Raw genomic sequence first — 144,179 nt, forward strand, 5'->3', positions numbered from 1 at the left:
AGGGGAACAATCTGCATTCCCAAAGTGCGAGACGCTCCCCCGCCCCTCCTGCGCCTAAAAACCGCTTAAAGTTGTGCTGGTGTCAGCCCCAACTAGCTGGCCATGGAAACTGAGCTTCAGAAGCGGGGAGGTGGAGGGAGTGCAAAACAGATCCAATCCACATGGATAACTAACTGGTGCGCACCCATAAGCTAATTTGCCTGGAGCCAAAACAAGGCTGATGTGTATATTAAAGGCTTTTCTAGTCCAAATTAAAGTTGAAGGCGCAGGCTTTTGTGGAAAACCATCTTGGGCGGCTACCATCTTGTAGGGGCATCTCAAACTTGGGTCTCTAGTATTTTGTTCAGTGTAGTGAAAAGACCAAGTAAAAAGTTAGCTTTGCCACTCTCTCATCTGATTTTTCAGTATCTACTGTTGTACTGTAGATCTTATCTCGAGGTTTTTGGTGGGTTTGAAAACTTTAGCTTGGCAAATCCACTTCTTAAATATTGCAACCTAACAGAATCTGAATTTAGCAAAAGATTATTTAAAACCAACCCAAATCTAGATCAGCCTTTTGTTGCTCATTAGCTGAATAAGCAGTAACAATTTTTTGGCACTGCTTGTGTTAGGCTATCTGTGGATTTCAGACTGCTGTAACAGCAGAAAGTCTCAAAGCCCAGTCATGCAAACTTAATAAAGAGGGCACAGACCAGAAAAATGTCGGAATGAGATGCCTTTTTGTCAGAGGCCCCATTTTCCCCCTCTGACTGGGTGTGGCTACCAGCTGGATTTGAACAGACTAGTGCTGATTTTTTCCCCAAGTTCATTATTTGTTTAATCAATATGCTACTATTTTCAGGTTGCAAGAAGAGATGATTCAGCGAGAAGAAGCTGAAAACACCCTGCAATCTTTCAGACAGGTTTGTAATCATTTCTGCATATTAAAATAAGGAGCACACTGAATGTAAAGCCAAATGTGTAAAGTTGGCATAATGTACAAGTGAGATGTAGAGCCACCTAGTGGTAAAAAGCAACTGTAAAAGGTGCAAGACTTCTCTTAGTAACTCCAGGAAGTTGCTCTATTCAAGGGCGTTGCCATTCCTTGAGTCTAGACACTGATAAAATTGGAAACAGTTTACTTTTAAAGTATTATCTGGAGATTCTACAAAAACATATAGCAGATCTGACACTTTTGAATGTATTTGCAATGAGTAAATTGAAACAGAAATGTTGTCTTGCATGACTAGGTACAATGGCTAACACATCAGAGGTGAAACCTTAAAGCAGAGAATGGATAAGTGTAGAAATAAGACTCTAGATTTTTGTGGGGTTCTTTTTTAACAAGAATCCACCAGTCCTCATGTAGTAACTTGTTTTCTTTAGTGATGATGTAGCCTTAAGTAGGGAGGGGAACAGCTATTGTTTTGCTTTATCCAAGACTATCCTATTCTACAAAAGCACTCCAATGTGGAATCACTTTCTGATCCAATAAGGGTGAAAGGGAGCCATCTGTTCGCTTGGCTGAAGGGTATTAATGGTTTCTATGGGATTCACTATGGAATGCAGATACAGGCATTATGGCAAGCATGGTGGCTGCAGACTGAAATAATAGAACTCTTTGTATTGAAGAGTGGCTTGCTGCAGGCTGCATTCTTACTGAATGTGTAATGATGTAAGCTTATTTTAGAGAAATGTTTTTATAACATCAGTTATTTTAGATATGGCCCAGTCTTAAAATTCTTAGTACAGGACTCCATTATGGGAATTGACCGACTTAGCTATGCTGCTCTGAAATTCTTGCAAAATAAGAACTGCCTTAACACCTGAGAATTTTCCTGTTAAGGTTGTCTACTGATAGGTCAGACAATTTCTCTTTCTGGCTGCCTTCAGGTTTTAGAGGAGGGTCTGACCAGGGATCCTAGTTATCTGTGATAAACCCACAAAATTCTGATTTTTTTTTTTAAAAAAACAAATCATTTTTTCTGTGATTAGGGAATTAAAGTTCAGCATTTCATTTTAGTAACTATATCTATATTAGTTGAACACAAGGTTTTTACTGATACTTACAATTTTTAAGCAAGTTTGAAGCCTACCAGTGCCATTGATCATTATTAAAATTAATAGAATTGCAATTTGTATTTCTTATGCCAAATACTTCTGTTTTTTATACAGTAGAACCCTATTTATCCGAGCCTCCATTATCCAGCTCTGTATTAACTGAACCACCAGCCACCTGTGTCTCACTGCCCAAGTTCTCCCATCTTAAAACGCGGGGTAGAAAGCTCTTTGCCAGGTCTCCTGATCATCAGAATTTTTTGATTCTGATCTGGCCCCGGTCACAATTAGATCTGATAAACAGAGTTTCACACACTCTTTTCACAATATGTAAAAACTAAATATTCTCTGTAAGAACACAAATTGTTTTTCCACAGCAAACAGATTTCTAGGATCCCTGGTCATGATCTCAAAAGTTAACAGCAATCAAGTCATAAGATGGTGTGTATACTGGATTTTTTCTTTAAAAGAAATTCTCAAAGAATAAATGAGAAACATTCAGTCATCTAAACTTTAATGTGAGTTGTAAATTAGACAGCTTACTTTTTAGTAAGAAACTAGGCTTCAGTTCATGTAAAAGTTTTGAGCTCTTCAGAGCATTTTACAGTGTTGGACTGCAACTTGGAAGACCTGGGTTCTATCCCAGCTCTGCTAGTAGCCTGCAGGTAATGTTGGACAACTCGCATCACCCATATGTGCCTCTGTTTCCCCATTTTACAGATGGGGGAGGGAAGTGTAAAGTGCTTTGAGATCTACTGATCACTATATTAAAAGCAACTATAGGTGTTCTTGCAACCTCAGCCTGTCTTTTCATTCATTAGAAACAAACCCAAAACTTTTAACTTGAGTTTGGACTTTTTGATATCTTAAAGAACTTGCCTCTCAAGACTTCTTTCAAAAGAGATTATCACTGTGGAAAGGCATTACTAGAATTCCTTTTATCTCCAGCCAGCTGGGCTCAGATGTGTCTTGGGTCACAAAGTTGCTTAGTCTGGTATTCTAGAGTCCCTAGTGGATGTACGTCTAAATGACAACCAGAAGTTTGCCAATCCAGCTGAATTGTGCAACACGGTCCCAAGCCTTCCTCAAGACAAATAGCATGATCTCTTTATGTAAGAATGAAGGCATATTGAAAAATGGAGTTGCTTGCCTGAAATGTGGAAGATGCCAGGCATCATCTCAATGAATTTCAATTTCTTCTGTATTTAAAGAATATATTGTATGTTTCACAACATCAGGCTTGTCTTAACACATGTTGCGCTGGCTTGCCTAATAATGTAATTGACTTAAACTGGTGTAAAGTCCTGCATAGACACTCTTAAATGCACTTAACCTTGATCTAGTTCCACTGAGCTGAACTCGGCAAGGAATCTAGTTAAACTGGTTGAAGTCTGGTTTAATTTATTAAAAGCGTGCAAAGGGTCTTGTACTTAGCTGTGTTTTTAAAGGGACACAGTTCTCTTTCAAACTAATGTAATGGTCTAGACTGGGGGCAGTGGCAGCACTCCCAGCATGCACTCGCTCATATTCCTTGTTGTCAAACATTTTAGCATAATCCATAGACTGGATTACACTTAGCTGCCATATGCTAATAGTATAAATGATGATTGTATTCTAATAAACAGGTCACTCGGAAGTGATTTTTTTTGGCTCTGATATCTCAATCCTTGCTGTAACTAGATACCCAGTACCACCATTAATATTAAAGAAAATGGGATACATGTACTGAACCTTTAAGATGTAAGGTGTCAGTAATACTTGATGCATAGAATTCAGTATTAAATACTTGTCAGAAATACAGGCACTAACCATAAATTTCACTGAAGACCAGTTAAGACTTAACTCACATTCAGTATGAGTGCCACTGTCTTGGGTCTGACTACAAATGACTTATGCACTTTAAGATAAGAAAACTGCAGGAAGCTTTAAAGATGCATGCATTTGAGGAATAAAAAAAGACCAATGAAGCATTGGCATGACAAATCTTTCCCTTGGTAAACGGATTGCAAAAGTTTGACATGCAAAACTAAATATATAGCTTGCTCTGGACTTTCCTTCTTGAGAAAACAGCCTGCATCTTCCTACCAGAGCACAGAAGTGTCATGCTATTTCAACCTTTAAGTATAGTTTCAGAGAACTGTAGGACACTATTTTTATGGCACTTAAAATTCCACATCAGAACAAGAAAATAACACTCACGTGGTAAGAGCTGTTCTTGAAGTAAGCAAATACGTTCACTTGCATTACATAGTTCAGCAGGTAACCGCTTCAGAATGAAAAGCTATTTGATGCATCTGTGTTCATCCATCATTTGGTAAAGCTTCAATGAATTGCTTGCTTTTGGGGCACAACTAGGTAGTGCATCAGTACAATGAATGAGTTACTGCAATGTATACCCAGCTAGTCTGGTACTAGGGAATATGTCTAATGAGCCCATGATGGCAAGACTGACCTCTTGGCTTAAATTCAGAGATGCATCTAAAAAATACAGACATATCCAGTCCTCTAAAATTGTTCTGTCCATCATTGAGTATGTTTAAATAAAAAAAAAGTCCTAATAAATATTCAGATCTATGCATGATCTAATTGCATATCTGGCTCCAACACACTACTTTGAAAACTTAGCCCTGATGCTAGGACTATGGGGCTTCTTAAATTCACTCAACATGACCTTCCAAACTGGCGAAAAGACTTTGATTACAAGTTGTGATTAAACTAACTTTAATGAATTGACTGAAGTTAACTATATTGCATTGTGCTCATGTAATAGAAGCACATGTAGGTAAGTTGGAACTCCTCCAACTAAAGCTTATCAAGTTAGTCCCTCTACTGTAGGCTGTTACAATGCTAATGCACCTGTTAGGACAATTTGAAGTTTATGGCAAGTCTTGAACTACAAGCATATCAGGTACCACTGGTTAAAATGGGTGGGGGGAATACTAACTGATGGCACATCTGGCATACAATTTAAGATTGAATATGTAAACAATCCCCTTAAATTCTATGAATCCTTGACAATCTACACAAGGTAGATAATTAATTTGTATAACAACCTTCTCCCAGAAAGAGTTGACCTTAAAAGCTCTTTAGATCATGCACAATTAACCCATCAATGAAGTCTTCCCTTCTGAGATAAAGCATGGTGCCAGCTGAGCACTACTAGTGCTACCTAGTCATGTGATGAGGACAGTATACAGTGACATTAAGTAGAAGGCGGGGAGGTGTTCTGATGGATAAAATATACCAATTTTTTTCTTAAGGATAGAATTGATAGAATTTTGGCCTGAGCTAGGATTTGTGTTGCCAGAGAATTTGGCAAGAAATTCCCTAACTTTTTGTTATCCTGACTCTCGTTATCTTCTGATGAAGAATGCATAACAAATACTTCAGGAAAAATCCAAATGCTTTTGAGTTGGACTGAAACGTGCTGCTTGATTTGATGTTGATGTATAAAATACACACACACACCTACAGTTGACATGCAACTCTGTGCATGCCAGTACCCAATTTGCAAATAGATTTCCAATTCTTTCTGGCAACAGACTTTCAGATAGGTCACTCTGCTGCTTGACTTTGGATCAAACGAGCAGTAAACTTGCTTGTTACACTGATTCATTTTCCCCCCTTACTATTAGTATAGTGACCTTGCTAAATGATCTTTCCCTTTAATTAGGATGTTGACAATGCCTCTCTGGCACGTCTTGATCTTGAGCGCAAAGTTGAGTCCTTGCAAGAAGAGATTGTCTTCTTGAAGAAGCTTCATGATGAGGTAAGATGCATCTGCATTAGAATATTAATCTGTACGTTCTATCATAGAACAATACTTGACTGTCCACTCTTTTATTAAGGAAATCCGGGAACTGCAGGCCCAGATTCAGGAACAACACATCCAAATTGATGTAGACGTTGCTAAACCAGATCTCACTGCTGCCCTGCGTGATGTCCGTCAGCAGTATGAAAGTGTTGCTGCTAAGAATCTTCAGGAAGCTGAAGAATGGTACAAGTCCAAGGTAAGTGAATGGCTCTTATGTGACTATAAGGATATTTGGCTTAACTTTACTTTTTAGATATCCAGGATAGCTTTGCCATAATGCATAACTACTTACATCCAGGAGACCAGGCTTTATCTAACTTTCCCAAGTCAGGAAAACAGGTACAGCATGTCACAAATCTACAGTAGGCCCTGAGCCATAATACTGTGTCAAGAACCTAGATACTACGTAGTTTAACTTCCTGTTTTGTCATCTTTCCTATTCTTTGCATAGTTAGAAGCATCCCGTGCACTGAGGGGTGGCTTGTGTACTGATGAGCTGGTAGAGGAAGGAATGGATGGGTAAAGATATAGCGCAACATACATTTTAGATCAAGAATAATGAACGCTAACTTTAGAATGTATGTATTTCATTTTAACCATCAAATTAGAGAATGAAGAGCTGTAACAGCATAGCACTAGTTTAGAGCCTCTGTTTCAAGTATTAAGATCTTTGTATGTGCAGTTTCTTAATCACCTCAATCCTCTTACTCCTGTGTTCCAGATAACCTTATGACAAATTTTTGTTAAAGTATTATACCAACTGTAAATCTGCATTTTTCAACAGTTTGCAGACCTCTCTGAAGCTGCTACTAGGAACAATGATGCCCTCCGTCAGGCCAAACAGGAAGCTAATGAGTACCGCAGACAAATACAGTCCCTCACCTGTGAAGTTGATGCACTTAAAGGAACTGTAAGTGAAACATACCACTGCAGCTGTTACTACTTGTGCTGATATCTTGTCACATTATGTATATAACTAAATACTAAGATGGATGTGAATGGAGGTGACCTATCAAACAAGATTGCAGACTAATGTAAATATGGTGTGCTTCTAAAATAGAAGCTAAAGGGCCCTTTTGATTAACTTGCATCTTTCAGCTGTGTACTAGCTGGCTATTTACGGAATGGGAACTTGGTGACCCGTTTGACGCCTTTTTTTTTAAAGCTGAAGTATTGAGCTGTGTATGTTCACAAGCTGAGTAACTGAAAGATTAATCCACTGTTAACTAATCTTACACTTTGCACCATGTTTACTCCTTGTTATATTTCCTTTTGAAAAACAAAAGACTTCAGATCTAATTTTAATATTTGTATATCGGTACCTCTGTAAAACAAAGCAAGAATTAAAGAATGGACCCATTTTTTCCCCTGTATAACTAAGGAAATCTTTAAGATTGTCAAACTCTACTTAATGTAGAAACTTCAGTAGCTAGGCACACTGTCAATGCTACAAATCTAGGTCTCTTTGAAAATAAACCATTGACCAGATTTGTACTACATGAAACTTGCTGGTGAGGTTTCTCAGGGGCTGCTCTTGTATTGAGACAAGGAACCTAGGGACAATACCACCAATTTCCACTCCGATGCAAGGTGGGCACTGTGGCCTTGCCTCTTCTGATATGTAAATGTTGCTGTTGGTTTGTCGTTAAACACTACATTGCTCCCATAATTCCCCCATGAGAGGATGAAAGCTAACAAATGGCAGACATTAGTCCATGTGACCTTTTTTGAGCACCTTCCACTAGTGGTCAGGGTATTAAACTTCTATTATAGAATATATGGGTTTAAACCACCAATAGGTGAAGGCTGACAGCTACTAAACTGCAGCCAACACTTGACTTGAAAATTCTCTTGTAGAATGAGTCCCTGGAGCGCCAGATGCGTGAATTGGAGGACAACTTTGCTGTTGAAGCTGCTAACTACCAAGACACTATTACCCGTCTGCAGGAAGAAATTCAAAACATGAAGGAAGAAATGGCTCGCCATCTTCATGAGTACCAAGAACTGCTGAATGTCAAGATGGCTCTTGATATTGAGATTGCTACCTATAGAAAACTGTTGGAGGGAGAGGAGAGCAGGTAGATAAAACTAATGCAAATATGACCAGCAACTCTGAAGAGTAGCTGCTAAAGAATTACTAAATTCCAGAGACTAGCTTCACTAAACATAGATTCTCTTTTGCAGAATTACCATGCCTATTCCAACTTTTGCTTCCCTGAACCTGAGGGGTAAGTAGTATCTAATTTCTCATGAATAGTGTAGGAAGCTTCTTTGACAACTTGTATCCTTTTGCTGTGGTAAACTAATACTCTAAAGACAGTTTCCTTTTAGTCTGGTGTAATTGATTCAGGTTTTGATATCAGAACCCAGATGTTGCTTGTTTAACACCAGAGACCACTAGTTCAAATGTTGATATTTTAATTACTCTTTTAAGTTCAGGAAGAGATTCCTTGTAATAACTTCATAACAAAACTCTACAACCAGTATTTTGTGGCTAGTGATCTTGGATACCCAACTAAAGACCATTTAAAAGGGTTTTTCTGAATGCAGGAGCTTAATGCTCCCTGAAAATCAGGCCCTTTTGAGGTTCCAAAAGGATCCCCTGAAAATCAACACCCAGGATCACTAGCCACTTCCAGAACTCTTGCCTACATCAAAGCAAGATATCTGAATTAAAGAGTTAATTGTAGCCAGTTACTTGTCATTAAAACCTCAGACTGGAGCCCCTTAGAGTAGTTTCTGTAAGTGATCTGGATAGAGACCTCCTAAATAGTGTTTGAAAACTTACTTTGACAATGGGTGATCAGATTTAAGATATGACTAATTACAAAACATCTAGTAATTTTAGGATCTTAGTGTTGGTGCCTGGCACTTGTCAGCTATCAAGTACATCAGTCTTTCCTGTAAAGAATCTGTCCATTCTATCGTATGTGCAAAAGCAAATGTGTAACTTCAACTAGATCACTGAAGAATCATAACTGACTAATAATTTTACATCTGCAGAAACCAACATTGATTCCCACCCTATGGTTGACACCCACTCAAAGAGGACACTCTTAATTAAGACTGTTGAAACCAGAAATGGAGAGGTTGGTGCCTGTATCAGTTTCTTTTAGTGGAGGAGGAAGTAAAACAAATGACCAATATAGACAGAATGGTACTAGATAATAGCTAGTTGTGATGTACAGTGTTAATTTTTTACCAAACAGTGCATGCTTAACGTATGTTACCCAAGCTACAGTAGTGCTAACTCAGTATAGCAACATGCACTTGGGCTGAATATTTTGTACAGATCAGAATGTGCTAACTGCAACCTTCAACAAACTAGGCGCCTCTCTATGCAGGGATAGCAAAACATTCATAACCATGCTGTAAAGACACATCTATCCAAGGCTGCTACTTCTGTTTCTAGATATTAGACCTAGAGAGATGGGTTAGCTAGTTCTGAAATATCATTCCTAAAAGCAACTTAGTTCTGCAATATGGCTAGCAAATAAGGTGCTTGTAAACAAAGTATATCTGATTTCCCCCATGCCTTTTTTGCTCACTCTTTTTCAACTTGGAATTTAATTGACCAATAGCTGACTTTTCCACAAGTGAGTGGCTATCATCAACTTCCACTATGGCATAGTGGAAGTTTTTATTAGCTGTGTTAATATACCAGAATAAATCTAGAAAACTAATTTTACAGTCAGATGTCTTGAGTATTGAAATTGCTCAGAAATTAATGTAAGCTGCCTTATTCTTCAACAGGTTATCAATGAAACTTCCCAGCATCACGATGATCTGGAGTGAAAACCCTAGAGAAACTGCACCTTTCTCACTTGTGCAGTGAAAAGATTCTTACCAGCAAAATTTAAAGTCCCTGTCTTAAAGGAAGAAACAGCTTAAGTGCCTTTCTGCAGTTTTTCCAAAAGCGCAAGATTATTATGCTAGAGAATAGGTATTAGATCTTGCAAACTGACTCTCCCTGAAGGTTTAGATTTGACAATGGAGTCTAGTTTACAGATAGCAATATCTTGTGCTACAATACTGTTTAAGTTTCTGAATTCAATAACTGCTTTTTCCAGCACAGTATGAACAATTTCACTGCTTCAATAAATATTTGGAAAATGGCTTTCTAATGTGTGTGAATTTTGTTAAACTTTGATCACTTTTCCCCAGAAAGCATGGGAATAGCAACTTGGTGCTGAAAGTACCTAACCTGCACAACTCCAATTAATGACAGTTGCATGGAACTTAACATCAGCAAAAACACTTGGAAAAAACTTAAATTTGTACTCACTTCCTTAACTTTAGCTTGCTTCAAATTATACACAGGGGCACTGGACCACTCACATTGAATTAAATGGACTACACAAACTGGCAGCTGCAAGTTGAACTGACATTATTTCTATCAAATTACTAACTAGCTATTTGTGAACATAATCAGTTAGTATTAGCCTTGTTTTCACAGGTGAGCATCCAAGTTCATGAGCTGTAGGTGCTTGGATTCAAAACCAGGCTATGGAATCATATCAAGTGACTATCTATAGAAATTTGCAGTTTAAAAAAAAATGTGAAAAGCTGCACCAATGCCTCTGCCTGGGTGTTTAGATGTACACATCACTCATCAGTGGCACCTAGAGCAAGGGCCTTTAACTATATTAAAAAAACAAAACAAAACTGACTCATGCCATCTTACAATTGGTAATCGCCATCCACAATAAGCCTGGAAGGGGGGAAACAAATCCCCTCAAAGTAAAGAACGAGCCCTAACACAACAATTGTGGGCTCATTGCGTCTTGACACTAGATAAAAATCACTAAGCTATGGCTGAAAATGAGACCATACAAAAATAGGTCAGCTGTAAAAATAGCCCACAATCAAACCATTTCCTCATGCACAAGTGAGGCTCTGTGCGTTTAATAACAGGTGAGTATAGGCTTTAGTAGCATGAAACAGAAAGTTATGCTTTTACTACTTTAGCTAAGGCAAGAGCCACAGTCAAGTGACTTATTGAACATCTTAAATCTGGGGCAGAGTTACACAAACTCTAAGTATTTTGCATCTGTACCTCACAGGATCAAATTTTATATAGGTTTAATGAACAAGTAGTGCTTGGGAGCTTATGCTGATGGAATGGCAGTAGTAGTTACATGTGAAATAGTTTACCATCCCTGTCAATACCCATGTCCTCTACAACTAAGGGTAGCCTATTTGTATAAGATTCTGTGTACTCCCCCTCCTATGGTGTATGGACCCATACTTACAAGGATATACAACCACATATCAGCAATCGGAACAAGCTCAGTAATACTTAACTGGGGGTTTCCAAAGGAAGAGGTGAGCTCAACACTTACTTCCAGATATATAGTGCACAGGATAGTTTGTCTGCTGGGGGTGAAGCAGAATTTTGGCTGTAGGGTCATTGCCTCATATGTTGTAGAAGCATATAGTTAAAGAGACAGGGTATTGCAGAAAGGGGATTGTCTAGGCAGTTGAATGCCACCCTGAAGAACTAGATTTTATCCCTACCTCTGCCTGTGTCATGCTAAGCAAGTCACTTAACTTTTCACAGATGGTCACTGGTTGTGTGTTTTCTAGTTGGTTGATGGGAGGCCTTGGGACTGAGGGGAAGTGGCTGGAGCATCTCTATTGTTAGGTCATGAGCATCTGGGAGAAGCATTCATGTAACTCAGTTGGGTACATTCCTGTCTGTGGGGCTTGTCTAAACTGGTAATTAATAGTGCTGCAATTTTCTTGCTTGGGGTGTGAAAAACACCCCCCTGAGCACAGCCAGTCACAGCACTGTAAAGCATCAGTGTAAACAGTGCCCCAGCCCTGGGAGCTATGCCTCTCGTTGAGGTGGCTTTTTAAGAGCCACACAAGGCATGTTAAAGCACTACCAGTGTGGACTGTCCCTAAGTGCAGCACCTGCCAGAGGTTTGTAGCTTGGCAACAGCACCATAGTGTGCAAGGGATACAGGAGCTTGGTGAGACAGAGGGCTTAGCAGTCCCCATCACACATTCTAGAACTTAGTACATCTCACCAGCATTTTTCAGCCAGGTAAGCTGACCCAATAAGCCATGCTTTCTGCTTGTCCCCTCACTAAATGATGTTGAATGTAACTTGGATTCTCCAAAAATCCACGGTCTTCACCTGTAAGCAGAACTCCATCCTGCTGCTTTATTTCTGCCTATAAGTTCCCTCTCTGGAAGATCTCACAGTCCCTTCATTAGCATTCGGTTCAGACTGCAAACGAGTATCCAGTGTGAACACCACAATACTCAGTATACTTGTAGTCAGACAGTAGGGTGACCAGATGTCCTGATTTTATAGGGACAGTCCCAATTTTGGGGTCTGTTTCTTATATAGGCTCCTATTACCCCCACCCCGTCCTGATTTTTCACATTTGCTGTCTGGTCACCATATCAGACAGCTAGATTAAACATCTCATGCCTGAAAGAAACCGGTTTCCCACCCTTTGGTGATCACCCTCAGTCACAGATCTTGAGAACATAACTTTCAGCATATATACATAACTCCTTACATACTATCCATCCATACATTTCACTATGATTATGAGGAGCAGTATGACACAGGCTCTCAGAAGACACTTTGCATGGCACCCTGAGGAATTAACATGTAGCTATCAGACCCAGGGGATCTGTATAGCTCTTATGCACCCCTGTGCCCTCTGCCAGTTAGCACAAAGATATCCCTGGGTCACACCTGCACAGAAGGGGGCTGAATTAAGGTTGAAGAGGCAACCTTAATCTGGCATTTCCTAACATTTGAGTGCTTGACTGCAACTTCAACATTATTTTAATGTAATTTTTTTTTGGATGTAATAGATTAACAAACCTTGTAGTGTCTGTTATTTTCTTCCTGTGCAGGGAATTATAGCCTATGATCAATTCACCTCTGGCCCTTTCCTTCATTAACGTTAAGTATTGCTCAATTTGTAGCATGCTTTCCAGACATCAAATCATTCTTGTCGTGCATTCCTAAAGCCTTTCCAACTCTTTACCATATTTTTAAAAGCGAGGACACTGAAGCTGAACACAGTATTCCAGCAGTTGGTGCACTGCTGATCTCACTGGACAGTGGTTACAAACAGGGAAAGAGTTCAATGAAAGGCAAAAAAGAGACATCCCTTGATCAGGGTAGAACAGGTGCCACAGTTAACCAGGAATTGTTTTTAAGCCTTTCATATTTTACTACTTTTGTCTAACAAATTACATCACACAAGGGTCAGAAAACGCAGGGACATGGCTGAAACGGTTCGTGGTGGTTAGAGGTGATGTAAGGTTATCCTTTGGTGACCTATGTATTATGCCCTACATAATTTCTACATATATAGAAACTTTCATCCAAGGATCTTACAAATCATCCAAATGTTTTACAAATATTAAACCTCACAAAATCCCCATGAGGGATGGACTATCCCAATTTTACAGCTGGGGAAACTGAGGCATAAATCAGTTATGTGACTTAGCCAAGGTCAGGCAACAGGCATGGAGCACAGCTTGAATAGAATCCAGATCTGCTGTGTCTCACCCCTCCACTTCAGAGAGATGATAATATTTCTTCCCTATAAGTAATACAAGCCTCAGAACATTTGCAAATACATTATTTGCTTTAGAAATTTGGATCACTACAGGATGAGTTAGAGTAAATCAAATAGTGATCAGTCTTGTTCAAACAATGTATTCCTAGGCAGTTGGACACTCTGTTCCCCGGTAGCTATTTTAATATTTCTTTCCAACACTATACAAAAAGAGGCCTTATGGTGAAATGACCCAAAGTACACAAATGGCTGGAAACCATAGGCTTCTTCATTTTGAGCATTAATATTATTGACTGTGAGCATGGATCACAAATTGTGGTGTTAGTGATCACTCAAAAAAATCGTTAAATGATATGTCAGCAATGATCCAGAAATAAATTCTATATAGAATTTTGCTTAACCAATCACCCAGAATGCGATGGTAATTGGACCCAGTCTTTGAATAGGCTTTCCTTAGCAAAGGCAACCAGCATTTAACCCTAGTCACCACACAGGGACCATGTGAAGGGATGACTTTCTGTTGTGGCAGCCACTTGGCAATAGTTGACATTGTGCCCCCCAGTGGCACTGCTCAGCCAACGGAGACCACTTCATAGGTACTTTTAGAGCTTGCCCCAAGGCAGAACAAAGCCACAATCTCCAATAGCATCTCCACAGCTAAGGCATTATGGTGGGAAATATAGTTTTCTTATGAGGTTAGTTGTTGGATCAGCAGTAAGTAGCTTACTGCAGTTATATACTAACATCTTCCTGATCTGCCTAGATCAAACAGCATGAAGGTGACACAGCCATCGGCCACCCTCTTAGTACAGTGAGACTATTCAGGTAGATTTTGCTGTGGAATAATTTGCAGTATTCTTGCTCTTTCCCTGGGCAACTGGTTTTGTTTTATTTTTAAAGCAGGATTGAAAGCTCTATCCTGTAGTCCTCCTTTAAGCTTCAAGTAACACTGACCATAAAAGAGAAGGGATAAATCATATGATGCACTGATACCACTTCTTTTCATCTTGTTGCCAAAGAAATCAAAGACAATGGAAACTAATCAGCATGATATTTGGAGGTGGAAAAGCTGCATCTGAAATAAATTGTGAGGGAATGGTAGCTACCTGTGTATACTGTTACCATGTTAAGGGCAAGGCCCATCTTTCAAAGCAATGTCTACCTTTCACATTCCTTTCTACAGAGCATCAGTAATAGCCATCACCACCTCACTGTGGTGGGGGGGTGGGGAAGGAGTCAGGTTATCAAACCCCAGCCATCTAGAGTTGGGAGGCCATTTTCTAGTGTGTTTCTATGCACCATTACTGCTAAAAATGGCACCGAGTGTTAGCTTAACCCTTTCATTGCTGCCAGCTAGGTGCCTTGCTAGGGAAGGTGACATTACATTTCAGCTTTTTTGTAAAGGCCTAGCATACGTACATCAGCTAAGAAGGGGGAAAGGCTGCAAACTTGCTAATCATATCCACAAAACAATTTTACTGCACTCTATTTCTCTGTTTGCACAAGATCAGTTCATTCCTAGCACGTTTGTTAGTACAACTAATGTTCTGTCATAGCAAGCTGCTCTATTTCCACTCAACAAGGCAGAGTTAGTGGGTTTAAGGCTACAGAACATTACCACGTCTACAGAAAACAAAGCAAGTGAAAAGGGAACATGGTACACTTTGTATTCTGTGTTGTAACTGAAATCAATATATTTGAAAATGTAGAAAATCAGCCAAAAATATTTATAATAAATTTAAATGGCAATTCTATTCTTGTTTAACAGTGTGTTGTTTGACAGCCGTAGTTTAAACCTATGCTTCAGAGGAAGGTAAAAAAAACCCAGGGTCTCTGCCAAGCTGAACCAGGGGAAAATTCCTTCCTGACCCAAATATGGTGATCAGTGAGACCCTGGGCATGTGGGCAAGACCCACCAGGCAGATACCTGGGAAAGAATTCTCTGTAGCCACTAGCTCTCCCTTCAGAAATGACTGCTCACCCTTTTACTATTCATGACTGGAAGTTAATGAGACCCACCTTGCCTAAGAGAGTTAGTAGAATAGTGACGTGCTGGTGGCTGCTGGCTTCTTGTCTTTGCACAGAGGGCATCCCAGACCTCACTGACACCGAGTGTTGTGCTGGTCACCACCAGGTTAACTGGAAGAATTAAAATGAAACAATAGAAGCCACCTCCAAAGGTGGTGGGCTGCATGGCAAAAGCCTGAGCAAGAAATAAGGATTAGAGGGGTTTCCTCAGGACTGACTGAAAGTGCAGGGGCTGGGACATTGATTGGTAGACCTGTGTGTGTAAGAAAGAGAAAGCAAACAGAGAGCCAGGGAAAGCCAGAGAAGCAGTTATAAGGGTGTCTGAGAGGAAGCAGAGTGAGGGCTTCTTGAGGCACAGGTCTGGCTTGGACGTGAGGAGCAAGGAAACTGCCTCCTGTTGTACGTTCCCAGAGTCTGCAGGGAAAGAGGACTTTGTGTACATTCTTTGTAAACAAACAGGATTATACCAAATGCCTGACTCGTATTAGCAATTTCTCCTCAACCCAACAGGGCCCCAAATATTGGCTAAATGCCTGGGCCAAGGGGCAGGAGTAACTCTGCACCGCCATCCAGCGGCTGGTGTTTATTCCCCTTATAGAAGCAGAGGAAGCCGTTTTGCCACAGGTGCTAAAGTCTACTCACAGTCTCACAATCACACACAAGGTACCTACTTGTATAAATGTGGTAATAATGGCCCAAACCATGGAGCTCAGAAATCAGGCATGTTCCTTTGGGAAATACTAATATCCACAATCACTGAATCACTGTCAAAGAACTTAAAAGTGTATACAAAAGAATCTGACACTCAAACGTCTATTGCACTAGTTCCAGAAATGTAGATCAGCTGCCCCCATGCAGTAGGCAGCATGTACTGCAAGACAGAACAAGTATGTACTACCTGCATCATGACAGGTTTCAGAGCCGTGTTAGTCTGTATTCGCAAAAAGAAAAGGAGTACTTGTGGTACTCAAATAAATCGGTTAGTCTCTAAGGTGCCACAAGTACTCCTTTTCTTTCTACCTGCATCAGTACATATACATCCTGAAACTGCTTGGCTTTCTGCCACAGGGATTGTTCTGTCATTCTCTTTTCTCTCTCTTCTTCGGGCTTATTTTGGCTGATGTCTGGTCTGGATCATGGGCATGTATTATAAATCTGAGGGTGAGTGTGAAGGGCCAGCTCCCCTCTGTACTGGATGCCAGGGTCTCGATCTCTCCTCACAGGAAGGAGGAAAGATGAGATGAGCTGCAAGCTGTGCCAGACAGAGACAGAGACATCCCCCCCATCAGTGCCCAGGACCATTATCCAAAAAGTGCTCTAGGTTTTAGGACCATCACTGGGAGATTCCTCACCCACCAACCACACTGGCACCTGCTCATGTTGCAAAAATCATAACTACCCCTCCTTCCAACCAGCCAAATTGAAGGCGAAAAAACCCACACAGCAGTTTGCCAGTTTCATCATATGGGGAAAATCCCTTCCAGGCCCTAACCCAGGTAATCAGACCAACAGCCAGCAATACCAGAGGTGACCACCTCCATGTCACAACCTTCTACATACTTGAAAACTATTATCATGTTCCCTCTCAGTCTTTACTTTTTTCCAGACTAAACAAACCCAGTTATTTCAATCTTCACTCGTAGGCCATGTTTTCTAGACTTTTAATAATTTTTGTTGCTCTTCTCTGGAATCTCTCCAATTTGTCCACATCTTTCCTGAAATGTGGCGCCCAGAGATGGACACAATACTCCAGTTGAGGCCTAATCAGAGTGGAAGAATTACTTCTCGTGTCTTGCTTACAACACTCCTGCTGATACATCCCAGAATGATGCTTGCTTTTTTTGCAACAGCGTTACACTGTTGACTCTTATTTCGCTTGTGGTCCACAATGACCCCCAGATCCCTTTCCGCAGTACTCCTTCCTAGGCAGTCATTTCCCATTTTGTACGTGTGCAACTGATTGTTCCTTCCTAAGTGGAGTACTTTGCATTTGTCCTTATTGAATTTCATCCTATTTACTTCGGTCCATTTCTCCAGTTTGTCCAGATCATTTTAATCCTATCCTCCAAAGCACTTGCAAACCCTCCCAGCTTGGTATCGTCCACAAACTTTATAAGTATACTCTGTATGCCATTATCTAAATAATTGATGAAGATATTGAACAGAACTGGACCCAGAACTGATCCCTGCAGGACCCCACTCGTTATGCCCTTCCAGCATGACTGTGAGCCACTGATAACTACTCTCTGGGAATGGTTTTCCAACCAGTTTTGCACCAACCTTAAAGTAGCTCCACCTAGGTTGCATTTCCCTAGTTTATTTATGAAATCATGCAGGACAGTATCAAAAGCTTCACTAAAATCAAGATATACCACATCTACCACTTTCCCCGTATCCACAAGGCTCGTTACCCTGTCAAAGAAAGCTATCAGGTTGGTTTGTCACAATTTGTTTTTGAGAAATCCATGCTGACTGTTACTTATCACTTTATTATCTTCTAGAGGTTTGCAAATTGATTGCTTAATTATTTGCTCCATTATCTTTCCGGGTACAGAAGTTAAGCTGACTAGTCTGTAATTCCCTGGGTTGTCCTTATTTCCCTTTTTATAGGTGGGCACTATATTTGCCCTTTCCCAGTCTTCTGGAATCTCTCCTGTCTTCCATGACTTCTCAAAGATAATCGCTAATGACTCAGATATCTTCTCAGTCAACTCCTTGAGTATTCTAGGATGCCTTTCATGAGGCCCTGGTGACTTGAAGACATCTAATTTGTCCAAGTAATTTTTAACTTGTTCTTTCCCTATTTTAGCCTCTTCTGATCCTACCTCATTTTCACTGGCAATCACTACGTTAGATGTCCAATCACCACCAACATTCTTGGTAAAAACTGAAACAAAGAAGTCATTAAGCACTTCTGCCATTTGCACATTATCTATTATTATTTCCCCCCCTCATTGAATAATGGGCCTACCCTGTCCTTGGTCTTCCTCTTGCTTCTAATGTATTTGTAGAATGTTTTCTTGTTACCCTAGTCTCTGGCTAGTTTGATCTCGTTTTGTGCCTTGGCCTTTCTAATTTTGTCCCTACATACTTGTGTTAGTTGTTTATATTCATCCTTTGTAATTTGACCTAGTTTCCACTTTTTGTAGGACTCTTTTTTGATTTTTAGATCATTGAAGATCTCCTGGCTAAGCAGGATGGTCTCTTGCCATACTTCCTATCTTTCCTATGCAGTGGGATAGTTTGCTCTTGTGCCCTTAATAATGTCTCTTTGAAAAACTGCCAACTGTCTTCTATTGTTTTTCCCCTTAGACTAGCTTCCCATGGGATCTTACCTACCAACTCCCTGAGTTTGCTAAAATCACCCTTCTTGAAATCCATTGTCTTTATTTTGTTGTTCTCCCTCCTACCATTCCTTAGAATCATGAACTCTCTATCACTTCATGATCACTTTCACCCAGGCTGCCTTCCACTTTTAAATTCTCAGCCAGTTCCTCCCTATTTGTCAAAATTAAATTTAGAACAGCCTCTCCCCGGTAGCTGTCTCCACCTTCTGAAATAAAAAATTGTCTCCAATACATTCCAAGCTGAAGCAAAGGGAAATTAGTCTTTAGCACAGAAAGCTTGTGGCAGTGATAGGAACCCAGAGCTCTTGCTCCCAATCCAGAAACTTAATCACAAGATCATCCTCCTCTCTTACTGAAGCTCACATGGAGAGAGTCTTAGCGGCAAGAAAAAGGGGATTGCCCCAGGTGGCAACTTGCAGGGTTACCAAATTATCATCTGCAGGGAGTGGCAGCACCACATCACTCAGTCAGGGATATTTTCCTTGACCGGTTGGCTTAGGGGCCACCAAAAACATTTCCTTCCCTAGGTGGCAAAACACCTGGGGCCAGCCCTGCTCACACAGCCTGCTAAAGCTCATGTAGGCCCAGGTCCTACAGCAATTTATGCCTGTGCTTAACTCAAAACACATGGGACTATGCACATGCTTAAAGTTAAGCATCATTATAAGGCATAGAAGGACTGGGGTCTGAGATATGAGATTTCCCTGGCAAATTATGATCTTGGTGTATTTGATATCTATATGTAATATCCTTTCCAATAGCTTTGCTATAGAAATATAGTCAATTGTTTTACACTGAGGATAAAAAAATATCAAAAGATCCTCTTAAGATACTTTCCATATAACAATTCCTTCCTAAATATAAAATCTTAGGTTATTAAGGTGAAATCATTTGAAATATCAAATGCTTTGCTGTTGTTTTTCCATTGTGCTGAGTGTGAACAGTGGCCTCTCTTGTCCGTTTGACTCCAAACAGAGAGTGAATGGTCCCAAAGCACTAGCACACCCTATTATACCTAGAGAGGGAAATAATGAAATGTTTTAAAACTACATCGCCTGACACTTTGTTTAAAACACTGATCACATTTCAATTAATGGAATAGGGTTAGGGTTTTTAAAAACGTGCATTGTGTAAGTTTGAGGTGGAATTTTCCAAAGCTCTTAAGTGTTGGCCAGACCGGGAGCTTTTCTCATTGACTGTGATGGGAGTAGGGTTTGATCAATGCCGAAAGCTTTCGAAAATCCCAACCTTGGAGTTCTAGTGAGTGGCACAGTACAATTTTTTCTTTTCTCAATATTTGCCTGGGGCTTTATAAAACAAGAAGCTTCTCTGATACCTTCTAAATTTAACTCCCAACATTTAAGTCTTTGTTGATCCTGTGGCACATATTAGAACCAAAATAATAAGATCTATTATGTACTGGAAATACAAAAGGCTCAAATGGCTGATGTAGATTGCTGTAAAGGACTGATCAGTAGAGCCCTGCAAATCTGCGGATATCCGCTTTATATCTGCGGATTCAGATATCTGCGGACCATGTTTGTGGATCGGGATTGGACGCATATACAAATTTTGTATCCGCACAGGGTTGTACTGATCAGTCAGATGCTGAGCACCTGCAATTCTTGTAGATTTCAATGGGAGATCTGGGAATGCAGCACTTCTCTTCCCAGATTCAAATCCTAATAACTGAAGAATTCAGTCTGTAATTAAGCTTGTAGACCACTAGATGTTACTGTTTCTGTACATGCAATATAGCTTGGTTAGCACCACTTTGCACTGGAAATCAGGCAGTTATTCTGTACCAACTGAAATACATGCATGGCTACATCCACAAAGGTATGTAGGTGTGGTAATGCTGAGTGTTGCCACACCTAACTTTTAGATATCCAGAAAATCACTGGGATTCACAAAGCCTGAGTTCAGTGCCTAGGGCTCCCCATACAATGAATGGGGAGAGATAGGCACCTGCGAATAGGATTCATGGAACCCAGCAGGGTCAGCGGCTTATCTTCTAAGCTAGCCAATGGAAGATGCCAAGTCAAAGGGAAGTGGGGGTATGCTAAACCCTTATCCTCTCTTGGAGATAGGCTCCTCCTTCTGCTTGGGGTCTCAGCTGCTGTCTTGAAGGTAGGTGCCTCTCTTACCTTAGCAAGAAGAAGAAGCAGCAGCAGCTGCCACTCCCTCATCTCTTTTAGCCCAGGTGTTAGGGTATTCACCTGGGTTGTGGAACTCCCCCCTCCTTGAATTCTGCATGCAGATGTGGTTTCCCCCTCTAAAAAAAGATATATTGAAATTGGAAAAGGTTCAGAAAAGAGCAAAAAAATTATTAGGGGTATGGAACAGCTTCCATATGAGGAGTGATTAATAAGACTGGGACCTTTTATCTTGGAAAAGAGACGATTAAGGGGGGATTTGATAGAGGTCTATAAAATCATGAGGAGAAAGTAAATAAGGAAGTGTTATTTATTCCTTCTCGTAACACAAGAACTGGGGTCACCAAATGAAATTAATCGGCAGAAGGTTAAAAACAAACAAAAAGAAGTATTTTTTCAAACAATGCACATTCAACCTGTGGAACTCCTTGCCAGGGGATGTTGTGAAGGCCAAGATTATAACAGGGTCTAGTTCTAAAAAAGAACTAGATACATTCATGTAGAATAGGTCCATCAATGGCTATTAGCCAGGATTGGCAGGGATGGTGTCCCTAGCCTCTGTTTGCGAGAAGCTGGGAATGGGCAACAGTGGATGGATCATTTGATGAGTACCTGTTCTGTTCATTCCCTCTGGGGGGACCTGGCATTGGCCACTGTCGGAAGACAGGATACTGGGCTAGATAAACCTTTGGTCTGACCCAGTATGGACATTCTTATGTTCTCTACCTGAGGGGAAACAGGATTTTAATTGGGCTCCGCCACCTTTCGGGAGAGTGCCCTAACCACTGGTCATTGGGATATTCTGCTGAGGGGCTCCCTCAGTCTCTTCTTTTGAAGCTAAATAATCATGAGTCACCATGTCAGGACAAAAAGGGAGAAAAGTGAGTACGGGTGGTGGTGGTGAAAGCCCTTAAAAAGGAAGCTTGAAATGGAAGTTTCTATCCAGAAACTGACGGGCAGCCTCTAAGCAGGAAGCTGTCTGTGAAAGGCTGGATCCCTTCTCTGACAGGGGGCATGCTGGGAAACTGTTCTGAGGTACCAGGTCACTCATATTAGAAAAAGGAATGTGTCTGATAAGTGCAAAGCTGGGGGTTGCATCTTCATGTCTATTTTCTGTGTACCCTGTCGGTGTTTATTTCCACTCACTCGTTCAGCTTGGAATCGGTGGTTTTTCTATTCAACTTTTTGTTGATGTTCACCCCAAGCAGGTCTCCAGGGTGCAGAGTGTGTGGAGTGTGTGTGTGTGCCAAAGTTAACTGATAACTGGGGGCTGTTTTCATCCTGTTGGGGGTGATGAACCAGAGGGGAAAAGTCAGAGCGTCTGGTAGTTAAGAACTCAGGGGAGACAGATCTGGGGAGACTTGGAACCGGAAGGGAGTGTTGGGGCCACCCTGCAAGGAATGACTAGGCTGGTGAGAGCCTGGGTGAGACTTTATGTTTGAGGGTTGGCTACTGGTGTAGGGCTGTGAGCCAGAGCAGCATAGCATTAGGGCAGAGGCAGCAACAGAAACACAGGTGTCCAGGGAACTTTTACTGCAAAAACATAGGCGCCAAGTGATTTTAGGCACCGACAGATTTTGGGGGCAGGGAACAAGGGGTTTTGTGAACCCATGGGGCCTGGTTCTGGGATTTAGACACTTAAAGTGGCACTTTTTGTACATCTGGCCCTTACTGTTTACAGTTCAGTTAGCATTGTTCCAAAAGGAATAACTTAGGAATGTTTAGCACAATGACAGTTACATTACCAGCCTTCTGCTCAGGGAACGCATACCGAAGACCAAGTACTAAAGGAAATGAAAAGGCAACTGAGGGTGCGGCTCCCATTGAGCTGGGAGGTGTGATTTCCAGCTTGCGTAGATGTACCCGTGCTAGCCATACTCAAGCTAGCCTGCTAAAAATAGCTGTGTAACATGGGTAGTGGCTCAGGTTAACTGCTCACGTACTCACTCACCCAGACTCCCTGGGTATGTACTCAGGCAACTAACCTGAGCTGCCTCCCAGGCTACCCCAGATGCACTGCTCTTTTATGCATGCTAGCTCAAGCAGAGCTAGTGCGGGTACATCTACGCACACTGGGCATCACACCTCCCAGCTCAAATGTAGCCACACCCTTAGCCTAATAAAACCAGTGATGCTGGGATTCAGCTATCCGCATCTAAACATGTAAAATGCAAAGCAATTGCTTCATCTCTTTCTCAATAGCTTTTTAAAACAGCTTGTTCTCGAACAAAGAGCTGCCACTGTTGATTTAATCTTAACACAGGAGTTTGGTCATGAAGTAATTATAGGTGAGCCAGTAACAAATAGTCACCACCATATAAACAAGTCCATAATCCATAAGGGAGGAAAGATACTGAAAACTAGCATGGCGACACTAACCTTCAGAAAGAGGAATTAAAAATAAAGGCTAGTCAAACACAACATGAAATCAAAAGTGAGGGAAGCAGACAAGAGAGGAAGCAGGAAGGGCAAATAAAAAGCCAGGATAGTTAAACTGAAAGGCGTAAGAAGTATTTGGGCCAGACAAATGTAGAAATCCAGGTCATGTGAGAGAATGGCCAGTGGATCCATGCAGCCATGTGATTAACTCCACCCTGCCCACACTGTTCCAATATTCCAACCCCATGGCAGCTTGGGCTCAATGAACCTCCACACAGCTATTCTCTATGGTGTGAAGCAGTGCAGACCTCCCCTCTTCGGTTTCAATAATCCTGCCTCACCCTCCTTTCCCCACCCGCAAGCACACAATTCCAGAGATGAGGGCAAGGTCAGATTTTGCACTTCTGGAGGTAGGAACGCCAACCAGAGTGATGGAACATTCCTTGGTTTCTGTTCTTTGACTCCTTCATGGCCTACCGCTTAGTTTCTCTGTGCTTCAGTTCCCATCTTTAAAATGAGGATTATAGACATATACCCCCCTACACACAGGGGTGTTGTAAGACTATGTGAGTTGCTACAGCAATAGGGACCATTTAAGTACCTTACACCAAATTTTTGCCCCCTCCACACAAATTCCTGTTTCTTCTCTGCTTCTGTGATATTTATCAACCTAATGCACAGTTAGTTGGTCTCTGAACAGCTCAACAGTTCAGAATGAGCAATCTGAATCACAAGCAAAGAAAACACAAAGCAAAGGGCAAGGAGAAAGTTTTATAATTCTGATCAGCCTGTCTTCTCAGCATTTAATTTAAACCAGAACTCTGTTTCTTAGTGCCTGTAGCAATCATCCTGCTCAAGGAAATGAAAATATACTTAGTAAGCTAATACATGTGAATCTGTTTGGGGAGATATTTATTTATGAGCCTGGCACTTCAGGGTGTTTAGAGGGTAATTTCAAACTGTGAGGACTGTGCTGTGTAAATTTAGAAGCCATTTTTCTAAATGTCAAGTATTTATTACATGAAAAATCATTTTGAGCGCAGAGCAGCTCCCCTCGGAACTGTAATGCATTTTGGGGAGAGCTTTGTGGATGAATAGAAATAATCTTTGAGAAGGGACAAGAAAATGTTTTGTGTGAAATTGCATTGTGTGTGTAGTAACAGGAAAAAATGAAGAGGGCAGGATGGGCAGACAGATATTTTTCTCTGTCTCCTGCACTGGGTCAAGTTAAACGCAATGTAAAATATAACTGGATCTGGCTTTCAGGGAAAGGCCATGATGTATGTTACTGTGCCTGATAATATCATAAATTCTGGGAATTAATTGAACCAAGGTGAAAATCATAGCAAGGACTGTGCTCACAAAGGTGCTTAGGCACCTAAGTTTAACGTTTAGGTGCCAATGACATTCTCAAAGCCACGGCTCAGCTGCCACCTAACCCTACAGGTGCCCAAATCCCCATGGTGCCTAAGTTTCCATTGGTGGGCATGTGCAAAGCTGCCTAAGTCCTGATGCTGTCCTACCATTAAGGAGCAGCTCTGAGTCCTAGAACAAACCAAAGTTCTGCTGGTTCCTGAAGGGAATTCTCCCACTATCTCACCAACAGAACTCCAGCTTGTAGGTGTGCTCAGAGCAGGCCTACAGGCTCAGGACCGGCCCAAAAGATAGTGGGCATGTGTATGCTTCCAGATTACCCCCTACCCCAGTGGTTAGGGAATTCATGTGGGATATGAGAGACTCTGTCTGAATTCCCCCTCTGCCTGATTTAGAGTGGAGTCCTGAACCCAAGTCTCCCATATCCTATATTTGCTGCATTCAGTTTTCTTTCCAAGTTCCTGATGTCTTTCTTAATTACATGGTTTTGTTTGCTGTCACACAAGAGCGTAATCAGTGGAATTCCCCAGTGTGTATCAGGCTATTCAACATCACTACTGTGAAACCCTTTATTCTAGCACCTGGGAGGTACCCTTCCTTTTGTCTGTGTGTGGGAATGGGGGTCACATATTACTCTGGCCACATTCCTCATTGTGGAGTCACTATTCAGTATCACTCACCTCTTCCTTTTGGTGACCCCTGGTTAGTGTTTGCTTTTCCGTCAGTGGTCAGCCTACTCACTTCCCCTAGACTCCTCCTAACCTGGACTTCTAAGTTGTCAGGGGCAGAGTAATTAATGTTACTGGATCTATTTTTCTGTCTATAAAAAAACTGAAAATAAAATATTTTAAATAAATGAACATAAGAACACAAGAAAGGCCATACTGGATGAGACCAAAGGTCCTTCTAGCCCAGTATCCTGTCTTCCAACAGTGGCCAATGCTAGGTGCCCCAGGGGGAATTTACAGAACAGGTAATCATCAAGTGATCCATCCCCTGTCACCCATTCCCAGCTTCTGGCAAACAGAGGCTAGGGACACCATCCCTGCCCATCCTGGCTGATAGCCATTGATGGACCTATCCTCCATGAATTTATCTAGTTCTTTTTTGAACCCTGTTATGGTCTTGGCTTTCACAACATCCTCAGGCAAAGAGTTCCACAGGTTGAATGTGCATTGTGTGAAAAAATACTTCTTTTTGTTTGTTTTAAATCTGCTGCCTATTCATTTCATTTGGTGACCCCTAGTTCTTGTGTTATGAGAAGGAGTAAATAACACTTCCTTATTTACTTTCTCCACACCAGTCATGATTTTATGGCTCTATAAATATTTCCTTTCCACTCTTCCTACAACATTTTTTCTTCACTGATAACACGTCCCTCCATCTTCATTCCCCACCACTATTTCATATGGACTCCCATGCTGTCATGTCTCCCTTGATGATTCCTCTCTGGCTTGGTTTTATCACCAGTTTCTCTCCTGAATAGAAACTAGCTTACACAGCATAGACATCTAGCCCTCATGATCTCCATGCATAGATCGGAATACTATTTACATGTTTATCTTATACTGGACTGCCTTGGAAACTTCAATATCCATTCTTCATAGCAGTTATTGCTTACATCAGGGTCTCTTTCTTGTATAGTTGGGCACTTAATGCCATGCACTCTACTAGTCCATGAAACACTCAAACTGCAGTTCACTGATAGATTACACAGCAATTAATACCCACTCAGAACCAACTCTCTCTGTGTCTGGGGTCACCCTGCTAGCTCTCTCTCAGCTGATCTCTTGTCCTCTGGCTTTGTATCCAATAGCCTCAGCAAATCACCCAGCTCCTCCAAAGCACAGTCAGCATAGTTACCTTGAGTCACACCTCAGTTCACACTCTAGAGAGTCACTTCACTTTAATGGACGGCAGTTTAGATGAATTTAGAAACAGCTATAAGTTAATGTTCACAGAGTTTCTATTTCATACTCACTGTTAAATGTCTCAGCAAAAGTGATTCTCCACTTCGGAAATTATCTGTATTACAGTAAAACCTATAGGCCCTAACAAAGGCAGGTTGCCTCATACAATGGGACCCGTTAAAAAACATAGTAAGAGATGAGACAGACAAAGGCTAGAAGGGAAAAGAGAGGAAATGACTTGCCCAGGGTCACAGAGTGGGTCAGTGATAGGACTAGACCCAGCTCTTCTGACTCCCTGTCCAATGACTTGTCCCTAAGACCACTTGGGCTTCCTTTAAAGGCCCCTTTATTATTCAGTGGTGATTACTGCACATTTGATGAAGAACAGTTTACTTTTTACAATAATTCAATCTGGGACCACTGCAACCCATCCCTTCCACTTCAGGTTGTTGATAGTGCCACAGCTAATCTTTCTACAATCCTTTTTGTACTATCCACCTACAATTTATTAAGCCAGGATGTTTAATTTTTAAAAAATGACTTCTCACTCCTGAAAGAAATGGAGATGGTCATCCTTTGGAACTCTGCTGTTTCCTGTGTCCCAGAGCCCAGGCTCTAAGACATTATCGTTGTTTGCCTTGGTAATGTAGTTATTGACCGGGTGGTGCTCAATGATTGCTGTGCTGAGTGCCAGAGAATAAGAATTGGCATCTGGAATACGGTTTTTCACCTGCAATGTGTGCACTGCAGCTATACGAACAGTGGAAGGAACAAATGGGGCTGAAAACACTGAGAAGACATATTCCAGTCCTCTGCACTGCACAGGGGTTGAATTTATTAATGATGAAGTGCGCAACTTCAGAAGCATTGAAGTTATATCCCATAGGAAGCTCAATTGTAAAGGGTGCTTCTTTGATAGGTCCAGAATGTAGAATTCAGAGGATCCAGTCCTATCTCAAAGACTTTGTGTTATCAAAAATGAAATGCAAACCATTTCCCATCCTAAACCAGTAACAGAACATAAATACGTATGTCTGGATACCACCAGTAAAGACACTGGGAAGTGTGACAAAGCTCTGTCCTTGCCTCCGTGGGTCTCCCGTTTCCTGGCGGATTTCACTAGCCTCAGAGGCTCACTGTGACCCTCCATGTAACCCTTCTTTCTCTAGAGACAAGGGTCACAGTCTACTGAGCCATTTTCATCATAAGTCAGCAAGGGAGGTGAGGAGAAGTTATCCTTCCTTGCACAATCTCTGTTGTCTCCCAGTCTCAGTGATTAATCAGGGGGCAAAGGTGGGCATGGGGTGGGGGGGAAAGCCCAGGCCCACCCTCTACTCTGGGCTCCAGCCCAGGGACCCTAATAGTATCAGCTATGGTAGCTGACCTTTTAGAAACATGACATGTACAATTCCCTGGGCTACTTCCCCCACAGCAGCCCTCACTTCCTCAAGCTCCACTTCACGCTCCTTCCTTGTGCCTGATATGGTGTGTACTACTCAGCCTCTTAAAGAGCGCAACTTCCTTCCACAGCTCCTGACATGCACCCCCACCTGACTGGCTGGGAGACTTTTAACTAGTTTCAGCCAGCCCCTGATTGGCTTCAAGTGTCCCAATCAACCTAGCCTTCTCCCTGCCTTCTGGAAAGTTCTTAATTGGCCCCAGGTGTCTTAATTGACCTGGAGCAGCTTCCATTTCACTTAACCTAGTACCAGGGATTTGTTTAGCCTGGAGCTAATATATCTATCTCCCACTACTTTTCTATAGCCATCTGGCCTTGCCCCGTCACAGAAGGTAAGTGCAATGTGGTTATGACATGGTGAGAGAATACAAAAATAATTTCTGAGCAGGCTACCAGATGGCCCGCACTGTAAGACTAGTAGCACTTCAGGTACACCTACACTTTGAACTTGGGGTGTGATTTCCAGTTCAGGTAGACTTACCTGCATTAGCTCTGATCTGTCTAGCACACTGTAGCCACGGCAGCGAGAGTGGCTAGCCATCCCCAGCTACCTACCTACTAGCCCAGACAAGCTCATACTAGGGGCCCCTCTTTCCTCCCACCGCATGTGCCACCCCAGGCACATCTCTATTCTTAGAGTGCTAGCTTGATGAGTTATTACACCTCCAGTTCAGAGTGTACACACACTCTTGGGGGCATGGTGCCTCTCTCTCTATTTGTTTCCTCATATGGCTTTCCCATGGTGAAGGAGGTAATCAAGTGATGTGCCTATGGTCACACTGTGCTATTCCTTCTCCTTGTTTCTGAATGCTAAACTATATTAAAGACAGCTTGAAATATATCAGTATTTTCCTGCCATATCATCTCCAGCTAAACAATTTATGTCACTGCCACAGGGGTGTTTTATGAATGGGAGGTGAGGGATTCCCATGACAATCTGTTACAATGATGCGGACCATGCTATAAAATGTTGGTGAATACCTTATTTTTGCATCATTGCACAGTAGAGCCTAACTGCATGAAATTCAGTGTCATCCACTGTATGCATCAGCTTCTCTATCACAGCACTAAAGAGGCAGGTCACTATCTATTCTTTTTAATCTCATCTCATTTATTATGTACTTTTGTACAATGGCTTGGGTGAAAGCAGAAGCTGGACTAGCTGAAGAGCTTGGGTCCCATGTAATCACCAGAGCATGCTGCTGCGGGAGTCTGTAGAGAAAGACAAAGAAGTCATGTCGGAAAGATAAGAGAGAATGGCTTCATCAAAAGGCGAGAGAAGCTGAAGCAGCATCTGTGAGAGGTTGCTCTAAGAAACTGCAATTCCATTTGATGGATGCAAAGAAGGTGAGAAATTAAATGTTTCACTGTTAGAAATTTCAGAAGCAGAACTAGAGAAAGCAATTAAGCAGTTAAAAAATGGCAAGCATCCAGCCTGCTGTCTCTGTCACTGCTGCAAGGGCCACGCATAAGGCTGCTTATGCTAACCCTGTGCCACCACTCCCCTGAGGAAATGGCCCCTAGGGTAGTTGCTATGCTTTATGCTGCCAGCACAGCATAAAGTGGCTGAAATAGGGAACATTATCTGCCCCCTTCACTTCTGGATTCAAGGTGGGTTTTGTTTTGATTTTTGTCTTTTGACAGGATCAGCCCATTTCCACTGTTACATGAAACTGTGAAAGCTTCTTGAGGAGCTAACTTGTTGCCTGTTTCAACCACAGTCTGATTAGTCTACTTCCTTCAGTGCTTAATTTTTGTCAGGATTGAGCCCCGGCACCTCTGGGCTTGGCAGTTCATAGTCCCAGCACCTCTGGACTTCCTGCATCACATATGAATGTAAAAAAATTGCTTGAGCCCCAGCACCTCTTTCATTACAAATTAAGCACTGACTTCCTTCCCCTTACACTGGGCACTTCATCAGTCAGCAGTTCTCACAATCAGTGAGAATGCAGGGTAGATAAGCACTCCTACCATACTGCTTTCTATAGCTTTGAGCCTGTCCTTTGCATTACCATAGTTATGCTCACTTGCCAGGTTTTACTACCAAAGCCTCCAAAATAATCCCAGTTGTGCTGTTATTTTTTTTTTTGGGGGGGCGGGGGTGTCATTTACAGAGCTAGACCAAAGGGCCACAGAAAATTTACCTCAATTACAACATAGCGGTTTAAAAACCTTCTTTAAAAACCTGCAAATAACTTTAAAAGCCCCCCCCCCCAAAGTCTTGCAGCGCTGGCAATATTTTCTTCTCTCTCTTGCTAGGCAGTCTCTCTTCAACGCTGTGCTAAAGATAACATTTTATGCCCAGCTTCCACAAATCAAGGGCTGTGTGCTCCAGTGCCTTGCCCTAATATAGGCACTTTCACCTATGCACAGTGAGTGTAGAACATCACCACTTGTTAAAGAGAGTGAATACTGCTGGGGTGGCATTTTATACTGCCTTGTGCTCAGGTGCAAGTGATTTAGCCGTAAAGCTGTAGAAAATGAGGCCCTCAGAATTGAGTAGCCTCAGCAAAGAGCCACAACATAAATTATCTGCTGAATCAACACCTCCCCCTGCTAATACAATAATAATACCTGTTTTTTATATTGTACTTTTCATCAGTTGATTACAATACAAAATTGCTACTGTCCTTAGTGACCATTTTCCCTACCTTGTGCCTCACAAAATTTCTCTTAGGTCAGTACATTTTAATTCATTTCACTTTCTCACTAAATGCCCCTCTTTACCATATTTGTCTGTATTGACAAGTATGACAACAGATGAACAGCAGCAAATGTCCATACACGCCTCTGAAAAGTAACAGCAGAAAAACACCACAGCCATCATACAATTTAGTACCAGAAGGTTTTAGTGGGGAAAGCTTTTCACTCTGTACATATGTGATATCGAAGTTCTGATGGAGACTTCAGTCCTGCAAAGAGCTCTTTCTGCATACAGCCTTATTGACTCCAACAGAAGCCCATGCAGGCACAGGGATCTAGCTATACAGAACTCGTTGCAGGATTGGCACCTCAGGCCCAGAGCTGATAAGGGACTTAGATGTGGCAATGCTGAATTTTGCAAAAGTCTAACTCTTAGGCACCATGAAAATCACTGGAATCCATAAAGACTGTGTTAGGCCCCTTGATTCCCTATACAATGCATGGGGAAAGCAGGCACCTAAAAGGGTGATCCACAAAAGACTACTGATAGGTGGGGAGCTGCCTACGCTAGCCAGAGGAAGATGGCAATGGAAGATGTGTCCTAAGCTATTCCCTTTTCAGAAAGTGAGGCATCTAAGTCTGGACTGCAGGGAGGTGCCTGTCTTTGTTAGTGAGCCACAACCATGGAACCCCTCTCCTGGAGTTATGTGTTTCAGGCTCCTAAGCCATTTCTTGCAAGACATGATTTAGACACTTGGCTACCACCACACAAATCTTGAGGGAGAAGACGGCAACTTCCTTATGTACCTTAGCCCAGTGCCTATGATCTAGGACACCATGAGTCTATTCCCCCTTCTGCCTAGGAAGGGTAAAGGCTTTGAAGAGGGGTTTCCTACTTCTCTGATGAGAGTAACTGACACTGAACTATGGGCTATTCTAACGTGGGGCTGTGTTGAACTATTAGTTGGGCCACAGAGCAAGTGAGAACCTCTCCACAGCCCAGTGATTAGGGCACTCACCTGAGGGGTGGGAGATCCCTGCTCAAATATTTTCTTCTCCTCAGGCAGAGGGAGTAAATGAACCTGGGCCTCCTACATGCTGTGTCAGTGCCCTAACCACTGACTTAAAAATGATGAGGGAGGCAACCTCTTCCATCAGTTCACCACTCACAACCATTTTGTGTGGAGCTAGGTGTACTCAGAGCACGTCTACCCGATCAGCCCCATAGGCAGTACCGGATTTACCATGGCGCCAATGGCTCCACAGCGCTGGGCCCAAGCTCGGAAGGGGCCCCATAACACTCACTTCCTCCCCTCTCGCAGCGCTGCAGAAGTGGAGGTTCTGAGAGTGAGGAGCCTCGGAGCAGCAGGGATCCAGCCTGAGAGCTGAGAACCCACGGGGCCCTGGGAACTGTAGTTCCTCGGCCAGCTCCCTGCCTATAGAGCTGGCCCTGGAGCAGGGAAGGAACTACATTTCCCAGCATTCCCTTGGCAGCGATCAACGGGAAAGGGAGTGGAAGCTGAGACCCCATGTGCTGCAGCTTGCTGTGGATGCAGAGCTGGCTGCTAGAAGGGGGTGGCACTGTGAATGGGGAACAAGTATGCCCAAGGAGTAGAAGGCTTTGGCCCAGATATCACCCTCAGAAGACTTCTCCAGACTGGATTAGGGATGCTGGTGTGACCTTGCCTGGCAGCCCCCAAAGAAGGAATTGGGTGGACTAAATGGACAGTGCACCTCTCCATCTGAAGCCTAGCAAGGGAGGTATGTGGATCCCACCAGAAGTTAAAATGAAAAGTAAGTGAGAGGAGGCTCTACTAGAGGACCTGGGCAGCTTTAGATACAGAACCAGGCATGTAGAAGGATTTCCACATCTGAGCCATGGAAGCAGAAATTGGCTTTTCCTTTCCAGGTTTATCTAATATTCAGAAAGGGAATCTAGCATCTGCCTTCCAGATTGAAACATCCTCAAAATTCAGGAGTGCTCAAGCTCAATTTAGGCTGCTGTTACTTCATTTCTCCCAAATCAAATATTCCAATCCACTCTAATTGGCTGTAGAAAAAGTAAGATAAAATTGAGCAACAAATGCTGGCATTGTCCCAGGGCTGGAATTGCTATTTTCAACAGCCATTACCATTTTTTTTTTTAGTTTTGCTTGTTTAAAAGGAAGACAGTAATATTGCACTGGCAAATTCCCCACAGAAATGAAGAGTGGAACAAAAGAATAACAAAGACACCTCAACTTTTCCTCATTTATGTAGGACAGTCTTATAATATGGATCCAGACATCCTCCAATCACACAAGCTGAAACTTGTTCCACTTTACTGCAGTTTTGTAACCATGCGGGAACCAGTCCTGTCTGTGATCTGTGCACATCCAAAATTCCTGCTGAATTCAGAAGTGCCTTGCTTTTGTAACCATACTGCCCGATATTTTCAGCCTTTGTAAGCAAAGCAGGTTTACATTTAGTAAGTGGGTGGGAAGCCTCTCAGAAAATGTTAGGTACTGTAGGAAGTGTTGCTTATTCACTAGGTAATGTGAGACCTTCTCACAACAGTAAACCAGTGCAGCATAGAATGCACTTTGCTCCTCGAGTCTAGAATGGGGTCCTTTGCTTCTATACACAGCCTATTAAAGACAACGAAAACACTCCCACTCACTTCAACAGGCTTTGGACAGAACTGGTTATACACGGGGTAACTCCACTGTCTTTATAGGGTCCTGGTCCCACAGCAGGGGGGGCCATGTGAGCTGGTTAGGCAAATTACACCGTTTTTACTTGTTTGTTGCCTAAAGATGTTTTGAAATACCTGGAGAAGAAAGAGGAAAGTATGATAATAATAAAGTTATTCCATTTTAAACCCTTATTTCATATGCACCTGTAACCCTTCTGCCCGTCAGAGTTAGCAGCAACGAGGGCCGGGTTCAGTATCTAGGGATTCCATTCCAACAACACAATGCAAAACCAGCTCGAGCCCCCACCCAGTGACCTGGGACAAATATATACCACCCCCGCTGGGCGCCTCCAAGAGGCAATATTTCCCCTCTTGCAAGCACATAGTCTGAGTGTAGCAAAAAGCCTTTTAATAACAGAGAGAAACAATGTGGCATTATGTTGGGGAAACACCACCAACAGGATTCATAACACAACCCACGAGCAAAATCCACCCCAAGCAAATTGGGGCATGTTCTTTCCCTTTGGTTCTTGAGTCTAGCAACCCAAAATCACCCAAAGTCCAACGACCCAAAAGTCTTTGTCCTTGCTCAGGGCAGGCCCAGAGTTCAAAAGTTTATCTGCAGAGTTTTTACCTCCCAACCTGGGTGGAGATTGGGGGGGAAGGGTGTTAGGGGGCACCTTATGTGGTCCAACACTGGTGGCCCCACCTCTCCATGGGGCTCTGCTCTGCCAGCCGCTCCGCTCGCTGTCCCGCAAACTGCTCTGCTCCGCCAGCCGCTCTGCTCACCGTGCCGCAAACGGCTCCCCCACTACTTAACACAACACTCAGCGATTTCAGCTCTTTTGTAATTTCAGCTTGTAGTAAGGGAGCCACAGTGCTGGTGCACCATTAGCCCAAAGTGAATTCAGCTCAGCAGCCTGTAACTAGACTCCAAATGGAATAAAAATTAGCTCTGATATTCCACAGTGGAGAGAGGAGGAAGTGCAATTAGCATGTAAGGCCCTCAGCAGCAGGGCCCATACCACCAGGTATTAATACCTGTTCCCAGCCTCTCTCAATTCACAGAGTTTTAGAACCCATGTCCCTTGCCTAGCGAGTGCTACTTAGTTGATAGTGAGTCCCTCCATCATAACAAAAGGCCAAGTACAGTTCCACTGTCCTTGATTCCCATAAACAGGGTAATAATTTATTCTTCCTGCCCCAATAACAGAGACACTGGGGATCCCACAGCAGCCAAAGTGACCATTTGGGCAGCTCTGGCCTCATTCTAGGTGGAGTGGGTGTGCCTATGCAAATGAGATCAGCCCCTGAAGTTCTTTTCCACAACTTGCCACACCTCACCACCAGATGTCAGGGTGGAGCTCATCCTGACTCTGCTTACACACCTAATACCCAGGATTTCCTCTTACTTTGCTAGATAAGTAACAATATGAGTCAGTTTAGTGTCCCTGATAGGAAGAAAGCAAAAAGACAGTGGTGCACATTCAGTCCTGAGTTACTGTGAGTGTAATGGGAATACTCGCAAGGATCTGCCCCAAGTGAAATTTGAACTGTAAAGCCGTAGAACTTTCAGGATGGTGTCACGTTTCCCTCACGTGGTTAAACAATTTCAGACCCATTTACAGGCTCCAGGCTGAACAACATTTTAATTTTGGCAAAATTCTACCATCCAGTATCCAGGTGGCTCAGTCTAGTGCTTTGTGTGCTACTCCGTTCCATACAGGTTCTTAGAGCATGCTCATCACCATAGTATCTGAGATAATGTGAGACATTAATGTTCATATTCTTCTTCTTCATTCTTTCCAGTCACCGACTAAAGAAAATAGCAGTGTGCTGGTTTCTATAGTTAAGACTAATTTCATACAAAGAAGGGACACCAATTTTTCTTCTTTTTTAAACAGGAGCTTAGATTCTGAGGGAATCACAAACTTTGTGGGAAAACTTGTTGACATACCTACTCTTACTTCTCTTTGAGGAGATTACAGAGACCTACTGCCCCTAGATTAACAATCCATCAGGTTTCATCACCCATAAGGGAGTGTTTTCAAAGACAGGTTTTAGTTAGCAAGCAGGATTATATGTGAAAATATGCCTTAAGATCACAGCCGCTGAGAAACTGGCATTTGCATTTCTGAATATTTGGCAATGCTTTGACATCAGCATAGCAAATAGCATACCCCATGGTGCTCTTATATTTCAAAATTAGTGTACGATATCTCAAGTCAAATGGCATCTCATCAGATAAACACTTCAGCTTGCTTAAGTGCTCTAAAACATTCTAGAGAATTTTCTTTTTGATGCAGAAAGGCATATCTGATTAGCAACGCCACATATAATTGGGACCTATTATTCTCTTTGTTTCTCAGGTATGCATCTTCAGTTGTTTGCATAACAAAGAAAAGGAATGGTTTGTTTTTAAACATTGTCAGAAACTGACAAAAATGTATCCTTTCATTACTAATTCTCTGGTCTGATTCAAATATGTTTTGGCAATTGCAGTTCAGTCCCTAAGGGGCTCTAGAGCAGTGGTTCTCAAACTTTTTTCATGGACCACTTGAAAATTGCTGAGGGTCTTGGCGGACCACTTAATGATCTTTCCAAATGTTGTTTGTACTGTTAGCTAACTATTGTAAAGCGCTTTGGATAAAAGAACTATATAAAAAAACCACAATTATTAGCTTTTTTTGTTCTAAAAATAAAAAGCACCCAACCCATATTTTAATATCAGTAGTCTTACCTTTCTAATGTGATGCATGTGGCCTCTCTCCCCTGCCATGGCAGCCCCCGAGCTGGGCTGGGAAGAAGCGGGGGGTCTCTCCCTCTCTCCCCCACCGTGGCAGCCCTCAAGCTGGGGTGGAGGGGGGTATCTCCCCCACCACAGCAGCCACATTGCTGAGGCTGGGAAGGAGGGCCATCTTTCTCCAGCAGCTGCAGCCCTAGAGCTGGGGAAAGTCACCTCTTTCTCTGGCCGTGGCAGCCCTACATGTCCCAAATTCCCCCCACTCCCTCTTCTCACCCCACTGCCCCCTCCCACCTACACCCTATTCCCACCAGAGCCACCACCTCACTTCACATGTGTGTCTTCTCCAGGATCCAGGCACCTAATTAGTGGAGCCAGGCCTGCACAGCTTCACTAATTAGCTGGGTGGCCCTTCATTGTCTTGTGTTCAGCCACCAAGGCGCACAACTTAGAGGGAACTATCCACGGACCACCTGAATGGAGTTCCGTCTGCAGACTACAGTTTGAGAACCTCTGCTCTAGAGGATAAAAGTTCACATCACAAAAGCCACACCCACTACATGTACATATTTGACCTAATTTTATAAAACAGTCAGATTCTATTTGGAGAATCTCACAAATAAGTAGCATAGAAGCGAAATCACCTGCTATTCTCTTAGACTGAAAGGCAAGGAGTGTAAACTTTCCCTCTGAAATTCATCCACTTGAGGGTTGTTCTCTTGTATGTGCCAACTTAGAACTACTGTGCCCTAGATTTCTATATGATCAAAAATGACTTTAATAAAGAAGCCATACTATTGTCTTACGGTACTCACTAAATACCTTCAAACCAGGTGTTTGTCACATTTTTACTTAATTGCTGTTTTGAAAATGTTTAACCTTTCATTTTTTGAAAAGAGAAAAGCAGCAATGATTTATTTTTTAAAAATCTTTGCTTTCTTTTAACCAATCCACTAAAATAAAAAAAGGCATTTCCAAGTCGTTCAAAACAATGAAGCAAAGAAACAAAGGGTATCCCCACACAGGAATGGAAAATATTTGCTTGTGGTCTGCAATTGCTGGTATTTATGAAACAGAATATATATACATACATTTATTGACTTGAAGTACAGTCCAATTTTTCCCTCATCTCTATTTGAGAGCCTCAGTAAATATACAGACCATTGATAACCTTGCAGTAGAGGTAAGTCTAGGGCATTATTAACCTACTGCACTAGAAGCAATGGGATTCACCAGACCACTGAAATATAACAAATGGAAGATTAAGATAACAGCTCTGCGCATATACACTTGCTGTGTGGAGACAACTGACTACGAGGAATTCTTTCACGGGTGCCATATGCCCGATACATTGAACTCATGGTTTCTAGTAGCCCCACTTCATGTCTGTATATGTCTGGTACGAATGAAACAGGAGGGTGAAGCTGGGAAATACATGTGTCGCTATATAGTTCATTCTATGTGGGAAGATGTTGAACAGCATGGTAAAGTGATGGGGATTGATTCGGTTACTCTGAAAGAAGCATGACAGAAAATTTCTATGCAGCTATATTGGGTATGATGAGGGGATTTTGTCTGATGACCATGTACTGGCAGCAGCCCTTTGGAGAAACCTTTTCAATAAGCACGGAGGGTCCCAGGCAGCTAATGGAGTATGTGTGCAAGCGGTTGCAGTACCTGGATGCTATAAATGGAGAGGACCGGCTACTGACTGGTGAAGTGGCTTGGCACCCTCTTGTGGAGAGTAATGCCCAAAGCATTCTGAAGCCAACTTCCCCAGTGTATAATAATGAAGGACTCTGGGACCTTCAGTCAATGAACAAGGTGTTAAAAGTCAGCTTGTACCTAAAAGTGAGGTTCTTATTCTGTGGGGTACCCAAGAAGGGAAGAAATAAATATTTGCTGTTGAAAGAATATATTTAAATAAATAGCCTTTTTGTATTGATTTTACATGTTGGTAACCTGACAGCAGTACTCTTTTGAATATTCTATCTGGGATTAGATGCTGCTAGTTCACTTGAGGAATGCCTGGCTGTTGCAGAAGCATAAAGTTGACCTTGTAGGTAGGTTCTGAGAGACAGCGTCCATCCTTTGAAAACCAGATATCTTACCAAAAGTGATAGCTACCTCAAAAACCGGGTTCTCTGCTCTTTAACTGGCAAGAGGGGAGCTGCTTCACACAGATACGACATTACTCTTTCTGCTCCATGAAAAGTTGCTAAGCACAAGGCCGAGTTCTGCGTGTTCTCAACATTGATATGCCTCTATCCTGGCTTTGAGGGGACAGAGTCTATTTTTGCATTAAAATGCTTGGGAATTGGCTGAGAAGATCTTGAAGTGATTTTTGATTAAAGCCCAGGTTAGGGTCAGACTGTGACTGGCCCTTTGCACAGATGCACAAGGAGAGGTAGGTGCAAGGAGCTGGAGCCAGGGCCAGGCATGTTCACAGTCCTTGCTAACCTCCTTGGGTACTAGCCACCAAGAGGGAGGGGATAGGGCCATGGTAGGACTATGGCTAAAAGTCACTTTAGAGTTTAGAGCTGTGCTCTAGTGATTGCTTCAGTACAGTAACATCTCAATGGTCTATTCATGTTCTCTAGGGGATAAAACTATGCTCTACCCACAAAGAAGAGGTTCAAGACCTTTTCTAGTTAACATTTTAACTAGTTAAGCAGGCAATAGTTACCCCAACAGTATTATTCAATGAAAATCTGCACCAAATAAATCAACAGAAAGTAGGGCTTTATTGCACAAACTAAAGGTCAACATGGGGTTTCTAGTTCAGCGACTGTGTTTTTTAATAGGTACGTCTTAAGGATAAAAGAAGCAGTACACAGGTATGTCTAATAAGTCTTTATTTCCAAACAGAAATTGCAAAAATATTCCATTACAGAACAATATGGAACTGGTACAGTGTCCTAAGAATGCATCATAACTGTGAAACCAATGTGTTTTTGACATAAAATCATTAGGCACTTTAAAACATAAAACAAAGTATAAATTAAAATCAACTGACTGATGTCTCAACAATACAACTTCACCTCAGTTTCCTGTTATAAAAGCAAGTGGTGATGCACACGTACAGTAGAGGGGCATTGCATGCCTCCTCCTAAATGCTACAGACAGACAGTTATACATTATACTGTAACATCTTAATATGTAAGAACAGACAATAGCAAGTGCATATCTTAAAGCATAAGAATGTACAATGATAGATTTTTAAGAGACCTTTTTGGAAATAACATTAGCAGAGCCTACACCATCAGCATCATTTTTTCTGGTGAAATGCACAGTCCTAACAGCTCAAAGAATGTGTAATAACTAGTGTGATATTCACATATAAAAGAAACAAAATAAAAGCAAACCCAAACAATACACATTTTGGAGACATTGAAACCTCAGGCAAGGGACAAGTTTTAAACCTTTCTGAGGCCATAGTTATGTGTTATGATGCACGGAATTATCTTGAAAATGAAAATGTATGTTCACTTATAACCTTATAAACTGTCAGGTAGTTTAGAATCTCCCCATTTACCACTCTCCCTTAATTTCAGTCTGTGCATCACATGGACTAAAACAAAAGTAGAGATGGTCTGTAAAGAAGCTTAAATCGTAAATCTGCTTCAACCAGTATCTCAATTTGCAACCATGATTTTGCACCTATCAGTTTTGCAATTGTCTACAGGCACAGTTAATCTCACCAAGATGTCTAACTGATATGTACAATCAGTTAGCTGGATTTCAAAGAGCTAGATTCTGGAACTGGATCTACCCATACACACCCCTGCACCTGTGTCTATCATCTTGGATTCCGCAGTGTGTGAATTCAGGAGAAGGTCTGCAGGGGTGCACTCGGGTGATCCAGCTGCAGATTAGGATGTTAGGCGACATTATTTGAACTCACAAACTATCCTTGCAAATGGGAGGCTAGGTTTTAAAATCTGTCCCTTAGTATGTCTAAGAGTTTTGTATTGGGTCATTCTGTAATAAACTGGGGGAGTCACAGGAAAGGCAAATTTTGGGGGGAAAAACCCAAAGTTTTTTCCAATGGATTAACTCCTATAAATAAAAAGGCAAATGGAAGAAAGATTCTCTCACTTCTGAAACCACCAGGATAATGAAGTCTCTTGGTGTAACATGGGTCTTTATTTGCTCTGACTTTTCTAGAGGAAGTAAATCCAGGAAGCAATTGTTCAAAATGACAGATGAAGAGTTACTTGTTAATGGAGAATTCAATGAGATAATCTCAAAATTCTGCCATTGGGATGCATCACTTTTTTTTCTTCTATTTTTGGAAAAATAGTTTGTAACTTCTCTGTCTCATTCTAACAATTTAATTTAATTAGGTATTTGATGTAATTAACATTAAGAATATAAACAAAAGGGCCAAATATGAAGCAGTTATAAAAATGCACATATAAAACATGTGTAAATTACAAATATATTAAATATACTTCAATTTCACAGGGGTGTAGGAATATTTCTATAACAGATTAAATTTAAAGAAAAAACAGTAATTTTTTTTTACACTTTATTTAAACAGTCTTTTCCCCAATACTTTGCTCTCAGCTAAGCTCAATGATTGGAATATTTAAAGTTTAATCTAATGTAGAATGAAGAATTAGTGTTATCTGGTCAAAGATGATATTTAGTAAACAAATATCTGAGATTTAGCGGAATATGTACAAAAGGATAAGAAAATTATATATTTGACTTGATCATTCAATAGACTCCCCAAGAGATCATGGAGATTCTGCTGGTAGCAGAAACGGGTTATTAGAATTTTGTCCTATTCTATATTAAAATCTGTGAGTTATAATGAGCAAAGGAACATCACTTCCTGTAAATCAAAAGCACAGAAACAAAGGCTCAGACCAACTCCCACTAACGTTAATAGGGCTCTTTCCAGTGGGGCCAACTTTGCCTCTGCTCTCGCCCCTATAATCTCCACTGGTGTTTAGGGACCATACAGGAGCCACAAGGGGCCAGGGGAGAACTGCTTCATCACAAGACTAGTTTGGGGCTGTCCATACACAACCCCACCCCCACTACAATCCCTGGCATAGGGCATGTGGCTTGGGGCAGGACACTGGAAGAGCTCTACTGGGGAGTTTTAATGGAACGCATCAGACGTCCTAACTCCTTGGAAGGTTTTATGCCTGAATGTCAGCGAGTTGCAGGAAGAAATGTAAAGGGTGACTGAGGTTTTGCAGTTGGTTTCTTTGGCTGACAGGTCCATTTTGTATGCGGGCCAGGATACTCATCTAGGGTGGAGGAGAAATGCCCATAGTGGTGTGCACTACCAGGGTTCTGGGAGGCACAGCATAGAATCTAGCCCATTGTCCTTAGCAGGAGTTGAACTGAACTGAGAAGAGAATACAATTAACTAAACTGGTTTAAAAAAAACAAAACAAAAACAACCATAGGCCTCTGATCCTGCAAACACTTACACACATTCAAACAAGTAGTCCCATTACATCCATGAGTTTACTCACAGTGCATAAAATTAAACACATGGGTAAGGGCTTATCTACTTGGGGAAACTGACTAGTGGTATAACACCCTAGTGTGGGTGTAAAGCCAACAGATGCCCATTCTCAGTGGGCAGAATCGAACTGAGGACCTCTGGAGCTCAGTGCATGAGCGTCTACCGCTCAAGCTAAAAGCCAACTGACTGTTAGCTAAGGCTATAGAGCAGTCAGTCTCTCTCTCTCCACCCCCAGCCCCACCCCGCCACTAGAGGGGACAACACCACACCCAGAAGGTGTGTAGGTTACATACTTCCCCTAGCTGAGGAGGCATGTCCTGAGCTTCAGAGACTTCTTCTGAGTTGAAATCCCGGACAAGCTCCCACTTGTAACACCAACAGACCCTGGTTGTCGGCGGGCAGGATTGAACCTGGGACCTCTGGAGCTAAATGCATGAGCCTCTACTGCATGAGCTAAAAAGCCAACGCCCTGTTAGCTAAGACTGTAGAGCAGACTCATTTTCTCTCTCTATGTGGTCTCGTGCCCGTGCCCTCTAGTGGCACCAGCACTCTATTGCACAATCCAAATGACTTTTTTCTGCAATAATTACTCTTAGTGGAGGAATTTGCAGGATCAAGGCCTTCAGTAGAAAAAGTTAATTGCCAAATGTAAACACATCAGACCGTGGAGCTAATAAATTACACACTTTTGTCCACCTTGTGAGAAATGAACAAAAATGTCAAAACATTTTTAAATTATAATAATTTGACAAGCAAAAATTACAAATGTCACATAGTGGCACCATTTTAAGATTGTGCTTTGTTAAATTTAACCAATAGTCCAAAGATTTTCCAGATAAATTTTGTTTGTGTAAACAATTTTGATCACAAGAAGTTCAAAAACATAGCAATCACTATGTCAAAAATCATTCACTTTTCTCCTTAAGTGTAAAATATTCCCAAATTATAATAGTGCAGTTTAATACTCACAAATCATCATCATATCAAATCCAATACCAAACTTCTGAGATACACACAAATTTTCTCCTTTGGAATCACCACCCTGGAATGAAAACAAAAAAACAACAACAACAAGTGTCACTGTTTCTTGTACATAAGTAAACGGTATATTAGATTCAAAATAAGCCAATTTTTTACAGTTCTTGTAACTTAAGCCTGTTTTGCCTCACACATCTGTATTCAGCCTTATGTTAGACTAGAGTCTCAGACATTTGTTATACAACATCAGACTCAGAATCCTCAGGGTGTGGAAAGGACTGATAGTGAGCTATCTAGTTCAAACATCTGTTCTCTTTAGAGGAGGGCTCTAAGATCACTAGAACATCTACAGTAGTGGTTATTCAGCCGTGCCTACAGTTAGGCCACCGCATGGTATGCCTCTATCACCTTATCAGCAGCTCCTATCAGCTAAGCAGGGTCAGGCCAATGGGCCTGTACATGGGAGATACAAATATAATATAATATTTCTATGTCTGTAGAGGTAACTTTCAGCGTTTCAGATTCTTGCATTTCTTCTGGAAGATGGTTCCCTCCCCTTCCTGATTAAAGTTAGCAGAAATTAATTGTAAATAAAATTGTTTCCATTTACAATTTCAGATCCATTACATCTATTCTGAGGCTTGCTAATTAGACAAGAACAATTTATTTTCATCCCCATTGCAGCCCAGCTCCAGCATAGCACTTCAGCACATGCTTACCTTTAAGGTGTGTGAGGCGTCCCACTGAGTTCATAGAGTCGACTCATGAGCTAAAAGTTAAGCACATGCTGAAGTGCTATGCTGGATCAGGACTTATATGCAGTACTATAGCAATGGCAGCTGCTGCTAAGGTTGCATGGCTCCATAAGGTGCTATATAGTCTTCTCTAGCTTGGCTGGAAAGACATTATTGCTTGCCTTTTTATCAAAACTAGCTGCCTTTGGACCATCTGACTATAGCTGAAAAGCCCAACCCCAATTATTAGGCTCCACAACCACCACTGACCTCAAATATTCAAACTGAGGCTCAGATGAAGGCATATTCAGCTGTACCTTTCCATCTGGCCCTACCTACCGAGGCTTTGCTAGCATCAATGATACCCATCCCCTTCCTCGCCAAGGAGCAGCTCAACTCCATCACTCTGCTCAGCCCCTCCTCCTTTTGCCCCTCTGATGGGCAGCCCAGTAATATTAACCTGCTTAGCCACCTCTCCTCCTCTTACCTCTGAGGTGGCTCAGTCCTCCCTGCTTCACTCCTGCTCAGCTTCTCTGGTCAGCCACCCACCCCAGTGAGCAGCAGCTTAATGCTATGTCAGATACCCTTCAGTCTGGAGCCAGTCTCCTTGTCTCTTTCTGGCAAGCAGAACTTCTGGCACGTTTGCTTATCCAGGTACTTGAATGAGGCTTCTGAACAATAAGATTTTTGCCAGACTAATTAATTTATCATTTGACATTTTTTCTTGAAGCCAATTCTTCTTCCTGCTATTTCTAAGCATGGAAAGGGGCTATTTTTCTCCTCTGGAACCTATGTTTATTTGAATCCTCCAGGCTTATCTGGTTTAACCAATGAGCAAACAAGACTGCTCAACCACAGAGCCATAGCAAAAATGACTTAGTTATCCAATACAAAATAATCCAGATCAGTGATTCTCAAACTTTTTTGATACCATGGACCAGCTCACTGCCTTCCTCATCTGTGTCAGGGAGATGTCAGGGACCAGTGCTGGTCCATGGACCGGTCATTGAGAAACACTTCTAGATCATTCTTTTAATATAATTCCAGGATTCTGCTGCATCTCTCATTTTCTCTCTCTGTGACAAAGTCTGCATGTATTCCAGTGCAAATACGTGTGTGCCTAAGGACGTGCCTGCATGAGGGTGTATTTAAGTAGATGGAGCTCCCATACTGCTCTGAACTGATTCTACACATACTAGCCATCAGCTGGTGGAAAATGGTGCCACCCCATTGACATCAGTGGATCTGCGCCAAATTACACGGCTGGAAGATTTAGCCCACAGCATGAAGTGCAATCTTCCCCTCTTCCTGGGGTTTGCCTTTATGGGTGACTCAAGCTGCAATGGAAACATAAACCTCAGGCTAAGCTTTCTTCCTGACTACTCCTTGCGTTTCCTTGACAACACATCAGTAGCCCAAACCATAATTTCCTCTCTCTAATTTCCTTCCCTTATCGCCAGGGTGGGGTTAACAAGCCACACCTGCTACAAGGATTTATCAGGAACCAGTTACCATCTCCCTGCAGGGTTCGTACACCTGCTAAAAAGGGTGGGTCAACAGGAGAATCCTGCCACTTTGCTACAGTATATGAGATCATTGCTCAATTGAGGTCAACAAAACACAGTGCTCATTTACAGCCACAGAGAGAACACTGTGGGCAAGATTATGGCTGAAACCTCTGTGGGTGCCCCAAAGGGGAAGAGAATATAAGTAACCTGCCTCAGTTGCACACACATTCAGGGGACAGACCCAGACCTAATCCTTGTGCTCGCCAGAGTGGAATATTTTAAAAAAAAATTATGAAGACATCTGATTTTTACAAGATCATTTTTTCAATGAAAAGCTTCATTAAAAATTTCAACCATCTCTACAGGATATCTTAATAAAACATTTCACTTCTTTGTTGTTAAAGGATTAGATTCTTTCCTTTTGGAAATACAAGCCATTAAAGTCAAAAAGTTTCAATGTTACGGCAGTGCAATTTACTCCTCAGATTGTTTTTTTTTTTTTGCAGTTTACCATGCAAATCTGGCCACAGAATTGGTTTTCAGATCCTCAATCTGTCAAGCATTGACAGTGTTTAATTCACCCATACATATGCTTAAGCTTTTTTGTGACTCCTATGTGCTCCATTCTGATGAAAAATTCATAAATGGCTTCCTATTCGTTTTCCTAGCTGGCATACTTACTATAATTAAAGTTATATGGCATAGTTATCATGGTTAATATTATATGAAGTGCAAACAGGGGAAACCGCAGGATGTAAAAAGCATAGCAACTGTATGTGTGATTACAAAATGCATTATGTATTTCTCAACATTCCCTATATGCCATTCCTTTTTACAGTTAGAAAGTATAACCTAGTAAAGTGTGTACCTCCCCATCCCCCATTCTATTAGGTATTGTAATGTTATGTATAAGCAATCCTCATTCTGTTTTCTTCTTTTGAAGATGGGAAGATCTGAAACCACTGGAAGAAAATTGTGCTTATTTGGCTTGGCCCAGCAGTCTGAAAGTTTAAAAGGTAGCAATCTTATCGTTATGAAGCAACTGTGAAATATATATTTGAAAGTGCGTTTTCTAAATAGCACTGAAAACCATTTTGAAATCAATTTCACAGTCTAAGCAGAAGAAAAAGTATTTCTTAGCTTTTGAACTTTCAGATTGCTGGGCAGTTTTCTTTTATATAACTTGAAAAATACTGGAGAAAGATTATATCAGTCCAATTAAAATACTATATTCAGGTCTCATTGTAACCTATTTATTGGTGTTTGGACTCCCATCTTTTGGAGAGTCAAAGCCCTAGTGACTAGGAGTCATTTTGGAGAGTCATAGTGAGTAACAGCACGAGATGTTGAGCTGGAAATTTTGACGTAGCTGAAGGATATTGGCAGGTTGTGTTTTGTCAACAGGTCAAAAGAATCTCACAACCAAATCTTTCCACAGTCAACTGTAATTTGCACTCAAGATCTGGGGCCAAGTTCTGTGCTGCATCTCTTAGGATGCAGAACAAAGAAGATGCAGCCCAGGCAAAGAGGGTACAGTGCTTCATGCCTCTATGATTCTGGGATGCTCTGTGGGCCAGTGCAATCCCCAAAGTAAGTTACAGCAGTCCCAAGAGCTGCTGTAACCTATGGCAGCTTCTCCACTTTCATCAACCAGCTGCTCTGCAGACCAGAACTGCAGCAACATGGAGTACTGTAGTCACTCCCTCTCCTTTTGCCAACCTGGCATAACCACTCTGCAGGGACATGTGAGTGGGGGGCACAAGGTTCCATACACCTGCCATATGTTGCCTCTTCTCTGGGTGAATTTCTCCATGGACTGCTTGGCCCTTTTTATGGTCCCGTACACTGTTGGAGCAGTGTAGAAAGGTTTAGGCAGCACCAGAATCTTGCCTCTTCTCTTTCAGGTGGTAGAATGTGTCGGTCTTAAATAAAATAGCCCACTTTTAATCAAAACAGGACACCTTGGGGAATCCATCACAAAACACAGAAGACTGGCGGGCACAGATTTGGGGCAACAGAACACTATTGATAGACTGCGTTGTGACAATCACGGATGGTGCTGCCAATCCTTCATGTATGCAGCAATGCACCCTTCAGAAGTTGACCATGTGGAAGAAAAAGCTGGAGTTGACCTGAACCTTTGGTACTGTACATGTAGGCAAAGCAGTCAATCCTCCCTCTAACTCTCAGACTCTTTGGGAATAATGTGCATATCTGGGGAACAGCACCCGGTTGCAGAAAAGGCAGTTTTGCCCTGAAACTTAAACGGAAGTGTTTTATCTTTGAGGAATCTGACGTACCTTTTTAGTCTGAGTCACATTTACCAAACTGCAGCTTCACAATGCCCTTCCCATGAAGTTGGAGAATCTGGTTGTATTCTTTGGGCATCGCGTGGAAACCCGGCTTGGGCAGTTGGTTGTCATAATAGTGGTGACTGATTGGCATCTCCTCTGTGGTTTTAGAGAAAGGCCAGAAGCCATACAACTTCACATTCTCACACAGTTCAATAGCAGCACTAGCAATCATAAAACCAGAAGATAATCGGTATGCTTTCACGCCCTTAGTTCTCCAGAACTGGGCTAGACTTTTCAGGTACCTGGGATGAAAAAATATCGCCCTCTGTTTTGCTCTGAACTCTTGTAGAGTGTGGTATACTTTGAAAGAAGCAGCTGTGTTGCTTTTGAAGGAAAACGCTGGCAATAAAAGGAAAGCATTTCCATAACTTGCAATGTTCTCCAGAAAGGTCACCTTCTTTTCATTCAGCTTGTTGTATCTGTCAAATAAAATGACTAGTGAACTTATCAGTTTTAGAGGGAAAAAATGCTTGAATTCAATATTCAACAATTTATTATTGCAGGCCAGATTTTCACAACTGCTTGAGCATGTAATCTGTGAGCACTATTACTACATGTACAGATTAAATGGCAGTAACTGTAAATGATATGATCACAGTTTTGCATGTGCTATTATGAAAATCTGGTCTTATATGAATTATTTAATAATCACAAATTCACTATGCAATTTACTTAATTTCACAGGAGTTGCCATACCAAATCAGACCAGTGGTCCACCTAGTCCAGAATCATGTCTTCAAAGGAAGGTGCGAGAAACCCCACACATTTAAAAATGTGCACATTAGCATATACCATAAAAATCTTTATGCAAAGTAGTCACTACATGTGTGATAGCTGCTTTACAAATGTAGGCTGCAACCATGCAAAGACTTGTGCATGTGCCTAACTTTAAGTATGTGAATAGTCCTCATGGAGTTAAAGTTAAGCACACGCTTAAGTCTTTGCGGAATCAGAACCGTAGCTGCCTTTTAAATACTATTGGACTGGTTTTCCAGGCTGATGACACCCAAAGCTCTCACTGACTCAGCACTTTTGAAGATCAGACCATACTTCTAATGACATGAGATCTGGCAATTCAAACTGTTGAGCCCTCCAAAATTCTGCAATATAAGAAAAATGGTCAAAGTGATTTTGCTTTGGGACTTTGTTTCAGCCCTGCAATAGTTTTTACATCTGTACTGTAAATGCCTTGAAAACACAGTTCATAACAGAATGGCTGATATAACTTCAACTACAGTGTTGTGAGAAGAGCCCCACACTTAGCTTGCTAATTAGAAGGGATTAAAATTAGAGCAGTTCTCTAGACAACCCTTTCCCTCTCCTCCTTCTAAGGCACTTCCAGCTTGCCCTGAAAAATACAATCATTGAAATGGCCAAATCCCAAAGTCCTGACTCATTTTTATTGAGTCCTTATGAAGGTTGATGCTGTTAACTTAAGTCGAGATTTGCCTGAATAAAAACCGGAGTAAAAAACTTAGTGGAACATCATGATTAAGCCCAAGAGCAATAAATAGCTTCGAAAGCCACCAACGAAACTACCTTCTTATGCTAAACCTCTGCTTTTGCTTTTACTTGCAACCCCACTGAAGTCAATGGGCAAAATTCACTGCTGGTATAAGCCACTAATACATCTCCATTTACATCAGTAAGGGTTGCGAGCGCATCAAAAGTGGAATTTATTCCAAAGACTCCAGCTATCTCCTTGATTCAATGACAAACTTCTTTCAGAGAGACAAGATGGGGAGGTAATAGCTTTTACTGGACCAACTTCTGATGCTGAGACACACAGAAGCTGGTCCAATAAAAGATATTACCTCACCCACCTTCTCTCTTTCTAATATCCTGACATATATTTCTAATATCTTTCTAATATCGAATATCCTGACATGGCTACAACAAAACTTCAGTTTTCTGTGTATTCAATTGTTTTCGTCTCACTTTTAAGCCAGAGTCAAATTTGTCTGGTTGGTCTGTTTGAGGAATACAGAGAAGACAAACTGTAAGATGCTGTAAGAGTATTAAGCAATAAATATCAACATACCACACTGATTCATTTGGCAGATAAGCACTAGCTAGAACAGCTAATGGCCCAATGTGAAACTGAAGGTTATACAATAATTAGCAAGTTCTAAGCAGACTTTTGTTGTTGTTTTCTTCCCAAGAAGGGGAAGCAAGCAAAACACTTTGGAGGAAAAAAAAGGGAGATCTACTTTGGGTTGGATTCTTTAGTGTTCAGACAATGCATTACAGAAATTTAGGCCCCAATTCAGGAAAGCACTTGAGCATATTCTTAATGATAAGTCCCACTGATGGGCCCTAAATGATAGTCAATAAGCAATAAGCTCAGTTTTTTGCTTAAGGGCTTTCCTAAATCATGGCTAGAATGCCAGCTTTAGAGAATGAACTTGAGATGAGAAATGCTGCTGTTGCTTCTGGTTAGGAACATGTGGTGGGTGCAAACAGAGGTACTGCTCATCTCTGTATTGACGACTCATTTCTGTCCAAAAGGACTTGTTTAATGGGCTTCCATTTGCTTGTATGGCTTTTACCTGGGAATTAAGGATCACTAATGAAGTAATCAGAATGCATTGCCCACCGTGATAGCTTCCCAAAGGGTTTAATAACAAAATCTAAAGCATGTCCAACAATTAAACAACATTTCACAGGAACAAAAATTGGGGTGATACTTACTTCTGTGCTATGATACTTGGATTAACAGTCACGAGATTTGTTTTATTGCCAACATCTTTGCTAACACTTCCTGTGGTTGGGGGAAGGTTACACCTGAGATTTAGAAACAGTTATTTAAACAGAACCCCAGCACAAATGCCCTGCTGTTATTCTATGCAAATTCCTCGACTGCACCATAACATTTATATGTCACCTCCCTCTAAGCACCCGAAAAAATAAATAAATATTAATGAACCCTTACTACATGCCTGAAAATAAGTATTTAACCGGTTTTACAGATGAGTACACTGAGGTACAGAGTGTCACATTTTCTCCAAATTACACAAGTCAGTAGCCAAGCTAACAAAAACCCAAGAAGTCCCACCTCCCAGTTCCCCTGCTCTAACCACTAGACTATATCCTGCCACTATGTCCTTCCAAGATAAAGTAATGCAGCTCCTCTAAAGGTTTTCTGTAGTTTTGACTAAAAACAGTGAGATTAATACTAAAGATGCAATTGGCATAGTGATATTATTGCCTGCCTCAAAGATGAAAATGGAAAAAAGTATCCAACTACTAATGCATTCCAACTACTGATTCAGTAGTAAATACTCAATTTCTATTAAAGGTAAAAGAAAAAAGTTTTAGTCTGAATTATGTTTACCAACACTTATGTTCTTTAAAAACCTGCTACATTTAGGTTTAGCATCACTTCTATTCAAGCCAATCATCTAAACTAGACATGGCAAGGCTTCTCTTTTGTCTTGTTTACAAGCACAGATGTAAGTCAAAAATAAGAAAGGTGACAAAATCCAGTGGAGATGGGTGTGGACTCAGAGGTCTGCCTGCAAGGTTGTTGCTCATTCACATATTGGAAAGTTTCTGGTGGAGAACAAAGTGGAATTTTACTTCCACAACCTGGAGTGAGACTCAAAAGGAATCTCTGCCACCCAAGCTCAGACCCACGGTGTCAGGTGGGCTCGAGAGCCCAAGCTGCAACATCCACACTACTATTTTTTGTGTACTAGCTCAAGCCTCACTAGCCAAGGTCTATCTACCCGGGCTGGGAGGCTTGCTCTCAGCTGCAGGATAGACATACCCTTAGGCACCTCAGGAGGCAGTTAGGTGCCTATAGGGATTTTCAAAAGTGCCGAGGTGCCCAACTCCCATTGGGAGTTTGAGAAGCTATTTAGGTGCCTACCTTTAAAACCCTTTCCACTCAGCATTGCAAGGCCTAAAAATCTTAAAAAACCTAAGCCCAAGGCCCCAATCCTGCAAAACATGTAACCATCTGCTTGACTTTATACCTGTGAGTAGTCCCCTGAATGTCAATTGGTAACATTTTTAAAAGTACCCAAAGTGACTTAGGCTCCTACAACCAGTTTTCAAAGATATCCGAAAATGCCAGTAAGGGCCTAGGGGATTTTCAAAAGTGCTCAAGAAGGTTAAGGTGCCTGGCATGAAGACTAAGGCAAGGGTAAGCATGTAACATTTAATGCTAGCTTGGGTCACAATAAAAAAAAATCTCTTCTCCTGATCAAAAGAAAAATACCCCTCAACCCTAAATGATGCTCAATAAGCAAAAATTGGAGTTTCTCAGAGGCTCAACCCCCAAACTAGAACACATCCAGGTTCATACAGACTCAGATTTTTTTGGCAGAAGGGACCATCGTGATCATCTAGTCTGACCTGCACATTGCAGGCCACAGAACCTGACCCACCCACTCCTGTAATAGACCTCTAACCTCAGGCTGAGTCACTGAAGACCTCAAATCATGATTTAAAGACTTCAAGTTACAGAGAATCCACCATTTCCATGACCTGTGCCCCATGCTGCAGAGGAAGATGAAACCCCCCCAGGGTCTCTGCCAATCTGATCTGGGGAAAAATTCCTTCCCCACCCCAAATGTGGTGACCAGTTAAACCTGAGCGTGCGGGCAAGAGCCAGTAGTTAGACACTTGGGAAAGAATTGCTGGCATTCCCTGAAATCGCAGGTGTGTGAATACATGTGCACTTTTCTCTACTTCTGCTCTGTTCTTATACGCACTCAGAGTAGCAAAATTTACAGAGCAGAACATGATGCGTGGCTATTGTGTTGAAAAATGGGGCAGACAGGCTGAGAGGATGGGGATGGTGGGCATGTCCATGCCAACTAACCATAGCACAGCCATTTGGTTTACTTTTTGGCCTACCAATCTTGACAGAGTCCCTTCAAGCACTCTAATCCCAATAGTGTTTAGGAGCTCTTACCTAAATACAAAGTCAGACTTATCGATTTCAGCTCCGCAGCTGGAGTTTTTCAGAATGCCCCCATTTCCAACCACTGCACAGTGCTTAAAAGGATAGTCCAAAAGGGGTGGGGACTGAAAAGAACAAAAAGAGCATGAACCGAGTTTGGGGTAGGGTGTTTTTTTTTTTTTTTTTTTTTGGCAGTTCTAGTATATGGAATCAGAACGAGAACTACTTGCAGGCTAAAGCTAGTAAATTGCAGAGAACGCACACAGAATGCGGTACAGGTCTGCCACAGTCAGAGGTAACAGAGGTGCAATGAGTAAGAATGGACTGTGAGCTGCTATCTTTGCTTTCAACAGTTTGGGGAAGTCACTTTGCATTGTTAAAATTGAAAAAAAAAAAGATAAATAACTTGCTTTGTTTGTTTCTTTCCTCAGAACATATTTGATATATGTTTACCATATAACACTCCTGTTATGGACAGTATCCCCTGAGGGACACAGGGTATGTCTACACTGCAATGTAAGCCCAGGGTTAGCGGGACTCAGGGTTAGTGGGACTCGAGTCTACTGACCTGTTAAGGAATCCTGGGTTTAAGCATCTACACTGTTTTTAAAACTATGTTAAGACTTTTCTAACCCATGCTTCAAATTGGGGCTCTGGCATCCACACAGCTACACACAGACCTGAGCCAAACCAACCATATCCCAGAGTCACAAGTGCTGCTCTAGCCCTCTGACCGTGATGGACTGTGGGAAAACAACTTTACTGCCCACCCTTCCTATTACAGGAAGTCTGAACAGCCTGAGCCTGTCGAGCAGTCATTGTGGTTTGTGCATTCCTAATGACTGGAGCCAGTGGCATGGAGGAGACGCCTTCTGAAGAACTTCTCTTGCTTGTACTTTCACTTTTGTGACTGGCAAAGCATCCATGAGGCACTGGTGGACATTTCAGCAGCATTTTCTGTCCCACCAAAGGTACCGGACGGATTTCCTGATGGAGTAGCAGGAGGAGTACCCTGGCATCGCAGACTCACACTGGCTGCTGCTGCTTGGTACAACTGGCATAGCCACTGATGCCCCATATGTAGACCAGAGCTTCTGGCACAGGGCCATGAGCACATTGTCATGAATACCTGGGAGGACCAGCAGTGGGTCCAAAACTTTTGCATGAAGCAAGCTACATTTCTGGAGCTTTGTGAATAGCTTACCCCAACCCTCCTGTGTAAAGAGACAACTGAAGTCATCCTTGCTGGTCCAGACGCAGGTTTCTATAACTGTCTGGAAGCTGGCTATTCCAGACTGCTAGAGGTCTGTTGCCAACCAGCTTGGGGTTGGAAAGTTGACTGTGGGTAAAGTGGTAGCAGAGATCTCTGAGGCAATCAGGTGTGGGGCTCTTTGGTGGAGGAGAGGGTTTCAGCGAGGAAGCAGACACTTGGAAAGCGGCTCCTGGAACAGAAGCGGCAGCTAAGGGAGGACAGAGCTCAGAGAATGGTTTCAGCAATTCCTCCTGCCGTTGCTCCAGGCTTCCATCCCTCTTCTTCTGGTACTGGACCTGCTGGTCTGCTGTGTCAAGAACATTGATCATAATGTATCATGGAAATGCTTTGTTTGGAATGGCCCGTGAGCAATTCCTGATGAACAGCAGGCAGTAGAGGTGGAGTGGCCTGAAACAGGACAAGAAACAGAGGGATACTGTCTAAAGTAGTTCAGTGGAGGAGCACAGAATTAATTCTTGTGGAATCGCAAGGACATAAAACGATACATTTCGAAACTGAACCGACATGTATTGTGAAGGGGATGCTTCAGTCCATATTCTCTCTGGCCACAGCCTGGTTATTTGCAGTTACAGCACCATGGTTAAAATTACAACCGTTTTCTGTTTTATAAACATTTTATAACAAGTGGCATATGGAGCACATATGTGGGGGAGGATAGTGCCCTTGCTGCAAAGGCTTCCCCATCATTTCAGGCCTTTCACACTTTGGAGGACATAAAACTCCACTTGTGGTGCCCTATTGCCACAGGGAGATGTTATTCCAAGCTGCTGGTGGGAAACCTGCAGTGTATGCAGCAGAAGTAGTCAAATCTACAGTGACGGAACAGCACATCTGTGAGTGGAGTGGGCTAGTCAGCTACTGAGGTCGCCCTGGAAAATATACCCTTCCCACAGTGTAACTGCATATCTGGAGTTCCTGCTTCAGGAAAAAAGTTATCAGTAACCAGGACTGGGTCTGAATCCACGAGGGAATTAACAGGATGCTGTGTTAGCTCACACATGGCTGTGCCCAGTTATTGCTGCATACGGAACTCCACAGCCTTCTGCCTCCCTGCACCCACCACAGTTCTGGACAAAAACTGACACCCCACTTGCACTTGGGAGAAATAATTTGGTGACCCACAGACTGCATTGACTACCTATGACTGAAATGGACTAGATTTGGAAATAGAAAACCGTTTTTTTCCCCTCCTTCTCCTCCCCCCCCCCGACAGTTTTCACTGTTTCCAGGTGGCTCCACAGAGCAAGGAGGAATGATTACGGAATGGCAAATTTCAAGCCCTTACTACTGAAAGGAAAAACATGCATGACCCTGACAAACATCTGTGACTACAGTGAAAATACCCTTTACAGCTGTTTATGACTGACTGTTTGAAATTCCCAGTCTCCGTTTTGAACTCCACCTGATTGGAGGGGGCGGGGGAGAGAAAGGGACACCAAGGTGCTGTGATACAATCCATATTTAGTGAACACACACTGGTAGCCAGGGCTGATCATAACTTGGGCATTGCTTCTAGAGCAGAAATCCCTCCCAATACTGTAATAAACTGTAAATCAGAGTCATAAACTTACCAGACTCCAGGGTGGCTTCTGTCTCCACCAGGTTTGCTGTAGACTCAGCAGTGGACTGTTCTCAGAGGGGGAGAAATCAAACAGCTCTTCTGAGTTGGGACCTTGAATTTGCTGTTGATCCTGATACACAGCCTCCTCTGGGATTGGTTTCATAAACAGTCACTTTATGCACCTCTCTTGAAGCCTGCTGCTGGCTCTCATCAGTCCCCATCCTGGATTCAGGGGCCAGCAGGGCACCATCCCAGCTCACCAGGTTATCATTCATGGTTGGCTCCATGCTGGGTGCAGTGCCCCGCACACGGTCAAACTCCTCATAAGACATCCATGATGTTAGCAAGTTGCCCGAGGTGTGGTTCTTGTCTCTGGTCTTCCAGTACTTGCTTTTAAGCCTCTTACTACGCTCCCTGCACTGAGCACCCATCTAAAGCTGCCAGTTTTTTTTAAAGCTATCTGCTGGTACACATGGTCATTCCTGGTACATTTGCTGAAGTTCACCGTTTTACTGGCCTTGCACCAGAGATTCACCAAAATTGGGCTGTGCTCCCGTGACCATGAAGCAGCACGATTTACAAAAGTCTTGCCCTGCTCAGTCTCCATTGCAAACCCAGGAGGCTCTGACAGTGTGCTGGGAGCTTGGTGTTCAGAAGAGAAGGGGTTAACGCTGACCTGAGCTGCTACCGTACGCCAAGTGGGGTGACTTCCATTTTCAATAGAGTCGACTGGAAATTGTTGAGATAGCAAGGACTAAGGAGGTTGGCCCATAGAATTGTGGGACACTTCTGGTGGACTCCCAGGACAAGACTGAAGCAAGGCTGCAGCTACACTGCAAAGCAACAGAGCTTGAACCTGGGGTCCTGGCTTGACTTGTGCTCAGACCCTGCAGCCCTGAGAGTCCTGGGACCCTAGGTCCATGCAGTTGCAGTGTAGATGCAAGGGTGGTGTGTTATATTTGATCCTGAGCTTAAGCATGGAACTGCAGTGCAGATATACCCTTAGTGGGACCATGTATCTAGGGAGACCTCCAGGAACTGCTAGTGCCAGGGGGAAACTCAGGTGCCTAATATTATCCTTCCCCTTTTCTCAAACTGGCTATGTGTGCTGGGAGGGAGAAGGAGAGAAACAGGAGAGGGTGCCATACAGGAAAGCAAGAAAGTGTGTGAAAGCTGGTAAAATGCCAGTCCCTACAGAAATTTCTCTCAAGACAACACAATAAAAGGGCTTTGTCTGGAGAACAAAGGCACCTCTTTGATGTTGGAGAAAGAATTTGTTTTTTGTCACTCAGTTTCACTGCAGAAACACATTGTATTTGCAGGAGACAGACCCGAGGCTAAACTAGTCTGGCTGGGATAGCCAGTGCATGTATCTCTCTGATATCTGCGGATATGTACAAGGCTTGATTATCCTCTCACTTACCCTAGTTTTACACCACTGTAACTATCTACTTTAATGGAATTACTCCCGATTTACATCGGTGCGAGAGGAGGATCAGGTCCATAGTACTTGAGCATACATAAGAAGAAGGTGAAGAGGTGTCAAGAGGAACCATTTGTCAGATACACTCAGGAAGGGAGAGGCACATGTGATCCAATGGGCAATGTTCCTTTCTGTGCTCCATCCACAGAGGATGAGTGTCTCTAACAGTCTCTTTAGCTCAACCTGTAACAGTCATGTTTTCAGTTCTAGAGAGGTCTGGTTCAGTTCCTGAGATCTGTCACACAGTAACCGGGATTAGCATGGAATAAAAGAATACAAACCATCTATTGAAGACTGAAACTTTTCATAATCACCTGAAACTAGGTGTGAGAAGAGCAATGTTTAATTTACACAATGGCCTTCAGTCCATAGACCTGATCTGTTGCCCCTGGACTAGAAGTACTGCCGAGGCACATCTGGCTGCTGAGAGAGGTTGCAATTTGCAGTGTTCTGCAGTAACCCCTGTGGGCTGAGCTACCAGTGGAGTTCATAGATACTAACGGTACGTCTACACTGCATCTGGCAGCGAGCCTCCCAGGCCAGGTCCACTACCAGGACTTGTGCAAGCGTGCTAAAAATAGCTGCATAGACACTGTGGCTTGGGCTCTGAAGTCTGTGGGGGCTGAGTGGGCTTGAGAGCCCACACTCCAGCCCAAGCTGCAACCCCTACACAGCTATTTTTAAATGCATTGGTGCAAGCCCTGCTAGTACAAACCTGTGGACCTGAGCTGTGAGGCTCTCTTCCTGGTTCAGTGTAGACATATCCTAATGGGAGTTCCAGCCAGCCCCTCTCCTTTGCACAAGAAAGTTATCAAGAAATAAGGAGAGAGTGTGGGAGTGTGTGTGGTGGGTCCATCCTCTGAAGAGCCAAATAAAACAGCTCTAGTTCTGAAAGAAAGAAACTGTTCTTACCTCAGGCAGCATCCTAAAAATGTCCTCTGTGATGAGGAGAGTCTTTTTATTGTCCACCTCATAACTCATGTTACTTCCCAGCGCAGTATTGTTTTGAGAAGCAATAAAGTTGTGAACAGCATCACAGCAGGAAGCTAGTTCTAACCTGCAAAAGACCAGTGTAGCTAATGAACGATAAGGAGGTGGCAGAGAACTAGAAAATAAAGTCTGTTTTTAATTAATTTAGTTACCAATAAAGCTGTGTGAACCTTTCAGAATGACTTTTGTACTGGTTACAAAACAAGTCAGGGGAAAACAGCTCAGCTTTGTCAACAACGATTTTACGGTTTGTGGCAAACCCAGGAAGCCCTTCTCTTTCCTTGTTTTTCCACTCCCTCCACCTTTCAGGAAAATAGGCCACAATCACGCTTATTATTGTTATAAATTAGTACTACAGAAGCACTGCGGCCTCATCAGAGACCATGGCCCCACTGTGCAAGGTGCTGTACAAACATATAATAAGAGTTAGTCTCTGCCCTGAAGAGTTAACCAGATTTCAGCAAAAATGTAAGAGGTGGGTGTAACAATCAGAAGGGATGGAGAGAGAGGATGTGGGAACAGTGAAAGGAGACACCTGGTTACGTAGCTCAGCTATGAGAACAGCTAGATGGTTGAGCTAGTTAATGAATGATTAATGTCTTCCACCACTCAGCACAGTTCTGCTGTGCAAGATTTAGCAGATGTTAAATAAATAAGATAGATATCTTCCGTGTTTGGTGGGTGGGTGGGTGTGTGTGTGTGTGTATGTGAGAGAGAGATAAGCCAACAAAACATCTAATCAATAGGGCAGCCTCCATTTAAATGCCTTGTAGAAGGATGGTCTCTTGATTGTCCAACTCATAAAACTCAGTTTATTTCTTCAAGGGGCATGTGTAAATGCTAAGCAATATTATTTTGAAAAGCAGTAAAGTTGTGAACAGCACCATCAGAACTCTGAAATCTGCCATTGATCCTGCTGCCCTTTGTCTTATTCTGGGATCTGATACACCTCACAATGCATCATGTTCATGATACTGGGGAATCATTTTGGCCCAGAACTTCAAAAGATACTTCGGAGCCTAATTCCCACCGAGGGTCTGGGCCTTTATCTCTAAACACTTTCACCTCACACTTCCAGATTGTCAGCCTGTGGTCAGCAGTGATAGCCTTGGAATGTCAGACTGAAGGACTAGCGGATGCTGCACCTGGACACAACATGGGCATCTCCCAAGCAGTAGAGGCAGCATTGATGTTTGTTGCTGACTGAGAAGGAACTTGGGCAGGAAGTGCAGATTTTAAAGCCTGGGGTCTTCAGCATAGTCCCGTACCCCGTGCATGCGTATGAGAGGGGGGCGTTTATAAGTAAACAGATTCCCCCAAAAGTCCCAAATCAACTCTAAATAATTACTAAAATGAGTAAAAAACTATGTAAAAACAGTAAAACAGCTAAATACTATAAAAAAAACTGCACACAATTACACTCTTTTTAAAAGGTGCACCACACGCAAATGAACACTAGTAGTTCCTGCATGATCCAGGTCAGAGTGAAAAGGAACTGGAGACGTGGTCGGTCTGCTCCACCCTTTATCGCCTCGGACGAAACCATGAGGCGAGACAAGGGCGCATTCATGAATCAACGGACACTACTTTCAAGTTCTCCAGCTCTGGACGCATGGTGCACATGCGTCATCCTTCAATGGAATACTATAGGGACCATCACTCAAAGAAGAATTAGGTGAACAGTTCTCTGGTGTGCTCTTAGAGCACCACTACCCTTACTCAGAGCAGATAGTATGGTTACAAAATAGTCTGATATTGTCTAAAAAGGAGTTATTAATCCTAGTGTAGAGAATCTCTACAAGACCTTGTGCGCTGCTTAAGCCTGATTTAGCCCTATGTTCATGGTCTAAGCAGTGAAAGGGGCTTTATTGGCCTCTCTGCAACAGGGTGATTTGGTTTTTTGAAAACAGTTTATAATTGGAAATTTGAGACACTTATCTAGAGTTGGACCGTTGGATCAATATAATTAACTGTATTCTCTATGGGAAATTATGAACACAATTAAATATTTTGCTGCTTTTAAAATAATTATTTTGTAATTTTAAATTGAAAGACCAGCTGATACATTTACTTTTAAAAGTCTGATTTTTCTTAAGTTATCTGTGAATTGTTGCTAGCTGCTGACCCCCAACAAAATGATGGTTGCAGTTATCTACAACCTACCTGGATGCAGATTATCTTTCTGTGGAGAAAGCAGGATGTGAGGAGGCAGTGCCCTCACAAACAGAACTGTAGCTCAGGGAAGGACAGGTTCCTGATGAGGAACAAGAAAGAAAGTAAGTTGCCAGGAAAAGGGCCACATGTAGGGAAAGATATGGAAGGGAGGGCCAGAGGCCCAGAGTGGGTGCACAAAAATGATGGAGAAGGCCGAAGTGGCTGTGAGGGAGAAGACATATGAGAACTCCATGGAAGGAAAAGTCTCTCAGTGGCAAAGCTGAAGGGTACAGCGACCAATATGGAGACGAACCAGCGTGCAGTTAGCACTCAGACTCTGGGGAAAAAAGATATTGGGAGAGTCTGCAAGGCAAAAGCTACATGAAAAGTTGTTAGCAACAGAGCAAGCATTACAAGTAGCCATAGAGACATGCAATTTCAGAAGGAGAAACTCAGAAACAACATGGAAGAGAGGGGTAAACTATTTCTTATGGTAGGTGACCTAGAGCAGGATGACCTGTGGAGCCAGCTCCAGAGGAGAAGGCATCCATACCTCTGAGGGATGTAGTCTTTAAGGGGAGGGTGTGTGACTGGGTGTCCACACCACCAAGGCCTAAAGGGGTATATTAGGCCAATTAACCTATAGGCTGCATCTGCAGTGCTAAGGCCTGATTGCTGATGAAGGATAAAGGTCTGCAACTTGAATTCCATTGGCACAAATGAATAAAGCCTAAAATCACTAAAGCAAAGAAATTGTGAAGCTGCATCTTGCTCAAAAGAAATGTGTAGGTATGAAAAACAATTATAGCTGTGGAGGTACCCAGCTGGGTTCTGTAGCTTGTTGTACTAACAATATACCTCTTACATGAAAAATCTTTGAAGAATGTTAATGTAGTAGTTAATATTCAGGTTACCTAGGGAACCTGAGACTAAAAACTCTAGATAGAGAAGCCTGTGGGGCAAAAGCAATCCACCCTACAGTAGTTTCCAAAGCTTTAGGAATGAGCCTTCTGGGAAAAAGCAAGGCTCTTTCACCCATCTTTTTAATGTTTGCTGTTTCACTGTAATATCCAAGAAGAGTGAAGTCTTGGTTTGGTTAGAACAAGCATAGATTGATGTAAATCTGTAAAAGCAGGAAGAATTCAGGTGGTCTTTAAAGCGGAGAGGTTAAGAGTTAGGCTAGTGGAGTTGCCATGCTTATGTTTTAATTGATGATAAAGAACAAGGGGAATAAGGCTGAATTTTGAGATGAATGGTCTCATAGGAAAATATTTCTGATCAAAATTCATGTAGTACCAAGTATTGGAAACCGTAGAAGTTTAGACACACTTTTCCTTATTTCCTCAGTCACTTGTCATCTGCATTCCATTCAGCTGTGGTAAAACTATATCACAAGATACTACAGCTGTTGGTATCTCTCTGCCATAGCGAGCTGGAAGACAGAATAAGAAGTAGGAACAGCTGTGGGGATGGATGATATACCCAAGCATGTGACACAATATGCCCCCCATTGGATGCACAAAGGCAATAACCAGAAGACAAGTGCCAGGTGTGCCGTGCACTCCAGTGGACAGTTTGAACTTGGTGGAAGTGTTTTTAGCACAGTGTAGACAGACACCCTGAAGTGGAGAGAAAGAACACAACACTTTTATTTACCTATGAGGCCTGGGCAAAAATTCATCATACAAAGGTAGGTAGGTAGGTAGGGGTGTGTGTGGATTTGTTTAGTGGCAGTCATTGACTTTGAGAGATGTGAGGGAAGGACAATTCATCACACAGCTGTCGGAACACTGACCACTGGTTGAGAACGAGGACAAGTCCCACACAAAGCTGCAGGTAAAAGTCACCACTGAGCTCTATACAGTACGAGCACTCACTGGGACAATGCTGAAGGAGAGCATTTGGACAGGGGGGAAAAAACAAGAGTAGTAGCAAGAAAACTATAGCCAGCTTATACCCTGTGTTCAGATCTGCAGCATAGAATTGCCAGCTGTTACCTTTTGGCCAACCACTTAAGTAAATATTTCTCCCTTCGATCCATACCTGTTCCTTGTACTAATTCACTGCCCCGCCCCCTTGTTTGTCTTTGGGTCCACTAGGCTGGAGTCATCTGTGGAAGGCAGTAGAGCTATGATACTAGGAGAGATGCTTGCTCAACATTAGGCAGGGCTGTTTTCTAGCAACAGAGGAATTGTCGTACTGGAACCGAGCAGTGATTTATCTACTCTAGTACCAGTCTCTGACAGCCGCCAGTACTAGATGCTTCAGAGGAAGGTGCAACAAAGCTCAGAGCTCAGTTATGGAATAAGCTATGCATGGGGGAAGCTTTTTTCAAATCTCATTAACTCAAGAGTAGTTTATGCCTGGAAGCATAAAGATTTACATCTCTTATAAAAATGTATTTTATTTTATCTATTCTATTCTTCAAAGCTGCAGGGAAGTGAAGTGATCCTGTACAATACTAAACATGCCTGTGAGGTTGGTAAGCACTATTTCCATTTTACAGATGGGCAAACACAGACACAGAGAAGTTCAGTAGTTCGCCTGTGGATACTGTGGTCTGGCCATTAAAGGACTCCAGTGGATTAGGCACGTGAATGGCAATGTTAATCCTCCTCCTGACAGTAAGTAGCTGCATGACCTGATTCATGTCACATACCTCTCTAAACTGAGTTTCATCATCTGTGAAATGGGTGTGACTCTATTTACCTAGCTCATAGGGAGGCAGAACGGAGCAGTATTTGTAACATACGACACAAGTGACATGTACTATTCTGATAGAAGCAGAACTCAGTAGTTCCTTGCTCCCAGCCCTGTGCTCAGTGCATTGGGCCAGTAGCCTATAAAGCAGGAACACGTGGACAAACAGAAATATTAATTTAGACGTAGAAATAGACAAATGTGAATTTATAAGCAAAAAGCAGAACTTTGACTTTTCATATGCTTCAGCATGAAAAATTTCCACTGTCCCCAAATTCTGTGAAAAGTCTAAATACCAGAGTGCAACTCCTTTCCTATCCAACATTACACAATGTGGTGCTATTCCTCCCCTTCCTGGCTCAAAAAACATTTCAATAATCTCTTAGAGCTCTGTTCCCCACACAACTCTGCCAGTACATCATCATTTCTAAGCTGCTATTCTAGTTCCAGGTCTCTTGCTCAGTGATTGATAAATATACCAAAAATTGTGTGGTGGGTTTTTAAGGTGCACACATTTAGTTAGGAAGCAATGTACTGAATCTTAAAGGAAAGCATATTTCCTCTGATGTGCTAAGGGATCAGAACTTCTGCAAGATTCTGAAGTGCTGGAAGAGCAGGATATCTATAAAATTTTAATATCCGGCTTCTTGAAAAGAACAGAAAGGAGAAGAGATTGAGATAAAGAGAGAGTTACTTGAACACATACACCCCACGCATGATAATCATCCAGCCACCAAAACAAGTTAACTTATAGGTCAGTGATCACATTATATATACATTAGATGGGGGAAGGGAACTTATTTCCTAAGCTTTTAGGAATTAATACAACTGTTACAGTAAAAGTCAATGGGCCCAAATTTCAGTAAGCCTACCCTAACCTAGCCCTAGGGTAGAAGGCCATATAATTACCTTAAGTTTCCTAGAAGGCTAGTGCATCCCAGAGTTTGCACCTCTGCATACTTCTGCCCTGATCTTTGCAAGCTGACAAAACTTGTGAGCCTTTGCTGCTCATTGTACATACTTCTGGTCAGGAGAAAGAAAAAAAAAAAAAAGACGGCTAGAGCAACAGTGAGGATGCTCATAGACTCCTCTTATGCTGTAACAAAATGACAGGATAGAAGGTACCATGCTAGATTCTTCTGGAACTTATTCCATTTAAGGGCTAGAACAGGAGTGGAACGGGAGGTTCTGGTGGAGACAAGCCTGGAACAGGGAGAGGTTGCTCTGGGATACATCTGCCTCACTGGCAGGGCAGAAATAGTTTGTAGAGTGGCAATTGGGCCGCTCTGAAGCGGCTCTCTAGGTAGTAGGCCATAAGAGAAAAGCATCAGAGCACAGCAGCCTTGACTGTGGCTGGGGAAACAGCAGATAACCACAGCCTCCCCTCCAGCCTGTTCTGCAGGCATATTATTCCTGCCCACCCTGAGTTATGACTGAAAGGGTCTGAAATTAGCATGGCTGATTTTGCCTAGAGACGTGAACTTACATAGCTCCTTATTATGCTCTAACATCTTTGTGCCTGAGGGGCCTGATTCAAACCCAACTAGAATCAATGCAAAGACTCTCACTGGACTTCAGCGGTCTTTGGTCAGGGCCTTAGCACCGTACATTGTATTGGCTCAGCTACAGGAACAGTGTTGGTTAGTTAACCAATGCTTCACGACCAGCTATGGGAGCATACCATTTCAAATTCTCCACAAAAGGATGTTTCCACCCCACACACCCAACAATTTTTCCTTAGCATGATGCAATTGACTTTAGTCAAACTGGATATTAAAATCCCAGAGCTACCTAATTCTAAACAGCTGTAAGGGAGGTCACATTTTTAATCATCTTGCCACATCATTGTAGAATAATGCGATTGAAGAGTTTTTCCTTCTTGAAAAATCAGTATTAGCAGAATGAAGTTGTGCTTCACTGAACCTGAAGTTGTGCATTTCTAACTGTAAGATCTTTGGGGCAGGGATTGTTACTCACTGGCCCTGATTCAGGAGAACACTTGAGCACATGCTTACTTATATGCAGTCTTGAACAGGGATGGATTTAGGCATGGGTTTACTTGGACTCTGGCTACAATGGGAACCCTAATCTAGCATCAATCCTGATGGGGGCCCTCCAAGCATTTCTACAAGAGAAACTATAAATAATAGTTTAGAACCTTGAATTAAGAAATGTATTGCACATTTACAAAGCCTCTCAGATACCAGAGTGGCAGGCACATTAGAGATGTCCAAATAGATATCACTATGCGACCGCTTTTCATTTAAAATTGTCAATTTTCTTTCTGGAGCTGGGAATTCTTTATTTGGCTAATTCTAGTAAATTATCCAATTGTTCACTCCCAAAATGTAGAGAAAATTGGAGAAACTAGATGCGTTTAGCTCTTAGAATATTTCTGTGTAATGTATTGCACTGAGCACAAAGATAGTCCAAGCTCCAGAGAGATAACAGAATCTTACAACCATGTACTACGTACAAGAGGCACTGGTTTATTTGGTATCAATTTCCTGGGGAAGATCTGCACCACACATTTATAAAGCGAGCCCTCAACAGATTGCTTTTTTAAATTAATAAAATTAAATTACCTAAATTTTGTATATTCTTCTGGTCTTCTTTTCCATGTGCAGTTCTGTATTTTTGTCACTATCTGAAGATAATAATCTTCAGAATACCTTTAAAAAAAAAGTATCAGAGGCTAGGATATATATAATATGTATTTAGTTACAGCTATAAACTCAATTTCTCAAACATTCAAATGATATAGGTATTAATAATTTTTTATAGTGCATATAAACAAATAAATCCCTTTGAGTTTCCATGACCCATTTTACCTCTTTGTAATACTATTATTGTGGCCTATTAAACCATCTTCTTTTATCTCTTTGATACATTATTGAACTTCTATTTTCAGAATTTTTCAATACACCTACAAGTTTAGAAGTTGAATATTTTAGGTTCATTGGACCAAAGTGATCTCAACTCAGCAGTCCAAATTAATATATAAATCTCTGCCTGTATTATGCCTGAAAGCCTCTTTTTCTTGTATTCAAATGCTTTAAACTTCAATGATGTTTTCAGACGTAGCTGTTGCAAACCAAGAAGTAGCCTTGCAATTCTCCTTTTATTCATTTATTTACTTCATAGATTCTTCCAAGATTAATTTTATTATCCAAGACTATCAATATTTAAACATGAAAGTTTGTTTGTAAAAATCTTAAGTAAAAATATCAAATCTGTATTGAATACACCACAGAATCAACACTACCAGAGCATACGGAACCAGAGGTTTTTGCATACGGTAAGGAACCTTTTAAAAAAAGAGATTTAAGTTAGTTCACAGATGAACTACAGCAGAACATTTTATCAAAAGAAAGAAGAAAATTTCTCCTGTTATGGATCTTTGCTAGGACAGATTCCATTTGTGCTTTTTTTATGTACCTAGAACCTAACGGAGTTGTGTATATTTATTCCCTAAAAACAAATCTGATTTATGGTTTGTGGTTTTTTGGTTTGTTTGTGTGTTTGTAACGTGACTACTAATTTCACAGGACTTATATCTCCAAAGAAAACCTGTACCCAGTGTTTTTAGTGAAAAGGATTATTTTTGGAATCACAAAGGATAATTAGAGTGCCACAGTTTTTATATGCAAACGTTTCTGAAAATTGCATCTTTCCTTTTGTTTGCTTGAGAAAGGAACAGAAGTTGTTTACTGTGTAACGTTAACTTTCTGGTCAGGTTTGCCAGACTTCTAATTACTACCTATTTGCAAATGGAAAAAGAAAATGCAATCATTTAGGGCCCAATCCAAAGACCCACTGAGGTTTGACTTCATTAGGCTTTGGATCAGGTCTTTAAACATACACAGTGTAGCATACATGGTCTCGAAATAAACATTTAAGTGCAATGAAACAGGACATGTTTACCAAAGCCCCAACTTATTAGCATATTTTCATATCATTTGCCCTCCGTGAACAAATAAAAGGCCACGACCATGACCTTGCAGATATTTAAGCATATGCTTTCTTAGTATGTAATAGTATGCGGAGTGGGAGAGGGGTGGAGAGATGGCATATGCAAAATTAATGGGATACTTCATTTTCTGCACAAAGAGGGGCAGAGGGGCCAGGAGGAACCTGAGCCAGGTTGATGTCAGAGTCTATACTCCAGAGTCCACAGTGTCTACACTAGGAAAATATATAAAAGATTTTTCTCTGCACTGGTGCAGTTTCACCAGTGGCAGCCAATGATGAAAGCTGTAATGAGGAGGAGATGCTGGTGTCTGTCTATACAACGGAACAACTAGTCTCCTATGGGCAATACTACAGTCACTATAGGTAATTCAGTTTTTATAGTAGCTCATTTCTAGACCTTTTTCTGAAGAGAATCCACTTGTTGTGATTGTGTATTGGTTTGTGAGAATGTGAACTAATCAGGAAAGAAAACCCCAAAGGAAGATCTGCTTCTCAGATTCCGTCAAGCAGATTTAAAAAAAAAAAAAAAAAGCAGCCCTAGATTGAAGAAGTCTCCCTCTCGTTTTTAGCTGTGTATGAGAAATCTTCTTGTCTTACTAATTTTTGTTTTTTTTCATTTAGACCAAGAATAAATCCAGTGGATGCTAAAACAGCCAAACACTAGTTGCACATTTTCAGTTTGCGGTTTTATGGTTTTGCATTCATGTCAATGAGAATTATGTGCAAAAGATGAGCAGACGCTTCATCTTCTATTTAAACCAAACATAGCAGAGAGCAAACCAAACACCTACCTTTTCTTCTTGATAGATGAAGACCAAATGTAGTCCTGCATCTCCTTACATTTTGAAGCCAGTTGAAGTTGGTAAATTGCATTTTTGTGAGTTGTTCTGTTGGGGGAAAAAAAAAAATGAAGAAAATCTTCAAAAGACAGAAAACACTCTTAGCAACCCCACATTTAATTTGCTGTGACAATGAGATTAATAACTGCCACAGATTCTGGAAAAACATTACCAATGAAGTCTGAATAACTTCTATTGTGAGGTTTCTCTGCAGAAGGGGAGGTGGTTGTTCTCACCAGCAACAAATTTGATTTAACATAATCTCAGTTCATATCAGTTGCCTTGTGCCAATTCCAATGTAAATCAGAAATGTAATTAAAAAAATAAATGGGACTCGGAAGCAGCTTGAGCATTACATTTTGAAGATATATTAAAATATTTTTACAATAAATATTTAACAGAGGGTGGTTTTCCAAAGCTGTTGCTAAAATGCAATACTCAGGAACAACCTACAGTTCAAAGAAAACTGGGTAACTCGGGGAGGCTACGTAACTGGATGTTAAAACTTTCACCTCTAGGTCGCTAGTTTTAATCTAGTGACCCAAGATTGTTTTCCTCTTTATTTTATAGGGTAAGATGATGTATAAAGAAAATGTAGTCACATGAACAACATTTAGTCACCTTAAATAACTGTTCTCCCTCCCCTCCGCCCCTGAACATCTAAGTATGCCTCTTGCTCCCATGTTCCTGATAGACGACAGACCCGTTAGTTATTAAGCCTCTTTGGGTACGGCTACACTGCGTTTTAAGACCCACGGCAGTGAGTCTTGGACATAGATGCTGGAACTAGGGGTGCTGGGGATTCACACCATCCTTGGCTTGAAGTGGTTTCCATCATATACAGCGTTTACAGTTCTATTCAATGACTTTCAGCAGCCCCACTATAAAAATCATTCCAGCACCTATGGTCTCAGAGCCTGGCCCTTCAGATTCAGACTATGGCACTAAAAACAGCTGCGCAGACATTCGGACTCAGGCTCTGAAAATCACCCCTGGCTTCAGAGCCCAAGTTCCGGCCCATGCCTGAAGGTCTACACAAGCTGCTTTTAGTGCCATAGCTGTAGACCTGGGCTCCGAGACTCGCGGTCGTGGGTTTTCAAATGCAGTATAGACGTACCCTTTGAGAAAAGTATCTTCTATTTCTCTTCGCTTCACTCTGGTATCCATGCAAATAGTATCCTCCTCTCTATCATCTCTTGCAACATTTTTCTTCCCTCTGACATGAGGTTTTTTGCTCTACTGACCATAATTTCTCATTCCTCTTTACTGATTCAGTTCATACACTCAACTGACCAACATTAAGTTAACAGGCTTTTGTTGCCAAACATTTCAACACTGACTCTGTAAATTCACCTTCTGGCATGCTGGGCCCTAAATTATCCCCTTTAACGATACTAAACACATTTGCTAGACCTAGGTGAAGATATTCTTATTCCAGCATAGAAAACCAGTCTAAACAAAAATAACTCTTCTTAAAGAGTTCCCTTCTGTCACAGGAAAGGCCAAGACCCTGTCTCAATAGGCAACTGGAAGGAGAAAGTATCCTCCGTGCTTATTGATACTGTATGAATTAAATTATATGAACACCCTTTTTAACAATCAGGTAGTGTGGGCCAGATCCTTAGTTGTAAATCTGGCCCTTTGAATGCACAATTTGTTCACCCCCTACACCAAAACTCACACTGGGCAAGAGTGGCTTCATTTCTGGAGACTGTGTAGCTCTGACACTCGGAGCATACTTGCACAAATCATGGTTAAAGGTGTGTAGCTTGTGCACAGATGCGGTGTCATTTGTTCATGACTGCTTATGTGTGGGTGCTCTCCTGAGCAACCCAATCCAGCTCTCAGAGTCACAGCAGCCAGACCACTGCAGTGCATACATACTCCTATTCCAGTGATTAGGATGTCAAGGGCTTTGTACATTTCAGCCTCAATGCTGATGAGCCAGGAGCGCTGATGCTGTTCCTGTGCCTGTGTCACCATCAATGGGATGTGTAGGGGCCCAATCCTGTCCTTGGGTGCACACCAGGCTCACAATGAAGTCCCTGGGAGTCCTGCACCCACATATTGAAGTAGAATTTGGCACACAAATACTGAATTAGGGGCCAATCCTGCAGTTCGTATTCGGGCAGGACTTACTCAGGTAAGAATCGCAGACCAGCCCTTACCAGACTAAGCAGGAGCAAACAACCAGTAACAACATTTTGGTACTAGGCTATGACAAGCACTTCCATGACCAGGCAGTAGGACAGAGAGGAAGTAAGAAGCCTTTCCTCCCCCAGGACAGGGCACATAAGGGCTAGGCAGAATTGCCACTGTTTGCTTGGAGACCACAGGAACAACTCACCTAGAAAGCTGCTGTGATGGGGAGAGGGAACATACGGCATGCCCAAGAGGGAAGTCACAGACTGCACTTCTCCCTGGACAGAGAGAGGGCATTCCCCCAGGAGTACATCCAGGGTTCTCCTTGGGGAGCTGCAGCTCTGCACACACTTTATTGGGGGCTGTGGCAAAATGCCACAATCTAGCTCTTAGAGGTCCTGTATAGCTAAAAAAAAAAAGCAAAAAAACCCAAAAAACAAAACAAAACCCACAGACAACAGCTGGTATTACTTGTTATCAGCTCAGTGGCCGATTTTGGATACGGTTTCTTAGGTTAATACTTCTTTTGGAAGAGTGGCATACAAATATAAGGGCATCAGGTTTTCAGGGCACTGAACTCAGTACAGCATGTATATAATTGACAATAAACGTTCTGTCAATACAGTTCTCACACACACAGGTTTACAAGTGGGTTGAAGGTACAAAAGAACTAAATGAGGTCCCTTTTTTCCTGGCTCTCATAATAGCTCGGCACACATGCTTCAGCAGATTTTGGTTAGCCCAGATTTATAGATGTAGATATTTCTTTTAAAAAAAGAAAAAAAAAAACACAACCAGAATGACACCACGAAAAAATAAGTGAATACACTGTTCTTCTCTTTTGTTTCTGTTCCTGCTCTGGTTGCTAAAAATTACTCTTATATTGCAGGAGTTCAAAGCACAAATGGGGACACAGTCTACGATTAATTACATAAAAACCATCTTGAAAAGAGAAATATTATCAGCCAAATGCATGCTACTGGTGCAAACGGTCATGGCTTATAACCAGAGATATGGGACTGGATGGAAGAGTGAAAATGGATGGAAGAGGAACTGTGCTAAGGACAGATCTTGGAATATTCAATAAAACCTTGTGATTCATCTACTTGCTTGGATGTTATCAACATGAAAGAACAGTCAGAAGTGTTAGCACACTTACAGCATATGAAGGGGGAAAAGCTGCTTCTCCAGAAAGAATGAAGAGGAAACATACATTGCAACTGGGAGATGTAGTCTCCGGCTTGAGTAGACATACATGAGCTAGGTCTGCTCAAGCTAGTGTACTAAAATTAGCAGTGTGGCCATCTCAGCACAGGTGGCAGCTTGGGCTAGCCACTCAGGTAGGTACCCAGGCGGGTCAGGCAGGGTTGTACTCAGGCAGGCTAGCTAATGCCACTACCTATGTAGCCTTGGCCACACTGCTATTTTTAGCACACTGGCTCCATCAAAGCTAGTGCAGGTATGTCTACCTGAGCTGGAAATTAAACCCCCAGCTGCAACGTAGACTTGCCCTGAGTTGTTACTCTACCTCTGTAAGGGAGCACTTTTTAGGAAGACATCCTCAAAAGTCAGCCAAGGAGAACTGAAGACATAGGTGCCACTTGTCATTTCAGTTAAGCTGGTGTAAATCAGAACCTCTTCCATTTATGTACATGGAGTTTAAGTCTGATCAGCCTAATCAGGCCCATGTCTGTTATATACCGACTATTTGTATCCACAGGTACACAAAGCATTAGCCCCAGCAGCCTCGGAGTTCAAAACAGGACAAAAGTGATCTCCAAATACAGAAACACATACAGCCACAGAGGATCCAACAGCAGCTGTGTTTTTACACAGAGACCCTCCTCATCACCTGCTGACAGTGGTTTTTCAGAGATACACAAAAGCCAATGGTAATCAGTCATACTTTGCATTAGTTGGTTTCCACATAAAGTAAGGCTGGTTCAAAATTACAAACTCAGTTGATACACTACCATTGGCTTGTGGCTAGTACTTAAATGCTTGTTTGAAGCCTGTTCAAACAAGTTCTGAAAGCTGGCCTGCTAGGTTTCCTGTCGAGAAGAAATCACCTTCTGCCAGAAAGAGCCAGTCAGAAAATGGATCTGATATGGCATTGTTTCAGGTAGACTGACCATCTGAGGCACATCCCATCATAACAGTAACACATCACTATGCAAGAACTGATGTTCTTTCAAGGAGTGAACTTCAGCTCTATACAGAACACCAGCATGAGGGCCTGGGCCCTATTTGGTCCCACTTAAGCCTTGAGGCCTTTGTGCTGAGCCTCTGCACAGGAGTGATTTTCACATTTGAGTGAGAAGCTACGCACACAAAATCAACTTCAGTTTCCATATTGCTACATTTCCTGGTGCTAGTGGATATACTGCATGAAGTTCATTGGTCCCAGCAAGAGCCTTTTGACTAGATCATTGGCCTGCTTTTAGTTTATAGCACTTGAACCAACAGAAAGAAATTGCCTCTAAATGACAGCATAAAGCTTTTACTTTTTATCCTTATAATCCACACTCACATTAGGCCACCAAAGATACCTCTTCTGCATGTATTTTGTTTATAAAGCATGCATTCAAAGCTCATGGTGCTGTACAAAATTTTAAAACAATGGAAGTCTATAGGTCCCAAAGCCAATTTTAGTATTATTGCTTGTATAGCAGTGACTCCTAGTCACGGAATGGCTAAAATTACTCCTGTTTTGCCATGAGAGATATCTTAATTCCCAAAATAGTAGGGGGTTTACACTGGAATAACTAAGGTCTGCAGGTGGCATTTCAAGATTCTATTGCACTATCCAGAGATGTGCAGATTTCTGACTTGAACAAATAATTTAGCCAGTCAGTAAATGTTTCATGGTGTGACTAACAGAGATGATCTAAAAATTGCTTGGCCTAGTGAATAGACATCTCTGGCTAATACTTAGAACTGTACAAAACCAACTTTTCTGATGAATTGGAAACTAAGCACCAATCAAGCTGGTTTCATCCAGGACTAAGGCCAAGTTCCACAAACGTTTCAACTGAATCTGTGGCTTAGGGCAGAAACCATGCAATATCCAGAGGTTTTAACCTTAAACCAGAGGAAACTTGACTCATCACCCTAGAGCCAATATCCTCCCAAGGTGGGATCCCCAACCCTGAAGGAGGAGAAGACACCTCTGGTAGTGCACATTTGTACTACAGTACAGGGTTTAAAAGCAATAGTGTTGAATGTTTGATTTTCCCTGAAGACTTGGGATGCATTTGCGGCCAGTACAGCTACTGGATAAGTCTGTTACCGTGTCTGGGGATGGAGTGGGAATCCTCCAGGGACATCTCTATGAAGCTCTCATGGAAGTACTCAGAAAGCCTTCGCAGAAAGTTTCTGGGGAGGGCTCCTTATTTCGTCTTCCATGGTAGGACACTTTACCACACCAAGCCAGTAGCAAGTAGTCTGGAATCATTGCAGCACAAAGCATGGCAGCAAATGGTCCTGGGTTTTGGTCACATTCAGTCTATATCTTTCTGTGTTAGCCTCAGGAGAGTGATATCATTCATGGTCACCTGGTTGAAATAGGGGAATTTTTGTAAGGGAACAATAAAAGGACCCCATTCATGCTGGGCTGTTTGCACTTGGCTAAATGGGATCATCCCTGAGAATAGCCACGCAGTGGGGGGAGGGGTGAAGGGATCATCCCAAATAGCCATGCGGAGGGGTGGCAGGGAGACATATGCTACACATCCACCTGAAAACCGCAGCCCCTCCTTTTAAATGGCAAACTCAGCTGGCATTGCGTGCTATGGGAAAGGAGGGTGCTGCAGTTTGAAAAAAAATTCCCACATGTTATGAAGGCGTTAGGAGCCAAACCCGTGTACCCTTTGGCTTACCATGGCTGCCTGGAAACCGAATTCTGTTGCCCAGCTGTGTGTAATGTGTCACCATACCGGCAGGCGCTCAATATAAAAGGCAAAATATGACCTTGTACCTAAAGCACATGTGCTGTCTGCTGTGAATTGCTTGTTTCACTGTGAAAGAGTCTCCCTTTTGTTCTCAGAAATGTATCATCTTAAATTTTACTCTCCCTTTTTATCCCCCCCCGCAGGTACAAATGTTTCTATGCTCTCCCATCATCACCATCTCTGAGGTTATCGCAGATTAGAAGGTGAAAAAACCACACTCACAATGACATGTTTTCCGAGCTCATGCAGTTCTCCTGCACTGATAGGGCACAGCTGAATGCATGGAGGCATTCAGTGGCAGAGTCCAGGAGAGCATTAAGTGAGCACGATGAGAAGAGGCAGCACGCAATGCGGAGGCTAATGGGGGAGCAAACAGACTTGCTCAGGCGTCTGGTGGAGCTGCAGGAAAGCCAACAAGAGCACAGACCGCCACTGCATCCACTGTACAACCACCTGCCGACCTCCCCAAGTTCCATATCCTCCTCACCCAGATGCCCAAGAAGGTGGGGTGGGAGGCTCCAGGCACCCAGCCACTCCACTCCACAGGATGGCCCAAGCAACAGAAGGCTGTCAAACAGTTTTGATTTGTAGCATGGCTACAATAAGCAATGTGGCCTTGTCCTTCCCTCCTCCCCCACCCTACTTGGGCTACCTTATCAGTTATCTTTTCCCCTTTCCCCCTCGGGCTTTTTTTTTTTAAATTAAGAAAGAATGCATGGTTTCAAAACAATAGTGATTTTATTTCCTTTGCCAGCTGTGATCGAAGAGGGGGAGGGTGGTTGGCTTACAGGGAATTAAAATCAACAAAGGGGGTGGGTTTGCAGCAAGGAGAAACACACACAGCTGTCACACCTTAGCCTGGCCAGTCATGAAACTGGTTTTCAAAGCCTCTGATGCGCAGCACGCCTACCTGTGCTCTTCTAATGGCCCTGGTGTCTGGTTCAAAATTGGCAGCCAGGCAATTTGCCTCAACCTCCCACCCCCACCATAAACCTCTTCCCCTTACTCTCACAGATATTATGGAGCACATAGCAAGCAATAATAACAATGGGAATATTGGTTTCGCTGAGGTCTAACCTAGTCAGCAAACAGTGCCAGCGACCTTTTAAACATCCAAAGGCACATTCTACCACCATTCTTCACTTGCTCAGCCTATAGTTGAACTGCTCCTTACTACTGTCCAGGCTGCCTGTGTATGGCTTCAAGAGCCATGGGAGCAAGGGGTAGGCTGGGTCTCCAAGGATAACTATTGGCATTTCAACATCCCCAGCAGTAATTTTCTGGTCTGGGAAGTAAGTCCTTTCTTGCAGCTGCTCAAACAACCCAGAATTCCTAAAGATGAGAGCATCATGCACCTTTCCCAGCCATCCCACGTTGATGTCAGTCCCTTGTGATCCACCAGTGCTTGCAGCACCATTGAGAAGTACCCCTTGCTGTTTACATACTGGTTGGCAAGGTGGTCCAGTGCGAAGATAGGGATATGCGTTCCGTCTATCGCCCACCACAGTTAGGGAACTCCATTGCACCAAAGCCATCCACTATGACCTGCACATTTCCCAGAGTCACTACCCTTGATAACAGATCATCAGTGATTGCATTGGCTACTTGGATCACAGCAGTCCCCACAGTGGACTTGCCCACTCCAGATTGGTTACTGACTGACCGGTAGCAGTCAGGTGTTGCAAGCTTCCACAGGGCTATCGCCACTCACTTCTCAACGGTCAGGGCAGTCTCATCTTGGTATTCCTGCATGCCAGGGCAGGGAAAAGCAACTCAGAGTTCCAGGGAAGTGGCCATACGCATGTGAAAGTTTCACAGCCACTGGGAATCATCCCATACCTGCAAGACTATGCGGTCCCACCAGTCTATGCTTGTTTGCCAGGCCCAGAATTGGCATTCCACTGTATCAGCCAGCCCCACTGCTGCCACGTAGTCCCAATTGCCACATCCCATGCTTTCAGGAACATCTGTGTCCATGTCCTCCTCACAATCGTCCTCGTGCTGCCGTCTCTTAGCCAGGTTCTACACATACTGCAGTATAATGCGTGAGGTGTTTACAATGCTCGCAACAGCAGCGGTGAGCTGAGTGGGCTCCATGTTTGCCATGCTATGGTGTCTGCACAGGTAACCCAGGAAAAAAAGGCGCAAAATGATTGTCCGCAGTTGCTTTCGCAGCGGGAGGGATGGAGGGGAGACTGAAGAAATCCACCCATGACAATGTTTTTGCCCCATCAGGCATTGGAAGCTTAACCCAGAATTCCAATGGGCAGCGGAGACTGCGGGAACTGTGGGATAGCTTCCCACAGTGCACTGCTCCAGGAGTCGATGCTAGCCACGGTAGTGAGGACGCACTCCACTGACTTAATATGCTTAGTGGGACATAGAAATCAACTTTATACAGTCGATTGTGTAAAAATCAACTTCTATAAAAATTTACCTAATTTCATAGTTCATACAGATCCTTGGTTTGTTAAAGTCTGCTTTTTTGAAATCCATTGTCCTTATTCTGCTGCTCTCACTCCTTCCTTTTCTTAGCATCATGAAATCTATCATTTCATGATCAGTTTCAAGCTAGTTGCCTTCCACCTTCAGATTCACGAACTACTACTCCCTGTTGGACAAAAATAAGTCTAAAATGGCTGCCTTCGTAGTTACTTCCTCCACCTTCTGAAACAAGAAGTTGTCCCCAATACGGTTCCAAAAAACTTACTGGACATTTTGTGTTTTGCCGTATTACTTTGTCAACAGATATCTGGATAGTTAAAGTCCCTCATTACTACAGGTCATGTGTTTTGCAATTCCGTTATCCAGAAATGCTTCATCCACCTCTTCCTCTTGGTTTGGTGGTCTATAGTAGACCTCTGCCAGGATGTCACCCCTGTTTTTCTTCACTCAGATTTTCCACTGGTCTGCTTCTTACCTTCTTCTGAACCTCAGAATGAGCGTATATATTCTTGATGCACAATGCAATATCTCCTCCCTTTCTGTCTTCCTTGAACAAGCTGTACTCCTCTATACCAGTATTTCTCCAACCAAGTCGCTGTGATGCCAATTAAGTCATAATTTATCTTATGTACTAATACTTCCACTCCTTCACATTTCTTCCCCAAAATGCAAGGAGTATGGGGAATAAACAGACACCACTCACACCATGTGGATCCTCCTGCCACATTCCCAACAAGTTAAGACCACGGTCAAGACTCCTAGCTGACCAGGTCCCCCCTAGGTGCAGGCAGAGGAATAGTTAGCAGTAGCACTGGCAATGTGCCATTTTTCTCCCATTGCAGGTTCTCCCTTGTAGAGTACCAAGTTAAGGGGGAGAAAATAAACCCATCTACCCACACTCTCTCCATCTGCAGGGAGCTCAGCTGGCTAACTCCTTTAGTCTCCCATTTGCCTTCATCAGCAACTGGCAACATCTGTGCTTTTTAAGGCCAGTCCCCCCACACACACACACACACACACAGCTGGAATGGGTGACTCACCCCTTCTCACTCAGCCCCTGCTGATCAGTGGCCTAACCAAAAAATTCCACAGCTCTCATTCAAACAGGCCTACTCAAAATCAGATGCTCACCCACCTAACTGCAGGGCAACCTAACCCAAACAGCCAGCAACTAAGCCTAGATTTCACATACACCAAACACAGCAAGCCAGCCCCGTGTCCTACCAAACTCAATGGCATGTTCCTAGTCTCTCCCCTGCCCAGGTCTGTATAGCACAGAGACTTATTAACTAGATGTAGTTATTTATTCCCCTAAATCAATCAATAGCAATAAGAGAAGTGCTCCTGAGATAGTCAGCTGGTGAGTAACTCCCTTAGTCTCTCAGGTGCCTTTGTCTTCATATTACTGTATATGTGCCTCTTTCTACCAGATTTGACTACTAAAAACTGGCAGCCTGTTTGTGAATATTTGTGTGTCTTATCTTCTCCCTAGTAGACACATTTAATTTTGAATCTTTCACAGTGTGTTAGTTGGGGATATTAGAAACCAATAATCCACTCTTCCATAATAAGGGTGTTATTAAACTGTTAACTCTGCCACCAATTTAAGTGAATTTGATAATGAGAATACATTGATGTTTTTAAGGTTCATGACACTTTGATTAATAAGGCAATACACGATCTAGATGCTTTGTGAAATGGACTGTAAAAAACACTTTATCAAACCACAGGAACAACTATTTGCCTTAGAATATTAATAATGGTAACTGTGTGAGAGGCTGATCTTTCACTCCTTTCTCAAGCAAAATTCCCATGAAACTTTAGCTTGGATAAGTAATGTTACAGCAGGTCCTAAATAGCCTTTAACTCAATGGCACTTTGAAATTTGGTAGCCCTTCTGTTGCATATGAACCAGTGTCATATTTAGTATCAATATTTTCTCTTTATAAAAATCCATAAACTAGTCATAGAACATGGCAAACAATATTCGCAGTCTGCTAGACTAGTGAAGAGAATATAATAAGGTAATAATACTGAAATGGTGTGATAGCAATACACACTCGACAGAATGACAGACAACAATTTCACTTTGGCTAGGTAGACTGGAAGAGGCTGAGAAACCCCTCGGTGGCAGAACATAAATGTGTCCTGGCAGGAGCTTACAATAGAGCTTCTATTCATTTAGACATAGCAGACACACTAAGTATGTCCTGGAAATACACTTCAAGTGTTTCTGCACATATCATTGAAGGGGGAAGTTACAGAACATTAAGACAGCAGAAAAATAAGTAGAGCTCCCACCCTTGCTGACTAATCTAAACTGCAGCTTATTACTAGGTTACAATTCATAACCTTGGTAATCAGCCTATCCCACTCTCCACCCCACTGATACAATAGTTTGACAGAAGAACGTACTGGATTCTATAGCATAGTTCATTATTATCACAATATAGTTATTTATTCCCTAGTCATGCAAAACAATCCGTTATTGTAGAAGGAAAAAAAAATGGAGAAAACAAGGCTGTGATATGATGTATTAATTAATTCTAACTTATCCTCACTGCAAACCTCCTTTCTCCCTTTCTCCTTACTCACAGCTCTTTTAACACCTTCACCAATTATCCGACCAACCCAACAATGCAGGTCAGGTTTGTAACAAAACAGACTTTTCTGTCAAAAAGATAACGATGCTCAAGAAAATATTAAGAGGTGCTTTAAAATTTGTGCCACGTAGCAAGTGGTGGCTGGCCAGCTCTTTGCTGCCCTGTTATCATTTCTATTAACCTAAATCTCTGCATTAGTTGGGTTTTGAGAAAGCTGTCTTCCCCTCCTCCTGCCTGGGCTGATCTTATTTATCTGCTTCTTATTCTAGTTGGTCTTTAAAGCAAGATTACTGCTACCAAGAAGGGAAGAGGTTGGTGTGAGACAGTGGGCGTGGGGAAGGGATGTCTGATTAATAGCAATGGAATGATAACTTTAATAATGGAGAATCATAAGAAAGGTTTCCCTGATGTTCTTCTAACAGTGAGATGTATTAGGCTCTGAAATAATCTCCCAAGAGAAGTGGCAGAATCCCCATTGCTTAAGACTGCAAAAACTAGACCAGGGCAAAGCACTAGAAAATGTCCTGTAGGGAATAATTCTGCATTTTTAGGGAGATTGACTAAGTGAACTAATAGGTCTTTTCCATATCTACCTTCTATACCAGGGTTGGCCAAAACTACTTACTGGCCCTCCGAGCCACATATGACAATCTTCAGAAGTTTGTGCCTGCTGGGGCTTGGAGCTTCAGCCCTGTGGGAGATACCAACCAGGACTCAGGGATTCAACCCTGCTCCTGCTGAAGCCCTGAGCCCTGGCAGGTGTGCCCCACTGGGCAGCAGCCCTGAGACCCGCCCCCTGCAACCCTGCTGGACAGAAGCCCCTACCCCACCACCCTGCTGCACGAGCTCCCCCGCACCCCTGGGTAGATGAAGGATAGGGGTGGGGGGGAGATGTGGAGGGAACCATGAGCTGCACTTTAGTGGTAAAAGAGCCACATGTGGCTCACTAGCCACAGTTTGGCCACCCCTGTAGAAAGTGGGGTGGGAAGGTGAGTCCGCAGTAACAGAGTACACTGGCCCTTTAAAACTGAGGAGGGGAGTCTCCAGGGACTATACTGCAAAGACAGTTGTTGTGAATCTCCCCCAGAGACAGTGATAATCCGCATGGCTGCTTTGGGCTGTGCCTGCCACATTTCTGCAAAGAGTCTGGATTCCCAGCAGGAATATGTGCAAGGAACAAACCCCAGGGAGAGGTTGTGTTCTGTTTTTGGGGTTTGATTCAATACTTTAGTTTGGTTGCCTTTAGGACTTTGCCACCAGACTTCCAGGGAGGAGTTCTCCAGAAGTATGCCGAGGAAAGAGACACATGCCACTTCGGGGAGGGGCCATAATGTTTGTTTTTAGAAGAACTCCATCATCATGGCCCTCTAGGAACCAGCAGTTGGCTGCATCCAGCATCCATGAGGTCCCTAACAATGATCTGACTATCAACACTTGCCTTACAACTGAGATTAAAAACCTGTCACTGATCTTCCCACATGCCTCCTGTCCCCTCTATTTCTTTGCTCTGGTTGTGACTGTGCTAATAGCAGGTTAAAAAAAAGACTAGATTCCCATTTGCTGAAGCACTCTGAGTCTGCCATCACTTCGAATTCAATGTGACTCCATTGCTTAGCACACAGAGCTGAGTGGCAGGAAAGCACAACACAGAAACTAGCAGGGAAGAGGAAGAAAGCAACATAAGGAGTTAAGAGGGGGGGAAAAGAAAACAAAAACGCAACAGAGTACATAAAGTGGAGAAGAGATAGAAGCAACAAATACATAAACCTCAACAGAGCAGAGAGCATGCTGAGAAACCACTTACTAGTAATTGAGAGCAGGAAGGAATGAGAAAGCAGACAGAGAGGGAAAGAACACAGAAAAGGGAAACAGATGACAAGAACACAAAAGGTGTTCACACAGACTGACCATATGCTCCACATTGTCAGCATTGCATATTTTGTTGCATCTAAACTTTAAAAAACTTAAGACATTTGGAACATCTAAATTCGGGGGGGGGGGGAGTGAGGGAGGGGGGTTCCTTGGCAAGAAATACTGAATGAATAGTAGCACTATCTCCATTTGTATTGACTGGGGGGAAAGCATTTGACTTATGAGGAGAGGCTGAGGGAGCTGGGATTGTTTAGCCTGCAGAAGAGAAGAATGAGGGGGGATTTGATAGCTGCTTTCAACTACCTGAAAGGGGGTTCCAAAGAGGATGGCTCTAGACTGTTCTCAATGGTAGCAGATGACAGAACGAGGAGTAATGGTCTCAAGTTGCAGTGGGGGAGGTTTAGATTGGATATTAGGAAAAACTTTTTCACTAAGAGGGTGGTGAAACACTGGAATGCGTTACCTAGGGAGGTGGTAGAATCTCCTTCCTTAGAGGTTTTTAAGGTCAGGCTTGACAAAGCCCTGGCTGGGATGATTTAACTGGGAATTGGTCCTGCTTCGAGCAGGGGGTTGGACTAGATGACCTTCTGGGGTCCCTTCCAACCCTGATATTCTATGATTTGTAGTTTGAACCAAAAATTTCAGTTAGACTCTTTGGGTGGAATCCTGGCCCCACTAAAGTCAATGGGAGTTTTGCCACTGACTTCAATAGGGCCAAAATTTCACACTTCAAGCTTAAAAAGGCAATTGCTAAACTCTCTCTAAATCATTGTGTGGCTCTTTAGTCACTGTACCTGTTGATTTATTTTTTTTAATATATATATATATATATATATATATATATATATATATATATATGCGCTAATTAGAACACCTGTAATGTTAATATGGATAAATTAAGTAAAAAAAAAAAAATCATGAAAAAAAATTCTAGATAGTACCAGCTTTTGAATGACTAATATATCAATTCTGCTACCCTTACCCATGGTGAGTAGTACCTTATGCTGTGAGCAGTCTGGAATGACACCAAGTGACAAAATATGGTTCTTGGTTATAAAAACCATTCAAGCCCTGCACTTATTAAATGACTTCCCCCATCCCCCACAGTTTATTTTATTGACTATACCCTTATCAAGCATTGTGATATAAATTAAGGGGCATGATAACAAGGATCCACAAAATGATTCAGAAAGAGCATGGCACTTGGGACTAAACCACGAGACTACGTTTGGAAGAAGATGCTACTCAGTGTGAGTAAGGGATTTCAGAATCTGGCTCTAAGCTTATGTATTTTAAAGGAGAAATCCACATTATGAACAAAGTGTGTGATGATTTAAAAAAAAATTAAATGAACAACCCTCAGACAGACCCACATTTTTGAAGAAAAAAAATATGCTCAGAACAAATTATAAAGCACTCTTTGCTTTGCTACACAAAACCAGCCAGATTGAGATTTGATGATACCTAGTATGGAGTAGTCCTTTTATTACACTGCAAGCCAATTTTCTTGTTCTAATATGCTTTAGACATCTTTCGATCAAGACCTTATAAAAGCAAATGGTAACTGTAGGGAATTATTTCTGTATAGAGCAGTAATACCACAATCATAAATAATGTGAATACTAAATAAGAAATAAATAGCCTGTACCTGTTCTCGGTTTGAGTCGCAAGCTGGACAGATGTTAAAGGGGACCTGAGTTTTCTCAACCCTTTAGGTGTGATATCAGTAGCTGATTTTGTCTCCTCCTCCCAGCTCCTAGTAAGCAAGAAGGAAAATAAAGTTGTCAAACACTGTAATGAAACGTTACCGTGCGTGAACCGTTCCCCCTCCATGAATCATTAATACACTGCAAAGCCTCAGAGCCAAAATAGCTCAGGAAAAGCCGAGCGAAGGCTGTTCTGCTGTCGTTGTGGCTAGTGTATAAAGGGGATGAGGAAGTCAGACTCCTTTTTTCCCCCGGCTGCATTTCAGAGGCTAGAGTATCTGCTCTCTGGAATCCCACCTCCTCCTGGCATGGAGCCCACCTTCCAGCCAGGTATCAATATCATCCCCGCTGCTGCCTGCTTCCAGCCAAAGCCAAACTCTGCCCCACCTACACCTGGGAGCTGGCTTTCAACGCCCGGATTCGTTTGGATTCACCCCGCTGTAAGCCTCTCTACCTGGTGCTGAGGGACCCGTCTGCCGTGAGCCAAAGGAGGCACAAGAAGAGAAGCAGGCTGCTGAGCATAGCGATTAAGGCGATGACTGCCCGCATCTTGTGACTGCTCGGAGCAGCTGCACGGCGAGTCTGAGCGGGAGCAGCGCCCGCTGCAGCTAAGCCGGCCCCATAGTATTTAAGGGAGGCGGTGATAGCAACCACAGGGTCTCTCTGCCCCGCCCCACCCAGTTCCGGTGTGTGGGGCCCAGTGCCGCCACTGAGCTCAGCCCACCCGCCTGAAGCAGCCTCCTTTCCCCCCCGCAGTCACCAGGGGCTGCACCGCAGACCCGCTGGGGGTAACAGTGAGTGACGGCGTCCTGTCCCTGCCCTGCTTCAGCTCCCCCGGGCAAGCATCAGTCCCCCTCTCGGGAGGGGCGGTAGCTCCCAGGCAGGGGTCCGTGCACCTGGGGTAGGGGGATGCCAGGTAGCCACAGCAAAAGGCCAAGCTGTCAGGGCACCTTCCCACAGGGCACTGGCAGGGTAGGAGAGCTGCCCCTGGCAACCTGAGTGCCGGGCTTGCGTGTCTCGCTGCCCTCTTCCAGCATGGCGAGGAGAAGGGCAACTTGCACCTGACGGTGCTTCATGTCAGGTGCTGGGTAATAACATGAAAGGACGCTAAAGGCCTGGCCTCCTCCCAGGTGCCCCCTCAGGGCAGTCCTGCAAGTGGCCCCTCCCCTCAGTCTCTCTTCAGTCTGCAAACAAATTCAGGGTATATAAACAGCCCTTTGTGCAGGGCTAGTTTATTAGCAAAATGCTCACTACCATCGACCAGAATGCCCCCAGCACACTCCAAATGGTGTATTCAGCCCACCAGTCCACTACCAAACACAATGCCAGCATCTCTCACCACACCTCTCCCCAACCCTGCTAGCTGAGGTATTTCTCTACCCTGCTTCCTTCTGGGGTAGGATTCCAGCCCTTGCCTGGAGACAACAGCTGGCCCACCCAATCTTTCTTCCTTCACTGATCTCAGCTCTCTGGCCTGGCAGAGTTTGTGACCCCCTGACTGCCTTCCACTTTCACCAGCCTGAGCTGGCTCCACTGCCCCACCCAGTGAATTCTCACCCCTCCCTCCTTCAGGGGCATCCCTTTCCTGTAGCTCTCAGCCCAGCTCTACTCTTTGTCTCAGCTCTCTTTACTCTCATTTGTAATCCCCAGAGTCAGCCCCACCCTCCTCATTGTACCAAACAAGGGTGCTCCTGGTGTGGAAGAGGAGAACTGAGCCCAATTTCATGTATTGGGCCAGCTTCTCAATTACAGATGCCATGTGTCTAAAATTAAAGCGGTTCTTCATTAAAATAACTTTACAGAAGTGCTTTAACTGCTACTAGCGCTTAAGCCATTGACATGCAAACTTATTTCCTGGTACCCTCCTGCAACCTGATGTTCTTCTCCCCAGGTTCCATGCGGATTGTTATTAGGGCTGTCAAGCGATTAAAAACAATTAATCGCACTGTTAAAGAATAGATTACCATTTATTTAAATATTTTTGGATGTTTTCTACATTTTCAAATATATTGATTTAAATTACCACACAGAATACAAAGTGTACGGCGCTCACTTTCTATTTTTATCTCTTTACCATGAAAGTTGAACTTACAAATGTAGAATTTTGTACAAAAAATAACTGCACTCAAAAACAAAAACAATGTAAAACTTTAGCATCTACAAGTCTACTCAGTCCTACTTCTTGTTCAGCTCGTCACTCGGACAAACAAGTTTGTTTACATTTGCAACAGGTGTTTGCACTGTTGTAGCTAAAGATTCATATGCCCCTTCATGCTTCAACCACCCTTCCAAAGGGCATGCGTCCATGCTGATGACAAGTTCTACTTGATAATGACCCAAAACAGTGTGGATTGATGCATGTTCATTTTCATCACCTGAGTCAGATGCCACCAGCAGAAGGTTGATTTTCTTTTTTGGTGGTTCAGTTCTGTAGTTTCTGAATTGGAGTGTTGCTCTTTTAAGACTTCTGAAAACATGCCCCACCTCATCACTCTCAGATTTTGAAAGACAATTCAGATTCTTAAACCTTGGGTTGAGTGCTGTAGCTATCTTTAGAAATCTAATATTGGTACCTTCTTTCACTTCAGATTTGACAAAACACAAAGTGTTCTTAAAACAAACATGTGCTGGGTCATCATCCAAGATTGCTATAACATGAAATATATGGCAAAATGCGGGTAAAACAGAGCAGGAGACATACAATTCTCCCCCAAGGAGTTCAGTCACAAATTTAATTAATGCTTTTTTATTTTTTTTTAAATGATCATCATCAGCATGGAAGCATGTCCTTTGGAATGGTGGCTGAAACATAAAGGGGCATATGAATGTTTAGCATATCTGGCACGTAAATACTACAACAGTGCCATGCGAACACCTGTTCTCACTTTCAGGTGACATTGTAAATAAGAAGTGGGCAGCATTATGTTCCTAAATGTAAACAAACTTGTTTGTCTTAGTGATTGACTGAACAAGAAGTAGGACTGTGTCGACTTGTAGGCGCTAAAGTTTTACGTTGTTTTTGGGTTTTAAGTGCAGTTATGTAATCAAAAAAAATCTACATTTGTAAGTTGCACTCTCACAATAATGAGATTGCACTACAGTACTTGTATGAGGTGAATTGAAAACAAGAAATAGTATAATTTTTACAGTGCAAATATTTGTAATAAAAATATAAAGTGAGCACTGTACACGTTGTATTCTGTGTTGTAATTGAAATCAATATATTTGAAAATGTAGAAAAAATCTGAATATGTTTAATAAATTGCAACTGGTATTCTATTCTTTAACAGTGCAATTAAGAGTGATTAATCACAATTAATTTTTTTGAGTTAATTGTGTGAGTTAACTGCAATTGACAGCCCTAATTATTATCTTTTTCATTTTAACTGTTGTTGTGTATTTTGTGCAGGCATTTGGTGACTTGTGGAGGCCAGAAGTTACTAGTAGGTAGCCCACTGTTACGGTGTCCAGTTTTCGACCGGAAAGTCTGGTCGAAAAGGGGACCTGACAGTGTTCGGTCAGACCTACAGACGAGACACTCAAAGTCCAGTTACTGTGGGCGGGGGAGGCAGGGAGGTGCCAGGTCATCACGCATGCCAGCTCCCACTGCAGCCTCCTACCTGTGTCGGGCAGCTGTAGCTCCCAGCTCCAGCTCCACAGGTGAGTCCCTCCTGACCCGGGCAGGGGGATAGGAGAGGAAAAGGAGAGAGCGATAGGGGGAGGAGCCTTGGGAGGAAGAGGTGGGGTAGGGCCTCCGGGGAGTTGGGGGGAAGAGGTGGGGCAAGGGATGTTCCTGCACCCTTGCTGGAGTGTCCGTTCTTTAAATATTACCAAGTTGGCAACCCTACCCATCGTAGTGACATGTCCTTTACTGCCAACCCATTGTGGCCTGTTAGGCCTCTTAGTCCTTCAAGCGCGCAGGTCTCCCATTTCTTGTTTGTGTTATTGCTGTTGCTAGGAGATTTACTTCCATCCTGTAGCCTTTTATTTTATTTAAAGGGAATTTTGTAATGTGGTATTATACCACCATGGGTATATGATTATATGTGACATAACATGTTAGCTAATCATAATGTAACCCCCAAGGATATTACCTAGACTCCTGGGGCTCTGTCTGCTGGCAGCTCAGGGAGAGGCACGCTATCTCGGGTAGGGAGGGGGAGCCAAGGCAGACTCAGAGTCTGCCCGGCAACCAATAGGTAGTGAAATGCCCTTCCCAGGGAGTTCAGGAAAGGGGAGAAGCCATTTCTGAGTCAGTTTGGAGCCAGTCAGGGCAAGAGCAGGACTGGCTGTGTGGGGAGCTGGTGAGTCCCAGGCCTGCATTCAGGGTTCCCCCTGAGAACTGGCCTCTAGGGACCTGAAAGCAAGATCCCTCAGCTGGGCTTGTTCTTCTCCACTAACGATTCCCAGTTTGTAGAGTTTTGCTAGGAAACTTCCCCAGCTAGGCTGAGTTGGCCCTCCAGCTCCCCAGGTGAGACCAGCCACCACATGGTCAGCGCTGCTCTGTCTGCTAATCCAGGGCTGCTGCCTGCTCTGTGTGTGTGTGTGTGTGTATATGTGTATATACACGCTGGGCTAGGAAACTATAGTTTGGATTTTAGTACAGTTGTGTAATCTGCACCTTGAGTCCTGCACCCCTTTGTGAGGAGGGGAAATCCTGGGACTGAAGTAGCCTGACTCCTGCCTGAAGAGGATCCCTGCCAGCAGAGATCAGCCCCTCTGCTGTGACTGAGGAGTCCAGAGTCATCTCTGAACCTGAGGATCATTCATGGAGTTTGGGAGTGCACCATCTTTTAGTCAGTCAGGGAATTTGTTTTGGGGACCCCCTACTCCCTGAACTGTGTCCTCAAGCCAGGGAGTAAGGGTTTGGGGATTTTTATAACCTGCTGCATATTAAGCCTGTGGACTGAAATTCCACTTGTGAGTCCTTTGGGCTGTACCGAACCCAGTCAGCCACACTGCTAAACCACTGCAGAGAAAAACTTTGTGGTTATAGTTCATTAAGGGCCCCAACAAATTACAGGTACCAATTGGACACTAATTTTACATTTGCAACATCAAGTCATGTGGCTGGGGAAAGTCACGGGTATTATCAGCATGGGCACCGGTGACCCTAAACATAGTGTTTTACCCTGTAATGTTATATTTGTTTCTTGTTTAATATAATTATTTGTTGAATATATTATATGTGTTTGTGTTATTTCTTGGAAGTCTCCAACTATCTGGCAAGTAAGTGGGGATTAACTTGTGGTTGGAATTTTCCTCCCAAGCTGCCCTGGTGACCCTGCCAGGAAGGAGCAAGCAGGGTGGAGGCACTGCCAAATAAATTCATAGGGAAAAATAAAGAAAATACACCCTGCTGAGTGGGTGGCAGGATCCAGAAGAACCCAGACCTGTCCGTCAGAACCTGTAAGCAGATTGGCATTAAAGACGGTAACCGGGTGGAGAGGGGGCGCTACATTGGAGGCATTGCTGGGATCCCATCTTTTAAACTTAGACCTTATATACACCCCTGCTGCCTTCCTGGGAAATTAAGTATCTGTAATTTCTCAGTATGGATTACCAGAAGAGGCTTGTAACTTGGTGTGAGCTGGAGGGAGCTGACCCTGAACTTCACTTCCCACTCACTGATGTACCCACTGAATGGGAAGTTTGGCAATCTCATCTTCAATTTGTCTGTGTCAGAGAGTGGGGAACCTGTGTGGTTCAGAGTCAGATGCAAGCAAAAGGGGAAGCTACTTTATCCCTCCTTGTAGAGAGCAAGATTATACTGTCTACTGTATTGACCCTCCATGTAATTCTGCCAGATGGAGAGAAGGAAGCATGAAAGGTGACCATACAAGCACAATCATGTTTTCCCTCCCCATCTCCCCCACCATCTGAAACTATCAAATTTCAGTTCAAATTGGGAGACTTCCTTAGGCAGTAGGGGAAGACCATGACTGAAATAAGGACTGTTTTGGGAAGTAGTCCTATGCCTCCTCGCAGTTCTACAGACCAAATAATTTTTGCTATGGGACAAGCAATAGGGGAGTCCATAAAGACAGCATGTGAATTGGGCCCTTACAGAAACTTAAAGTTCTCTTCAGGCATTAAACCAGTGCCTGTAGGGGAAGATGACTGACATTTGGAGGCATCAACTAAATCAGATGCAGGAATGGCAGTGTAGTGAGGCTGAAAAGAGGAAACGTGGCAGAAAGCCTGCAAGGACCTGCAGGCTATGTAATCTGTGCATTAAAAGCCATCAAGCCGATTGCCACTGTTGATGACTATCGGCGATGGAGGATGCCTTTGGGAGCCTAGAGACAGGGGAAGACCTCTACTTTCAATTTTGGTCCTATTGCCAATAGCCAGGTAAAAAAATCTTCCTAACTTCATAGATTGGAACCATCCCTTCAACTGTGCATCTGCCGTAAAGGCACTGAGAGGAGCCAGGAACACAGAGTACGACTAGAACAGGTCATATGAAGTGCCATTTATGACAACTTTATAATTATGAAATTGAAACTTGTAGACTGATTGGACAGTCCTCCAGAATTCCATCAATTGCTGCGAGAAGTCCGGGGGGCGGAGGGGAGAAAAAACAACAAACAAACAAACTGTTAGAGAGAGGAATAAGAACACAGCGAGCAGGACCATTGCTTCTAACAAACTGAAGAATGACCCTTTTCTGTCCACCACCGAGGACCTCCAACAACAGCTTAAAACCCTGACAGCACAGCTCACTGAATTTATGACAAGGTGCCTCAGGGGTCACCTAGCGAAATTCTTCCACCAACTTTGATGGAAAGGAAGTACCCTCCTTTTCACCCAGGGAGAGGGGACCCCAACAGAGAAGTGCTAAAGAAAATCTTGGCGACCCTCCCAAGGAGCAAGAAATTCTGCTACTGATGTGGTGAGGATGGGCACATTTCCACCCAGTGTGACAACCCAAGAAACGAAGAGAAGGTAACACAACGAAAAAGGGAGCTACAGGGAAACTCCAAAGGATCCCAGTAATGGAGCATACTGGGAGCCATTACAGTCAAAGCTCCACTCCGTTGTGTTAAGAACAGCCTTCCTGAAGCCTATTCCCAGAGGGATTGATAGGCCCAGCAGCGGTAGTTAATGTGATGGTAGAAGGGATTCCTTGTAGGGCCCTTGCTGGACAGTGGATCTCAGGTCACCATCATTACTAGAGAATTCCATTGGCAATTTCTGCCTCAAGTGAAGATCTATCCTCTAGAGGAATTGGCAATATGGGGCTTCAGCAATGCTAGTTACCCGTACGATGGCTATGAACTAGTGACTCTAAATTTTCTTGCAGAACTGGCTGGATGTCTCCAGGATTGAGATACTCTGGCTTTGATTTGTCCTGAGATGCAAAATTCTGATGGCATTCCCATATTGATTAAAACCAACAGCAACATGTTCCAGTCATTGGCCACTGTTTGTGGTCGTTTGGGCCAGAAGACCCCAAGCATGGTTCACCCTCCATGGCAAGAGCTGACTCTGGGCTCATCCATGACACATTATGACCAGGATAGCTCTGCCAATAAGTCACTAGGAAAAGTTGTAAAAGTATCCAAAGCTGTTTTGTCCATACCCCCACATAGTGAGATTGACTTGAAAGAAAAACTTAAGCAGCACAGTAGTAGCCTTCCTCATACAGTGATGATGGAGAACCTTTCTGAACCATCAGACCACTATGGAGGTTTATTGTCCTTACTACAGATGGAGAAAGCTGGCAATAAAACCAACCATCCCATAGCCATCAGGAAAGAAATGGTGTTGGCACAATTTTATAGGGTAGAAAGTCTCGTGAGCCCTGCAACTGCTGCCAGAAAGCCCTATAAGGCATTGGATTCTGATCTTTTTGATTTTGGTGATTCTCCTGCATCTCCCAGTTGGAAAAACTGGTTGAAAAAAATAGCTAAGTAAAAGACCTAATATGTTTTCCACTGAGGAATGGGATGTGCCATTAATGTGGAACACACCATTCATTTGGCAGATGACAGGCCTTTCAGGGAGAGGTCCCGAAGACTGGCACCTGCAAACATTGAGAATGTGAAAAAGCATATCCAAGAACTATTGGAAGCAGAAATAATTTCTGAATCCCATAGCCCCTATGCATCCATGCATCCCCCATTGTGGTGGTGCAGACTGTGCGCATGTGTGTTGACTATCACATACTGATTAAAAGAACCATCCCAGATCAATACATTGTACCCAGGGTAGATGATGCCTTAGCTTGCCTAGCAAGAAGCAGATGGTTCTCTGTCTTAGATTTACAAAGTGGCTACTACCAGATCCCAATGAGCTCTGAAGAAAAAAAGAAGAGAGCTTTCATTTGCCCTTTGGGATTCTACCAGTTTGAGAGGATGCCCCAAGGTATCTCAGGAGCTCCCGCTACATTCCAGTGTTTGATGGAGAAAACAGTGGGGGGATATAAATTTGTTAGAAGTGCTGGTGTACTTGGATGACTTAATTGTTTTGGGGAAAACTCTGGAAGAGCATGAAGCTCGACTAACAAAAGTGTTAGACCGCCTGGAAGCTAGTGGGTTAAAACTGTCACTTGATAAATGTCAATTTTGTCAAAACCAAGTAAAATATATAGGCCATGTTGTGTCAGCAGAAGGTGTGGCAGCTGACTCCAAGAAGATTAAGGCATTAACCACCTGGCCTATACCCAAAGACCTGAAAGCCTTACAATCTTTCCTAGGCTTCTGTGGATGTTACTGCTGATTTGTAAAAAAATTACTCCTCCATTGTGAGACCGTTCACCAATTTGACAATGGGATACCGCCGCAGCCCCCCACCCCCCAACGTGGAAGAAATCACCTCAGCATAAGCTTGTGAGTCCTCCTGAGAGGTATTTCAAGGTAAATGAACCCTCTGGTGACCCTTGAACTGAGAAATGCAACAACACATTCCATGCCCTTATTAAAAAACTCACCACTGCACCAGTGTTAACCTTTGTAGACCCTACCAAGCCCTATGAACTGCATGTAGATGCTAGTCTTGATGGATTAGGAGCACTTCTCTATCAAAATTATGAGAATCAATGAAATCCCGTGGCCTTTGTCAGTCGAGGGCTGGCTGCATCTGAAAGACACTATCCCGTGCACAAACTTACGTTTTTAGCTCTCGAATGGGCTGTTGGGAACAAACTTCATAGTTATCTATATGAAGCAATCTTTGTAGTAAAAACAGATAACAACCCACTTACTTATGTGAAGACCACAGCTAAACTAGATGCTACTGGTCAGCGATGAATGGCTGCGTTGGCTGCTTATGACTAAGCTGCAGTACTGTTCGGGTCACACCAATGCAAATGCAGATGCATTTTCCCGTCGCCCTCCTAACCCACTCGAGGAAAAGTCTGAGTGGATAAAAATGTCTTCTCCTGCTATTCGTGCCACCTGCAAGACCATAATAAAAAAAACTGCAGTCCCCTTCTGTAAATGAGGAAAAATATGCTGACACACTGGGGTTATCTGATAAGGCTATACCTACAATTTATGCAAACCTCGTTGGGCTAAAACTTTTGAATTGCCCCAGTTAACTCCGTCTGAATTGAGAAGAGCTCAGTGAAAAAATTCAAACATTGGTCCCGTGATGGAAGCTGTGGAAAAGGGTGAAAAACCCATCTCCAAGGCTAACTTTCCCCCCGACACAATTCTCTTAAAAGAGTGGGATCGTTTAGTAATCAACAAAGGCTTGTTATTCCAAACCATCCAGACTATAAGGGGCCAGGTGTGAAAACTGGTCTTACATCAAGAATACCAGGAGACGGTGTTGAAGTCTTTGCACAATGACCATGGTCACTTGGGGGTTGTCATAAATATAAAGGCAAGGGTAAACACCTTTAAAATCCCTCCTGGCCAGAGGAAAAACCCTTTCACCTGTAAAGGGTTAAGAAGCTAGGATAACTTCACTGGCACTTGACCAAAATGACCAATGAGGAGACAAGATACTTTCAAAGCTGGGGGCGGGGGAGAGAAACAAAGGCTCTCTCTCTGTCTGTGTGATGCTTTTGCCGGGAACAGAAGAGGAATGGAGTCTTAGAACTTAGTAAGTAATCTAGCTAGATATGCGTTAGTTTCTGTTTTGTTTAAATGGCTGATAAAATAAGCTGTGCTGAATGGAATGTATATTCCTGTGTCTTTTTGTAACATAAAGTTTTGCCTAGAGGGATTCTCTTTGTTTTGAATCGGATTACCCTGTAAGGTATTTACCATCCTGATTTTACAGAGGTGATTCTTTTACTTTTTCTTCTATTAAAATTCTTCTTTTAAGAACCGGATTGCTTTTACATTGTTCTTAAGATCCAAGGGTTTGGGTCTGTGTTCACCTATGCAAATTGGTGAGGATTTTTATCAAGCCTTCCCCAGGAAAGGGGGTGTAGGGTTTGGGGAGGATTTGGGGGGGAAAGACGTTTCCAAGCGGGCTCTTTCCTTGTTATATATTTGTTAGACGCTTGGTGGTGGCAGCAATAAAGTCCAAGGGCAAAAGGTAAAATAGTTTGTACCTTGGGGAAGTTTTAACCTAAGCTGGTAAAAATAAGCTTAGGGGGTTTTCATGCAGGTCCCCACATCTGTACCCTAGAGTTCAGAGTGGGGAAGGAACCTTCACAGGGGTATACAAGACTTTGGAATTGGTCAGAGACTGGTTTTATTGGCCCAAAATGACAGGAACTGTGGAAAACCACTGGAAACAATGCTCTTGGTGTGTTAAGCGAAAGGCAGCTTCTATGGTGATCATCACTACAAATGCACCCATGCAATTGGTGTGCATGGACTTTTTGTCACTGGAGCCTGATTAAAAAAAAAAAACCAAGAATCCCCCTCCCACCCCCAACTCCAGTATACTGGTAGTTACTAACCATTTTACAAGGTGTTCCCAAGCATATCCCACAAAAGACCAAAAAGCCAGTACAGTGGCCAAAATTTTATGGGATAAATTCTTTATAACTTATGGTTTCCCTGCCCAAATCCATTCTGACCAGGGAAGAGATTTTAAAAGCAGACTAATTCACAAACTAACAAAACCCCTGGAAATAGGGAAGTCCAGAACCACTCCTTACCATCCTCAGGGAGATCCACAACCTGAGAAATTCAACCGGGCTTTGCTACAAATGTTGGAAACTGCATCCATCCCAAAAGACCAGATGGAGTGAGCAGGTCATTTACCTTGTGCATGCCTGTAGCGAGGTGACGACTCACCGGTGCGGCACCTCCTCCTGGTTATCTTGGGAATTAGTTCTTTCCAGCCTCAGAGCTCCCTTTTCAGGTCAGTGTCTTGCCTGCCGCTGGCCCCCGTGTCCTCTTCCGGACCCCAGTGCCCTTTACCTCGGGTGCTGCCCCACCAATACCCCACCACGCTCTGGGTCTCCCCTCCTAGGGGAACCCCTACACCTCTCACCCACCTTGCCTCAGTGGCTACTGCCAGTTGTCATCTAGCCCCCTCTCACTGGGGCAAACTGCAGTCTGTCATTGCCATTCATCATTGGCAAGGAGGTTGGACCAGCTGCCTCTGCTTATTCCCGGGCTGTATCCCTGTAGCCCCAGTACCTTTGATAGGCCTTCATCCTGGGGAATTTACCAGGCTGGAGCTCCCCAGCTCCCTTTTCCAGCACTGCTCCATCTCAGGTACCCTCCTCTCCCAGGCAGCCAGGTCCTTCTCTCTCCAGCTAGAGAGAGACTCTCTCAGTTCCTTCTCACAGCCCTTTTATAGGGCCAGCTGTGGCCTGATTGGCGCATGGCCCCAGCTGTGGCTGCTTCCTCAATCAGCCTCGCCTTTCACAGTCTCTGAGAGAGTGTATTGCAATGGTCCTACATTGCCTGGTCGTATTGGAAAACCCGGGAAGTGGGTGGGCACAAGCCCACCCACTGCTAAAGGCCCCTCCCCCAGCCTAGCGGGAGGGACCACTGGACCCAGGGACCAACTGATTATGGGGGACAACTAATGAAAAACAGGGACGGGAGTGAGGGTCAAAGGTTCAAATTAAGGATGCCGGATGAGGACACCGAGCAGAGAACCCCGGACAGCGCCCACTGTTCCTCAAAGCTGTCGAGGGAGCTAGCGGACGCTGCCCAGTAGAACTCTGCCCGGATGCGTGAAACTAGGGAGGAACGAAAATAGGCCCCACAGTTGCAGACCACCTCCTCGTCCAACATCCTCCTCCTGGTATTGTAGATGGAGACTTTGGCCAGAGCCAGGATGAGGTTGACGAGGAGGTCTCGCGACTTCGTGGGGCCACGGATAGGTTGTGCAAAAAGGAACAAGTGTGGGGAAAAGTGCAGCCAGAACCTCAACAAGAGGTTCTGGAGGAGCCGGAATAGGGGCTGCAACCTGGCGCATTCGAGATAGTCATGCGCCAGGTTCTCCCTCACGCCACAAAAGGGACAGGCCTCAGGTGTAGGGGTGAACTGCGCCAGGTGCATGCCCGTGCTCACAGCTCCATGAAGGAGCCGTCAACTAATGTCCCCAGCGGGCCGTGGGACCAAGGTGGAATAAAGGCTGGCCCACTGGGGCTCCTCACTCTCTTTAGGTGGAAGATAGTCCCGCCATTTGGTGTCGGGGCGGGACATGAGGGTGAGGAAATGTAACATATGGAGCATGAGAGTGTACAGATGGTTTCTGGGCGCGGTTCGAAACTGGACCGGCTGCAGGGTGTGCAGCCGGCTCGGGGTGTGGGAGCGGGGAGGCCGGGGGGTCTCGCGGAACAGGGGCCCGAGAAAAATGTCCGGAGGGCCAGGGGTGAGAAGTGGGCGGGGAACACCCTCTCGCAGGGCTCACCATAGGAAAGCAAGAGAATCGGGTGACAAGGCGGCCGTCACCTCCTGGAGTACGCGCCTAGGGGTCGGAAGGGTGGAAAGCCCCATGCATCGTCTGAGCACGGGGCTCCACCCAATCCCCACTGTCGTAGTCCAGGAGGTCTCCGACTCTGGTGGTTTCTGCTAGGACTAACCTCCAACACACCGCGGGAGACTCTGCCACCTGCACACGGAGATCAAGGTTGTGTAGCAGGGGCTCCGCGAGGAGGTCCTCTCCCTCGGTGGCCACAAATGACCTGGTCGCCGAAAAAAGCTTCCAGGTCCGGAGGAGGTCCTGGTAGAAGACCGGCAGCTCGGAGAGGTCTCGTGGAAGGCCTCTCAGATGGAGAAAAAAGAGCTGCCAGTCTTAGCGGAGCCCTTGGAGGTGGCGGAGGAAGGTGTGCACCAACATACTCCACGCCGGACTACCTGCACTATAAAGGAGCCTCTGCAGGGCCTGGAGGTGGAAGACATGGTTGCCTGGTAGGGACTTCTTCCTGTTTGTTTTTCCTTTGCCATTGGTCTCTTATCTGTCTTTACTGCTGCCTCTGCCTTCCCATTGCTTTGGGGGTACCCAGGAGAAGAAGTCTTGTGTTCTATTTCCCATTTGGTGCTGGATCATTTGAATTTTGCTGCAGTATACTGTGGTCCATTGTCTGGGCATAGTTTGTCAGGTATGCTAAACCTTGCAAAAAGAAGCCTTCCTGATCACAGTTCTTGCCTGAGTGTCCTCCAGATAGTCCACCTTCCAGAAATTAGAGTAGTAATCATAGGACTGGAAGGTATCTCAAGAGGTCCTCTAGTCCAGTCCCCTGCACTCATGGCAGGACTACGTATTATCTAGACCATCCCTGACAGGTGTTTGTCTAACCTGCTCTTAAAAATCTCCAATGATGGAGATTCCACAACCTCCTTAGGCAATTTATTCCAGTGTTTAACCCCCCTCACAGTTAGGAAGTTTTTCCTAATGTCCAACCTAAACCTCCCTTGCTGCAATTTAAGCCCATTGCTTCTTCACCTATCCTCAGAGGTTAAGAAGAATAATTTTTCTCCCTTTTCCTTGTAACAATCTTTTATGTTCTTAATAACTGTTATCATGTCCCATCTCAGTCTTCTCTTCTCCAGACTAAACAAACCCAATTTTTTCAATCTTCCCTCATATATCATGTTTTCTAGACCTTTAATCTACTGAGCACATGTAATTCTTGTCATGAACAGTGAACAGATCTGTTCTGAACTTTTTCCAGTGTTGGGCTGGGATTTCATGGGGCTGTAGAGCCTCCTAAATTTGTTGTTGATCACTGTAGTCTCTGCATACCTCACACTGTTTCATGTATGCTCTCAGTTGGGCAATCCTGCCTGACTAGTAGGTACACTTTTTGGCTCATCTCAGGATTGCCTCTATATCTAGTTGTGAAGCATGGATCTGTCTCATGATGTCAACTCTTAAATCTGGGGGATTACTGCTCAGTCCACTTTAAACAAAATCTTACCTTGCACACACAGCTCATCCCTCATGTGATGGTAGGGGGTAACCTCCTGTGGCACTTGCTCCTAGCAGTCTGGTCAGCTCTGGAGTATGAATCATTTTAATGCCTGTTGTGTCCCGTCTTGTTCAGTGCTTTGTTGGATTGCCATTAGAGATGCCAAGGCATTGTTGCATGTTGATAGACGCTATTTCCTGTTCCACAGACCCATCTGTGTTGTACTCGGGAAGGTATGCCCTGCTCAGTGTATCTGCCACCAGCAGAAAGAGACTGTCTGGGCAGTATCTTACGCCCATATCATGGTGCTGCAGTCTCAGTAGCACACATAATAGTGTCTTGGGTGCACTCAGCAGTGGCTTGTTCATGGCTTCTAATGGCTTGTGATCAGACTGCACATCCACCCTGCGCCCAGAGGTGAACGGATGGAATCATTCCAGGCCAAAGACCACAGTCAGTAGCTCTTTTTCTAGTTAAGCATTTCCCCTTTCTGTGCCTGTCAAGGGCTTTACTAGAAAATGCTATGAGCTGCCGGCGACACATCAGTGCTGCTCCTAAGCTTCCTTCTGAGCATTACACGGTAGCTCTAGCTGCTCCATAGGGCATATTTAGGACTGGTGCCTTGCTTATGATTTTTTTTTACTCTTTCAAATGCCTATTCTTAGGTCTCTGACTATTCCCATGCTGCTTCACGGGGTGTTAACTGTCTGAGAAGTTTACAGGCTGCTAACAGGTATGTGCAGAATATGGAAAGATAGTTACCCATCCCTGGACTCTCTTCACATCCTTTGGTCTGGGCATTTCCTTAATATCTCTCAGTTTATCAAGATCCTGCCAGAGTCCCTCAAAAGTCAACAGATGTCCAGCGTAGGGAACCTTAGGTCTCCTCAGCTTCCGCTTGCCTGCATTCAGCCTAATATTCTGCTCCCAACACCTGGTTAGCAGTTGTCACAACTTGATATCATGGTCCTGGATTGTCTCTTCCTTGCCATCATTTTAACAGGGTGGTATTTTTTTTTTTTGAAGCAAAAGATGTTTTTATTTGCATAACACACTTACACAGTAAAAACAGCAGCATATGCAATGTGTAACACAGCAACCAATCACAATTGTTTTCTCATTAGCTTCAGGGGAGGGAAGTGTTCAAGCTTGCCCGGGCCCAGAATGGGTGGCTTCCTCGACTCTCGTGGTCTTCCACCCTTCTGAGTTACCTGGTGGCCCAGAGCGATGGGGCTTCATCAACTCTCGTGGTCTTCCACCCCCTCGAGTTACCTGGCGCCACACCCGAGTGTCACCAACAATTCCCTCCTCTGAAAGCACCCAACAAGAGGGGCAGGCTGTGGGGTGGACAATCTGGGGGGAGGAGGGGGGTCACGTGCACCCACGTGTGAAAAGACCCCTCTAGGATGGTGGTGTCTGCAGCAGCAATGGCTGGGGCTGGGGTCCCTTACTCTCTCCCCCAATCAAAGGGTCAGACAAAGGGACCCGGACGGGGACACCAAGCAGAGAACCTCGGACAGCGCCCACTGCTCCTCAAAAGCATCAAGGGAGTCGGTGGATGCCACCCAGAGGAACTCCACCTGGATACATGAACGGACTGAGGATCGGAAAATGGCCCCACAGTCACAGGAAACTCCATCAGCCAAACAGGGTGGTATTTCCCCTAAAGGCCAACAGCCCTGAGGCCAGCCAGCCCTGTTTGATTATCAGACCCATCTGGGAAGGATTCAGAGAGTTCAATTGGGAAGAAAGTTATAGGAGGCAGGTTGACTCCTATGGCAGGCTGGGGGATAGTGTGAGGAGAAAGGCCTTGGGAACCCTGCAGAAGACCCTGGCCCAGGTTAAAAGACTGGGTTTATATGTGAAGCTTATGCTGAACAACTTTATTATGTTTGAAGAATAAACTGTGTCCTGAAGGAAGGGCCTGAACAGACTTTGTGTGTGGTTTTAGGGCTTCTTATGTAAGGACGAGTGAAATAGGCCACCAGGCCTACAATCTCCTCCTACAATTTGTCATCAGCTACAATTGTGATGCCTGAAGTCCCTCTAATGCCTGGCACAGTACTCAAAGACTTACCAGCTGTTCAGTGTTTCAGGTAATTATTCCTGGCAACAGCATCTCATTATCTTATCATCCTTTTTCCTCATGAGAGAGTAAAAAAGGCTTTACCTTCCTTTTTTCATCTTCATTCCCTATACTCAGCTCTGTATACAGACTCAATTCTTACTTCTGTGCTTGTGCAAGGTTTTTTGTCTGGCAATCTAGCATATGATTTCTGGTGGTCTGAGTCCCTCCCTATTACCTGTTTGCTCTGCTTATAGGTACTGTTTATTTGCCTGTTAATCACACTCACTACCTTGCCGTGAGTCTCTGACCACTGCCACAATGTTTTGTGTACCACATACTGGGTAATACCAGGAAGACTCCATGCTTGTAATACTAAATTACCTCTCTATTAAGAGAACTATTTACAGAGGTGCTGCAGCTGGCATTGAAGCCATGTGCAAACAGAGTGACGTCTTGTTGCTCCTCTAAACTTTTCCCTTCTGCAACCTATGCTCCTCCCTTCAAGTTCCATGCAGGTTGCTCAAGAAAATATCTCTGGGGCAGATACAACACCAGTTCCATTCCTGGTATCTTCCTATGGGTTGGGACACAGAGATGGCCCCTCATCCGCCCACTTCCCCTGCTCTTCCTCACATCTGTGATCATCCTCCACATGCTCCCCTCCCACATAGTTGCTAATCCCAATTCCATCCCTCCAACACTTAACTATCACTCCTCTATTCCTGCTCAGAATGACTTCAAATTGCACCTCCCTTCAGTGAGCTGGGAGTGTTTTGGAAGATGGAGAGTGATGCCTGTGGGGCACTCAGAGGATGAGATTGGGATTAGAGAGGGGCTATGGTTGGGAGTAGAGTACTCCTTAGAAACCTCTAGGTGTTGGATCATATTAAAGAAGTTCTGTATTAAAATCACAAATGAGTTTGATTCCCCATAGTTTAAATTCCAGGGTATTACTAATTAAGAGATCTCTTGGGTTTTGGTACTGTTTCTCTCCCTCTATGTGTGAAACTTGCAAGCTGCTAATTGCGTTAGTACATTCTATGACAGAGTCTGTTCTCAAAGCAATTCTTTGTAATAACAACTACTCACACAGAGAGACTCAAAGTAATACTCTGTAACAACAGAAACAGCACCCAGAGACTCCCCGCCCTTTTGTTGTATTCATCTCGCTTTGTTAACAATTGTGATTAAAATAGAGATAGAGGATGGATGTGGATGGATGTTTGGTGGGGATAATAACCGAATGATCAGGGAGGTGCTAGCCTAAGAATGCAGTGTCCATCGGCTGAAGAAGGCGTCAAGTGGAAATAACCAGAGGACCCCCGGAGGGCAGACAGGAATCCACCCAACAGCCTCAAGAATGGGAGAACCAAAGAACAAGATAACATCTAGCAGCACGGAGCCATCAGGAATGTGCTATCTGCTGATTGATTCAGCAACAGCATGATGAAGCAATTCCCATAGACTGACATAGGAAGAAATTCCTATAAAAATGGACTCTAGAAAGTGAGAACTTTGGGGTCTGATTCTGCAAACCAACTTCCAGGAGCATCAGATGAGCATCTGACAAGGTCCTGCTCCCGCCTCATGTCCAGACCACCTGGCCAGTGGCTTGGCATGAGCAACTCTAAGGCTGGTAACTATGATAACAACCTTGCAGAACCTCTGTGTGTGTGTGTGTGTGTATGAATGAATGTGTGAATAAATATGAGATTGAATGGAATGTTATAGCTATAACTAACTGCTTACTATGATAACAACCTTGCAGAACCTGTGTGTGTGTGTTTGTAGGAATGAATATGTGAATAAATATGAGATTGAATGGAATTTTATAGCTATAACTAACTGCTTACTATGATTCTTTCTGTATTCACAATAAATGTGGTATTTTGCCTTTTCCCCTTTAATAAGATCCTGCTGGTTTTTATTTTATTGGTATAACATTTGTACATGTCTCCTGCACTCTCTGCCCCCTTGTTATGATGAGAGGGCCACAGAGGGTGCAGGGTGAGGGAAGACTTGTATCTAAAGATGTCTCGGGTGTGGTGACACCAGCTGTGCTCCTGGCAGCTTCTCCATTCAGCGAATCCCCTGTAGTTCCCTGGCACAGAGTTCTACTCTGATGAACCACAGGACCTTTGTCAAGACAAGAAGGAGAAGAACCATGTCCTTGGAGCCAGGAGCATTGGGATGGGACATAGAAAGCAGGGGTTTTTGCTGGTGGTCTCACCTGGTTCTGCAGTGCCTGCTTGGCATCAGGCACTAGATTTCAGCATGCACAGTCCAATGGATTCAGTTCTTTTTCTTTCTGGCCTGTAAGTGTTTTGCTACAGCATGGCACAAAGTATTAGACTTGTGGAGCTCTGATGAATTCTTATTTGTAGGCTGCTGTAAACCAAGAACCTCTTGTCCAAATCATTTCAAATGTCCAGAAAATGTCTGCATCAGCCCCAGACCTCTCCTGCCACTTATGAGGATGACCGACTTTTCTTCTTTGTAGATTTGAGAGAGAGAGCCCAAAGCAGGCTTATAATTCAACTGTAACTATGGAGAAACTACCATGACTTCATGATAAATACTGGTATATAGTATAGTAGCTGGGCATGAAATAGTCACAGCAAATGTGGAACAGCTGGAATTTTGAGACATTTTTGTTGGGAGTTTGAAATAGATCCCCTTTTTTATACTTAATATAACAGCAATGGACACTGTATAAAAATCTAGGGCGAGGTCCTACAACTGCACCCTTGTAATGGCATATAGAGTACACCTGTGATATTATTGACATGAACTGTGACCATATAGATCATTGTTGCAACTAAGGTCCTATAGTTGCACCAAATCTTGAACAAAGGAGGTCAAGTAAGGTGTCTATGGAAAGGTTGTAATTTGCTGGTTATGATTATGCTGTCTGTATGTGTGTATCATTTTTGTATTTGAAGTTATGAATTGGCTGTGTATTTGTATCTCAATGTGTTTGATTCTAAGTAGCATCAGTGAAGCATTTGGTCAGTTTCTTGAGAAAGGACTATTCGGAGTAAGTGCCCAATCAAGAAACACTTAAATGACAATGGACTTTGGGAGACACCAATCCACGTCTGAGCTTTCCTGGGAACATTTACACTAACATGTAAACAATGGCATCTGCCTGCAAAAAGCTGAATTCATGGACATGTGACTTGCCCAGGTGGCTACAAATTCCATCTTGTTGCTGTGATTTTGCACAGAAGAACAAAGGAGTTTCCACACACAAGAGAGAGAATATAAAAGGCCCTGGAAGCCTCTCCATTTTGTCTTCAGCTGGCTCAAGAAATGGCCTCTCCACCCCAAAGAGATGCCTGAAATAAACTGGAACAAAGGACTGTAATTACAGGGGTGTGAGTGATTGCTGGACCCAGGCCATAAACCGCAACATTGGTCTGAAAAGGATTGGGCTCAGACTAGGAAGGATTCTAGTCTGTGAAAGAAGCTTATTGGAACATCTCTGAGGGTAAGATTTACTTGTGTTCAGTTTCCTACTGTATTAGGCTTAGACTTGCATGTTTTATTTTATTTTGCTTGGTAACTTACTTTGTTCTGTCTGTTATTACTTGGAGCCACTTAAATCCTACTTTTTATATTTAATAAAATCACTCGCTTATTAATTAACCCAGAGTAAATAATTAATACCTGGCAGAGAGATATGCACAGCTGTTTGCTCCATCAGTGTTATAGATGGTGGACAATGTATGAGTTTACCTTATATAAGCTTTATACAAAGTAAAACAGATTCGTTTGGGGTTTAGGCTCCCAAAAAGACTGAATACTGGGTGCTGGGAAAGTCCCTGTTAACTGAGAAGCCCCTGGACTTAGTGAATCTTAGTTTCAGTGAACTGCAGTTTCAGTGTGGTCCAACCTCTGGGTCTGTGCTGAAGCTGACTGGAGTGTTTAGCTCAGCAAGATAGGAGTGGAGGGAAAGCTTCTCTGTCAGGGGGATTTGTTCTCAGTGGTATCCCAGCCCATCTAGTGACAGTCTTGAGGGAGTTTCTGTGACCGAACCAGTCACAATACCTTCCTATTTTTTTTTCTAGGTAGTTGTGTGCCCACTTATTAGCATTTTTGGTGCAATCCTGTTTTTTTTCAGGGAAGAAGGCTGACCTTCAAATAATATTTTATTAAATTTTCTTTCCTGTCCTCACTGTAATATTTTCACCCTGCAATGCCACTCTTCCCAGGTCTTCTTAAATATTTCTGGCAACTAATACATGAGAAAAATAAGTGAAGGCATCAGTATTTTCAGTCTCAGTCTAGCTTTCAGCATTCAGTCTATAATATTGATAGAGAACTGTTTTTTACTTCTGCCATTTTTACCAGGTCGATTAGCTAGTCTATGCATCATTTTAAGGTTCTGTGAAGAGAGACAAGATTATGAATTGTGTCTGCATCAGCATTTATATAATGTTTTACATCTTCAAAACACTGTGCACACATTCAAATATTAATTCTCACAATGCCTCTATAAGGTAGGTGTGGCACTTTTGGGGGTTACTCGAGGTGTCCAGGGTGAATCACTAGGACCTATTTACAGAGTGAAGGAGCCTTGTCTGTGTCCATTAGGGGAAACCCTCCCCAGCTGGCTGCTGGCAACGCAAGCACTCTGAACGGGGCTCCACAAGCCTTGCTCTGTCCAAATGCAGGGCTAACAATTTACACACCCTGCTTTGTTGCACTCAATTGCCCAGTCCTATCTTCTGGATGCCTGCAATGCACACTGATTAGCTGCCTCTGTGGAAGCACAGTGTGCTGCTTTCACCTCAGTTCAACACTCTTCTTAGCACAAGGCACTTGGATGTGTCTGCAGTAAAACCAAATTGAAATTTATTTAAGAGAGCTTGAGATAGAGATTCAAATAAAAGCACATATAAGGGTTGGGAAACATAAGGTTACAAGTAAAAGAAAAATAAAATGCAATCTATAGCCTATACTTATTAGACAGGAAAGTAACTTGTTAATAAGGTTTTTCTCTCCCAGTGGTCAGTCCTTACAGTATGTGTCCACTACTTCAGGAAGCTGGAATTCACCTTTCATGAGACATGTTCCCTCCCCCAACCCTCCACTCCCGACAGAGCCTCTCCTTTGTAATGGCTAAAATCTTGTGCCTTTTCTTCTTCTCTGCTACAGTTAGAGACTGTTGTCTCTCACTCCCTGGGTCCCCTGTACAGAGACTCCTCTTGTGGTTCTTTTGTCTTTGCAAATCCTCAGGCCTGCAGTGGTCCAGACAGTAAACACAGAGCTGGCTCCACAGGTGTCAATACTGATTGAGTTCTCCCTGAGGTCCGCATCATCTCAGGTAACCAGTTTCACTTCAACAGTTTTGAAACCTAATATTCTACATATCTCTCAAACTATTTCCCATACAAATGTAAGCAGGGTCTGAATGAATGCTCTCCTTACAGCTAGCTGGGAGGGGGAGAGACTTTGGGTGTGTTTATGTAAATACAGTTTGCTCCTGCTCTGTTTAGATATTCAGCAGATAGAGCACTGTCAAAGTGATCAACTTTGGCTGGTGGTGGGTTAAAAATCACCTTCATACTGAGTGCAGGGATAGTGAAATATGGTTACCAATGTTGTAATTCTTGTAAGAATACAAGGAAGCAGGACTGTGCTTAACCTGTCCTAAATGAGAGGGTCACCCACAGTTGAAAGAACCTTGTTAAGCCAGGGGCTTGAATGCCAGAGCTCTGTGAAAGTAAGAGGAGTGGGGACAGGTGTCCCAGCTAGGAAGTTACAAACCTGCTCCAAGTGTTCTCTCTAGATTGGTTTAACCTGCTCCTCCCCACTGTTCAAAGAAAGAACTAAATAGGTGTCATTAGGAGCCACTATTGTTATTTTAAAGGTTCAGTCACTGAGAGCTGAGATCACTTGAGATGGGGCAGTGTTTCTGCCCAGCCTGCAAAGAGCTGAAAATCACAGAGATTGATGTGCAGCGGTCGAGGCAGGTGGCAGCGGAAGATGATTGACTGATGAACAAGTAGCTGGTGAGGTGGAGACCCAAGCAAGTGGCCAGCAGGGCAGCTGGCGGAGAGGCGCAGTGAGAGGCCGGTGAGTGCCTGAGCAGCGGAGCGACCAAGGTGCCTTCTTACCTCCACCCAGGGTGGGAGGCGAACTCTGCAGCTGCACCTTTGAACTCTGGGTCTGCATTGACCAAGGACAGCAACTGTGAGTGGGGTGCAGAGAAGGGACGGGCACATTAAAGGGACTTTTGGGTTGCTGGACTTAAGAACCTGAGGGGAAAAGGATATTGCCCAACTTACTTGGGAGTGGGTCTTTTGCTTCTGGTTTATGTTTATGAACCCTGTTTGCAGTGTTTTCGCAAATTAATGCAAATTTTACTTCCCTCCTTTTATTAAAAGTTTCTTTTCTACACTCAGACTGTTCTTGCAAGAGGGGAAATATTGCCTCTCAGAGGCACTCAGGGGTGGTGTGTAATTTTCCCAGGTTACTGGGTGGGGGCTGGAGCCGGTTCTGTGTTGTACCAATGGAAAGGAACCCCTAGATATTGAACCCGGCCCAGGTTGCTGCTGGCTCTGCCTGGCAGAAGGGTTACATAAACATCTCACAATAACCGTAAGAATTAGCTAGTTCTTAGTTTTTGGCAGAGACCACGCACATCCCCTTCAGTGAAATGTTGAGAAGATAGTCAGACGCAGGGTACTTTAAAAAACACCCCAAGGAGCTGTTTCCTCCTGTGACTGGTTCACTACTGCTGAGTGGCTTCTCATTCCTGACCAGTTGCAGAGTCCTGCTTTATAATACAAACTGAGCTGTACTGGGCACAGTGGAGGAACCAATGAGCAGACATGTATATACTTCCTTATTGGGGAAAAGGTGTAGGGTGCCTAAGCTTTGATCTTTGTAGAAAGTTGTCTTATTTTTATACTTCCACTATTTTTGAGCTTCCTATAACGATGCTGTCTTAATATTTTGAAGCTTTTGCCTCTTTAAGCTTTCAGTTGGAAGTTGATTAAAATCCTCAAGGTGTGAAAGCCAGAGTATGCCAGGGAAGATGAAAGTAGATGGGATCTAGCAGCCATATTAGCTTTTGATGAGAAGGAATAAACTTGGCTTAACCTAAAGCTGTATTGTCTGTCTGGGTTGTGTTGTACAACCAATACAGGACTCTTCAACACTTTGGAAAGCTTGGTTAACAGCCATAGAGAGAGCAAAATTTTTGTGACTGTGTTGGGGCCAACTATCATAAATGGACACATTTTAAAATCCACTTAAAATAAATGTTTTAATGAGACTGATATTACCTTATATGTATTGCTAATTATGGGCCTGAACCTTCCTGGGTATGCCTCTGTCACAGTAAGTACTATCCCTGTTTTACTGATAGCAACAGAGCAGAGAGGTCAAGTTACTTTCCTAAAATGAGAGTCAATGGCCAAGCCAAGATTAGGACTCAGGAGTTTCTAGCTTCCAGTTTTATAGCTGTCCCTTAGCCCATGCTGTGTCTTCATTAAAGTTGACTGTGACGCAGTAATCTAGGGGAACAGCTCTCAAAATGTGGCCTGCTGGTGGTATGCAGAGAACTGGTTGGTCACATGGTACTGGCTCTCCTCTGTATTCCCAGCTGCTAAATCACATTATAAAGCAGTTTAAAAATACATTAAATATTTTCCTAATATTGCTTTTCCATGTAAGCAATTCTGTAGTTGCCACAGGGACAATATATATAAGTAGATGGTTGGAGCAATTGGGACTAAAGTCCCTAAGACATGCTTTCTATTAAGATGTAGCCCACCCTGTGACAAAGCCTGAGAACTGCTGGTGTGAGGTGTATGTTTATGAGACTTAGTATTAGGATATTGCCAGTCTAGTTCATTACTGCAAGTGTATTGTTTTGGTGTGTGGATGGGTGGGTGATGGTGGTTTTTTTTTTACAAATACCCAGTTGGAACCAAATAGATTTCATTGTACTGAGAGCACCAAGGGACTTGGTACAATGGGCAATAAACAGAAAGTCTATGAGATACTGGCTGCCAAAATTCAGAAAATCCAACTGCCAGAGACCATCGAATGAAGGGGCAAAACACACAAACTCTCAGCCTGGGAACATTTTGGTTTTGCTACAAATTTTCAAGAAACCTGTTTGATCATTTTCCAGTGGCTTATCTGGGCAGGATTTTGTGTCCTAAAACGTAAGAATGAATTTTATTTAAAAAATAATCACTGTTTTATAGTTATTAAGGACCCCAGATCCTGATGGGTACTGAAGAAATAATATATGTATCCAAATTACTGAGGTTTTCACAGTAGCTCAAATAAGCCCCATTTTGAGAGGCTCATCTGGCACACCAGGTGAAGGCCTAACCCTACCCCAGCTGCTGAGCACCTCCCAAGAGGTGTAAAATAAAAGAGTTGAGGCTGCTCAGCATCTCTGGGGACATGTTCAGCACTTTGCAAGATATTGTCTCCCTGGTTTTATCCAGCAGCTGTGAATCTCAGAGTGGGTATTGCTTCCCCTGTATGATACAGTATGATCCTCACTGCTGAAAATTGTCTCTGACCCTTAGGTATCAGTTTTGGAGATTTGTAGCTGGTCTCTATGCTGGCTGGGAAACTGTGGTCCACCCTAGTACAGAGTCCGGTGTAGGCAATTCAAGCACAGCATGTGGGTGGCAGCCCAGCCCTGACTCTCAGGTGTTTGCAACCCAACTGTGTCCACAGCCTTCCCATTAAAGTCCTCAAACCCGTATGGGACCTGCAGGGAGCACAAGCTTGCCAAGCAACACCCCCTTCTGCCAATTGTCGCACCAGGTCCTGAATCAGGAAGGGAATCTCATCTTTTTGATGGAGAAAAGCAACACTTGAAGACTACTGGCAAAGTCCCTGAGTGTCTCAGTAGGTTTTTAGGCCCAAGCAAAGAGCTCTTTCAACTGTTCATCTAGGATCAAGGGCTGTAGGATAAATATAAAATTAAAGGATTAAAATTAGCTTAAGTTTGGTTAAGGAAATATATATGTCTTGTAAAGAAAGGTCTTAAAAATAATAAGTGTTAAGGCCAGAAGCAATAAAGTAGGGAGGATGTCTGGCTCAAATAATAACTAATGAGATAGGGGAAGTTTCTAAAAAGAAGGCACCTGATAGGGGTGACTGCAGATGGTGTTAAACAAAGATAATCTGTTTTAAAATGTGCCAACATGGCCCTTCTCCAACCCACACAGTTAAAGCCTGTGTCAACCCAGGTTCGGTGGGAAAACTGTTGAACAACAAAAATGAGGGGAGCAAGAGCCTTGGGGGGAAAAAAGGAGTTAGTAAGTCCTATCTGGATTAAGACAGGAAATGATGGTGAACTGTCTCTGATTATTAGCTGAAGTCAGTAATTAGCAGTGATGTCCTTTGTTTGTTAAAGGACGTATAAAGGCAGCTCTTAAAGGTTCATTGCTAATACCTGCCTGACCATGCTGGAGGTGATCAATAGGTAGGGCCCTACCAAATTCATGGTCCATTTTGGTCAATTTCATGGTCATAGGATTTTAAAATATAAATTTCATGATTTCAGCTATTTAAATCTGAAATTTCACTGCATTGTAATTTTAGGGGTCCTGACCCTAAAAGGAGTTGTGGGGAGATCGCAAGGTTATGTGTGTGTGTGTGTGGGGGGGGGGGGCTTGTGGTACTGCTACCCTTACTTCTGCACTGCTGCTGGCAGCAGTGTTGCCTTCAGAGCTGGGCAGCTGGAGAGCAGTGGCTGCTGGCTGGGATCCCAGCTCTGAAGGCAGAACTTCCACCAGCAGCAGCACAGAAGGAACGATGGCATAGGATGGTATTGCCACCCTTACTTCTGACTGCAGAGCTGGACCCTTAGTCAGCAGCCGCCACTCCCCGGCCACCCAGCTCTGAAGGCAGCAGCACAGAAGTACGCGTGGCATGGTATAGTATTGTCACCTTACTTCTGCTGCTGCCTTCAGAGCTGGACACCCGGCCAACAACCACTGCTCTCCAGTTCCCAGCTCTGAAGGCAGCGCAGAAGTAAGGGTGGCAATACTGTGACACCCCCCCCCTTAAAATAACCTTGCGACCCCCACCCCTGTTTGCAACTCCCTTTTGGGTCAGGACCTCCAATTTGAGAAACACTGGTCTCCCCTGTGAAATCTGTATAGTATAGGGTAAAAGCACACAAAAGACCAGATTTCACAGTCCGTGAAGCTTTTTTTATGCCTGTGAATTTGGTAGGACTGTACCAATAGGGGGTCTAAGTACCTCTGAGTTTAGCCCATTTGTAAGTATCTTGATCAAATGCATACTGTTTGAGTGTGGTAAATTGCTTATTATTTAGGCTTTTTAGGTATGTTTATACAAACTTCATAAAGGACTTCGGATTTAACAATGGAATTTATGGTGAAAATAGTGTTTGATGGTTTCCCTTATTAATAATTTCAAATATTATTAATAACTCCTCTAGGGGCCATAAATCCAATCTAGCTGCTTATAATATTTTTGGTGACACTCTTCTGGTCATCAGAGCAAGTCTGCACCTCCACTAGGGTGGCTCTCCTCATCTGGGCTGACAGGATCCCTCACTTCTAGTACTCAGGGAAGCTATACATGTTAAATGTGGATTCCAGCCCTGCCTGGAAAGCTGGTCAGGTCATCCTCTGTAAACCTGGGTAACTGTAGGGACCTGAGGTGGTATGTCAAAATCATTGGGGCTGAGCAGGGTGGCAGGAGGTGGGCTGGGTTGGAAGGGGTTGTGGGAAAGTCTGTCTCATTGAAAGATGTTCCTGGTGCCGCAGACATGGTTCCCAGGGATCCCTCCCTAAAAACTCTCCAAATCCTATTCATAATGCCACTTGTCAGGCTGGGGATTCCCAGAGTTGGGAAAGGGGGCCCAGGTCCCAGCTGCACACCTCTGCACTGACTCTCCCTCCATGGTGGAAACAGAGTTAAGCAGGGTATTTGCTCCAGGTGTTAACAATAGAATGACACCTTTATCTAACCCAGGCAACGCCAGGAACAGACCTAGGTGAGAATCTCTAGTAGGGTTATAGAGTGTACAGCAAAACAGCCCACCCCACTCTCCTCTAGACACACAGAGACGCTCTGCCCCACACCAATGTAATCCCACCCCTGCCTTTGGGTCAGTCGAACCTGAGCATGCACTCTGATGCTGGTGTGCAGTGACCCCAGAACAGTGGGTCTTGTTCTGTGGTCTCAGCTGTCCTGTCAGCTCCAGGCTGAGTGTTTATTCAAGCCCCCTTTTGCTAGCAGCTTGGTCTCCTCCAAGCAGCTCCCTCTGTGTTCTAGCTCAGGGTTCATGCTTCCTGCACCTGCTTCTTCCTTTGTTTCCTCTCCTCTGTGCCAGTTTTTCTGGGCTGGTCCCCGTGCTGCTCCCCCCAATCCTGTCTGCTTGTTCACTCAAACCCTCCCAAGGGTCAAAGTTAATTCTGTGTTCTTGTTTTGGAGTAGCAACCAGCCAATTAGGTTTGTGCAGAGTAGCAGGGAGGAGGGGGAAATGGGGAGAAAGGAAGGGACAAATTTTCTGCCCTTCTCCACAGATACAGTACGGTCTTCATTGAATTACGGCTGAAAATTGACTCTGATCTCTATATTTCATTTTGCAGATTTGTACCTACTTCCAGTATAATTGGCTAGTTAACATCCTCCAGTGCCATCCCCATAGTGATCCTGCACTGTAGCAGACCCTACTTCTCCACGCCCAGCCAGGCACCCTCCAGCTTAAGTGAACTTGAGGCCTTGTGAGTCCCAAGTTCCATGAAGGTACAGAGGAGTGTTCTGAAGAGGGAGGGTCAGCCATGGTGAGTGGAAGCTATTAAGCTATGGGAGAAGAGTTGAGTCCATGCCCTCATCCCATTCAAATGCACTCAGTGTGACTTCTTCATTGAACCTCAAATCCTTCCCCTGCGCAACCCCTCCCCCATCCCAAACCAAGTTAAGAAGAAAAAAAAAAAGTTCCTGGTTGGGAAATGTGGACTCCCCAAGTGCCTGGGAATGAGTAGCTAATTACTAGACTTTCACTACACACCTCACAAATCTGCAGTATTGTTAACACACATTCACAGCATCCACTGCAAGAATTCAAAACAAGTTTTGATGCATACTGTGAATGCAAATTAAGAATGACACAAACACTCATCCAAATCCTAATGGGCTAATGACAGAGTGTCAAACACAGAGGCAATTATTAAAATATGGGGTGGGGGGAGCATATTAATCCTAAAAAAACATATTCAGACAACATTTACTGGTCATAGCTCCATGTGCAGCTTTGTCTGAAGAGCACTGCACATCTGAACTGGGAAACTAACAAAAGCTGGTTAGTTTGGTTTAGCCACACAGTGGGGTCAATGATTGCGCTAATTCCCTCAAGCGTAGTAAGGCCCTTAATACAGTTCTCCTCCACGCCACCCCTATCTCAGTGTTGTGGGTCAGACTATGCTCATCTCCAAGTCTGTAGGAAAAAAATAAATTTAGGATCATATACTAGCCTCGATTTGCATGCAAACCATTCGCTGATCTGGATGGGACTATGAACTATGAGTGGCCCTTCAATATTTTACTCTGATGGATTGCAGTGGGCAGCCAGCATCATTTGTGTTCATGGGATCCTGAAGCCCACATGATGGGGGGTGGGAAGTCTTCTAAGTAAACAGATGAATGGAAGTGTCCACTGCTGTTGGTACACTGTCCAGTTTCACAAAGAAAAAGTGGGGCCCTTGGATTAATGGTCTGTTCTGAGATGTAATGATCACCTGCAAGTGCCATTGACTTCAATGTGAGTTGTGGGCCCTCTGTGCCCAGCCCCCTATGGGACCCTTAGGGCTAGTAGAAGGGATGAAACAGCCCAGTATCCTTTCTCTGTTGGTGCCCTTCTAGTTTCCTCTTGTTGTAATTCATTTAGGCCAAAAAAATAAAGCAAGAATGCAAGTTGATGACACATAGAGGTCAGGGTACCTTGTCAGTATTAGAGTGAAATGACAGCTATAATACACCTCATCATTAGTGCATGTGGTTGTTGAATCTGTAACAAGGAAAAATGAGCCTCTCTCTTTGTACTGAACAAAATGAATTAAATGCTTTCATCAAAAAGTTAAAAACGGAACAAACATAATTGCCAAGACTTCAGACTAATTCTGTCATCTGCACAGGAATGAACTCCACCTTCTACTCCTCTTAGTTCAAAAGGACAAGTACCTTTGAAACATATGATACAAATATTAGTCCTGATTCTCTACTAACTTGCATCTTCTATAGTCATTTACACCTGTGCAAAGTCATTGTAAAACACTGCCAGATCATGGTGATACTGTTTTGCACCAACCCTGCACAACTGTAAATTACTGTGGTCCCAATCCAAGGAAGGTACTGTTAACTTCAAGGGGCTACTAACATACTTAAAGTTAGGTATGTGCTGATGCACCTTGCTGAAGTGGGAGTCTAAACAAGGAGAATCAGGCCCTTTGACGCCATCAGACAAAATATATACATTTCTTTTTAACCTCAGTACAGCTCCTCAATTCGACATGAAATACCAATGTTGAGACAGAAGAAAGGAAGGCCACACACTGGAGGGAAAAGCAACAATAAAAGAAACCTCAGAGGACATATTGAAAAAGGAAAACCACCCAGGAAAAGAGAATGAGCCACGCAGATCTCCAACCCTCAATGATGTAACATTATAAAGAACTCAGCTGAAACTAATTACCTTTGTTTTATTTCAGGCCCTTGCTGTACCACATGCTGGGCTATTTGTAAAGTGAGACTGAAAACCTCTACCCCAAAATAGAAATATCCGGACAGTATTTCAGGTACCAATGGGTTACACAGTGATTTGTGAGGAGTGGTCTGTCAAAATGCATTTGGCTGTCAAATAAGTATTCAAAAGGTCATTTGCTGTCTGAACAGTACTGATAATAAGAATATGTCCTTCATGCAGAAAAATTAATTTTAGACCCAAATCTGTTGTTGTAAGCAATTCTCTCTCTCCCTCCCTCCCTCTCTCTCTCTTTCCCCTTGAATAATACACCAAAGGCACTCCGGCCCCATAGTGAGCTCATTTGGTATGGAAATATAATTTTGTCTATGATTCACGCGTCAATTAAAGGGGACAATTATTTTAAAGCGTTACCTTCACCACTTTTTCCGCAAAATTTCTTGGTATTTTGATCCTCTGTGACAAACCCTGCTGATCACGCCACAGTTCTGACTCACTTTCATTAGTATCTGTAAACAGACTCTCTGTAATTCTCCCAAGGTGTACGTGAGATGTAAGCAAGAATTTCTCCTTTAGTCCTGATATTGCTACTTAGCTATCTGTCTCTGTCTCAGTGGCTTGTGCTTCCAAAGAAGGCACACTTTGGTGTATTATTTATTATCCAGCACTTTCAGTGTTCTGGGCACAGAGAACTAAGGAATCTAGCACAGGAGGAAACCAAATAGAGCGTGTCAGACATAAATGCCAAGCCAACCGGAGGGATCAATAAATACTGACAGTGTTATTTTACTATCCTACCTAGTGAGTCCCAGGCTGCAAAACGGAATCCTTTGCACGAATAGCAGTGAAATTAGCTCCAGTTCCCCTTTTCGTATGATGTGATATATTTTCTCTTGTTGTGATTCATATAGCCTGACTTCAACTTCACATTTTTAGCAGTTTTTATGTTCTTTATTGTTATGAAAGGCTATTTAGGGTATTATTTGATCTGAACAACTCCATTGAAACCGAAGGTGATTTTTGGTAGAATGGTTAAACAGAACTTTGCAGAATCAGATCTCCTGTGAAAATCAAAAGTAATTGCAACTACATAACTACTAGAGCAACGGAAGAACAAACTGAAGCTGTTCCCATTTGTATCAAATGCCTGAATGGTCATTGGCTAGAAAGAGCAAGAGAATAACTCTGTAGCTTGCTGGTTCTGGGCCCTTCACTGCTAGGTGAGAGGCCCATGTTCATATTTTTGCTCTGCAGTAGGGAGGAATTGTAACTGGGCCTCCCAGGTGAGTGCTTTAATCAGTGTTAAAGATTTTAAGGAAGCTGACCCCTCCAGCTGTTGGTGAATCTAGCCCTTAATGTCCCTTGCTTTAAAAAAAAAAAAAAAGTACCTGGAAACGAAACAAAACACTTTGTTTCTGGTTGAACAAAACATCTTATTCAACCCAAAATGAAATGACAAACTGGATGAACTGGTTTTGTTTTTTTGTTTGTTTTTGCCAGAACTATTAGTAAACCCAAGCAAAAAGTTATTCACCTTCCTCTAGTCACTTGTAACATGGGCAGCAACAACATAGCCACCAAATCGTTTGGGGTGGACCCTTCTAAGGGGGAGCAGTTACTTCAGCATTCATGTGAAGTCAGTTCATAGACTCATAGACTTTAAGGTCAGAAGGGACCATTATGATCGTCCAGTCTGATCTCCTGCACAACACAGGCCACAGAATCTCACCCACCCACTCCTATAACAAACCCCTGAACTATGTCTGAGCTACTGAAGTCCTCAAATCGTGGTTTAAAGACTTCAAGGTGCAGAGAATCCTCCAGCATGTCCCATGCTGCAGAGGAAGGCAAAAAACCCCCAGGCCTCTGCCAATCTGCCCTGGAGGAAAATTCCTTCCCGACCCCAAATATGGCGATCCACTAAACTCTGAGCATATGGACAAGACTCACCAGCCAGACTCTACAGAGAATTCTTTCCTGGGTAACTCAGATCCCACCCTATCTAGTGTCCCATCACAGGCCATTGGGCATATTTACTGCTAATAGTCAAAGATCAATTAATCGCCAAAATTATGCTATCCCATCATACCATCCCCTCCATAAACTTATCAAGCTTAGTCTTGAAGCCAGATATGTCTTTTGCCTCCACTGCTCCTTTTGGAAGGCTATTCCAGAACGTCACTCCTCTGATGGTTAAAAACCTTTGTCTAATTTCAAGTCTAAACTTCCTGATGGCCAGTTTATATCCGTTTGTTCTTGTGTCCACATTGGTACTGAGTTTAAATAACTCCTCTCCCTCCCTGGTATTTATCTCTCTGATATATTTATCGAGAGCAATCATGTCTCCCCTCAGCCTTCTTTTGGTTAGGCTAAACAAGCCAAGATCTTTGAAGTCTCCTTTCATAAGACAGGTTTTCCATTTCTTGGATCATCTGAGTAGCCCTTCTCTGTATCTGTTCCAGTTTGAATTAATCCTTCTTAAACATGGGAGACCAGAACTGCACAAAATATTCCAGATGAGGTCTCACTAGTGCCTTGTATAACGGTACTAACACCTCCTTGTCTCTACTGGAAATACCTCGCCTGATGCATCCCGCATTAGCTTTTTTCACGGTGATATCACATTGGTGGCTCATAGTCATCCTGTGATCAACCAATGCTCCGAGGTCTTTCTCTTCCTCTGTTACTTCCAAGTGATGCGTCTCCAGTTTATAACAAAAATTCTTGTTATTAATCCCTAAATGCAAGACCTTGCATTTTTCACTTTTAATTTTCATCCTACTATTACTCCAGTTTACAAGGTCATCCAGATCTTCCTGTAGGATATCCCGGTCCTTCTCTGTATTGGCAATACTTCCCAGCTTCGTGTCATCCACAGACTTTATCAGCACATTCCCACTTTTTGTGCCAAGGTCAGTAATAAAAAGATTGGTCCCAAAACCGATCTCTGAGGAACTGCACTAGTAACTTCCTTCCAGCCTGACAGTTCACCTTTCAGTATGACCTGTTGTAGTGTCCCCTTTAACCAATTCCTTATCCACCTTTCAATTTTCATATTGAGCCCCATCTCTTCCAGTTTAGCTCCTCTGCCTTTAGATCCATAAGTTCTTCAGTCCAATCCACTGCCCTAACGAATTTCCTTATTTTTTTTAAAGTTAGCCCTTTTGAAATCAAAAACCCTAGTTACAGATCAATTTTGGTTATCCTTCCATTCAGTTTGAACTGAATTAGCTCATGATCACTCGAACCAAGGTTGTCCCCTACAATCATTTCTTCTATGAGGTCCTCACTGCTCACCAAAACCAAATCTAAAATGGTATCCCCTCTTGTGGGTTCAGCAACTACTTGGTGAAGGAATCCATCAGCTATCGCATCCAGGAAAATCTGAGCCTTATTATTATTACTAGCACTTGTCCTCCAGTCTATATCTGGGAAGTTAAAGTCTCCCATGATCACACAATTCCCATTAGTATTTCCTGTACTTCATTAAAGAGGTCTCTATCCATATCCAAATCAGATCCCGGCGGTCTATAGCACACCCCAAGCACTATCCTAGGGGAAGCTCTAGTAGCTTTCTTCCCCAATGTGATTTTTGCCCAGACAGACTCTGTCTTATCCATTCCATCACTTCTTATTTCTTTACAGTCTGCCTCATCATTGATATACAATGCTACTCCACCACCTTTGCCTTTATTTCAGTCTTTCCTAAGCAGCACGTACCCTTCAATACCCGTACTCCAGTCATGACGACTATCCCACCATGTTTCCGTTACCCCTAGAATATCTGGTTTCACTTCCTGCACCAGTAGCTCTAGTTCCTCCATTTTGTTACCTGGGCTCCTCGCACTGGTGTACAAACCTCTTAATTTCTGCTGTTTGGCCTCACTCACATTCTTTGCCTGATTAGGCACAGACATTCTACGGCCAGCATCACCTATTAGACTGGTATCTACACTGCCCTTCCTCATTATGTCCATTCTCCTATCCATGGCTGTATCCTTTCTTACTTCGTTTTCTTCCCTCTCAGTGTTAAACTCTGGCATGGAGATTACCTGAACATCTCCCAACCATCTCCCCCATATTCCTAGTTTAAAGCTCTCTTAATCAGTTGTGCCAGCCTCCATCCTAGAAGCCTATTTCCCTCCCTGCTCAGGTGAAGTCCATCCTGAGAGAACAGTCCTCTGTCCATGAAGGCTTCCCAGTGGCCATACATCCCAAAGCCCTCCTTATAGCACCACTGCCTGAGCCATCTGTTGATCATCATACTCTTGTCACACCTTTTGTTGCCCTTCTCTAGGAACAGGCAGAATCCCACTGAAGATCACCTCAGCCTCGATTTCCTTAAGCAACTTCCCCAGCCTGGCATAGTCTCCCTTGATACGCTCCAGCGAGAATCTAGCCATATCATTGTCCTTCATGTGGGAACAAATCAGTGGATTCTTTCCCACTCCCGTTAGGATCCTCTTCAGCCTCAGGTCCACATCCCATATCTTAGCACCTGGCAGACAGCACACCCTTCTGTTCTCTGGATCCGCTCTGGTTACAGGCCTGTCTATTCTTCTCAATAAGGAGTCCCCAATCATGTAGACTGCCTTTTGCTGGTAATGATGCAATTCTCCGGTCTATCCCCTGTTCCCTCTGGCTGCAAGTCCTCTCAATTCCTATTGTCCCTTGCAATCCTCTGCAACCCATCCCGAATCCTCCTGGGGCTCATATTTGGTGGTGTTATCCCCATTAACTCTTCCCCTCTTCTTATAGGACTGCTTCTCTTCTCTTCTTCCTTGCCCTCTCACCATCAGTGACTACCTGCTGTGCCCCCTCTTCATTTTCCAACTTCGCAAACCTGTTCCTGAGCTCTATTTCTCCTTCACTAGCCTGTCTTTTCCTCTGCCTGGTTCTCTTAATCACATGCTTCCGCTGTCCACTTTCCTCACTCTCAGAGTTCTTTGGTCCTGCTTCCATCTGCAAGTCTGAGCTTTTCCCTTCAGCTTCCTCATGTCTTTGCTCCATCATCCACTCGAACCCCCTTCTAAACTCAAGTAGAGTTTCCACCTGTATCTCCAATCCTCGGATCTGTTCTTCCATCAGCTCTATCAGGCAGCACTTCATGCAGATGAAACTCTTTTCAGGTACCGCCTTCAGGATCATGTACATGATCCGCAGCTTCCACATCCAGTCATCTTCAAGGTGTCTTCCACTGCTTGGGTCACTACCACTGCTGCCTCTGTGTCTGTCCTAGCAAATACCTTCTCCTCCAACAGAATACTTCTCCAACAGAGCTCCCACTCAAACTCCCCTGTTTATAGCTCTGTTTGCTGGCTCCTCTGCCGCTGCAGCTGTGTGGAGCGGTTCTGCGTCTGTAGGTATCTCTGTCAGCCTCTCCCCCAGTAAGACGAACAGGGCATTCAACTTCCAGACTGTGGTGCTAGCAGTAAGCCCTAGAGCTGGAAAATTCTCCTGATCCAAATACCAATTAGTACTAACTGCAATGAGATGCTTTTTTCATTTGGACACCTAGTCCCTTAGAATTAGACTGAGCTCACCAACTTATTTCATGGAGGGCAGAGAACAGAGCTGACCTGCTGATGAAAGGTTCTATAATTCACTACCAAACCCCTAAGCCATTCATGCCTCCAGGAACCCAGTGATTTGGACTGAACTGCACATTTTGATCTCTAAATCACTAATTCTAGTTACACCCCAATGTGCCTTGTGCATCTGTATCTCAAAAATCCATTATACCGTGTGGTCATATGCAAGTACTGGGTCTTGTAAGATATGTAATGACAGTTGCTGTGCTCCTAAGATTAGAATGTGGTACAGTGTTGTATGCCAAGATCTGAAGCAAGATAATCTGAAGGAAATTAAAAAGCATTGAATAATTTTAAAATGTTTGACATTGATTTATTTTTTAGATACAGTGTTCCTTGGGAAGCTAGCAACACACTGTTATAAGACAAATGTTTTACTCTTTAATTACTGGTTTGTATCCCAATTATAAAACTTGTTTTAACGTATACTGGCAGGGTAATTTACATGGGCATATAAATTAAAGAAAAAGTAATTTGAATAAATGTTACAATATGTCATTTCAAACAAAGGAAAGGAAATGTGTGTGTCCAGATGAACTCTCACCATGTAAAAATAGGGTAGTTATACTGCCAAATCTTAAAAAGCAAATTTGCGGAGAGTGGGGTGTTGCATGATTTTCGTGATTGATAAAGGGAAATGGAAATGTTCACTTTTAGGACACCAGTGTGAATCCATAATCTGGAAAGTAGTGACTGGAAATATTGAGTGATCTCTGGGAAAATAATTGGTGTTCTCCAAACTGCATTCTACCAATTCATTTCGTGTCACTGAAGCCACCATCCTAACTGACTCCGATAATGGCTGTCAGAGCAGAGCAGATGAAGACTGGATAAACAGAGATCACAGATGGGGATTTTCATCTTTTCCAAAGAAGTGGTCTCCCCAATCAAGGCGAAGGAAGATTGAAATGGTAGTATAAACTGGTGGAATGACATATCAGAGGTGCAGTCAAGCAAGGGTTTGTCCTCAGGGGAAAATTGTTTGTAATCCCAGAAATCAAAACAAGTGAATATAACCAAATAAAGAGACAGTAATAGAAAACTTCCTCAGCCTGTGTTTCAACCCAGTCTTATGATTCTGAGTGCAGAGCATGATCTGTCCATCAGCATTCTCCCATACCTTTCATAGCAGCAACCAGTCTATAGTCCTTCTCCCAGCTCCTCTGCAACAGCAGGGGGATGCTGAGCAGTGGGAAACTCTTTGTTCCCTGGGGATGAGGTAATGTCCCTACAACCTGTCACAGGCAAACTGGGCATCTTGCAGTGCCACTGAAGTTTTGTGGAGAGTATTTCAGCTTCCTGAGCTATCAATCTGGAACCTTTGGATAGCTCTACTTTCACTCAAAATCTCAAACTCAATAACCACCCAATAATGGTAATTTATGTGTCAAGTGCTTATTACTGTGCCTCCCCAGCTCCCCTTGGCTTCAGTGGCTGTTGAGGGCAATGAGTACTGTAATGGGGTGTACTGCATTAAGCCTAAGGGGACTTAGGGAACCATTTCAGGGTTGTTGGTCTGACAACAGGCTCGGTCTGGCTGAAACTGGAAGGGGAAGGAAGACTGAGCCAGAAGGCGAGGCTTCTGCTGAGCACCATAAGGTCTCTGTGGATGACAGGAGTGTGGGAGATTGGCATGAACTATGGGTCTACTATGATAGACCTTTTGTTTGGGACACTGAGAACTATTTTGAATTACTTTGGGCAACTGGCCTATTTTGGGGGGGCGGGCGGGCCTGGTGGTAGCCCTAAGAAAGACTATATAGTGCTCCCAAGGGAGACTGAAGAGCGGGAGAGCCATGTGGAAACAACTCTGGCTGCATGGAGGCACCTAGTGAATGGCAAGTCCACTACAAGTAAGTTGCTCAATACCTCACAGCATCAGGCATGAGGGAACATCTGCTTTAGAGCTGGTAATGACACCCTTTTGGAAGCATGAACATCTGTGTCTTTACTCTCTCTAAAGAACATTTCTATATTTTTATGTTTTTTATTTCCTGGATGTAAGTTTGAGATACTTGTTGCTGTAGTTTACATGGACTATTGAATGCCATTATCTTACTGCTTCACAAGAAACGTCATCCAGTTCAATAGTGCTGTATTTATTGGCTGAATGAATGTGTTGTTGGATAGGCATGTAAGCTATTGTACATATATTTCAGTGTATAGTATATGGAGCAGCATAAACAAGTCATTGTCTGTATGAAATTTTCATTTGTACTGACTTCGCTAGTGCTTTTTATGTAGCCTGGTGTAAAACTAGGCAAATATCTAGATGAGTTGATGTACCCCCTGGAAGACCTCTGTGTACTCTTAGGGGTATGTGTACCCCTGGTTGAGAACCACTGTTCTAGATTATATAATAGCAGCAAACGTTTAGGCTAAAGTAAAGGTGCAGTTATCTTACATAGTGAAGAGTCCCTGTGGGCCACAGTCTTCATTGTAGGTAACCCAAATTCTGCTTTGGATTGGGCTGGGCATTGATGACTCTAAGCTATAATGGCAAGTTGCTTGCACATAAATAGTTACTGTGGACTGGAAAGGTATCTATTGTACTATAATAAAGAGAGAGACCAATCTGGAGAGAGATCTTAGCATTGGGGATATTTCTACAAGTTAATTGGGAAATAAAGTCAAAGATCCTTTCTTTACTCCATTCCAAGTTCTGGTTTACCTGCCAAGCTATTTAACCCATCACCCCTGTAGGGAAGTAAATGTATTATTTCACTGTACATATGAAGCACAGCTTTGTAAAAGTTGCTTGAACTGGGAATAACCTGATGACTTGGATCTTTGTAATACAAAAACCCTCCTTTTTGTTAACTTGGGTTTACTAATGCGCATACAGCATTTTTCCCTCAACAAAAGACCATACTTCCCTAAATTGTTCTGAACGTACTGAATCAGTTAAATCTCATTATCTAATGCTGAGCATGCCCCTTGGTGAAAACAAGCTATTGCAATTCTTATTTGTACTGTGCCACAAACGTGCAAGGTGATTACAACAGATAAAGAATGCTGAACAAAGACCGAAGGCCCTAGCCCCAAGGATTTAAAATCTAAAAAGCACAAGCAGGAGCAACATAAAAACACTGCAATACAGAACTCAGTTCTTGGTGGCTATTACAGCTGGAATGCTTCCCTGAACAAATAAACTCTAACCATTTTCAAAAATGACCATGGTTGATGATAATGTAAAAAATCTTTAAGCTTAAACATATATGAAAGGATCCCTACAACTTCTGGAAACCGACCACCAAATTAAACGTCTGCTGGAAAGCCAGAAAGCTCTTCCTAAAACCCTCCTTTGAACCAGCTTCAAGGACTTTGGCTTTCCCGTGTTTTATGGGCTCATTTTCCAAACGTTTTTATTTGATTCATTTAATTCAATTAAATAAGTAGAAATGTTAAAAGCATTAATAGCAAACAAAACATTCAAAGCTCTTTTAATTTAGCAAGTTCCTCTTTAATAAGGAAGTAATGTTTAAAGGGACTTGTGATTATGAATTAATTTATTTGGTATTGTAACAAAATACATAATGATTTTTTGGCTGCATGCAGTGTATGCCTCTGTGCTCCTCCATAATATACTATTTTCTCAAAAATATTTATTGTAGATCCTGATAAGTTTGAAAAATTAAACTTTTCCCACATGATTTCCACAATGCATATTCTGTTCTTAATTTGAGCAGAATAGACATTCTTTGAGAAGTTAATAGTCACTTATTTTATGTTCTATGTAAGTAACTATTGTTCCCACACACATCCACTAGAACTAATTATCTACCTGTGACAAATTGATAGAATCTATCAAATTAGAATTCAAGGACAAACGGTTTACTTAGTCTCAAAGCATAAATGAGATTAATTAAATTAAGTCCAAAGTAGACTGCAAAGAGTTACAAAAGGGTCTCATCAAACTGGGTGATTGGGCAACAACATGGCAGATGAAATTCAATGTTGATAAATGCAAAACAATGCACATTGGGAAACATAATCCCAACTATACATACAAAATGATAGGGTCTAAATTAGCTGTTACCACTCAAGAAAGGGATCCTGAAGTCATCGTGGATAGTTCTGTGAAAACATCCACTCAGTGTGCAGTGGCAGTCAAAGAAGCTAACAGAATGTTAGGGACTATTAGGAAAGGAATTGCTGATAAAACAAAACCTTATAGTACCACTATATAAATCCATGGCATGCCCACACCTGGAATACTACATGCAGTTCTGATCACCCCATCTTAAAAAAGATATGTTAGAATTGGAAAAAGTACAGCAAAGGGCAACAAAAATTAGTTGGGGGATGGAATAATTTCTATATGAAGAGAAATTAAAAAGTCTGGGACTGTTCATCTTGGAAAAGAGACAATTAAGGTGAGATATGATAGAGGTCGATAAAATCAGATGCTGTGAAGGCTAACAGTCTAATTTGGTTCAAAAAAGAGTTAGATAAGTTCATAGAGGATAGGTCCATCAATGGCTATTAGCCAAGATTCAGGGATACAACCCCACGCTCTGGGTGTCCTAAGTCTCTAACTGCCAGAAGCTGGGAGTGGACCACAGGGGATGGATCACTTGATAATTGCTCTATTCTGTTCATTCTCTCTGAAGCATCTGGCATTGGCCACTGTCAGAAGACAGAATATTGGGCTAGACAGACCATTGGTATGCCCTAGTATGGCCATTCTTCTATTCCTTAGATCAGGGATGATTTCCTCTCACATGGGCAGGGTTAAAACAATAGCCATATTTGGGATCAGGAGGACACCATTTTTCCTAGGGGAAAATATCAAAGAATGGGATGAATCAGTGTTGCCAACTCTTCTGATTTTACCACATGTGGCTTTTCATTAATTTTAGAGTGCAAATTGCACAAGTCCCTGATAACAGGCTCTTTACTCAGACAGCTACATAAAACTTCTTATTAAGTATGAGAGTGGTAGGCCACACACAGAAACTGGAAAACTTTAATTGGAACGATTTGGATATTAAACATAAGCATTAGCATATAGAAAATAGATATACAGAATATAACAACCCCCTATGTTGACATACAGCCCTGTGGAGATTGTTGGAAACAAAGATATAAGGAAGCAGTATGTGGAGAACATCATAAGTGGGATGTTATGATCCAGGTTATCACCATTTCGACTCCACAGTGAAGGAAAATACACTAGAGGTTAGAACTTACTTTGTAGCCCTTTTCTGTATACCCATAAATCTGGTGACCATATTTAGATTACTTCCTGGCCTCCTGTCCATATGTGGCATTCCAAGCAACCATAACTGGGATGCCGATTGCTAACATAGGCTATTTGCATCATTATATTTCTCAATATTTCTAACATGTTAAGGAAGTTAACCTCATGGCCACATGTTACAAAAATCCCCTAGAAATCCATTATTTTCACTCTTTTGAAGTTTACTTATTTATATCTAAAGTATATATTGCAAAAAGCCCCTGTAAACTCATAACCTAGGTCACATGCTCATGCTAACTTACAATAACTGCTCATGCTAACTGCCAGGTCTTGCTAGGCTCTTGCTTATAACAAAGCCCATTTCCAAAAGCATTTTAAATCATATTTTCCCCTACTTGCATAGTAGCATTTCCTTACACACCTGATCTTATCCTAGCATATAATACAAAATCCTCTATATAAGGAATTCCAAGATCAGGTCAGGGATTAAAGGTCAACACGCACATCTTGTGATACTTGGTGTTGTCCCAACTCCTGGAGTCATGTGATTATATGAGAATCTGAGCTTTCATCTGAAAAAAATATCTAAGTGTCTAGCCCCCATGGTTGCATGAACAGCTTGAAAATGTGACCCATAAAGGCTCAAAAAAATTAGAAGGCAAATTAAGAAAAAAAGAAAATACATTTTTCCTTAAATTTCATGAATTTTAAACAAATCTCATGATTTTTGAATGCTTGGGATTGGTAATACTGATTAGTTTTCTCCTTCCTCTGGAGCATTAGGGGGTGGTGAATCAATTAAGACCCAGGGCCAGATCATTTGGTTCATTGGGGCAACTTTACACCACTCCACCAGTGCAAAGCAGCTGGGGTTCTCTGGGGGCTAAGTACACACCAACCTGAATAGGTGAATCCTCAAGTGGAGTTGAGCCACTTTACTAACTCCTGCATCACCTACTCCTTCCTGCAGCTAGGGCCTGTGTCTGTTTAAGCAATCTGCACCTAACTTGCACCTGGAGGCTGGCTTAGCCACCCCAAGACCAACTGGGAATCTGCCACAGCTGAGGATCCGACTGAAACTGAATGAATCCCACATGATCTTTCCAGCTACGTGGACTATTCCCACATAGGGGAGAATGGGGCCCTATAATATAACAAATACTTATTACTCCTGGATTCTGGGTGACTGCTTCAATACCACAAGTGCTATACATTCTAATCACCATGGTATCTCAGGACCTACAACATCTTCTAGGTAGAGAGGAAGATGGCACTTACTATATTTTGGTATCTCCAGGTCTGTGAGAGTCTAGCAAATTTGAACAACATTTTCTGTTTAATAGAAATCTGGAAAATTAATGCCATTCCCTTTCCTGTTCATATACCTTCAATATGCATTTTCATTTCAGTCCCTTTCATTATTCTCAAGAGAAGCTGAAAATCATCCAACAAACCCAGCCCCAGCTTCAGCTAGTCCCCTGGCCATGATGGCAGCAAAGAGTCATGTTGTTGACCAACGACACAGGAAGGGCTCACACTGATAGTTTGATATTTATAATTACATCTTATAATCCTGGCTATTTTTTCCTCAAAAGTAATTTGGATATATTTTTTTCATTTAAATCATATAACACTAGATTTTTACATGGGCCTCAGAGCAGCCTCTAATTTTATAGGTGCAGTTTTGAAGTCACAATTCCTTTTACCTACATTCTTGCACCTGCAAACTGTGGACTCAAAGGATAGGATTTAACACCTCTTGTTTTGAGCTGGCTGGAAAATGAGACCTGTTTCCTGCAAGATATAAAAGTCTTTTAAAAGAAATCCATGGAATTTTCTGGGTTTTGGATTAAAATAAAAAAATATTTTTCACCTTTTCAGTTTTCCAAATAAAAAATGGTGGTTGGAAAACATTCAAAAGAAAGGAAGGGTTTGGTTTTTTTTGTGGGGGGGGGGGGGGAATCATTTTGAAAAAAGTATATTTTTCATGGAAACTTTTGTTTCAAATGAAGATCAGCCAGCTCTACTCTTATTGCTTCATTGTGTCACCAGAATTAGAGGCTAACTTTAAAAGAAATAGCCCCATAAAGCCCAACTTTATGCACCCATTTGTTTTAAATCATGACCCGAAGTTTCAGCTTTTTTTTCCCCCATAACAGGAACACACAAGTCCCCATTATAAAGATGAAAAATGGTGGGGAAAGGAACAGCGCAGATGCAGAAAATGCATGGAAAGGGGGTTTCGTTGTTTTTTTTGGGGGGGGGGAAGGGTCTCAATTTTTAAATTGATACATAATGTTGAACATGGTAATATTTTTCCACAACAAGCATTTACTGGGAAATATTAAAAGCTAATCCTACAGTGTAGGCATCCAAAGTATAAACCAATGTATCAGCAGAATTTAGCATAGGCACAAAACTGTGAGCTGCAGACATGGTTTCAACTAGATAGAGCACATTATTCACAACACGCATGCTTCTTATCTTTCTAGAGGTTAATTGTCTGTATCACACTAGCTATCCATACAGACAGCTCTACCCACCAGTATTAATGAGACCTGAATGTTCACCTACTGCGCAATTTATAACTTTCTTTGCTTGGCAACTACAGCGTGAATTAGAATGCAGCAAAAAGGATGACTGGTCTGTGCATTCTGCAATATATGTGACTTTGAGCAACTTCCCAAGTGTCTTTGGGATCCAATGTGCCAAGGCTGCTGCATTCTTATTTTTTGGTAGCGTACAGGCTGCTTACATCTTCTGAAAGCACAGAGGACAATGCACAGAAGACTGATGTTGTTGAACTACCACAATAAAAAGGAAAGGAAAGGGTTCTCCCAGTCAAGGAATAGCATTGCACAATTGGCAGAGTACATGAAAGAGAAGGTGGCTTGGACATTGCCTTAACACGTTAAGCATCGGTCATTACTGGAGAAAGGGTTACAGACTCTCTGGACCAGTAGCCTCATATGGCATGGGAGCCCAAACTTAGTGACCCTCCGAGCCACATATGACAATCTTCAGAAGTTCAAGAGCTGGAACGCATCTGCGAGGGCTTGGGGCTTCAGCCCTGCTCCTGCTGAAGCCCCAAGCCCCATCAGGCATGCCCCAAGACATCCCACCCAGTTGGGCAGAAGCCAGAGGCGACATATCACATGCCTCCATGATTTTGCCAGGGTTTGCTGGCCCTGTTTGGTCAGCCCCTTCCCTGCATGGCAGCTGCTGGAATCGGCAAGCTGGGCACTGCAGCTGTAGGGAGAGGCAGTAGCAAACAGCTGGGAGTTGCAGGGAGGGGTTTCTGAGGGTAAGGGGGCCATGCCTGGGGCAGGGGGCATTACTCAAGCTGTTGTGGGAGGTGAACCTTTAAATCATGCCCCCACCTCAGCAGGCACCAGTCATCTCTGGCAGAAGCCCCTAGGCCCAATCCTGCCACAGGGCAGAAGCCTCCAGCCCCTTCTGACCCCAGTCTGATAGACGGAGAATGTGGGAGAGTGTGCAGGAGCCCTGAGAGCTGCACTTTAACTGTAAAAGAGCTGCAGGCAGCTCAAGAGCTGCGGTGTGGCCACGCTGTCATATGGCATGAAAAATTCTATGCTCCCAAAAGATATTCTTGCCATCAAAACTTCTTTGCACTGTTGATTATTTTATGCTCCATTGTATATTCCCCTTCATTCATTGCCTACAGATTTCATAGCCTCATATGAAGAAGAAACATCCCCATGCTCAAGATGGCATGGAGCTGCTCTTTGTGCCGTAGATGAGTACAAATATAATGCCTCACAGAGCTCCCAAAGAGCACAGCTGCTGCACTATCCTTTCAGGGGGAGTTGTATGTGTTTCCCTCTGAGCGTACTCACTTAGCTGGGGCAGATGCAGATGGGGATAACATCAGTAACAGATTAGGTCACATTCTGGGGTGTAATCTAGATCAAGTGAGGGTTTGTCGCCACCTGCCCCCAACCTTGGATGCCTCACGATGCTTTGCTGTTGTAGCTTCCAACCTGGGATGCTCACAAATAAGCTACCAGCATGTAAGGCACACCCTGAATGTCTATGCATAGCTTCAGTTCTGGTCGAGCAGCTCTGACCCCAGCAGCTTGTCAGCAACGTTCCAGTCACACTCTGGCTTCCAGCAGCTTTGTTTAAAACTTGCAGGGTGACTCCAATATACTCCCAATCCCGGATTGTCCCAAAAACGTGTTTTCTGCACAATCCGGCCCTCTCCTGGACACCTCAGATATTAAGATGCATTTGCCCTGTTAACGAGTAAATATTTAATACTTTGCCACTTTAACTGGAGTTACCAAACAGTTCAGTTTATACACAGCACTGGATTGGTTTAGATAAAAAATAAAACAAGCAAAAGCAGAGAGGAGTTGGAGTGAATTATAAGAGATAAAGAGACAAAGTTAGAAACAGTTACAAGCAAATAAAAGTGAAAACATGTGTCTAAAACTTAATCTAGCAAATTTTGGTTCAAGGCTTTTGTTCAAGATGGCCTTTCTCACATGTAATCTTCCAGCAAGATGGTAACTGACCCTTTCCTTGGTCAGGATCTCTCCCAGAGGACCAATGGTGCTGGTGCCTTTTTCTTTGGAGGTGAAAGAGAGAGAACGTGGGGTTCTCTGCCCCTTTCTTTTATAGTCCAGTAAACCTTTGAAGTGGATTCTTCTGAGGGTTACCCTTCAAAGTAAAATTTATTCAAACAGTAAAGGAGGAGACATGGAGTCTGGTGATAAAGGAGGCTCCATGTTCTTTCGTCTCACCATGTTTGCTGAAATGCAAATTTGCTTTGTCTCCTGCCATCTCTTCTCCCTGCTGTGTTGAGGACTCTGTTTATTACTAATATGTAAATTGAGGTAAACACACATTCCTTTGTTTAGGATAGACCACCTATTTAACAACTTTTGCCTAGGCAGGACAGTGTGGTTTTGAACATGTGCTACTATCATCATGTGGGGGATTTCGTAACTTTACATGTAATATTACTACACACATTTCACCATGATATTATTGACCAGTGAGTTATTAGTTTTCAAACGATACCTCAAAAGGCACATTTTGTACACAGATTATTACAATAGTGTGTAGGGTGTGAACACAGAGGCACTTTTGGTTACAGTCAGATCTCTTTCTAGCTATGAAAACTGAAAAAGGATTATCAGACACAAGACAGTAAAAATATGTCTGGTTTCTACTCTACAGATATTCCACAATTTCTTCAATACCTGCTCCTTACTTTAGATGGAGCATCTTTTCATTGTCTTGGGTATTTAACTGGTAGGCACAACAATTCATCAATGCTGTAGGCCACATTTTGGAATGAGCTCTTCCAACACGTCATAAAGAGACTGTAACAAAGTGTTAACTAACTTTCATCTGGAACGTGCGAGTGTATGGCAATAACAAGAGAACTTAAAATTGTATGAAAGCATTGAAAAATATCCAAAGGGAGGGTCAGGATAAGTAGATCAGGAAAATGACAACAATATTTGAAAACCATTATAATAGGAAAATAAAATGCTATAAAAGGATGGATATTTTACTAGCACTTAAAAAAGGTAACAAAATATTGCTATATTGCTCCAAGTCTTGTAGAAGAGTCTAATAAACTGGAGGAACTATTTATAGATGCTGCCGATTATGTTAATTTGGCTTCTCCTGAGATACAAAACCTTCCTTTGAGAGCTTTTACAGTAAGAGAAGGAAGAGAGGAAAAACAGAGCAGTGATAAAGTTATGATAAAAGCTACTGTTATTATAACAGATTATCAGAAAGGGAAAAGGAAACAGTGATATACCATTCATCACTTTAAGGAAAGAGTTGCTGGTCAATAACCCAATGATGGGTAGAACTGGTTGCATTATTTACTGGGAATAAGTTAACAGAAGAATGCAGTTTTTTCTCTGGAGTTGTTCCCACAATAATCCTGATTGCTGACATTTTATTTGTTATTGTTTGCTCATAGAGCCAGGCACACACAAAATATATTTTTAAATGTTGTTGTAATGGGTTATCCCCCTCACGCTCTGGGGTGCCACTTGATATATTGGGGTACCACTGAGCCCTCCTGCTCCACCAGCTCCTTTACACTGTCCTGCTGAGCCAGGCCCTCAAGGCTCCTCCAGCACACACACAGGAAGGGACCCACCCAGCTGCGGAAAGACACAGACAATGACATCAGCTCTGCATGGGAAGACTCAGCTAGGGAATTAACCAGCAATCAAGTGCACTCCCTCTGTGGGGTGCAAACCCCAAACTGCATTATCTAGTTTGAGCTTATTGAAATTCGCCTCCTCCCTCAATGTGGAGGAAGATATGCACAGCTTCCCCACCCCCAAGTTATGAATTCTGCAAACTGGGTTTAGAGAAAACAAAAACAAGTTTATTAACTACAAAAGATAGATTTTAAGTGATTATAGGGGATAGTAAACAGATCAAAGCAGATTACTGAGCAAATAACACAAACATGCAATCTAATCTTAATACACTAAAGAAACTGGTTACAAGTAGTAATTTCTCACCCTAAATGTTGTTTTATGGCAGATTGCAGAGGTTCTTGAAGACAAGTTGCTCTTGTTTGCACCTTAAAATTCCAGGTATTTCTTTCATAGGCCAGATACCTTTTCCAGCCCAGGCTGAGTCCTCCCCCTTCCCCTGTTTGTCTTCATTTCTTAGAAGTTTCAAACAGTCATCCTGGGCGGAGATTCGGTGAAGACTGTCCCCAATCATCTCATTCTCCTGTCTTAAATAGGATTTACATATGGCATGAATCCTTTGTTTTCCAGTTTGGTTCCTCCCTTGCACCCCTCTTTGGAAAAATACGAGTATTTTATCATGGAGTCCAGTACTAGGTGACATGATCACAAGACCCTGCAGTGTCAAAGCAGCCAGGAGTCAAAGGCCGTTTGTAGCATCCCAGGGAGGTGGGAGATTAGCATCTTCAGAGACCTACTGTTCTTCCTAATGGCCCATCCAGACTGATTGCATTCTGTCTGGTGGGTGTTCCCCAGGTGTAAACCCACTTGTAATTGATACATAGTCAATATTCCTAACGTCAGATACAGAAATGATACATGCATACAAATTCAATAATCGTATTCAGCAAATCATAACCTTTGCAATGATATCTCACAAGACCCAACTTGCATATAACACATTGTAGTTATGCCATATTCATATCATAACAATATCTCTACGAGGAATATGGGGTGTAGCCTCACAGTAGTGTCCACTTTTAATTAACATTTCAATTAACTGAAATTTTTTGACTAGTTCCATACATTGCAGAGGTAGGGTGAGAAATTGCTCTTAATCTGGTTACTTTGAGTGGCTAATGTTCATTATACATGGTGTGTCAATGGTCACATGATATTGTTTCTGCTCCCTGATTGTATGAAGGATACAGCTTCTTAAACAAGAGAATAACAGGCAAGAACTGATGAACTCTGATAACATGCAGTTAATAATAGACAGTAAATACGCCTGTTCACATGTGAATGCAAATATTTATATAGTGTGGAAAATTAGCCCCATGAGAAGGGCTGCACAGGGGCCCACATTGCACAAGTTCTACTTAAATCCTATTTTGATGGCTTGAGAGGGACCTGCCCTATCTATAGGGCTGAATTTCACTCATAAAGAACAGCCATCCCCAAACATTCATGCAAACTAAAACCTTTTCATGTGAATGTTTCCAAGAGCAAATACTATGGGGTTATGAATATAGACTGAATGACTCTGTTTTGGCTTTCTTGCTGAGCACCCTCAATACCCACTGACTCCTAAAGATGTTGAAGGTGCTTGAAGCCTTGCAGAACAGGACCCTCAGTGACTTAATAGCAGTGCACTGCACGGCTCCATTGGAAGTGCAGCACTGGAATAGTTATGAGGTATCAAAAGACCTTTCAGAGGCTCAGTTCACATGCCCTCAAAGTCTGGAGACATATACAAAACTTATCTCAACCTTACAAAGTTCTATTAATCTTTAGTCCTCCACCCCATTTATCTCTCATTCTACCCCCTGCCTGCCACAGACTTTCCCACGCCCAGATCCTCCAAAGTACTTAGGGGCCAATGGGAGTTAGGCACCTAAATCCCTTGAAGGCTCTGGACCTCAGTTCCTCTCACCCTTCATAATCCTTAATTCTTTTTCCTCAGGATCCTCTGGCTCTCATTCTTAGTGACATCCCACCTTAAACTCCCCTGCATATGAAGATCCTTGTGCGATTCCATAAGTCCAGCAACATATCTGCTTGTGGGGTGAAACTGGTATTTTCAAGGTCTGTCTGGGTGGGGAATATTGTAAGAAGAACCCCTTGGAGCATTTCTGCTCTGGAATGAACTACGAGCAGAGGCTTGTAAAAATAATAAATAATCAAGTTAATTAAACTTTTCTGAATTAAAAAAAAAAGGTTTGTCCTGGTTGCCAATTTTGGGAATTTTCAGACCTTATTTTATCTCAACCCATTTTCCCTTCATCCCTAGTAACAGGGTTAAATAAATTCCTCAAGATACCAGTCATAGTGAAAATGTTTAAAGAAAATGTCATGTCCTTCCTATACAGTAATGTCTATAGCTGTCTTGCACATCATTCATCAGTAAGATCAAGTAAACACTAGATGGCATGATGACTGTTTTACACTGAGATGCAAAGGACAGTATTAAGCCATTGAAGGGGCATGATTGCTGTTATTTGTATAGAACATTAGGTGTTTTTACAAGGAGACTCGGAGTCAAGGTCCCTGCCTCCAAGGGTTTACAGTCTGAATGAGATTACAGATGAATCAAAATGCTTTTAAAAATAAGTTTTCTACGTTCCCAAACATTAAGAACCACGCTGGCATAGGGGTCTGAGTTCTGGCCTCCTCTTTTGGGTGTGTAACTTTGTGTATTCTCAGAAACCATAGGATAGAGCTTACAAACTCTGACTCTGAAGATATCTGCACAGAAACCATAGAACTTACAAAGTCTGACTCAGAAGATATCCATGTCTGTTCAGCTCATGCAGGGATTTTACTGGGACTTGGGTTGACCTGTACACCAGCCCCACCTTAACTTTATCTCAGGACTCACAAGCTGAATGAGCACACATACCTACACTTCAGGTCCGATTTAAACAACATAGTCACACCACTTCCCTAACAATCCCTTCTTGAGTCATACCCAGCGGGAACCACCTATACCAGAACCACTCCTGCAGTGTGATTTAGCAACCTCCTAGTTATGCATGCAAAGGCAGAGGATCGTGGATGGCCAATGTTTAGTTAACCACTAACCATGCATTTAACAACCCAAATTGAAGAACAGGATCCTTAACCAACACCAGGTCCCCCAACAGGATAACAGGTCAGACCGAGGGCATATAGACAAAATGTCTTATTCCAGACACGTGCTTTACTCAACTTCTTTTCTTGCCTTGTCACCCATTGCCCAAAAGTACAGGGACTGAGTACACGAAGCGCATGTCACCAATCCTCTCCCCAACTCCCAGAGCACAGCAACACTGTTCTACCTCCTCAGTCACCCTAAAGCGGTCTGTCAAGAGCTGCAGCCGAGCACAAGAAAGGACTTCTGCGGGAAAGGAACAAAGTCCAACTTCCTCAGTTCTAAACCCCAAAAAGAAACTCTCCTCCCACCCTTCCGTACCCCCTGGCCTCAGGTCTTCACACATGCTACGACCTTTCCCGTGAACCGTACACTGTCTTTCTATGACCCTGTTGTTCCATATAGGACACAGAAATATCCCTTCTCCTCACTTCAGCCACCAAGGTTGGGGGAAGATAGGTTCCCCAGTTTCTCCAACTTGTGGGACTCTGCCTTTGCCTTCTACCCCTGCTGCCTTGGTGTGTAGATTTTAATGTCCACTACGATCATACACCCACCAGTTTATACTCATTAACAGATCCCATGGTCTAGTCCAATATATTTAACTCACATTTCCAACTCTCAGACATATTAAAATGAAAAATTTAGTCCAAATAACACAGTAAAATTTGAGAGTAGATAAGAAGGATGCATGTTTTCATACGGAAAGAGCTAAATGAAATGGCTCAGGTACTTTAGGCAAACAGGAATGCAAATAATTTGAAGTTACATGAAATGTCAGATCTTGTTTCCACCCTCACCCCTCAAAAAAATGAAAACAATTTTGCAGGAATGTACAGGTTGCTGGGATGTACACGTTGCTGAAAAGCCATCCACATATAAATCCCTAGGGAAACATTCCTTGCCAGCTTCCATTCTCCACTGCAAAAAGGACCTACACTCTGTTTTTATTTTAGTATTGTTCCAGAGGGAAAAATGCTGGATTAATTCTGGTAGAACACAGATCAATGTATATGCCTTTATTCAAAATCTCTCACTATACTGAATACTGAGTGACTGATTTTTCATTGCTGCAGCTAGGCAGAATTGGATTGGAAAAAGGTGACATTTGTAAATGAATCCAAGTAGGAAATGATTCAGCAGTTCCAAGGAAAGAAGCCAATTGTGAAAGACCATTTGCAATAGAGTACAGTTCTATATTTGGAATCCTCAAGCCACCCTTTTGTTTTATGAGCTTCTAATCTTTCTATTTTAACTCTTGGTGTTTTCCCTTACCATAGGAAGAATTGTGATCATGTGCTGGATTCTTCTAAAGCAGTTGGGCAGATTTTAAGTTGCAGCGTTCTAAAAGGGCTTATCCTCCAACGTAACTGTGACAGTGCAAAGTTCCACTGAAGTCAGTAGGATTGCACAAGGATGCAAAAGTCTCTTTTAGCAGAGTGCACTGCAGGATCAGAGCCTGCATAAAGCAAATAACCAGCAATGCTGCTATCACTTTGATGACTTGAGTTTCAACTCACAGCGTACTCATTCGCTCAAGTTAGTGACGTGGCTATTGGAGTTGTATAGTCACATTTTCTAACAATCTGGTTAACAGCATGTCTGAACATTTTATGCCCTTTGGTAACCACCAGAAATTCAATTTAGGGAACAGCATAATTAGGAAAGAGCTCAAACAAAGGGATTCCCTTACTTTTTTGCCAGTATATTTTGTCCCCATGAATTCTGAGTTTGATTAAATGAGCTGTGGCTTTCTCTGGCTTCAGCCATGATCCTGTGTACACGTAGGCAGTTGCTTAATGCTCAGCACATGGTTAGTCCTATTAAAGTCATTGCCATACGTGCGTGGATGTTGAAGGAGTGGGGCCCTAATTAAGGAAAGGAAATCATCCACATTATTCAAATGCCTCCTTACGGTCCAATTGCCTGGTCACAGCTCCAGAAATTCCTACATATTTTGTGAAGAAATTAAATTAAAATGAAAATTTAAGCTCATTTCAGAATTTTCATTTTGAACATTAAACATCTGTCTGGCAGAGGCTACAGTTTTCACATAGGAAAGGCTACCAAAAAATCAGATACTATTTAAACTTCATTTTTTCTGGTTTCATTTCCTCCCCAGTTTCCAGGCTGCTCTGTGGCAAGCTGATGACACCACCACATGGTGCAAAAAACTGAAGCTGCCTTTTGATACTCTACTTGAACGGAGGTTTATGATAGTTTTTCTCAAATAGAATTACACTGTGACAATCTATGAAGAGAATCCCATATGCTGTTGGCATTAATATTAAGTAGTTCCAGGTCTTCTCTCTGACATCTGCAAATTGCTGCTGGCTTCTCTGTTGTCATTAAATGGTCCCAAATCTCCTTTCTGTCATCTTAAAATTGCTACCAGCATTTTTTTCCTTTATATTGCTTCTGGCTTGCCATAAGAAGAATACATCATTCTATTTTTGCAATGTGATAGTAATTTAGAGTGGCACTGCAATTTTAATTAATGGCTTGTGATTGAAGTATGAAGCTCGGAAATCCATTATTTCAATTGTATGGGAGCGCTGCTGGCTTCCTACTGTGCCATAAACACCCAAGTTTCCCCTATTTGAATTATAGGTTTCTTTGTGAGCCACTTAGACATCGATCCTGGCAATTTACATAAGAGGTAGAGAGGGACACATTAACATTTATTAAGAAGCACAATTTTGTTCAAGTTACAGTGGAGAAGTCTACCATAGAAGTCGTTCTATTGCCCTCTGAACTTCATTTTCACAACTCTGATGTTAGCGATATTCAGTCAGTCATGTGATCTGACTGACAACTTCATAAAGTACATTTTAATAACTTTTATATGATCTGCCAGTCCATCTTATCTCCTGATTTGATGGGGAAAGTATCTTTACAAACTTTTTCAGGATCATTGCAAACAGTGGGCATGCCTCCCTAGGGGGACACTGAGGAAGGTTCAGGGGGGCATGCAGAGGGGCCTGAGCAAGCTCCCACGGGGGTGGGGAGGGAACATCACCCAGCTCCAGCCCTAGCCCCAGCCGCAGCTCCACTCCACCCCCTGTTCCACCCCGAGGCCAGCTCCGCCCCCAAATCCAGCTCCAGACGCAGCTCCATGCTGCCCCCTGATGTATCCCAGCCTAGCTCTGCTCTCATTCCCTCCCTGCCCCCCAGACCAGCTCCACCTCTAGTCCCAGCTCCTCCCTCATCCTCCATTCTGCCCCCAGTTCCGCCTTCAGCCCAAGCTCCTCTGCTGAGCCAACTGTGCAGTAATGGAGGCGGGGCATGGACAGATTCCATTACTGGTAACGGGGGGGCCAGAGAGGAAAAGTTTGGGCACCACCTCTATAAGGGGTATAGTCTGCCTGCTAGTGGGCACGACTAGTCCTCCAGCCAGCTAGCATGTGTATATTGAGAGAGAGAGCGAGAGCGTGTGCAGTCAGCAAGATGGACTAGCCAAAGACGCCCACTGATTCTCTTGGGAGTAGCAACGAAGGGCATTGAGCCCCGACACTGAAATACCTTGCCAGTAGAAAGGCTTTCATACCATACCCAAAGCCCAAACAGCTCCAAGCAATATGGGCAGGATTGTACACATCGTTTTGAACATTCTTTGGGTGAAAGGCGCCAAATATCAATCATCAAAGGATAAGTGACAGTTTATCAGTGAGGTTATTCCTAGAAGAAGAACATATCAAATGTAGCCTTAGAAAGTTAGGGTGACCATACATCTTTATAGTTAGGGTGACCATACATCCCATTTAGGTGACCATACATCCCTGTTCTCCTGGCTTTTTTGGCAAAACTGGACAACTGATCAGTTGGCAAAAGCACACGGGACAAATGCCCAGTTTTGCTAGGGGGGGCATAGAAGAACGTTGGGGGGCGAGTGGTGACATTTGGGGGAGAGGGACAGGATCCTGGCTGATGTCTCCGTTATGCCCTGCCCTGCCCCTGCCAATCAGAGAGTGATCAGGTGTCATGTGCTCACTCTGCAGCCCAATTAGAGGACAGTGTGGTCAGGGCCCTCATTCAAATTCTTCTCCAGCGGGGCTATGGAGCTGTGACTAGTGGGCCCCAGGTCCTCCCGGGCAACCTGGCGGGTAAGTGCCCAACTGGGTCCCACAGCATCCGCTTGCGCTGGGGCACCAAGTGTGGCAGAGCCCCTGCCGCAGCCCCCTTAACGGTCCCTGGAGCCCCCACCCCAGCCTCATGTCTTCCCCATCCACCGTCCTTTGGGGATGTCCCCCTGCCGCCTTAGCCGGCTTCTTTCCTTCCCCAGTCTGCCTCCAGGTGCCCTCTTCTGCCACATTCTGCTAGGGGCGCCATTAAGGGAGGGTGCTGGTGGGCACCTGGCCCTCCCTGAGTTTCGTACCACTGGCCAGGAATGACCCCGTCCTCCGCTCCTCTCCCCCCCACCCAGTCACCAGCCAGGAATTGCTCCCCCCATACCAAAATCTGAAATGGCAGCCCTGTATCCTGGTCTTCCTCCACCTTCCCAGGCTGCTCTCTGGAGTGTCCTTGGGCCCTCCCACTACCTAGAGCCTTCTGCCTGCTCCTCTGCTATTCCAACCCCCAAAGGGACATCACATTGCTAACTGGTTCATGGTCCAGTAGCTTCACCTCCTGGCTCCAAGTCCAAAAGTACTCACGCTTGCACACTGACACCCTGCTTTCCTGCCCAGATCCCAGACCATACCCATTGCTCTTCCCCCCTGCCCCCATCTCTGCTACTTGGCTCAACTGGGGACACAGAGGAACATTCGCACGGGCATGGGGAATGAGCAGCAATGCCAGGCAGCTCGGGCCAGCTCCACATATCCCATTTTCAGTTTAAGGAAATATGGCCGGCCTACTTTTAGTTTTTGTAAGGTTTCTCAACAAAAAACAAAAAGTATGTGTGATTAATGCTCAAAGGGAATTGCAATTGGTTTATATGATTATGTATTATTTGTATGGCAGTAGCACCTACAGACCGCATGTGGGAATCGGAGCCCCATTGTGCTAGAAATCATAAACAAATACAATACAAAGATTGTTTTCAAACCAAAATTTTACTTGTTATGTTATGTTATGAATTGTTATAACCTGGATGGGAAAATATTTCTAGGCTCTAAAAAGCTACTTTGGAGGTGGTGGGGAAGGAACAAACAAACAACCCCCCCTCGCCCCCAATATTTCTCTGTTTCCCACAAGTTACCATTCAGCTATATCCAGTTTTCATGATACACCTATAGGGCCACAAACTCAGCTATTATAAATCATCTGAAAATTCAATGTTAGAAACATACAAATGGCCATATGGGTCAGACCAATGCACCATCTAGACCTGTGTCTGGTCTTCTGACACTGGCCAGTGCCAGATGCTTCAGAAGGTGTGAACAAAACCGGGTAATTACTGAGTGATCCATCCCCTGTCATCCAGTCCCAGCTTCTGGCTGTCACATATTTAGGGATGCCCAGAGCATGGGGTTGCTTCCCTGAATATCTTGGCTAATAGCTATTGATGAACCTGTCCTCCATGAATTTATCTAGTTCTTTTTTGAACCTAGTTAGATTTTTGGCCTTCACAGCATTTCCTGACACTGAGTTCTACAGGTTGACTGTATGTTGAGTGAAGAAATACTTCCTTTTGTTTGTTGTAAACCTACTGCCTGTTAATTTCATTGGGTGACCCTGGGATGTATTTTGGCTGAGATTGTTAATGCCACCCATGAAAGGGTAGGTTATCAGCATTTCTTAAACCCACAATGGTTAAGTGCCTGCAAAGAAACAATCTTTCGATGGTGGCAACCTTATTAATTCTCACTCTGCCTCCCATCTTTCCCCTTGAGAATGATTATTGAGAAGGTAAGAGTAAGGCAACTTTGAAGTCATGTAAAATTTTCAGATCTTTTCAGCCTGGTGTTTAGTCTAGCTGAGCCACAGATACTGCACTGGTTTTACTGTTCAGTTGTCTACTCATAGCAGAGGACAAAGGTTAGGTGTACACTCTGATTCTTGCAGTGTAGGCAATGGTACCAAAAACTTCTGACAGCAGTGTTTAGTTGAATTGCTAGCTGTCCACAGCTATCACCTGGCTCAGCTTTTTTCATTTCCACCATCCCACAAAGTGGTTAGGGACAACTGCTCATCTGTCCCAAGCCATTTCTTGTGCCAGGAGCTGAAAGGGTCTGTTTTGTCACCCTTCCTGTTCAGGTGAATGCAATGCAAATCAGTAAGATGACTTAGGCTGCTATGCCACCCGAATGCAGATGATGCACAACTTCACCTCAGTTGCATCAGACTCAGGTGGTAAGATCTGTTTGCGGTACAATTGTCTGGCTGAAATGGAAAAGTAGATGACAGTGAGGTGTCTAAAGCGCATCCTGGCTACTGAGTTGAAGGAATGAGCTTGCTGTCAGCGGAGGAGGAATTTTAGCTGCACTATTAGGAGTGTTTGCTCAAGCAAGAAACTCACAATTCTGAGTGTTTTGGGCCCTCCAGCTCCTCAAGTCACAGGTTGTATCAATGTCCAAAGCCACTTTTTTCCACCTTCATCTGGTTAGACGTTTGCCATATTAACCACAGCAGACACAACACACTAGTTCTTCAACTACAGCACAGTTTTCCATTTGTTTCTGACTGCAGTCTTAGGCAATTCTAAATTGAGCTCTAAGGCCTTTGAGGGTTGAAATCCAGCAATCTGACAGACTCATTAACCCTGTGAGCTGCCACAACATTTAAATTAATCTCGACACTTATGCTAAAATAACTGAATTTAATCATCTAGCTGCTGATGGTAGGGCATTCTCAGTGGAGGGCCCTGTATTCCAGAATTCATTTCTCCAACTAGACCGTGTTTGCTGACCATTAGGGTGCAAGACAAGGCTCCTCTCTTTTCTCAGATTGTCACATGAGAGTGGCTTGTTGTAGCTTGTTGTGGGGCTTGCTTAGTAGTATCCACAATACATTTTCTATTTAATGGAGATCTCTGATATCATCCATTATGAAAGGCTCTATGTATGCTGCAGCTAGAGGGAGCTTTAGCCATATCTCCTTGATTACCATAGCAAGCAGCACACCCTCAATTGACTGAGAAGGTAGGTAGGTTCTTTCATGGACTGTAAGATCAATAGACCAGGCACCAGATTTGTAGCTGGTGTAAACTGGCATAGCTGCTTTGACTTACATGGCACCAATTTACACCCAGCAGAAAATGGTAATGAGGTCCAATACTTCCCCATCCCAGTTGGGCTGGAATAGAAATGCTTAAACCTTTTTCCGCAGTATTTCCATTATGATCATATCCAGCTGAGGTGAAACAAGGGCATGTGATCATTTTATAAGGTGGCAATCAAACTGTTTATAACCTCCAAGGGAGGTCAAAACTGACCAGTAGTCCAAATTTCCTGTTGGTTTCTCTCATAAATAATCTATTTATTATCTTTAATTTATTTGATTTTTACACTCATTCCATAAACATAAGCACCTCGCCTTTGCCCTTGATGTTCTCAGACCCATTTTAAAAATACAGTTATATAAATAAACTGCCCAACATAATATTAACATATATCACAACCTAGCAGCTGGAAACATTCTCTCAGTGAAGTCCTTCCAAACCTTCCCAACTATGGAAAACAAAATGGGCCTTGTAACATGTCCTGAAAGTCAATTAAATAGGATTACTTCAGACAGGGAAGAGGTGAGGAGTCTGCGCATGGAATACCAAAACTGTGGGGCCTTCACAGAAAACATCCTGCCAACTGCTCCCTTTCACTTTTTCAACTGGGCCTCCAGCCTAAGCACCCATGCCGATCTCAACTGTGGAAATATGGCACAGAGAGAAAGGTGGTCTTTGAGGTAATTTGATCTCAGGGCATTGAGAGCTTTATAGGTCAAAAACCAACAACTTAAATTCCACCTGGTTCTTAATAGGAAGTCAGTGCACATCCAAAAGCCTGGCTCTTTTGTGGTTCCAGTAAAACATACCCTATAACAAAAGAGCTACCAGGTTCCACACCAGCTTACATTTTCAGGTAGATTAGAGCTGGTCTGAACATTTTAGACTAAATGCTGATTCAGAGTTATCTGTGATGAAAAACTCTGCTCTGAATGAGGCCAAGCAGGGACTTGAAACTATGTCTCCCACATCCCAGATTTCTCTTCCAACAAAATGACCAGAGATCCCTGGACCCAAATTATCTTCTTGAATTGTAAAGCTCAGCAACGACCATTTCAACATAATTCCATTTTTACAAACACTTTAGAAAGGTTTTGGCTTTGTCCCACCTCAGGTGGAATGAAAACAAGTTTCAGAACTTCTGAAAGTTGCTGTGAAGTGGAATTGTCATCCTCCACACTGCTCTATTAGAGATGTAGCTCTATCAAGGAACAAAAGCAAAATGAACAAAATACAGTTTCTGAAACCCTTCCTGGGTGCAGAACTTTTCCAATGTGGTATCAAGAAGGACTCCATTTCCCCTGCAGATCCCTCCCCCCCCTTCCAGGAACTCGTTTTTGTTCATTTGAATTCATTTAAAATGTTAATAGGTGGCTGCCAATTTTTTAGACTTGAACTCACTTTTTGAAGTCACTGCAGCTAAGGATGGTTTTGCTCATCCAAGTCAGTTCTGCATACTGCTGCCAGTTGCTTTGCTGCTCCTATCACCCATAACTTCATCTTCAGTGAAGCGAAATGGACAAGGAAAAGTGCTACAGTTTCCAATGGCACGAAGCTGACAAAGAGCGGAACAGCATTAGGCAGCAAAGACATGAAAAATGTGTTCTGTCTGGAGCAATCACTTTACAAAACCATAAATCCAAAAAAACTGTGATCGATCATTCTTTTCCAGTAAAACTCTTTCTGAAGGTTGTCAGTATCAGAAAAGTTATTCTATCCTTGGCTCAGAGATGTATTTGTTAACATTTCCAGATGCTGAATTTGCCATAATTTTTGGCAATTGAAAAAAACAAAGCACAGAAATCAAAACTGGGCAAAAACATAAAAATCCAAGATTTTTATCCTATGGGATATAGTCTGTAGGTTTTGACTCAAACCCAGCTCTAGACTCTACTGAAAGTTTTCACCATTTGGAATGGGACAATGGTGATGGTTTGGGTTTTACCAGACTTATGGGGCTTTTTTTAACTTAAAGTTTTTGCTTCATGAAACCAACTTCTGCTCATTTTGCCCTCAATTTAAATTAATGGTTTTTTCCATGAGGAAGTTTTTTAAGTTGTGGGCCAGAGCCTCCCTGGTGAATATTAGTGTAGTGCAATCAAGTCAATGGAGCTACATCAGTTTACAGCAATAGAACATCTGGCCTCTACTTTAACTAAATGGAAGCCTGTGCTATGCAAACAACAAAAGATTTTCATTTGAAAGTAATGGTTCAGACCTGACAAGCCTTTAATATGAGACAAGTGTATTTGGCATTCTGCAGTGGAGACCAGAGGAGAGGTAGGTGGCATAAATTTCACAAAAGATCAAGTATTCAGGCTTTGTAATGATGGACTGTGAAGCCAATTCAATTAAAGCAACCCCCCAGCTGCTCCCTTGTGGCCAATATTTTATTCTACGAACATTAATACCAGCCACATCTTAACTGCATCAATAGCTGAGAGTGCTGGGCCACAGAATCCCTATAAACATGGTTCTATGGCATGGCTTCCTCCCATTGTGACTTTCCATGCCAGTCTAGGTAGGGCAGATACTCTGTGTGGGTGCTGTTCTTGAAGAACAGACTGTGCCAGAACTAAATGGTGCAAAGGGCTTTGTGCTGGCCCCCTCAAACTACACATGAATTTCACCCTGGGATGAACTGATAATTTTGCAACAGCAACATATGATGACTGATAAATGTACAACAATGGTGGTGTTACACCAGAATTTGACATTCCTGCATGTTACCCTAGAATTCGACAGTTCTGCAGTCAGCCATCTTGTGTGTTCAGCCACTGCCAGCTGAAAACCAAACATCACATAGCTAGGAAAATCTTCAGCCCTGAGAAGCAAGGCCAAATAACTGCATATTTGTCGTTTTGCTATCAGAATGGGTGGTTGGGACAAGACGTGAAGGTTCCATGAAAATAGAAGGAATGTCTGGACAACTATCTTGGTTTTAGATGCCTCTAACATGTAAATGCATTGTTGTTATGATTAGAACTGTTTTGATAAGAGATAATGAGTAGTTTTGTTGAAAGTAGGAGAATTAGTGACCCATTAGAAGTCATTATAGGTTATGTTCTTTGTTTGAGATTAGCTATAAGAGATTAGGTGAACGAATTTGCTTTGGAGCAGTCTGAGGAAGCTTTCTTTGGGCAAGGATCTGATAGCTAAGCTCCCCACCCACTAGACAGAAAGAGGGCCCCCCTGAAACCTGGTCACTGATCCCTTGAAACCATTTCTTGAATTTAGTTAAATATAAACATTTTGAAATGCTTTAAACCTACCCTGTGTGTGTGTGTGTGTGTATATACGCGCACACTAAAGATCTAATAAAAGAGTACTTTTAGGTGAAAGCATTTTTGCTTGTGCCAATTATTTATCAGACAGATGAGCTGTGTCCCCATTGATTTATTCCTGACACCGTCTGGAGAGAAACAATAAAGTTACCACTACTTTGGGTTCTGAAAACCCTGAGTAACAGTGGGAAGAGATGTGGGGAAATATATTGTTTATAAATTGAAATACGGGGAAAATATCCATTAGAAAATTAAGAACTAGCACAGTGGTGGCAATGAATGTTTAAGATATGGTCTTCTGCCACTAAATGAATACTAAGGCCTTTCATTTTCAAAGCCAGGGTCTGAAGCTGTAACAACATTACCATGATGTCATTTTGACAATAATTAGTGAATGCAGTAAAGTTACATAATTTTATCTGATAGATGTGGTGCAGTAGAATGACAGTTCCTCATTGGAACATTATTGCCTGTTCACCCCATAAAAATATTTGTTACACACTCTGGGGTGATAGAGAATCAAAGTTTCATAAGCTCCCCAGACTCCCTTCAAATACAAAGTAATTAAGAGGAGCTGTTGGCTATTGCATCCTTTTGAGGAATTTCTTATCCTGATACTTTGACAACATGAAGATACAAATAGTCCGAGTTCATACCAGGCAAGTCAGCAATGGATGTTATCTTTACATTAAGATTGCTTGTGGAAAAATATAGAGCAGAGAGGAAAACCTGCACATAGCATTCATTGATCTTGAGAAAGCTTATGACCATTATTCTGATAAAAGTAATCTGATAGTGTCTGAGAATGAAACCGATACCTGAAGACTATGTCAAACTTGTACAAAGGTGCTGTTACTGCAGTTAGAAGGCTATGGCGAGAAACTAAATGGTTTGCAGTAAGAGTCAGAGTACATCAAGACTTGACACTAAACCCCTTTGAGTTCACGTTGGTGCTTGATGCACTTACAGAAAACATCCAGAGAGTGGCATCCTGATGCATGGGGTTTTTTTGCAGATAATGTAGTGTTTGTAGGGGACAGCAAAGAGGAAGTGGAAGGTTTAAAGAGATGGAGATGCATACTTGAAAGAAATGGCATAAAAATCAGCAGAAATAAAACAGAGTATATGTAGATACTGTAGATTCAATTATACCTTGCAGGAAGATAATGGGACTGTAAGTCTGCAGGGACCAGAGCAGTCAGCCACTACTACCAAAACATACAGACTCTTCGTACATAGGTTCAATAATACAGGATAATGGTGAACTCAACTATGAACTTATAAGCAGAACAAGAAAGGCATGGACTAAATGGAAAGAAGTGAACAGAGTGATCTGTGATAAGCATTTGCCTATCAAATTGAAAAGTAAGATCTACAAGACAGTAATTAGGCCTTCACTTTTGTATGGCTCTTCAGGGTTGCCAATGCTTGAGTCTCCAGGAATTAAATACAAATCTTCAGGAGACTGCTGAGAGCAACCTGGGAGATAAATCATAGGGCATTCGGAAAATGAATATTGAGTGTTGAATCCGATTTATACACTAGTCCAGCCGGTGTTTAAAATGCCGTGGTAATGTGCATTTTCCTGCCCAGCAGTTGCACTGTTCATGCATTTCTTTACCGAGTGTGGCTGCAACTTCATGTCATGACGTAAAGTCTGTGCACCATAACCGATGTACACATGTATGCATGCATGTTCACGTTTAGCCTACGCTACGCTGAAACTGTCTTGCACTTTCAAAAAAAGAGAACAGAAATGGATGGT

At 43.0% G+C, this 144,179-nt stretch overlaps 2 protein-coding genes and 1 pseudogene across 2 annotated transcripts in view; 2 read left to right on the top strand and 1 right to left on the bottom strand.

Moving 5' to 3' along the window:
* VIM (vimentin) overlaps window positions 1–9,967 on the top strand; it is a 10,687-nt gene extending 720 nt beyond the window's left edge. Inside the window, exons 2-9 of the mRNA XM_073334132.1 lie at window positions 842–902; window positions 5,711–5,806; window positions 5,886–6,047; window positions 6,636–6,761; window positions 7,709–7,929; window positions 8,036–8,079; window positions 8,855–8,940; window positions 9,605–9,967. Coding sequence (XP_073190233.1) covers window positions 842–902; window positions 5,711–5,806; window positions 5,886–6,047; window positions 6,636–6,761; window positions 7,709–7,929; window positions 8,036–8,079; window positions 8,855–8,940; window positions 9,605–9,646 — 838 coding nt within the window. The 3' untranslated portion in view covers window positions 9,647–9,967. The remainder of the gene's footprint in view (window positions 1–841; window positions 903–5,710; window positions 5,807–5,885; window positions 6,048–6,635; window positions 6,762–7,708; window positions 7,930–8,035; window positions 8,080–8,854; window positions 8,941–9,604) is intronic.
* Window positions 9,968–37,339: 27,372 nt separating this feature from the next.
* LOC140906175 (ubiquinol-cytochrome-c reductase complex assembly factor 1-like) lies at window positions 37,340–38,040 on the top strand (annotated as a pseudogene).
* A 989-nt stretch (window positions 38,041–39,029) lies between these two features.
* Window positions 39,030–82,344, bottom strand: ST8SIA6 (ST8 alpha-N-acetyl-neuraminide alpha-2,8-sialyltransferase 6). Its single transcript, XM_073334133.1, has 10 exons — window positions 82,233–82,344; window positions 81,721–81,828; window positions 67,013–67,108; window positions 64,835–64,921; window positions 57,318–57,462; window positions 52,101–52,213; window positions 49,871–49,963; window positions 47,126–47,598; window positions 42,575–42,647; window positions 39,030–41,482 (listed from the first exon to the last, which is right to left on the bottom strand). The coding sequence occupies exons 1-8, from the start codon at window positions 82,325–82,327 to the stop codon at window positions 47,130–47,132; spliced, it is 1,206 nt and encodes a 401-aa protein (XP_073190234.1). The 5' UTR covers window positions 82,328–82,344; the 3' UTR covers window positions 39,030–41,482; window positions 42,575–42,647; window positions 47,126–47,129.
* Window positions 82,345–144,179: the final 61,835 nt, after the last annotated feature.

This window comes from Lepidochelys kempii, chromosome 2, assembly GCF_965140265.1.
Source record: "Lepidochelys kempii isolate rLepKem1 chromosome 2, rLepKem1.hap2, whole genome shotgun sequence".
Lineage (NCBI taxonomy): Eukaryota > Metazoa > Chordata > Testudines > Cheloniidae > Lepidochelys > Lepidochelys kempii.

Bases quoted from the DNA above. Each gene is read 5' to 3' on its own strand.
- ST8SIA6 (XM_073334133.1), bottom strand. From the start codon at position 82,327: ATGCGGGCAGTCATCGCCTTAATCGCTATGCTCAGCAGCCTGCTTCTC. The intron at 49,964-52,100 runs GTAAGAGCTCCT...TCTAAATCTCAG, and splicing joins AAGTCTGACTTTGTATTTAG to GTGTAACCTTCCCCCAACCA. The intron at 47,599-49,870 runs GTAAGTATCACC...TTTATTTGACAG, and splicing joins CCAAGTATCATAGCACAGAA to ATACAACAAGCTGAATGAAA.